The sequence below is a fragment of the Bufo bufo genome, chromosome 3 (genome assembly GCF_905171765.1).
Source record: "Bufo bufo chromosome 3, aBufBuf1.1, whole genome shotgun sequence".
Lineage (NCBI taxonomy): Eukaryota > Metazoa > Chordata > Amphibia > Anura > Bufonidae > Bufo > Bufo bufo.
The window spans coordinates 30,961,022-31,105,200 of NC_053391.1; the positions used below are offsets into that span (position 1 = coordinate 30,961,022).

A 144,179-nucleotide genomic window follows, 5' to 3' on the forward strand; every position below is an offset into this window, starting at 1 on the left:
CAATATTTATGGACCTGACTGTATCACCCTCAAGCAGTATTTTTGTGGACGCAGGTATATGGAAAACCCATATCACTATTTTGTGGAAGCTGATAGATCGCAGTCCTGAATCAGTATTTTCTGGAAGCATACAAATGCACTATATTATACTTTCTATGTAAGAAAGTACACTGCTCAAAAAAATAAAGGGAACACAAAAATAACACATCCTAGATCTGAATTAATTAAACATTCTTCTGAAATACTTTGTTCTTTACATAGTTGAATGTGCTGACAACAAAATCACACAAAAATTAAAAAATGGAAATCAAATTTTTCAACCCATGGAGGTCTGGATTTGGAGTCACACTCAAAATTAAAGTGGAAAAACACACTACAGGCTGATCCAACTTTGATGTAATGTCCTTAAAACAAGTCAAAATGAGGCTCAGTAGTGTGTGTGGCCTCCACGTGCCTGTATGACCTCCCTACAACGCCTGTGCATGCTCCTGATGAGGTGGCGGACGGTCTCCTGAGGGATCTCCTCCCAGACCTGGACTAAAGCATCTGCCAACTCCTGGACAGTCTGTGGTGCAGCGTGACGTTGGTGGATAGAGCAAGACATGATGTCCCAGATGTGCTCAATTGGATTCAGGTCTGGGGAACGGGCAGGCCAGTCCATAGCATCAATGCCTTCGTCTTGCAGGAACTGCTGACACACTCCAGCCACATGAGGTCTAGCATTGTCTTGCATTAGGAGGAACCCAGGGCCATCCGCACCAGCATATGGTCTCACAAGGGGTCTGAGGATCTCATCTCGGTACCTAATGGCAGTCAGGCTACCTCTGGCGAGCACATGGAGGGCTGTGCGGCCCTCCAAAGAAATGCCACCCCACACCATCACTGACCCAATGCCAAACCGGTCATGCTGGAGGATGTTGCAGGCAGCAGAACGTTCTCCACGGCGTCTCCAGACTCTGTCACGTCTGTCACATGTGTTCAGTGTGAACCTGCTTTCATCTGTGAAGAGCACAGGGCGCCAGTGGCGAATTTGCCAATCTTGGTGTTCTCTGGCAAATGACAAACGTCCTGCACGGTGTTGGGCTGTAAGCACAACCCCCACCTGTGGACGTCGGGCCCTCATATCACCCTCATGGAGTCTGTTTCTGACCATTTGAGCAGACACATGCACATTTGTGGCCTGCTGGAGGTCATTTTGCAGGGCTCTGGCAGTGCTCCTCCTGTTCCTCCTTGCACAAAGGCGGAGGTAGCGGTCCTGCTGCTGGGTTGTTGCCCTCCTACGGCCTCCTCCACGTCTCCTGATGTACTGGCCTGTCTCCTGGTAGCGCCTCCATGCTCTGGACACTACGCTGACAGACACAGCAAACCTTCTTGCCACAGCTCGCATTGATGTGCCATCCTGGATAAGCTGCACTACCTGAGCCACTTGTGTGGGTTGTAGACTCCGTCTCATGCTACCACTAGAGTGAAAGCACCGCCAGCATTCAAAAGTGACCAAAACATCAGCCAGGAAGCATAGCAACTGAGAAGTGGTCTGTGGTCACCACCTGCAGAACCACTCCTTTATTGGGGGTGTCTTGCTAATTGCCTATAATTTCCACCTGTTGTCTATCCCATTTGCACAACAGCATGTGAAATTGATTGTCACTCAGTGTTGCTTCCTAAGTGGACAGTTTGATTTCACAGAAGTGTGATTGACTTGGAGTTACATTGTGTTGTTTAAGTGTTCCCTTTATTTTTTTGAGCAGTGTATATTATAAGTGTATCACAGCTATCGATAGCACAACATTACCAGACTTTTGTGGCCCTATTAGCTAGCTATTGGTGTCCCTAAGTTCCTAACAGCCTGTCCCTGCTCCAAAATGCAACCTCTCCGTACACTGGCAAAACACATCATGCAAAATGGCTGCCAGATCGGGTTCTGTTAAAGGGTTAGGGGTATGTCCATGTGCTGAAACGTCTCAATTGGCTGTCCTGTCCCACCTGATGGATGTGTCATGGGTCAAAGTTCGGCGCAATGCAAAAGAATATGGCGGGCACAGACATTGCCATATGTTTGCATGTTTGGTGAAACGAGAACGAGCAAAGTTTGCAGTGAAAAGACCGCCGGGCGAACCACAAGGCCATCTCTAGTCCAGAACATGTAAAATACAGACCCAGTGGACGGCACCTCCGAAACACTCTGACACGTGTTACGCTTCAGTTTCCTCAAAAGGTAGAAAATCTTTTTGCATCTCCTCATCCCAAGACCCATAACTTTTTTATTTTTCTTTCTATGGAGTTGTGTGGGGGCCTGATTTTTGCAGGACGACTTGCAGTTTTAATTGATATCATTTTGGGGTACATTCCACTTTTTGATCACTTGTTATTAAGTTTTTTCGGGGGTGACTAAGGATAAATTAGCAATTCTGCCTTTTCTTTTTTTATGGCATTCAGGGCGATAATTTAAATGATATTTATGTAGTGTGGGTCATTATGGATGTCGTGGGGACTATAATAGGCAATATTTTGATTGCTTTTAAAATACAAAGCACCATCCCTATGGAGCAGTGGTGCCCAACCATTTTTCGTCTGAGGGCCGCACTAGACATGGTATAAATTTTGTGGGCCAGAACCAGGTAGCTTAGCCAGAAAGCAATGCAAACACTGTGAGAGGGCACGTGTGAGCATTACTACTGTGATGGGGCAAATATCTGGGCATTTTTTCTGTGAAGAGGCACATCTGGGCATTTTTACTGTAAAGGGGCACATCTGGGCATTTTTACTGAAAAGGGGGGCATCTGGGCATTTTTACCATGAAGGGGGCTTATGTGAGCATTACTACTGTGAAGGGAGCACATCTGGGCATTACCCCTGTGAAGGGGGCACATCTGGGCATTACGACTGTGAAGGGGGCACATTCTGGGCATTACCATTGTGAAGGGGGCACATCTTGGCATTACCACTGTGAAGGGGCACATCTGAGTATTACCACTGTGAAGGGGCACATCTGAGCATTACCACTGTGAAGGGGGAACATGTGAGTATTACTACCTTGAAGCGGGCACATCTGAACATTTCTACTGTAAAGGGGGCACATCTGGGCATTACTACTGTGAACAGGACACATCTGGGCATTGCACCTGTAAAGGGGGCACATCTGGGCATTACCCCTGTGAAGGGGACACATCTGGGCATTACCACTGTGAAGGGGGCACATCTGGGCATTACCATTGTGAAGGGGCACATCTGGGAATTACCACTGTGAAGGGGGCACATCTGGGTATTACCACTGTGAAGGGGCACATCTGGGCATTACCACTGTGAAGGGGGCACATGTGAGCTTTATTACTGTAAAGGGGCCACTCACTCTACTGCCAGCCACAGTGCAGACCACCGCTACCAGTGTCACAATTCAAACCAAGACCAATGAACACCTCTCATGTCCTTGCTTTCCCAAACAACAAGGAGGGGTTCCCTTCTTACCCCTCAAAGGCATGTACTGCTGGACCCCGTGCCACATGGACACCACTGGCCCTTCAGGATATAAACCAACTCTCCTCACTAAGGTACCAGCCACACTCACAGGGGGCAGCCCTCCTGAAACCACACTGCTCACACACAGACCACTGTCGCCTGTGCCCGCCATTAAGCAGTAAGGTCGTCAGCCCTTCCTTCCTCCGCACGTAGCAGCGCACACACAAACAACTAGTGGGCCACGAGAACGACGGGAACTTATTACACTTACATTCGTTCTGTGAGTTGCCTTGATGTTTAGAATGGCGATTCAGCACTGTGCCACAGCAGCCGCCCAGACGTGTGGCTTCTTCTCCTTCTTCTTCCACTGTGCGCAAACTCTGCCTCCTGTCATTGCGCGGGCCGCATGACACAGCTTCGCGGGCCGGATGTGGCCCGCAGGCCATAGGTTGGGCAACACTGCTATAGAGCATTGCATTTTAATGTCAGAGAGGCATAGCCTGCTGGAAAACACTCAAGGCTGGCTTAAGGCCTATACCAGGTCCCAGCCAGCCTTTACACACATTGTCACCCCACGATCGCATTTGCGGGGTTCCAATGGGAGACAGAGGAAGTCCACTCCCTCTGTCACCACTTAGATGCGGTAAGCACCATTGCCCGTGGCATGTAAGGGGTTAAACAGCCCGGATCGGCACTCCTGCCGGTCTGGGCTGTAAGAGAAGGAGTGAGGTTCTCACGTAAAAGCCAAACCCCACTCTCCACTGCACAGGGATCCTGTGCAGCGCTTAGACCCAGCCTAAGGCCCTTTAGTGACCGTGGTAAAAAGGGGCATTGGTAGTCACTAAGGGGTTAAGAAAATGAATTCTTCTGGCTACAGATAACAGAAGCGAGCTCCATATCTTTAGTTTGTCTCTAAAGAGCGGACCTGTTTTAACGGCCATTAGATGTGTACACTTGTGGTTCCTTTGATTTCCACGGGGTCTGTCTGGCAGTGAAAACCAAATAGGACATGACTGATAAAAGCAGCCAAGCTGGAGACAGATTCATTGCCAAGGAGAGTAAAACCAACCCTAAAATGTTCTTCAGTTATATAAAAGCTTAAACTTAAAAGTGTCGGCCCCTTACAGAGTGGTGAGGGAGGAGTTGTAGAGAGTGATGAGAAGAAAGCGAAACTATTAAATATTTTTTCTCTCCACTGTATCCACTGAGCAAAATGAATTCCCCATTAAAAATGCCCTGACTGACCCAGGAAGCAGTGCAGCGGCGTCTTAAAAAGATTAAAATAGAGCAATTACTGGGTCCAGATGGCACACACAACCGTATCCTAAGATAATTAAGTAGTGTAATAGACAGATTCTTATTTCTGATATTTAAGGACTTAATGACAAGGAACATTCCACAGGATTGACGATTAGAAAATGTGCTTCCAATATTCAAAAAGGGGTCAAAAACAGAGCCCGGAAACTATAGGCCGGTAAGTCTAACGTCTGTTGTGGGTGAACTGTTTGAAGGTTTTCTAAGAGATGCTATCTGGCAGTATCTCAATGAAAAGAACCATATAAAACACGTATCAGCATGGCTTCATGAAGGATCGGTCATGTCAAACTAATTTAATCAGTTTCTATAAGGAGGTAAGTTCTAGACTTGATAGTGGCGAATCAATGGATGTTGTATATCTGGACTTCTCCAAAGCATTTGACACTGTACCACATAAAAGGTTAGTATATAAAATGAGAATGCTCGGACTGGAAGAAAATGTCTGTATGTGGGTAAGTAACTGGCTGAGGGATAGAAAACAGAGGGTGGTTATTAACGGTACACACTCAGATTGGGTCACTGTCACTAGTGGGGTACCTCAGGGGTCAGTATTGGAGGGGTCACTGTCACTAGTGGGTTACCTCAGGGGTCAGTATTGGGCCCTATTCTCTTCAATATATTTAATAATGATCTTGTAGAAGGCTTGCACAGTAAAATATAATTTTTTGCATATGACACTAAACTGTGTAAAGTAATTAAGGCTACTTTCACACTGGCGTTTCTGGGTCCGTTTGTGAGATCCGTTTAACCACTTGCCATCTGGGCCATTTGCCCCCTTCCTGACCAGGCCTAATTTTGCAAATCTGACATATCTCACTTTATGTAGTAATAACTTTGGAACGCCTTTATTTATCCAAGTCATTCAGAGATTGTTTTCTCGTGACACATTGTACTTCATGATAGTCATAAATTTGAGTCAAAATATTTCACCTTTATTTATGAAAAAATCACAAATTTACCCAAAAATTTGAAAAATTCACAATTTTCTAAATTTCAATTTCTCTGCTTTTAAAACAGAAAGTGATACCTCATAAAATATTTATTACGTAACATTCCCTATATGTCTACTTTATGTTGGCATCATTTTGGAAATGTCATTTTATTTTTTTAGGACGTTAGAAGGCTTAGAAGTTTAGAAGCAATTCTTCAAATTTTTAAGAAAATTGCCAAAACCCACTTTTCAAGGACCAGTTCAGGTCTGAAGTCACTTTGTGGGGCCTACATAGTGGATACCCCCATAAATGACCCCATTGTAGAAACTACACCCCTCAAGGTATTCAAAACCGATTTTACAAACTTTGTTAACCCTTTATGCGATCCACAAGAATTAAAGGAAAATGGAGATCAAATTTTAAAATTTCACTTTTTTGGCAGATTTTCCATTTTAATCCAATTTTTTCTTTAACACATCGATGGTTAACAGCCAAACAAAACTCAATATTTATTACCCAGATTCTGCGGTTTACAGAAACACCCCACATGTGGGCAGGGCGCAGAAGAGAAGGAACTCCACATGGTTTTTAGATGCCATGTCCCATTTGAAGCCCCCTGATGCACCCTTACAGTAGAAACTTCCAAGAAGTGACCCCATTTTGGAAACTAGGGGATAAGGTGCCAGTTTTATTAGTACTATTTTTGGGTACATAGGATTTTTTGATCATTCATTATAACACTTTATGGGGCAAGGTTTTAGCACAGTTTCTATTTATTTATTTATTTTTACAGCGTTCATCTGAGGGGTTCAGTCAAGTGACATTTTTATAGAGCAGATTGTTACGGACGTGGCGATACCTAATATGTATACTTTTTCTCATTTATTAAAGTTTTACCCAATAATAGCATTTATGAAACAAAAACATTATGTTTTAATGTGTCCATGTTCTGAGAGCTATAGTTTTTTATTTTTTGAGAGATTTTCTTATGTAGGGGCTCATTTTTTGCGGGATGAGGTGACAGTTTTATTGGTACCATTTTGTGGGACATACGCGTTTTTGATCACTTAGTGTTTCACCTTTTGTGATGCAAGGTGACAAAAATTGCTTGTTTTGATACAGTTTTTTTTTTTTTTTTTACGGTGTTTACCCGAGGGGTTAGGTCATGTGATATTTTTATAGAGCTGGTTTTTACGGACGCGGCAATACCAAATATGTCTATTTTATTTCTTTTTTTCTATTTTTTACATTTTTTTTTTATTCCTTACTTGGGGACTTTTTTTTTTAACATGTGAAACTTTTTTTTATTTTATTTTTTCAACCCTTTATTTTTTTTTATTTTTTTTTACACTTTTCGTCCCCCATAAGGTCATACAAGACCTCTGGGGGAAATTTACTTCCCTTTTTTTTTTTTTTTTCACTGTTGATTTCTCCTGTAACTGGGGCTGACATAGTAGCCCCAGTTACAGAAGAAATGCACCCCTATAGAGGCTGTACAGCAGCAATCCAGCGCTGTACAGCCTCAGAGCAGGGCTGATCGAGGTCTCTGAGAGACCTCACACAGCCCCTGCCTCTCCGGTCCCGGCGGTCACATGACCGCCGGGCCGGAACAGGAAGCGCACAGCGCTTCCTGCTCTGCATACAAAGCGCTCGGTGACAGCGGGCAACCCGATCAGCAGCTGCACGATTAGCGTGCAGCTGCGATTTCTGAAAGGACGTTTTAAAACGTGCTTTCAGAAATAGAGGTCCACCCATAGGACGTTTATATCCTATGGGCGGACGGAAAGTGGTTAAGGGCTCTCACAAGCAGCCCCAAACGGATCAGTTCAGCCCCAATGCATTCTGAATGGATAAGGAAGGATCCGCTCATAATGCATCAGTTTGGCTGTGTTTGGTCACCGTTCCGCTTTGGATGCGGACACCAAAACGCTGCTTGCTCGCCTGATGATGCGGAGCCAAACAGATCTGTCCTGACTTACAATGTAAGTCAATGGGGACAGATCCGTTTTCACTGACACAATATGGTGCAACTGAAAACAGATCCGTCCCCTATTGACTTTCAATGTAAGTCAGGACGGACCCGTTTTTCCGTTTTGACTTAGACTTTTTTTTTTTAAGAATAATGAAACGGATCCGTTCTGAATGGATACAAGCGTTTGCATTATCGGTGCGGATCCGTCTGTGCAGATACAAGACGAATCCGTACCGAACGCAGGTGTGAAAGTAGCCTAACACAAAAGAGACCAGCATACTGTATATATATATATATATATATATATATATATATACTACAGAGGACAAAATACTGTATATGTATATATATACAGTACAGACCAAAAGTTTGGACACACCTTCTCATTCAAAGAGTTTTCTTTATTTTCATGACTATGAAGGCATCAAAACTATGAATTAACACATGTGGAATTATATACATAACAAACAAGTGTGAAACAACTGAAAATATGTCATATTCTAGGTTCTTTAAAGTAGTCACCTTTTGCTTTGATTACTGCTTTGCACACTCTTGGCATTCTCTTGATGAGTAGTCCCCTGAAATGGTCTTCCAACAGTCTTGAAGGAGTTCCCAGAGATGCTTAGCACTTGTTGGCCCTTTTGCCTTCACTCTGCAGTCCAGCTCCCCCCAAACCATCTCGATTGGGTTCAGGTCCGGTGACTGTGGAGGCCAGGTCATCTGGCGCAGCACCCCATCACTCTCCTTCATGGTCAAATAGCCCTTACTTTCAAAGTTTTCCCAATTTTTTGGCTGACTGACTGACCTTCATTTCTTAAAGTAATGATGGCCACTCGTTTTTCTTTACTTAGCTGCTTTTTTCTTGCTATAATACAAATTCTAACAGTCTATTCAGTAGGACTATCAGCTGTGTATCCACCTGACTTCTCCTCAACGCAACTGATGGTCCCAACCCCATTTATAAGGCAAGAAATCCCACTTATTAAACCTGACAGGGCCCACCTGTGAAGTGAAAACCATTTCAGGGGACTACCTCTTGAAGCTCATCAAGAGAATGCCAAGAGTGTGCAAAGCAGTAATCAAAGCAAAAGGTGGCTACTTTGAAGAACCTAGAATATGACATATTTTCAGTTCTTTCACACTTGTTTGTTATGTATATAATTCCACATGTGTTAATTCATAGTTTTGATGCCTTCAGTGTGAATCTACAATTTTCATAGTCATGAAAATAAAGAAAACTCTTTGAATGAGAAGGTGTGTCCAAACTTTTGGTCTGTACTGTATATAGAACTGAGGACATTATACTCTATATATATATATACAGTATACTGTCCTCTGTACTATATACATCCGTTCGCTCCGATATATATATACACTGAACAAAAATATAAACACAACACTTTCGGTTTTGCTCCCATTTTGCATGAGCTGAACTCAAAGATCTGAAACATTTTCTACAGACACAAAAGACCCATTACGCTCAAATATTGTTCACAAATATGTCTAAATCTGTGTTAGTGAGCACTTCTCCTTTGCCAAGATAATCCATCCCACCTCACAGGTGCGGCATATCAAGGTGCTGATTAGACAGCATTAATATTGCACAGTTTTGCCTTAGACTGCCCACAATAAAAGACCACTCTGAAATGTGCACAGTTTTGCTTTACGGAGGGATTTGGCAGAAAACCAGTTCATACATCACTACCGGTGAGTATGCTGGCCATGCAAGAACTGGGATGTTTTCAGCTTCCAGGAATTGTGTACAGATCCTTGCAATATGGGGCCGTGCATTATCATGCTGCAACATGGGGTGATGGTCGTGGATGAACGGCACAACAATGGGCCTCAGGATCTCGTCACGGTATCTCTGTGCATTCAAAATGCCATCAATAAAATGCAGCTGTGTTTGTTGTCCATAACATACGCCTGCCCATACCATAACCCCACCGCCACCATGGGCCACTCGATCCACAACGTTGACGTCAGCAAACCGCTCACCCACACGACGCCACACACGCTGTCTGCCATCTGCCCTGAACAGTGAAAACCAGGACTCATCAGTGAACAGAACGCCTCTCCAACGTGCCAGACGCCATCGAATGTGAGCGTTTGCCCACTCAAGTCGGTTACGACGACGAACTACAGTCAGGTCCAGACCCCGACGAGGACGACGAGCATGCAGATGAGCTTGCAGATGGTTTCTGACAGTTTGTGCAGACATTCATGGTTATGCAAACCGATTGTTGCTGCAGCTGTCCGGGCGGCTGGTCTCAGACGATCATGGAGGTGAACATGCTGGATGTGGAGGTCCTGGGCTGGTGTGGTTACACGTGGTCTGCGGTTGTGAGGCCGGTTGGATGTACTGCCAAATTCTCTGAAACGCCTTTGGAGACGGCTTATGGTAGATAAATGAACATTCATTGCATGGGCAACAGCTCTGGTAGACATTCTTGCAGTCAGCATGCCAATTGCACGCTCCCTCAAACATTGTGACATCTGTGGCATTGTGCTGTGTGATCAAACTGCACATTTCAGAGTGGCCTTTTATTGTGGGAAGTCTAAGGCACACCTGTGCAATATTCATGCTGTCTAATCAGCACCTTGATATGCCGCACCTGTGAGGTGGGATGGATTTTCTCGGCAAAGGAGAAGCGCTCACTAACACAGATTTAGACAGATTTGTGAACAATATTTTAGAATAATGGGTCTTTTGTGTCTGTAGAAAATGTTTCAGATCTTTGAGTTCAGCTCGTGCAAAATGGGAGCAAAACCGAAAGTGTTGCATTTATATTTTTGTTCAATGTATATATATATATATATTTATATTACTACAGAGGACAGTATACTGCTACAGATGGATCTGGATAGATTGGAGTCTTGGGCAGAGAAGTGGCAGATGAGGTTTAACACTGACAAATGTAAGGTTATGCACATGGGAAGGAATAATGCAAGTCACCCGTACATACTAAATGGTAAAACACTCGGTAACACTGACATGGAAAAGGATCTAGGAATTTTAATAAACAGCAAACTAAGCTGCAAAAACCAGTGTCAGGCAGCTGCTGCCAAGGCCAATAAGATAATGGGTTGCATCAAAAGGAGCATAGATGCCCGTGATGAGAACATATTCCTACTACTTTACAAATCACTGGTCAGACCACACATGGAGTACTGTGTACAGTTCTGGGCTCCTGTGAACAAGGCAGACATAGCAGAGCTGGAGAGGGTTCAGAGGAGGGCAACTAAAGTAATAACTGGAATGGGGCAACTACAGTACCCTGAAAGTTTATCAAAATTTGGGTTATTCACTTTAGAAAAAAGACGACTGAGGGGAGATCTAATTACTATGTATAAATATATCAGGGGTCAGTACAGAGATCTCTCCCATCATCTATTTATCCCCGGGACTGTGACTGTGACGAGGGGACATCCTCTGCGTCTGGAGGAAAGAAGGTTTGTACACAAACATAGAAGAGAATTCTTTATGGGAAGAGCAGTGAGACTCTGAGTTCAAGAGGAGCCTGGATGTATTTATGACGTTTAATAATGTTATAGTTATAGGTAGATTTCTGGTAATGTAGTTGATCCAGGGAGATGTTCTGATGTCTGATTGGAGTCTGGAAGGAATGTTTCCCCCTAAAATGACAAAATTGGCTTGTACCTCACAGTTTTTTTTTGCCTTCCTCTGGATCAACTTGCAGAATTACAGGCTTAACTGGATGGACAGATATATTTTTTCAACCTTATAAACTATGTTATTATGTTTAAACTATGTATTATCTACTGAGTGACACATCTCAAACACACCATTTTTCTACAGTACTCAAGAAAGAAAGAGAAAAAGAGACAAGAAGGTTCAGAAATTTGCATGGCTGAGCATTAGAGTCAGTAAGGTATCCTGCCATGTATGCTATTTAGACTTTACTGCAGTGAGGGGAATACTGTTCACCCTGCACACTTGGACATAACTTGGTCATTTGTATCTTAAAAAAACTGTACGCCTCAGTTAAAAATTACAGGCACGATTGCAAAATTGGCAGCCATAGATTCCACAGGAAAAGAATGGAGAAAGGAGGAAAGAGTGCAATAATTTCCATCCATACAAAACCATCCGGGGAGATTCACGCTGTATACTGCGGGACCTGTGTTTTGCTACAAATCCCATTCTGCACTTCAGTAAAGATAGACATTTAGGGCTCATGCACACAACCATAAAAAATACTGATCCCCAAAAAATACGGAAGACGTCCGTGTGCATTTCATATTTTGCGGAACTGAACAGCTGGCCCCTGATAGAACAGTCCTATCCTTGTTCGTAATGCGGACAATAATAGGACATGTTTTTTTTTTTTGCAGAACGGACATATGGAAATGGAATGCATATGGAGTAACGGACCCGTTGAAATGAATGGTTCCGCATAAGGTCTGCAAAAAATAACGGAAGGGACATGGAAAGCCTTGCACCCATACAAATACTCAACATCAGGGGAACCCCGACTACCATCAGGCCCATCTTGCCCCATGTTGTTGTCCAAACACTACCATTCAAGTCTATGGGTCCATCAAAACAACTAAGCACTATAATGGGGCCCATTTTGATATTTGATACGGGTGCCCCCTTTCTTCTATGTGCAATACCAATCGGAGACTCTGTGGAAGTATATAATGAAAACAAAAAATGCAAAATTGTGTCTACATTTCCAATTGCAATTTTATTTCTTTACTTAAGTGCCTGGCTGTAATACATTTAGAAAGAGGGAGAGTCTTTTACGAGATAAAATCTGATCAAGGCAGAGAAAGTTCTCTGATTTTTACATCTATGCAGATATAAAACATGATGATGATTGTGTCGTCCACTGGCGGTGACCGGGTTGTTCATCAGAATCCAATTACAAGAGGCATTCTAGAGGGAAAAAAAAGGAAAAAAACACATAAAATAAGGACACAAGATATCTGAGACTTTTTATAATCTCCACCCCCGACCACCTGTGTGCAGCTACTTTTGGGTACGTTGGTTCTGCCCCCTAGGAACATCCTATGAAAAATGGTACGACTCTTGTCCATCGGCTTTGTCTGGTACTGCCCCACATGCACATTGATGTGAATGGTGCTGAACTGCAGTACCAGATCCAACCAGTCGATAAGAGTGGCGCTGTTTATGTTCTAATCATATAGAACCAATTTGAAGACGTGCATCTTAGATATTTAGGGTATATGCACGTGGCAGGGTAGCTTATGTGTAGATTTTCGTACAGGTTTTGCTGAGCTTCTGCTCCAAATCTAGATGTCACGGGTTTGTCCCAGATAGGACCCTCTGCACTGTAAAGGATGAAATCTGCATCAAAATCCACACCGTAGGTGAATTTCCGCGCCCGTATATTGAGCTGGTACTGTATTGTGGATTTCACGAATGAAAATCTGCGCCTAATAAGCACCATGTGCATGTGGCCGTAAGGGGCTGCAGCTATAATTCAGGTCTCCCGACTACGCTTTGCCTGGTGACTAGAGATGAGCAAATCGATTCAAAAATTTGGAACTTCAACCCGAATTTTTCAAAAAGTTTTAATTTAACTGAACTTTTGTACCACTCAATTTGAGAGAATCAAGGCAAGAAAGAGATAGAGACTTTTCTAGGCAATTAAACTTTTTGAATAAATTCCACCTGAATCAAATTTGTCTGCCGAATCGGACCTGAAGAAATTTGCTCATTTCTACTGGTGACTTAGCCACCGTGACTAGAAAGATGATGGTCCTATCTATTCACTTCTATGGGAGAGCCAAAAACATCAAGCAAACATATTCAACTGTTTTTGGGACTCCCATAAAAGTAAACGGAGAGAGGGCCACCTCTCCTTTCACAGTGTCACCAGGGGACCCCCATTCTAGAGAAAGGTATAAGGAATATTTCAGGAGGGAATACCATACAAGCTAATTTTTATGGTCCTTTCCATTTAAAAAAAAATAGAGGTCTTTTTAAATCTTACCATCATCTGGGCGAGCGTAGAAGCACCAGATGGCATCTGGAGTTGGATCAAAGCAGCATCCCTTGTTGAAGCATTCGGCGGGTGTGATGCCGGGTTCCCCACAATTTACTCTTGCGACTGGTTGTACGTTACATTGATTATCAGCTGAAAAATGATAAAAAGGTCATGTATCCATGATGTACTGGAAGCTCAATGTCAGACTGCAGCTGTAAAGGATGCAGGCAATCTAGTTATAGTAATTGAATGAAACGAACAGTGAAATTTTGTGTTTCACTAATGGAATACCCTAAAAAAAACATTATATATACCGAATCCGGAGAGTGTGATACTGACAAACTGATCATGGCCACCCTCATGACCATGAATGAGCGCCATATTTGTGTTGGACTCCAACTTTACTAAAGTTGCACCAATACCTTCGCCCTTATGTCATTACACCCTTTATGTTAGAATCAAGAGTATCTTCCTTCTGGATATAAGTGGGTGTCAGCTTTTTTTTGAGGGGGACAGAGGGTACCAAGGACTTTGTTATAGTGAGGGGGTAGGTGGTGGGGAGATGCAAACCAGCAAACCGGGGCCAAGATGGCAGGAGTTCCTTGGGGGAAGGCTTGTATGGGGGAGTTGCAAGGGGCGAGGAGGACATAAAGGGGCAATGGCTCTGTAGGGAAGGAGAGCATAAACACACAGAAGGTAGAAGGGGCTCTTCGGGGGCACTCCATGTCATGGTGGAATCAGGATGGAAGGAGCTGTGTGGAGGGGGACAGGGGGTAGACACAAGGTAACAGGAGCTCTGTGGTGGGCTCATGGTGTCAAGTAAATTTCTGTGAATGGAGGTCAGGGGGTTGGCACAAGGGAATCTGTAGGGTGAAAGGGGGGACACTTCAACTATGTTATGGGGTCTTTTTCTTTTAGCCATTGCGTATACTAAAGTGAAAAGCTCCTCAACTGTTTCGGCGGTAATGCCCTGAGTCGTAACTCGAAACCCTTGAGCTGCATCGCAAAATCTCTGCCAAGGGTGCACCCACCATGGGCCACTTCCATTCCTGGGCTCTTCCTATGTGGCACCCCTGAGGACTCTTCCTATGCTGCACTACCCTACGAGCTGAATCCTGAAACGTCGTTTGTCAGACTCCATTCTGTTTAACCGTTTGAATATACAAAGCTTTATTTATACCGTGCTAAGGCAAACAGGCAGCGGCAAGAAGATCATTGATTAATTCTGTTTCTTCAACATTGTTTACATCTCCAATTAAACAAATTCGAGGGAACGCTCTTTACATACTCGCATGTGCGCTGACTTATCTCATACCGTCCCTGGGTTTAAATAAATAATTGTCATTTTAGCTTTAGGTCATGACTAATGGTTTCCTTTACATAAAATAACCTAAGAGGACGCTGACAACAAAAGGGGCCCCTCATCATGAGGGTATCTTATAGAAACCCTTGCAGTAAGGGGCGAAACTGTAAACTCGAAAGGGAAGATATTTGAAAAGCTCTTTGTTGCTCATAGCAACCAATCACAGAGCAGCTTCCATTTTGTATTCTGCTCTGGGAAAATGAAAGCTGCGCTGTGATTGGTCGCTATTGGAAAAAAGACAGATTTACCTTTTGACAGTTTTTATAAATCGGCCATTTAATGTCTTAAAGGGGGTGAGGTGCGATACCAAGTTTTCCTATGAGGTCCTATCATATCTGTGTATGTCCTTGCCCATAAGATTCTAACTAGTGGAGATCTAACATTTGGTTGTCCTGGAAAAGGATGCACACTGGTCCCTTCTGCTTATCCCCCACACATCAGCACTCCCAGCATCACAGTCTGGGACAATGGTACCCTATGCAAAGAATGGCTACACATGGTAAAATTTTGAAAGGAGCAAAAATGTGCCACCGCTCCTTCATCCTGAGGATAGGTGGGGGTCTCTGTATTCAGTAAGTAATGGCTTATCCTAGCAATATGCCATCCCATACAAATGTCAGAAAACACCTTTAATGGGGTTGTCCCTCCATCTACAATATCCATATGTCCTAACAGGGCAAAGCAAAAAGGGGTTGTCAAGATAAAACAGCCGCCTTAAATAGGTCATTTAGTGGCTACAGTCAGAGAATGCATCATAAGTATGTGCCAGGTGAATAGGAACCTGCGGTTCTAATCAAATATTTTTTATATTTTTTGTTTTCAGAATGAATAGTAAATGTTAAAGGACCTGGACACTCAAAAGTATTTTCATCTGGAAAGACCCCATTTAAAGGATTCTTAAAGGTGGTCTTACTACTTTCAAAAATTGGTTTGCAACTCAGTCTTGACACATAGAACTGAACTGTGCCCCTAAGACATTGTTCTTCATATTTTTTGAAAGGAACTTGAAAGTCGTCCTCATCCCTTTATCCCAACTCCTCCACTTGTCTTCCCCCTTTCTCTTTAATGTCTTTGTAAGTTAAAAATCAGTGATCAGCTATGATCTCTGTGTGTCCCTGGCAGAAACTGTTCAATTTGCCCACAGAGCCCCCACAGGGGAAAAGAAGAATTGCACTTTATCCACTGAAATCGATGGGCTGATAATGTAATACACCAATGTGACAGGTTCTTCCGGGTGAGAGATGCTCTTTGTAGCTGCTCTTAATTTTGATACCGTACATGATGACCCTTAGTGATCCCCCTTTATGAAGCCAACATTCCCGGATATGCATAATTTACTCTTTTCGACAAATCTAGAGAATCCCTTTAAAGCTGGTTGAATAAAATAAGTTACTTACTTAGTGCAGCCTGTCCATGTGCGGTGCTGAAAGACCCAACAATGAGGGCAATGGCAAATAAACAAAACACCTTGCAGTCCATGGCTGGTCTCGTCACTTGGTCTTGCCTGTGGAAGATTTGATTGAAATGTAGGATGGATGAGTCTCCGGGGGTTTACTTTATATTCCTAGTTGTTATTTGCTATCTCTTATCACATTGTGCCTATTAAGGCGAGTCCCTCTGAATACTGGGAAACACAATGGCCACCTGTAGTCGGTCTTTGCTTTGGCACTTATGGGTCTAGTGAGTCACCGATCTACATCTTATCTGGAGTCATAAGTTGCCAATTTCAATATTATATTGGGTGGGAGATTTGAAGCAGCCCAAAATGTTTTGCAAGATCTATATGACACAGACATGGAATTCTATATATCTATGTGGAGTCAATATCTAGTGACGCAGATGGAGCATGGTTTGTTCTCTTAGATGGTTCTTCTTAATATCAAATAATTGAACAAGCTATTTCCAAACCCTGTTGGGTTTTGTAGACCTACAAATACTGGTGTCTCAAAGGGTTCTCCAGTAAAATAATGTTTTATGTTGGAAATTGTTACGTAAGTCCGATTCTTAGCAACAGAAGACCATGTTAACGTGACCACCATAACTGTCCACCACACATTCCAATTATTAGCACTTGCCACAGATGCCTCCCATAATTGTCTGCTCCATAAACCTCCATAAGTTCTTGCCATAGGGGACCACCATAATTACCACCAATTCCTCCATATGTCATAGATGCCCCGCTTACTACAAATTCCCCCAAAAGCTCTTCAAGGTTGTGAACATATCTGACATCAGTTATTACCAGATCCTGACAGTATAATAAGCAAGGGATAATACAATACCCTTTGAAGGGCAACTTTATAATACTGTAGATCCAGCGACTTGCAGACCACCATGACAACTTCTCCTGATGAGAGCAGAGTTTCCTTGCCAAGACATCAGTGACGCCTGCACTTCTGCATCCAATCACCAGACCCTAAAATAAATTCAGATCCTATACCAGACTTATTTACTTACCCTCCTTAATCCCAGGCTTCTCTTTAGTTTCAATAGAAAAGAAGTTGGTCGGCACTCCTAGTCGCTGTAGGTGGTGCTCAGTAGTTAATAGTATGAGATCAAAATTGAAGTAAAACCATGGCACTCAATTGTAGCATGCCTAGTGCGCATGCGCCGGCTGGACGTGACGTCAGACGCCGTCCACCTGGCACATTCATAGGCGGATCGCTGTCCTCCCTTTCACGATCTACATGCCGTTACTATGGTAGGTAGCCACTGTCCACCAATGCTATTGTCATTCTTTTATCTACATCTGCACTTCTTATTGAAATGTCTGCAATACACTGACCCGAAGTTAGGTTGGAGTATTTCATACCTATACTGCGCTATATACTCGATCCTTGTGCCTCCATATATACATGTATATTATAAGTACTATATTACATGCTGTGGGAAACCAATATATGATGCCACGTTATGATACTAATGTGTAATACTATTGACGAATACACAATGTTAATTCTCGTTTCACAAGAGATCTGTCCTATATGATATGTATCTACTATAATTCCAGTATTTCTTGTTACCATGACTGCACTAGGCCTCAACAGAGACTCCTGGGACGATCATCTTATTATGCTGCACCATGGACTTTTTCTTTTTCTCATATTAGACATCATCCTATAATTATCTTTATGATTTATACAACCTTGTATTATGGATCTTAATTTTGGGCCATAGCTTACAATTTGTTTGCATGTACACAACAGGTCGTGAACAAGGTCTAGCATTGACCGAAACATTGGCCAATGGCTTTTTGTTAACTTTGGATGGAATAAAAGAAAATTCACTATCTCATGCTACAATTGAGTGTTGTGGTTTTACTTTAATTTTGACCTCTTTTGTTTCAGGCTCTGCTTCTCACTGGGTCCTAATACAGTCAGTATCAGAATGTTGTGGGTGCCTTTGGCTCTTAATGCTGAAATTTCACTATAGCAGCAGCAGTTTTTTCTCATTTATGAATATGTTTCCTACAGGATCTGACACAGGGAGTGGGGTACTGTTTTGGCCTTTAATTTTGGTGTGTCTTATATCTCTAAGTGCCACTCCCCACTCTGCCTATCTCCCTTGCCCTATAATAGCATTGTGCCCCTACTAGCACCAGTTAGCAAAATACCATAAAACGACATTTTGTTTTTCATCAACCCGTAAAATCGGGGATACCAAAGGAGGAAAACTCTGCAGAGGAATGAGTGGCAAGAAACCACTACCCACTGAGTGACCCGAAGGGCATATTACCAGTCTGGGGCCTGGGCTAATCGTAGGTAACATGAAAACACTTCCATTTTTTTAATTAACCCCTTAATGGCCAGGCCTGAAAAGGCCTTAATGACCAGACACTACTGTATTTTGTGATTCAGTCCACAAGGTGGTTTAAACAGTATTTAACTTTTTTACTTACTGGACCGCCAAAATCATTTTTAGGATGTTTTTTACGTGACACATTGGGCTTTTTATTAATATGATTTTAGTGATTTCATTTTTCTTTTCTTTGTTTTATTTGGAGAAAGTTTAAATAAATCATTCACACTATAGCTATATGCAAACTGATACTAAAATAAATTATTGAATTTATTGGGGTTTGGTATATAATGTGTACAGTTTACAATATTTGGTCAGTAATTAATCTGTATTTGTAAGGCAAAAACAGGAGTGGGTCCAAACACAGAGATAACATGTGATAGAAATGTTTGCATGTCTTCTGTGTTTTGGACCCACTCCTGCTTTTGGCTTCCAAATCATGATGACATTCTGATGCAAAATAGGGACCATGTGATACAGGCCTTAAGGCTGCTCTAAAGACAGGATCTGTTGAGTTTTCCATTTTTCAGTTCTTCTAACAGATCAGAAGAAGGGTAAAATAAACAGTGATGTCAACAAGGCCAAACAGGGACACTAGTGGTGAGGGTGGCAACTGCATGAGGAGTCAACACAGTGGCCCAGTTACAGTATGGGGAGGGGGGGGCCACAGCGAGAGGAGTCATCATAATTGGCCCAGTCACAGAGTGGTGCAGGTGGCAGCAGCATAAGGAGTCACCATAGTGGTCCAGTCACAGAGTAGGGAGGTGGAGTGCAATAGCATTGGCAGTAACAGCACAAGATGGTGGCAGTAGGAGAAGATGGCAGCAGAGGCAGCAGGTGTGTGGCATCAGGCAGGTGGCAGCATCAGAATAGTGGCTGAAGCACGTGGCCAGTAGTAATGAGCCATATTTGACAGAACATTACTGCCAGAATGATCTAGTCTGATGCCTCAGGCACTGGTGTGTGGAAATCCTAGCTGATCCATGCCTGATTCTTCTTTATAAAGGTTAATCTCTCAACATATTGTGTTGAAAGGTGAGTTCTCTTTGGGTTAACTATGCCCCCCATTGCAATAAACGCCCGCCCTGATGCCACACTACTGGACCGGGCAGGAAAGCTTGCCCAGTGCAATTTCGGACAGTTGTGGCCACAATTCTAGTTTGGCTTCCCAGTAGTCCAAGGGATCTTGGATCTGGGGTGACAGTGTGCAGTCCAAGTATGCCACCATCTGCTGGTTCAGGTTCTGCTCCATGTATGTGCTGCTGTTGGCTGATTTCTTCAGTTGGTGGGGGAAGAAACATGCTTATCAGAGACGAGACTCAAGTTGACAGAGCTACTGTACTGCTGCTTCTGCCCCCTTCCTCAAGCAGTCATGGCAGTGGTCCTCGAGACTGACAAATAAAGTAGCCTCCTCAAAGGGCCTGAGCAAACAACAGGTGTCACGCATGAGCTGCCACTGGCTAACGTCAAAGTTACACAGGAGAGTGCTCCTGTCCGCCTGCATCATCAAGAAATCATTCACGGCCTTCCTCTGCTCGTATAGTCGGTCGAAAAAGTGGAGGGTGGAGTTCCAACATATGGAAACATCACATATGAGGCGATGTTAGGGAACACCATTCTGCCTTTGCAGCCAAGGAGGACGTGTTTTGCATGGTAAGAGTGGCTGAAGTGCATGCAGTTTCCTGGCCATTTTCAAGAGGTCTTGCAGTTGGGTGGAAGACTTCAGGAACTGGGTTACAACCATATTAAAGACGTGAGCCATGCAGAGCACATGGGTCAGCCCTCCTTGAAGCAGCGCAGACAGAATGTTTTTCCTGTTATCGGTGACCATGGTACCAATCTTCATTTGGCAAGGAGACAGCCAGGATTCGATTTCTTGATGAAGGACGCAGAGCAGTTCTTCCCTGGTGTGACCCCATTACACAGGTTGGCCAGATGTAGAACAGTGTGACAACATCATGCTCTGCATAGGTGGTATTCTGGAGGACCACTCAGAACTATGCCTACAGTGGAGGACAAGGTGGAGGATGAGGAGGCAGAGGAGGACATTGATGCAGGAATCACAGCATGAGAGCTTGGAGGCGGCATTGCCATCACCTGGGCAAGTTGCTGGTGTGCCTGGGCAGAAACCACATTTACTCAGTGGGAATATATTGTAAAGGACATATATTGTCTCCACATGTCGGTGCTGCCATTAAAGGGGTTGTCCCATGAAAAATATTCTGCAGTTTTCAAACCAGCACCTGAATCTGAATACATTTGTAATTGCATTTAAATAAAAACTTAGCATAGCCAGTGAATTATTCCATAAAATGTATCTGTATAGCTCCACCTGCAGTTAGTTTTTTTCCTTATTTCTTTGTCCTGCTCACTGAGAAGGCTGCACATGCCCAGTTTCATCTTTCAACTTCCTCCTGAGCTGTGATAGGTAGAGCATGAACACACCTCCTGAGCTACAGCAGAATAGACACGTCCCCTTAAAGGGCTTCTGTCAGCCCACTAAACCGTTTTTTTTGTTTAATAATAATCCCTACACTGCGATCTCGGAATTTCCTCGTGCTTCGTATCAGCAAATCGATTTAAAATGAAATAGTGTAAAAAACAAAAACATTTCTAACTTACCTCCTCCATTTGCTCGTGACGGGCCGCCAGCCTCCATCTTGATTGAAGATCTCGGCCAAAATCTCATGCGTGGTGATGTCACCATGCCAGCCGGTGTGATAACGTAATTTTGCGCCGTGCGAGATTTCGCTCCAGATCTTCAAGCAAGATGGCAGCGGCTGGCCAGTCGCGAGCAAACGGAGGCAGTAAGTTTGTTAAAAAAAATATTTTATTGTTAATTTTACACTGTTGTTACACTCAGATGCCGCGATCATGTATGAACGCTGCATCTGAGGGGTACAATGACGGGGGCAGAGCTATAGCAGCTCCCTGTCATTGCACCTGCTACTTACAGTAAAATGCGCTTTGTGACGAAGTAATTTGTCACAAAGCAAATTTTTTAATAAAATTTGTCGAATCAGTCGAATCAATCTTTTCAATTATTCGCTCATCTCTACTGCATACACGTACAGTAGAAGGTGGGCCAGTCCTTGAGCCTGTTGGTGTCTGGTACAGTTAAAGGGGTTCTCCCATGACTAATGTTAAAAATGACATCATATAATACATGACAATCTCTTTCTAACAAACCTAGACCAGCCCTGTACCTCACCTGGATCCAGAGATCTCCCCATTCACTGTTCTGATAGATTTATATTAAGCTGATAGCTTAAAGGGCTTCTGTCAGCCCACTAAACCGTTTTTTTATTTTTTTTTGTTTAATAATAATCCCTACACTGCGATCTCATCATACATAAGTAAAATAATAATTTTCGTTCAGTAGAATTTGATAAAACGCAATTTTTATAATATGTAAATTACCTGGCTACCAGCAAGTAGGGCGGCTACTTGCTGGTAGCAGCCGCATCCTCCGATGGTAATGACGCCCCCTCCGCATTGTGATTGACAGGGCCAGGGAACGGAATCGTTCTCTGCTGGCCCTGCCTGTTTTCATTCAATATCTGGCGCCTGCGCCGCCGCCGTACCTATCTTCAATCTGCGCAGGCGCACTGAGAGGCGGCCACTCACTCGGCGCTCCATCCTCAATGCGCCTGCGCCGATGACGTCACATCTACACCCGGCGCAGGCGCATTGAGGAGCGAGCGGCCGAGTGAGTGGCCGCCTCTCAGTGCGCCTGCGCAGATTGAAGATAGGTACGGCTGCCGCGCAGGCGCCAGATATTGAATGAAAACAGGCAGGGCCAGAACAGAACGATTCCGTTCCCTGGCCCTGTCAATCACAATGCGGAGGGGGCGTCATTAGGATCGGAGGATGCGGCTGCTACCAGCAAGTAGCCGCCCTACTTGCTGGTAGCCAGGTAATTTACATATTATAAAAATAGGGTTTTATCAAATTCTACTGAACGAAAATTATTATTTTACTTATCTATGCAGAGATCGCAGTGTAGGGGTTATTAGTAAACAAAAAAAAATACGGTTTAGTGGGCTGACAGAAGCCCTTTAAGCTGTCAGCTTAATATAAATTTATCAGAGCAATGAATGGGGAGATCTTTGGATCCATGTGAGGTGCAGGGCTGGTTCTAGCTTTGTTAGAAAGAGATTGTCATGTATTATATGATGTCATTTTTAACATTAGTCATGGGAGAACCCCTTTAACTGTACCAGACACCAACAGGCTCAAGGACTGGCCCACCTTCTACTGTACGTGTATGCAGTAGAGATGAGCGAATAATTGAAAAGATTGATTCGACTGATTCGACAAATTTTATTAAAAAATTTGCTTTGTGACGAATTACTTCGTCACAAAGCGCATTTTACTGTAAGTAGCAGGTGCAATGACAGGGAGCTGCTATAGCTCTGCCCCCGTCGTTGTACCCCTCAGATGCAGCGTTCATACATGATCGCGGCATCTGAGTGTAACAACAGTGTAAAATTAACAATAAAATATTTTTTTTATCAAACTTACTGCCTCCGTTTGCTCGCGACTGGCCAGCCGCCGCCATCTTGCTTAAAGATCTGGAGCGAAATCTCGCACGGTGCAAGATTACGTTATCACACCGGCTGGCATGGTGACATCACCACGCATGAGATTTTGCCCGAGATCTTCAATCAAGATGGAGGCTGGCGGCCCGTCACGAGCAAATGGAGGAGGTAAGTTAGAAATGTTTTTGTTTTTTACACTATTTCATTTTAAATCGATTCGCTGATACGAAGCACGAGGAAATTCGGCTTAGAGGAGAATCGAATTTATCCTGAAATTCGGATCGAATTCCACTTCGTGGGATTCGATTCGCTCATCTGTAGTGTGCAGGGCTGGTACAGCTTTTTTAGAGAAGCAGTGACGGCTTGGGACTCTCCACCTTGGCTCGGCACAAGCCATCAGTTCTCTGAAAGGCGCAGAGTCATCCACATAGAGAGGGAGGGACTGTAGTACCAGCAAATTGTCGAGGAGCACATTCAGCTTCTGCACTGTTGGATGAGTGCACGCATACTGTTGTTTATTTGTAATTGCCTCAGTGATCGATTGCTGGAAAAACTCATGACTAGGAGGAGCAGCAGGACAAGTAAACAATGGGAAGGAAACACAGCTCTCTTCTGCTGAGGTGGGGGAGCCTTGACTGCTGGAGAAAGGGTGCAGGCCACTGGGTGATGCATTAGGTTGTACCTCTACATTAGTGCCACGGTTTTCACAGGCCACTTTACAGGCCACTGTGTTGACACAGGGCTGTGGTGCCAACATTGGCACCCTGGTCGTGCTTCACCTTCTACCCACAGATCTTACATACAGCCATGCTGACGTCCTCCAGTGACTTGATGAAAAATGTCCACTCTGCCGAGTATGGAATATTCCCCCCACCACTCTGTGCTGACTGCCTGCTGCTTTCTCTATGAAGCCGAGCACCGCTAGTTGTTTCCGGACAGGTAGGCTCCTTAGTAGTAGTCTATCCCGGGCACGTTTGGCTCCAGATCTCACACTGCTGCCCTTTGCTGCTTCACGACCATGCTTTCACCCTGCTGGCTTAGCGACACGCTGCCTCCGTCTCATGGGCAAGCTGCCACCCTCACCCCCTGATGAAGAAGCCCCCTCCTCACCCGGCTCCCACATTCAATCAGCTACATCATCATCCACTACTTGTCTACTCATCACTTATGTCACCCTCACCAGTCTCATGGCCGTGTTCCTGATCGCTCGCAACACCTGCTGCCATGTGACTGTCATCGTGGCTACTTGCACCTACCTACAGGAGAAATCAGCAGACCTCTCCTCCAAATCTGGGCTGGCCTGTAGCTGCTGAATGTCCTCAATAAGCTCGTCCTCGCTGAAAAGTGGAGCAGAGCCTGCATTAATTGCCTGGCAGAAGGAGCAGTGAAGGAAAGAGCCAGGTTCAGGACAGGTCAGGGCACAGAGGTTGTTCCTGGGCCATGCCAACTAAGCGTGGTGTAAGAGGAACCCACCCACTCCTGGCTGTGGGTGTTTGATGTCAGTTGAGATGATGTTGAAGACAAGGTCAACTTTTCCAGGACAGCAGGATTGTTGGTCAAAACATGACCGTTGGATGACACTGGCAGCTCCGGCCTGTTGCTGAGGCTGCTGCTACCACCCCCCTTCTTCTGTTGCTACTTCTGCCGGCTACAACAACATTTTTGCCACTGCCCATTCCTTAGGAAGGCCTTGGCAACTGTCTGTTGGACATACTGTACAGTAACTGTATATGTAAAATAAGTTATTCAATCTCAATGTGGACACTCCAATAACAGTAGAAAAAGACAGGTTATTCAGCCCAGTTTGAGAATCAAGGTGTAATAGAATTGCCTATCTATTAAACAAGGTGGACACTGTTCAATTAGACAGCTCTGTGCCTTACACAGGGATTGAGGCAAACCGTGCTGTCTCCTATAGATCACTTCAGATCACAGTCTGTGCACTGTTCCTGCACTCTCCCTACACTGTCCCTGCACTTTCCCTATGCTCTCCTTACACTGTCCTTGCAGTCTCCCTATTCAATATTCTACAATTAAAGGCTTTCTTGAACACTGTCCCTAGCGCATGAGCACTTGTCATGTCTCTGCCTATCCTCAGCTCACAGTGAAATGGCAGAGACCACGAGTAATGAGGATTTTAAAGGGCTGTGAGGCTGGTTCCCGGACTTCTTACTTTCACTTTGTAACATGTTACCATGAAGCGCGAGGAAATTCGGATTAGTTGCAAATAGTTTTTATTCTAAACTTCGGATCAAATTCTACTTCAGATGCTTCGCTTCGCTCAACACTGGTCATCAATATCACATTTTCGGAAATTAGACTCCCAGCACCACTGCTGATCAGCTGGTTGAAGAGAAGGCGAGCTCCATGCCAGCACAGCCTTCCCTTCATTGTGTACCTGCTTGCCATCAACATCGCAGCGGTGGACGGAACGGCTCTGTAATATACACTTGAATGGCAATGAGCCATCCCATAGAAGTGAATGGGACGGGTGAGATGTAATTACTAGAGATGAGCGAATCGAATCCCACGAATTCGCCTTGAAGCCGAATTTCATCGTGCTTCATGTCAGCAAATCGATTTAACCTGAAATAGTGTAAAAAATAAAAAAAATCATACTTACCGCCTCCATTTGCTCAGACCGGGCCTGCCAGCCTCCATCTTGATTGAAGATCTAAGCCGAAATCCCGTGCGTGGTGACGTATGACGTCACCACGCGCCACGTGAGATTTCGCTCCAGATCTTCAAGCAAGATGGTGGCTTGCCCGTCGCGAGCAAATGGAGGCGGTAAGTTTGATAAAAAAAAAAGTTATGTTAATTTCACGCTCTTTTTACACTCAGATGCAGTAATCATGTATGAACGTGGCATCTGAGGGGTACAATGATGGGGAAATCGCTATAGCAGCTCCCTGTCATTGCACCTGCTACTTACAAAAAAATGCACAAAGCAAATTATTTTATTTTTTTATTCGGCGGATTGGCCAAATCGAACTTTTCATAAATTCGCTCATCTCTAGTAATTACACCTGCTCACCACTGCGATGTCGATGATGAGCAGGTAAACAATGAAGGGAAGGTTTTTCAGTCACCAAGTCAACCAGAAGGAATCTCCTCCATCTATCAGGTCTTCATGTTAATCACAGTGAAAGAACCCTCCCTTTCCCAGAAACCTCTGAAATCACCTTGAAGTCACCTCTGGTGATTGGCTGCAGTAGTCACACGTCTGTGTCAAAACATAACTGCGGGTGGCCAGTATCTACAAACCAGCAGGGAGCGGTGGAGTGATCAAAAATGTATTGCCTATTTTATTATTTTATGCCATTCTAAATGGTTTTTCAAAAATTTTAGGTGACTAGACAACTTCTTTCTTTTTTTTCTAAAAAAAAAAAAGAAAGAAAGAAAGAAATGAGACGATCTTAAACGGTCTGGCTGCCTGTAATCAGCTCTAATCTGTGAGGAAAGACGGTAGAGCAAGTATTTGGTTTTCCTGCAGTGACACAATAGGAGAAATTAAGAATTAAGTCCTGCTAAAACCAAGGCCTCTAAACGTAACGTTCAGGTCTGTTGGGTGCTCAAGAGTGAGATGTTTCTTCTAGGCACCTGAACTCATCATCTTTCCCACATATCATTCAGATCCTCCAACAGAATTATCTACCAAAGTCAATGGCTGCATGTTCTCCTCAGTCAACCAATGCTTTGGTGTAACCTTCGATTCTGCTCTGTTCTTCAAACCGCACATCCAAGCCCTTTCCACCTCCTGCTGCCTCCAACTCAAAAATATCTCTTGCATCCACTACTTTCTTGACCAGAAGTCTGCAAAAATACTTGTACATGCCCTCATCTACTCCCGCCTAGACTACTGTAACATCCTGCTCTGTGGCTTCCCATCTAGTACTCTGGCACCCCTCAAATTCATCCTCAACTCTGACACCCGACTAATCCACCTGTCCCCCCATTGCTTTCCTGTCTCTTCTCTCTACCAATCCCTTCACTGGCTCCCCATTGCCCAGAGAATCCATTACAAAACACCAACTACGACATACAAGGCCATGCACAACCTGTCTCCTCCATACATCTGTGTCCTGATCTCCCGATACCTTCCCACACGCAATCTCCGATTCTCACAAGACCTCCTTCTCTCCTCTTCTCTTATCATCTCTTTCACAATCGCCTCCAAGATTTCTCTCGTGCATCCCCCATACTCTGGAACTCTCTACCCCAACATATCAGAATCTTACCTACCGCCGAAACCTTCAAATGTAACCTGAAAACCCACCTCTTCAGACAAGCCTACAACCAGTGACCCTGATGCTGCTATACCGCTATGACCAGCTTTACCCTTACCTAATGTATCCTTCTCCCATACCTTGTAGATTGTGTGAGACAGTAACAGATCTCACACAGGTAAGAGGCAAGGAAGGGGTGGATGGTGCGGTCCACACCCCTATTCGACCACAGGTGAGACTAACTGGAGGTACTCAGGCTGGCATAACGCACCTCCCGGGGTGTCAGTAAAGGGGGGAGTGTGTTAACCGTGAACAGAGGCCTGGTGAGGCTCTGTAAGTGTGGTTCTCAGCCGGGCTAGGCTGAGGGACCACAAGGCTGGGAGATAGCCTGGACTGACTTTGTTACAGCCTGGAAGTGAGCTGGACTACTGGCTGAGAAAGCCGCATGTGATCACAGAGTGTAAACAGTGACTTAGGTGAGTCAGGAATACTGTGTTTAGTTAGAGCCTGGACGGGCAAGTGTTTATTGTTTTGCTTTTGCTGGTGTGCCACAATAAATGCACTGTTTGGACCTTAAACCTGGTGTCCTGAAGCCATATCTATGAGGATGATCCCCTGAAAGAAAGCTACCCCTCACAGTTGTAAGTAGTGTTGAGCGAATCAAAGTGTCCCAAGAGGACCTCGATCCGAATTTCAGGAAAAATTCAATTCACCTTGAAGCCAAATTCCCTCTTGCTTCGTGGTAACAAATCAATTTTCACTGAAATGACAGTAAAAATAAAACACATTAGGCCACGGCCAACTTTATTAAAGAATAACTTAACATAATATATAATAACCATAAAACTTATTTAAACCACAGATTAGACCAGCCATAAACTCGGCCTAAATACCATATCATCTCTTCCACTCGCCACTTCTCGGCAAGTGACTTTCCCCCTCCTTCTAATAAAGTGGCCGTGACAAATTAATTACCGGGGAGGGCGGGCGGACTGCAGCTCCTCCAACTCAGCTTGGCAGACAGCCAGAATGCTGTCCGACACCGGATTAATAAACCTCTTTGGCAACACACCCCATAACCCTGTAACCAATGCCCTAACTGTTGCTGGGTCCCCTACATCTTTTAGCCCCAGCAACAATCGCACCATAGGACACTGCCCTGATCCAATCCCCTAACGCCTGCCCTAGCCCAGAAACTAAATCTACTTTTAGCCAACTTGGCCACCAATTTTGGCGGGAAATTTCCTTCCAAAACCAGCCATATTCACCGCTATAATGATTATAATCCCATGTGGATCCCTCCATATGGGATTTCGGGATCCTAACATGGGATTATAAATAATATGGGAAACCCAATAGATTAAAACAATAATAAATTAATAAAACACATGGACACAAATATAAGTGGATAAATTAGGCCAAGGTCAACTTTATTAAAGAATAACTTAACATAATATAGATTAACCATAAAACTTATTTAAACCACAGATTAGGCCAGCCATAAGATCGGCCTAAATACCATATCATCTCGTCCACTGTCCACTTCTCGGTGAGTGACTTTTCCCACCGGACCATGCCAACTAAGCAGGGCCCTACCAAAAGTTAATTCAATCATAGCCTGCAAGTCCAAATTAAAAATATCCAAACCAATCTCTGAAAGATTAAACTTATCTGCAAAATATAGGCCGGGCAAAACTCCATGTGCAGAAAAGAAAAACCCCAAACAAGCGGCATAAAACGGGCTATAATTCTATTTATGCGAATTTTGATCTTATTCAAATACTTAAAGTTCGCATAAGACAGCCACAATAAACGAGGAATCATTTAGGAGAAAATGACACGGGAGTCAGGAAACAACCGCCTAGTTCTCACCATGGTGCGTTTCATACAAAATGCTAAATCAATAGCGCCCAGCTTACCGATATCATTACCACCTGCATGAAAAATAATAACGTCAGAATCTGAATACAAGGAGCACATCTCAAGAATGACATCCATCAAACATTCCCAACGTTGTACTGTAACCCCATTCCAGAAAATCCGGACTTCATCTATGGAGAAGGAGAGGTTATCACCGTATGATCTCTTAACCACTCTTTGCTGGGCCCAGTGCACAAAGGAATGGCCGACGATCCATACGGTGAGTCCTGTGAAGGCTACCGAAAAAAAACATAACGTTAAACAACATTAAGGGATGGACGAATATAATGTTGAAAACGACTAGAAGACCACCTCCCAATCCGTTTAATCAGTGACTTACTCAAAACCGACCGAGCAGCCGTAGTTGCAGCCCCGATCCTAAAAGAGTGTGACGTAAAATTAAAACCCTCTAAACCCAGTGCCCGCAAACATTTTGACAAAACAGACTGAAATTGATATTGTGTTAACGGAGAGGAATCCACGTGGATAAAAAACAAACCACCACCAGCTGGCCTACGGTGCCAATATTGAGATAACATACTTACCGAGAAGATTTCCCCCGGCCCTGATCCTGCCCACACGGATCTAGGAACCCCTACCCGACTGATCCATTTTAGAGTTTGGAAGAAAAAACAAAACATAATTACTGTGAACATGCACATTCTCCAAAGCCAGACCTAAATCAGATCCTCTATTTCTTGGCAATAGTTCACTTATCCTAAAAGCTCCAAAAAACATGCAAGTAAATGCCGTGGAGAAAAGCAAAGCCTCAAAGTCACGAACACAAACCGAAGACATAATGCCGCACAATGAACATAACAAACTAGGGGAAATAGGGCACCTGCTATCAGGGGAACAATTGCCTTTCTTATAACCCTTTAGCATTTGCTTCTCCATAAAATGATCCTAAAGTGCAGGAGCGCCCAAGGCTTTAAGAAAAAAGGAAACACCAGCTAAAACCACAGTGGAATGAGCTAAACATCTCTTAAAAAGCGATAAACAAAAAGCTAATGCCGAAACTTTACTTCCGACAAAAGGAGACCAATCCATACCTTCCACAAAATGGCACCACCAACCCCATGAACGAACATAATCATACCAAGTTGTAGGGGCCACAGAAGACTGCAGATAGGACATACCTAGGACCAAATCAGATTCCAAAGATAAGGCGGCCACACTTCCCTTTCTAGGTCGGCCCCACTCGTCAACATGCAAAATTTCTTAAACTGAAAACGGGAAAGCGAGTCAGCAATAGAGTTATCCACACCCGGAATATGACGTTCTTTAACCCAAATATTCAATTTAAAACAAAGAAGCACTAGATGACGTAACAATTTGACAACTAACGGGCGCTTGGACCATAAACAATTAACTGCAAATAAAACTCCTTTATTATCAGTATGTAGAAAAATCCGCTTATTAGAGAAAAACCTACTCCCTAGAACTAAAGACACCACCACTGGGAACAATTCCAACAGAACAATATTCTTCGTCACCCCATTAGCCAGCCATGACGAGTGCCATCTAGATGCACACCAATGGCCCTTCCAGAACGCTCCAAACCCACAAGCGCCAGACGCATCCGTAAGCAAATCTAGATAAGGAGCCGACACAAATTCCTCCTGCCAAAAGGAATAACCATTATATTGCTGAAAAAATTCTAACCAAATGTCCAAATCCTCCTTAACCTCACATGAAAAACCGTATTATGCACCCCAGAAATTTTTGCAGCCAATTGCCGACAAAAAACACGACCCATGGGCATCTCCCTAGAAGCCAACCAACCCAACACTGACTGAATTTCTTTTACTGTCGCTTTTTTCTTACCCAACAATTCAGGTATAGCAGAGCGTATCTTATTAACCTTTAACAATGGAAGACGAAACTCCCCCTTCACTGAGTCAATTACAATGCCTAAGTATTCCAAACAATTAACCGGATGAACAGTCTTATCAGACGCCAAAGGAACACCGAACTCTGAACAAATAAGAAAAAATTAATTCAATAAATCAGAACAAACTGACGACTCACCCGGACTGATAAACAAAAAATCATCTAAATAATGCGTTACTGCTCCCCGCATGCACTGTACTGCGACAACTCACTCAAGAAAAGATGAGAAAACTTCAAAGTAGAAACAAAACAAGGAACATCCCATCGGCAAACACTTATCAAAATAAAAATAACCCTGAAAATGAAAACCAAGTGAACGAAAGGCAGAAGGATGGACAGGCAATAGGCGGAAAGCCAACTGAATTTCCGCTTTAGCCATTAAAGCCCTCCTTTTTCGAAGCTACACACTAGATACACCGCTGAATCAAACGTAGTGTACTTCACAGAACACAATGCTTTATCAATCTCATCATTTAGCGATGCCCCATAAGGAAAAGACAAATGATGAATTAAACGATACGCATTAGGCTCAGGGGAAAGGCGAAAATTACGAAAAGGAGGAAACGGGAAAGGACCAGAGATTCTATCCAAAGCCAATTCCTTCTGTAATTTTGACCGCACCCAACAAAGGAAGTTGTGTAACAGACGATAAATTATTTACCCACTCACAACCTACTCCAGAAAAATATGGCAATCTAAAACCGACTGAAAAGCCCTCAAGAAGCCGTTCCGCATTCCTGCGACTTGGATTTTGTTCTAGCCACGGACGCATGATTTCCAATTTTACTGCCGTCCAAGCTTTTTGCAACAAATTCTTTCGTAGATGGCTGAGTGGGCAAATTAGCTCTTTTAGAACAGCGCGCCATGGGGTGGCTGCCCCCACAAAATGCACTATCGTGGCGATACTTACAGGAGGCAGGCCATCGACACTGAGCCTCATTAAATGCAAAGTAAGTGCCCTTCTTTAGCCCAAAAGACTTCTGCACCAGTAGAGGGGGCTGCTGCTTATGAGCCAAAAAGGATGTACTCTGCGGCACCAATAAATTAAGCCACAAACCTACATCCTTTGCGCCCCAACGCATGGTAGGGTATACTGACAATCTCTGCCTAACACCTTCATCATATATAAACCACCCAATATCTCCATGCTGTACATCTCGGAGGAAATTTCTCTCCCATCACGCTACAAAATATACAATAAGCCTGCAACCAGTTATTAAAAGTCCGAGGGATCGGACGTCTCTGATCTTCTTCTGACTTATTCTCCTTCTTCTCTAATTTCATGACAAACTCCTTGGAAGAAGGCAACAGAGATAACATATCTACAAATTCATTTCTCCATTTCTTTTCTTTCACGGATACGGATAAATGAAAACCAATGTCACAGGGAAGCGCCTCCTTATAGAATGCCTCTGCCACCCCTCTTCTTTTAGCAAGTAATGGAATAGGTAGGGAATCTTCGCTGTCCAAACCCTGGTCCCCCACCCTGCTCGGCCGGCCGCCATGTGCTCACAACATCATCCGCCAAAGCAGCCGGTACAGCAGGAGGAGACAAAGAGGGAACCAAATCCCTCAACGAGGACGATGCCTGTGCTGCGGCAGGGCAGGGGAGGGAGAGGCGTCTCCCTTCCCTGTTCTTCTGATAGGAAGGCTCATTATCATTGCGCCGCCTGAGCCGAGTAGCACACAGCGGGAGACACAGGCCGGAAGAGGCCTGCATCGCATCACTGCTGATGGAGGTAAGTATTAGTGTTTTGTGTTTTTTATTTAGGGGGGGAGCTGGCACTATGGGGGCATGTGGCACTCTGGGGGCATTTCTTACTGGCACATTAAGGGGGGTGGGTACTATGGGGGAGAGGAGCACTATGGGGGCATCTGGGGGCTCTAAAGGGGCTTTTTTTTATTGCCACATTATGGGGGGCACTATAGGGGAGAGCGGCACTATGGGGAATCTGGTGGCACTATAGGGGCATTATTTTGGGGCACTATGGGGAAGTGGGGGCTCTAAAGGGGCCTTTTTTATTGGCACATTATGGGGGGCACTATGGCATCTTGTGGCACTAAGGGGGCATCTAGTGGCACTAAGGGGGTATTTCTTGCCCATTTAGGGGGAGAGGAGCACTATGGGGGCATTTACTGGGTCACTATATAGGGGTATTTCATACTGGCATACATTATGGGGACATTAGCTCAACTGCGGGCACTAAGCGGTAGTATTTCATGTACTGTCATATTATAGGGAGAATTATTACTACTAGGGGGTATTATGCAGAGCTCTACTACTACTGGGGGGCTATGAGGAACATGATTACTAGTATGGGCACTATTACTACTTATTACTACTAAGTGTGCTCTGGCAGAGAATTATTTCTATTGGTGGAATTTTGGGGAGCACTGTTACTTTGGGGGGCACCCTGTCACAGTATCAGCTAAGCACAATAATTTTTGGGGGACATTATCTTTATACTATTAGTGTCTGGGCGCAGTTATTTTTTAGAGCACTGTGTGCCAATAATTGTTGAAGGGGGCACTATCTGTGTGGTAGTAGTATTCCCAGGGGGACTGTTTCTGCAGTATAGTATTGGGGGCACAGCCGGCACAGTATTGGGGGAACTATCTGTGTGGTAGTAGTATTTCCAGGGGGACTGTTTCTGCAGTATAGTATTGGGGGTGGCAAGAAAGGGTGTTCAGAAGATGTGAAGATGATGGAAATGTGGGAAACTAATGTCTGTTTGTCAATCTTTGCAGAGACGGGAGATGGCTCAAAAATCATCATGGCGGTCTGGTCTGAATGGAGAAGATAAAGAAAGAGAACGTCTACAACAAAGGTGACATCACTGGATGTAAGAGGTATGGGGCGCTATGTAGGAGAGGGGATGCTCCGGCTCCTCCCCCTGCCATTTGCAGAAGGAGGATGCAAAGCTGGGTGAGGACGGCCAAGGGGGCAGCAGGCCTTGAGCGGGATCTGGGGAGCGAGATGGTCGTGGCTGGAGGCGGAACATGTGCGTGGCTGGAGGTGGAACATGGGTGGGGCCTGGAAGGGGGCCCTTGATTTATTTTGCCCGGGAGCCCTGAGGGTTTTCAGTCCTCCTCTGAGCTCGCCTCATGAGCTCTGCAACTGGATTCTCCATGGTGAGTAGGCACGGATGACACAGCAGGGCAGCGGTCTTCACAATGGGCGGCGGGCAGGAGTCTTCACATGGGCGACTGGCGGGCTGCAGCTCCTCCAACTCAGCTTGGCAGACAGTCAGAATGCTGTCCGACACTGGATTAATAAACCTCTTGGGCAACACACACCATAACCCTGTAACCTATGCCCTAACTGTTGCTGGGTCCCCTACATCTTTTATCCCCAGCAACAATCGCACTATAGGACACTGCCCTGAACCAATCCCTTAACGCCTGCCTCAGCCCATAGCCCAGCAACTAAATCTATTTTTATAAGGGGAAATAATACAATCTACACTACAACTAACCCAAACCTGAACTTCTGTGAAGAAGTTTGGGTCTGGGTACCACAGTCGGTTTTTTATCACGCGCATGCAAAACACATTGCACCCGCGCAATAAAAACTGAACATCGGAACGCAATCGCAGTCAAAACTGACTGCAATTGCGTTCCTACTCGCGCGGGTTTGCCGCAATGCACCGGGACGCATCCGGACCTAATCCGGACACGCCCGTGTGAAAGAGGCCTAAGTATTATTGTGAAATTGTGACATCACAGGACTATGTATGTAGCATGTATGTATGGACAGCAGAACCTATCAGCTACACTATATCACTATCTAACCTACACTGACTATCTCCCACTAACTATCTGTATTATATACAGTCAGGTCCATAAATATTGGGACATCGACACAATTCTAACATTTTTGGCTCTATACACCACCACAATGGATTTGAAATGAAACAAACAAGATGTGCTTTACCTGCAGACTGTCCGCTTTAATTTGAGGGTATTTACATCCAAATCAGGTGAACGGTGTAGGAATTACAACAGTTTGCATATGTGCCTCCCACTTGTTAAGGAACCAAAAGTAATGGGACAGAATAATAATCATAAATCAAACTTTCACTTTTTAATACTTGGTTGCAAATCCTTTGCGGTCAATTACAGCCTGAAGTCTGGAACGCATAGAGATCACCAGCCGCTGGGTTTCATCCCTGGTGATGCTCTGCCAGGCCTCTACTGCCACTGTCTTCAGTTCCTGCTTGTTCTTGGGGCATTTTCCCTTCAGTTTTGTCTTCAGCAAGTGAAATGCATGCTCAATCGGATTCAGGTCCGGTGATTGACTTGGCCATTGCATAACATTCCACTTCTTTCCCTTAAAAAACTCTTTGGTTGCTTTTGCAGTATGCTTTGGGTCATTGTCCATCTGCACTGTGAAGCGCCGTCCAATGAGTTCTGAAGCATTTGGCTGAATATAAGCAGATAATATTGCCCGAAACACTTCAGAATTCATCCTGCTGCTTTTGTCAGCAGTCACATCATCAATAAATACAAGAGAACCAGTTCCATTGGCAGCCATACATGCCCACGCCATGACACTACCACCACCATGCTTCACTGATGAGGTGGTATGCTTAGGATCATGAGCAGTTCCTTTCCATCTCCATACTCGTCTCTTCCCATCACTCTGGTACAAGTTGATCTTGGTCTCATCTGTCCATAGGATGTTGTTCCAGAACTGTGAAGGCTTTCTTAGATGTCGTTTGGCAAACTCTAATCTGGCCTTCCTGTTTTTGAGGCTCACCAATGGTTTACATCTTGTGGTGAACCCTCTGTATTGACTCTGGTGAAGTCTTCTCTTGATTGTTGATTTTGACACACATACACCTACCTCCTGGAGAGTGTTCTTGATCTGGCCAACTGTTGTGAAGGGTGTTTCCTTCACCAGGGAAAGAATTCTTCGGTCATCCACCACAGTTGTTTTCCGTGGTCTTCCGGGTCTTTTGGTGTTGCTGAGCTCACTGATGCGTTCCTTCTTGTTAAGAATGTTCCAAACAGTTGTTTTGGCCAGGCCTAATGTTTTTGTTATCTCTCTGATGGGTTTGTTTAGTTTCAGCCTAATGATAGCTTGCTTCACTGATAGTGACAGCTCTTTGGATCTCATATTGAGAGTTGACAGCAACAGATTCCAAATGCAAATAGCAGACTGGAAATGACCTCTGGACCTTTTATCTGCTCATTGTAATTGAGATAATGAGGGAATAACACACACCTGGCCATGGAACAGCTGAGAAGCCAATTGTCCCATTACTTTTGGTCCCTTAACAAGTGGGAGGCACATATGCAAACTGTTGTAATTCCTACACCGTTCACCTGATTTGGATGTAAATACCCTCAAACTAAAGCTGACAGTCTGCAGGTAAAGCACATCTTGTTTGTTTCATTTCAAATCCATTGTGGTGGTGTATAGAGCCAAAAATGTTAGAATTGTGTCGATGTCCCAATATTTATGGACCTGACTGTATATAAGTTAACTAACTAAGTAACTATCTAATGTAATGACACAGCATAGCACAGAGCACAGTAATTCCTATCACACTACCTATCACCCTGCACTGGAACCTATCAGCTACACTATATCAGGATATAACCTACACTGACTATCTGTATTATATATATCAGCTAACTAACTAACTAACTAACTAACTAATGTAATGACACAGCAAAGCACAGAGCACAGCAATGACACTGCTGTCTCTCTCAGAACTCCATAAAACTGCAGAAAGTGGCTGCTGGGGAGGTTCTTATATAGTAAGGGGTAGGCAACTTTCCTATTGGTTGCTAGGGATGTTGCTAAGCTCTGACAAAGACATTGCAGCCTTTTCATTGGCCCACAAGCAAGAAGGAAGGTTACTGATGAAAAAAAAGTCTTGAATATTCGCGAATACGAATATATAGCTCTATATTGTAAAATTCTCAAAGTGGCGATATTTGTGCTGAAAATTCACGAAAAGAATATTCGCACCCAACACTACTCACGGCAGGGTTCTAGTCTTGTAACTCGTCTTGTTCATGCTTACAGAAATTGTTTTCTATTATTTATTCTGACACTGTGAGGGGAATGGTCTGGGAAAACAGCTATTTTCCTCCCAGCGTGTGCTGCTGGGCTGATTTGCAGCCAGGTGGGGTCAAATACCAGACTGGATTTTAATTGCTGGTCTGGGTTTTTTGGCAGCACCTGGCTGTCCTTAAATAGGCAGCTGGGCTCAGCAGCGGGATCTCTGTGTTGGGATCTGAGGCTTGGTGCCAGGTTGGAGGGCTGAGACCCATGGGCTGAGGAAACAGGCCCCTCTAAAGCCTGCCGTGGACTGCTGGAGGCAGAACTGACATCAAGGTGACTTGTCTTATAGGAACTTTCCATTGTGTGTGAAGTAAACACCAAGACTGCAAGGTAGCGCATTTACCTCAAGTGTGAATAAACACTGAAGTTTTGCGTTAAGAACTTCTTTTGCCTCTGTGCTGCGTCCGCTTACCCTATCTACTAGAGCGAAACCCCACAGTATATATACCCCTTTATATATGTACACCGCCATGGAATGGGTGGCGCTATAATAATAAATAATAATAACGAACGAGTGTCCCCCACTATTAACCTAGAATACTACACATTTATTAAGTTTCCTCTTTGAGCTTCCAAAACACAATCATATATAATGAAAAATGAATGCGGAAACACTAATACACAAAGCAATCCTGAAGGAAACAACCTTGTAGAAATCAAGCATGGAAGAGGAGGCCATCTATATGTTGGTTTTCGCCAAGGGGTGGGGCTTTTGTAGTGGGTGGAGCTTATGTTTGCGCAAACTGTTATCTCAGACAAGGAGATAAAATAAAAACCTTAAAAGTAGATGACTTAAAGGGGTTATCCCATGAATAATGTAAACAGTGATAGACATAATCTAGGACCTCTTTCTAACCAAGAACCAGCCCTGTACCTCACATGGGTCCGGAGATCTCCATATTCATTGCTCTGCTAGATTTATTTCAAGTTGGCAGATTAGGGGGTGTGCACATTCTCAGGGTCGTGCCCCTTCTGCTGAAGCTGGTGGCAGTTGAAGGATGGAGCTGAGCATGTGCTTCCGTCTCAGTGAGCAGGACAAAGAAGAAGGGAAAAGAAGAAACAGCAGGTGGCGCTGAACAGATAGATTTCATTGAATAACTCAGTAGCCATAATACATTTTTAATTACATGGAATTACAAAAGTATTCAGATCCAGGTGCTGGTTTTAAAACTGGTGAATATTTTTTGGTGGGACAACCCCTTTAAAGGGTTTTGCAGGAGAGACTTCCATAATTGTGCCCTAAGCAACCGTACCTCCCAGTTGCTTCTCTCACCGTTACTTCGGGTGGGAGATGTGGCCTCACTGAAGTGTTCCTTTAAGGCAGGGGTGCGCAACCTTTTTTGGTCTGGGGGCCGCATTGTCACATCGCACTATTTCAAGGGGCCGCAAAAATTTTTTTTTTATCGGCGCTCGTTTGCATCAGCCTATTACACAGGCTAATGCAAAGTGACTGGGAAGGAATGATCGCTACCACAGTCATTCCTACCTCATTCAGTTCTATTAATTATCGCTAGCACATTCCTGATTACACAGGGAATTGCGCTGATGATTTGTACGTCTTTCATCCGGATAAAATACGTAGATGAGCCGGCAAACGAGACATTCCTTGTTTATCAGCTGATCAGCGGCACGATTATACCGGACAGATCTCAGGAATGAGGGTTCTCAGTAATTGTCCCGAAAATCGTGCAGGGTAATAGGAATGTAGAGATTTCCCGGTAAAAAATGATTTACAACACGTTCCCGCAGCATGGCCCTGAAACAGAAGATTCATACCCTCCTGCTCCCTGCCGTCTCCATCTTCTGGTTCCGGCACTGTTTACATCCGGCTGGCTCTGAGCATAGTCACTTGTGCCTCTCCAGCCAATGCCTGGCCTCAGTGGTGATGAGGCCGCAAGCAGCGTTTCACCGCTGAAGTCAGTCATTTTGCTGCAGAGGTGCTCCGGGAGCGGAAGATGGAGACAGCGAGAGCAGCGCGGAGCAGGAAAGTAGGAATCTTCTATTTCAGAGACCGTGCTGCAGGAACTTGTTAAAATCTTTTTTTACTGGGAGACACCTTTAAGTGGCGACGTTTCCTTTCTGCCAATGAGCCTTTCCATTACTGCAGAGGACGGCGCTCACTGGTTCTTACCGCCTCCTGCCCCCCAGTTATACTGTAGGTGCCCTGCAATAACCAGTAAGCGTTTTCCCTGATGGCTCACGCACACGGCCAATGCTTTAGTCCGCATCTGAGCCACATTTTTCCTTTGCACATTTTCCTTTTTTTTCCTTTTATTTGTATTTTATTTATTTTGTATTTTTAAAAAAAAATTATCATCAGATTATTATTTATTTTTAAAATATATTTTTGCCACAGTGAACATTTTTATTTTGCACTTTTTCCTTTATTCTATGATTATCTACTGAGGAAGGAACTTGTTTCCGAAACGCGTCTAGTGTGTATAGAGACCAAGGCTGTCGGTGCGGTTTTTTGCAAGAGGAGGACTTTGCTTCAATTTCCAGTTCCTTGAGGATTTTTAAAGTATCCGAAGACGTCCCATACCGCTTCAAAGGTTTGCATTCACTAACTACTCAAAAAGTGGACTACACCTGTGTCACTATTGCCGCAAATCAAGGTAAAACCTTGTTACATCTACTGCTGCCGGCCTGACAGGCTAAGGCAATCACCAGCTCAGCTCAGCTCAACCAGCTTCCGTTGGTCTGACGGCTTCAGACGCCTGCGTCACTAACCCAGCGATTCATTACCTGGATGGACACGTGAGACGCTGAGTGAGCTTGTCTGAAATCTTGCTCCGCAAGCTAAAAAGTAAGTGGAGCATTGCCTAACAGTTGCGGCTAAGATCTGTTACAGGTTATGTGAATGCAGTACCTCTCTTGATGAGAATACAGCAAGGACATTTTGTAATCTTTGTTTGAACTTTTGTTTCAATCACCTGGCAAATTGCCATCCATGTCCTGGACATACAAGCGGTTCATTTGAATATCTCTTGCAGCCTCACTCTAGCCATTTGGTCCTATTAGGAGTACTCCAGATATATAGGATTGTGCGTGAGCTCCGCACTTATATACCTATATTTACACATGTATGCATGTATGTATGTTGTATGATGGTATAAGTCATTTAATTTAGTGTATTAATAAAAATTTTAATGCAAAAATACTGTGAGCCAGCCTATATTTCTATTGATTTGATCTCTTTTCCTTTTTATAGTTTTCTTTTACTTGTATTTTATTTATTTATTTATTTTACTTTTATTGCAAAAATTTTATTTTTTTTTTTTTTTTTTTATATATATATATTTTTGCAGCACTGTATGTCCCCCAAGAGGTCTTTAAAACCACTGGGGGACACTGACTTGTTTTTTTGTTTTGTTTTTGCACTTTTTTTTTCCTTTTTTTTTTATTGCTTTACATTTTTTATTTTTTATTTTAATATATATATTTGCCACTTAATTTGTCCCCAGAAGGTCCATAAAAGACCTTTGCACTTCCAAAGAGCCCCAATTATAGGGAAAACCGGCCTGCTGAGGGGATTTTTGTACGGGGCAGAGCTGTGAGGCTCTGCAGTCCTCTGCCCCTGACACCCGGCGATCACGTGCACAGCGCGCCGCTCACCTGTGTGAGGAGAAGGCAGAAGCGCTGTTACACTGCTTCTGCCTTCTCCTCGGCTCCCCCGCTGTCTCTGACAGCCGGGGACTCGTCCTGCTCCCGCTACAGTGCAGGAGCTGTAACCCTGCAATTGTGCGGCGCTGCGGGCAGATGGCACGATCGGCTGGGTTTCTGCCCAGCAGGACGGGGGCCGCAAACCATGGCTCTGGGGGGCGCACGCGGCCCATAGGCAGCAGGTTGTGCACCCATGCTTCAAGGTAATGCTGTAAGTTTGTCTGGAATACATCACCAAATGACAAACACAGTTCTGGTACATCTGGAAAACTCAGCTCTACCACATTTAAAGGGAGTCTTCATTGGGACACTTTGAATCCATATGCAGATAGGCAGTTAAGTGCACTGAGGGCGGGTTTATTTTATAGAGAGTATAGGAATTGGAACATATTATCCGGCCTGTAGTACATGGAGACAGGGGTCACTCGGTCACGGGTCAGTGGTCTCAGGGCCGTAGGTTTCTTATTCTTGATTTTTCTCAAGTCCATTGATTGTAAACATAAGACAATACAGTAGGTCGGTGAATATCTTCAGTTCATTCTCCGCACTTCTATCTGTCATAAGAAAGCAAAAAGTTTAAAGAAAATTACCCCTACCTAAATTTCTGGGCCCCGATGTAAAAACTGTACCAGTGCCCGCCACCTAACACACCTCATTTATAGTATAGGTACCCTCCTATCTAGTAGAGTGGCCCTCAGTCCCCATGAGGCACCAGGACCTTAGGTCAATCGCGTCTGGCATTGTACGGCTACTTAGACGACTGAGCCTCATGCTCTCCCAGCTGCATCTTCTATCGTTGCTTTTAAAAAGTACCCGTCAGCAAGATCAACCCTATTAGGTCGGTTGATCCTTCTGTTTAAAATGATACCAGTCTTATGAAAATCGGTTGTGGCGATCCTGAGAAGAAGAAAAAAGACTTATTATTTATGTAAATAAGCGCTTTAGTGCACCAGGGGGCAGGGCGTCTCCCCTCGATGGTCTTCAAGTTTTCTAGTGCGGGCCACACCCCTCAGTGCACTAAAGCCCTCATGTGCCTAAGGCCCCTTTCACACGAGCGAGTATTCCGCGTGGATGCGATGCTGGAGGTGAACGCATTGCACCCGCACTGAATACTGACCCATTCATTTCTATGGGGCTGTGCACACGAGCGGTGATTTTCACGCATCACTTGTGCGTTGCGTGAAAATCGCAGCATGCTCCTCTTTGTGCGTTTTTCACGCAACGCAGGCCCCATAGAAGTGAATGGGGTTGCGTGAAAATCGCAAGCAAGTGCGGATGCGGTGCGATTTTCACGCATGGTTGCTAGGTGACAGTCTATAAACTGTATTATTTTCCCTTATAACATGGTTATAAGGGAAAATAATAGCATTCTGAATACAGAACGCATAGTAGGTGATCAATTGAGGGTTAAAAAAAATTAAAAAATTAACTCACCTTCTCCTCTTGTTCGCATAGCTCCCTGTCTATTCTTTACTTCTCAAAAGATGAACTATCGGCTAAAGGACCTTTGATTACGTCACTCCGGTCATCACATGGTACGTCACATGATTTTTTACCATGGTGATTCACCATGGTAAAAGATCATGTGACGTACCATGTGATGACCGGAGTGACATCATCAAAGGTCCTTTACCCAGGTCCTAAAGAAAAGAATACAGAAGCAGATGCCGGTGTTCTGCCAGATCTCTATAGCTTGCCGAAAGTCTATAGCGGAAGTGACGTTGTGCGCTGCGCACTTCCACAAATCAGCCGAAACATCGTCTTAAAGTGACAGTCACCAGTAAAATACAGCTCCATTAATCTACATTAATTTGTACCCTCGCGGGCTCGGCCTCGCTGCGCTCGGCATTTAGTAAAACTAACTCTGTGCCGCCATTGATAGTAAAGAAGCAAATGGATAGTAAAGAAAGAGACTATCCATCTCTTTCTTTACTATCCATTTCCTTCTTTACTATCAATGGCGGCACAGAATTAGTTTTACTAAATGCCGAGCGCAGCGAGGCCGAGCCCGCGAGGGTACAAATTAATGTAGATTAATGGAGCTGTATTTTAATGGAGATGACTGTCACTTTAAGAAATCTATACCCTTAAGTGTGCGCACGCGCGGTGCTGCAGGAATGCTTAGCTGAAGTACGCTTGTGCGCTTGCGCAGCGTACCACGTCACTTCCGCTATAGACTTTCGGCAAGCTATAGAGATCTGGCAGAACACCGGCTGCGCTATCAAGTGGACTAAGGTGAGTTAAACATTTTTTTATTTTTTTTTAACCCCTCCAGCGCTGTTTTACCATGCATTCTGTATTCAGAATGCTATTATTTTCCCTTATAATCATGTTATAAGGGAAAATAATACGATCTACAGAACATTGATCCCAAGCCCGAACATCTGTGAAGAAGTTCGGGTACCAAACATGCGCGATTTTTCTCACGCGCGTGCAAAACGCATTACAATGTTTTGCACACGCGCGGAAAAATCGCGGGTGTTCCCGCAACGCACCCGCACATTTTCCCGCAACGCCCGTGTGAAAGAGGCCTTAGGAATAAAAAGTATTTTTTTCTTAGGAATGGCGTAAACGATTTTCACAAGACAGGTGTCATTTTAATTGGCAGGATCAACCCTAGCAGGCAGTATACCCGGTTGAATCGGGTGGATGCTTCTGACAGGTGTTTTTTTTTAACTTTTGACCACCTCATTACTGAAGATACCCTTTGCAATGTAAAATGACCCATTCTAGTTTTTCCCAACAGCAGATATAAGGGGCACTAGGGCTTCCCCTTACACAGATTGTTACCAGGTCCTTATGTACAAAAGTAATTTGCTCATAACACCTGTCTTGGCAACTTTTATGACATACATAAGTGTCAAGATAGTGTGAATACCCCAAATATACCAGACAGTACACAGGGAACAAAAAATCTCCCTGGCATCTAAAGCTGGTCTACCCCGAAACAGCACCCAATATCTCAGCTTCTTGTACCCCATAGATGTGGATTAGTGAGGTTGTGGTTATCTGCTATGGACAAAAAACCCACAACTTTCTTTAATTTTTAAAAATAAATGTTTCACTTTGAGGGACTTTTCCTTCAGGTAGAACGTGTTCTCAGGACGGTGAGTAATCTCCTCTGAGATAAACCAGCCCCACAATCCAAACATGGACAATCTCATCCATGACCAAATCCAAGGAAGATAATCTAGGCGTACAGGCGCCCTATCTCTGTAGTATGAGCTCAGAAGGCGATAACACCTTCTATGGGCTCGGTCTCTGCAGGTAAATATTGTCTCTGGGTCCTCACGCCCTTCCTCTGCTCGCCTAGCCTGCATTATTCTGTCCTTTATTTCCGCATTGTGCAGGGCCACCGGCCGTACAGGATTTTAGCAGTGCCCTCCACTAATAGCCACAATGCACCTAGTGACTGCAGCAGTGCCCCCTACTAATAGCCACAGTGCCCCTAGTACCTGCAGAAGTGCCCTACACTAATAGCCACAGTGTGCCCCCAGTGTTTACAGCAGTGCCCCCAGAAATCCTTGGAATATACTTTTTTGCTTTAGACCGAAAGAAAACTAGATGAACTCACACCTCCTCTAAAGTAAAAGTGTCCCCATGATGTGACATGTATATTTCCATTGCTATCACTGGAAGGTTAACAGTCCATGCGGGGCCCACCCTGTACTTTTCCTGTCCCCTTATCCTATCGAACCTGAATATTGGTCACCCAATCCCCAACCATAGGGGCAAATGCACAGAGGGCAGCACTGGACCCTCCCATGATGGGAGTTATGATGATATGAGCCCACAACAGCATTTTTTGCTATGGGGCCTCTTCTCGTCTTTGTCTCTGTAGGCTCTTTCAGTGTACCTGTAGACATATAAGGGTAAGTCCTTGATTACCTCCATCTGCACGTGGATCCAGTCCAGGAAAGACGTTATTCGGGTGTACACTCCTGGCTTATACCTCAGCGCACAGCCGACACCCCAGCTAGTGGTTCCCATCAGTTTCCACAGTTTCTTATCTTCACAGGCTAAGGGACCCCCACTGTCCCCCTAGAAGAACAGAGAGATGTTACTAGAATCAGATCAGGCTACACAGACCATCCACTCTACCAGATACAGTGTTATAGCCTGGAATCAAAATCTATTTTTGCAGGGTTATACCATTTAATATACACCACCTGCCGACCACTTTCAAGATGCAAAATATTTTTAACTGTGACACGTACAATAATTAAGACAAAAAAAACTGAGAACATTAATGTGCATAAGTATTTGCAGTGATCCGCTGGTTCACTGCTAAAGTGTTAATCGCTTATCATCAGTTCAGTAAAGGAGAGACTCAATTTTACTATAATCAAGCTGGCCTGGTCATTGGTCTCAAAATCTGACCAATCCGATCTCCACTCCCTGTTCTTCTTCCTTGCACCCCGCTACACGTTTGCCAAACATCAAGGGCACCTCAACCACCACCCCTTGGCAAACCCCATAGTCCAGCGTGTGCCCAGAAAGAAAGAAAGGTTTTGTCCATCCATTCACTGCAGGTTGGAAGAGGATTAGCCACTATGAGAACTTCCACCACCCTCATTGTCACTACCACTAGTCCAATCCTTTCTACCCACACACCTCCTTATAATAGTCCTATGGAAAGATCCACTGTGGAGGATACGGCTTATAGTGTCCTATGGACAGATCCTTCCATCTCCTCTGTGGAGTGTATGGCTTATAATGGTCCTATGGACAGATCCTTCCATCTCCTCTGTGGAGTGTATGGCTTATAATGGTCCTATGGACAGATCCTTCCATCTCCTCTGTGGAGTGTATGGCTTATAATAGTCCTATGGACAGATCCTTCCATCTCCTCTGTGTAGTGTATGGCTTATAATAGTCCTATGGACAGATCCTTCCATCTCCTCTGTGCAGTGTACGACTTATAGTTGTTCTATGGACAGATCCTTCCATTTCCTCTGTGGAGTGTACAGCGTATAGTCGTCCTATGGACAGATCTTTCCATCTCATCTGTGCAGGGTACGGCTTATAGTGGTCCTATGTACAGATCCTTCTATCTCATCTGTGGAGTGTAAGGCTTATAATGGTCCTATGGACAGATCCTTCCATCTCCTCTGGGGAGTGTACGGCTTATAATGGTCCTATGGACATATCCTTCCATCCCCTCTCTGGAGTCTATGGCTTATAATGGTCCTATAGACAGATTCTTCCATCTCCTCTGTGGAACGTGCAGCTTATAGTGGTCCTATGGACAGGTCCATCCATCTCCTCTGTGGAGTGTACGGCTTATAGTGTCCTATGGACAGATCCTTCCATCTCCTCTGTGAAGTGTACAGCTTATAGTGTCCTATGGACAGATCCTTCCATCTCCTCTGTGGAGTGTACGGCTTATAGTGTCCTATGGACAGATCCTTCCATCTCCTCTGTGGAGTGTACGGCTTATCGTGTCCTATGGACAGGTCCTTCCATCTCCTCTGTGGAGTGTACGGCTTATAGTGTCCTATGGACAGATCCTTCCATCTCCTCTGTGGAGTGTATGGCTTATAGTGTCCTATGGACAGATCCTTCCATCTCCTCAGTGTAGTGAATGGCTTATAGTGTCCTATGAACAGATCCTTCCATCTCCTCTGTGGAGTGTACGGCTTATAGTGTCCTATGGACAGATCCTTCCATCTCCTCTGTGTAGTGAATGGCTTATAGTGTCCTATGAACAGATCCTTCCATCTCCTCTGTGTAGTGTACGGCTTATAGTGTCCTATGGACAGGTCCTTCCATCTCCTCTGTGGAGTGTACGGCTTATAGTGTCCTATGGACAGATCCTTCCATCTCCTCTGTGGAGTGTATGGCTTATAGTGTCCTATGGACAGATCCTTCCATCTCCTCTGTGTAGTGAATGGCTTATAGTGTCCTATGAACAGATCCTTCCATCTCCTCTGTGGAGTGTACGGCTTATAGTGTCCTATGGACAGATCCTTCCATCTCCTCTGTGGAGTGTACGGCTTATAGTGTCCTATGGACAGATCCTTTCATCTCCTCTGTAGAGTGTACGGCTTATAGTGTCCTATGGACAGATCCTTCCATCTCCTCTGTGTAGTGAATGGCTTATAGTGTCCTATGAACAGATCCTTCCATCTCCTCTGTGGAGTGTACGGCTTATAGTGTCCTATGGACAGGTCCTTCCATCTCCTCTGTGCAGTGTACGGCTTATAGTGTCCTATGGACAGGTCCTTCCATCTCCTCTGTGGAGTGTACGGCTTATAGTGTCCTATGGACAGGTCCTTCCATCTCCTCTGTGTAGTGTACGGCTTATAGTGTCCTATGGACAGATCCTTCCATCTCCTCTGTGGAGTGTACGGCTTATCGTGTCCTATGGACAGGTCCTTCCATCTCCTCTGTGGAGTGTACGGCTTATAGTGTCCTATGGACAGATCCTTCCATCTCCTCTGTGGAGTGTATGGCTTATAGTGTCCTATGGACAGATCCTTCCATCTCCTCTGTGTAGTGAATGGCTTATAGTGTCCTATGAACAGATCCTTCCATCTCCTCTGTGGAGTGTACGGCTTATAGTGTCCTATGGACAGATCCTTCCATCTCCTCTGTGTAGTGAATGGCTTATAGTGTCCTATGAACAGATCCTTCCATCTCCTCTGTGTAGTGTACGGCTTATAGTGTCCTATGGACAGGTCCTTCCATCTTATCTATGGAGTGTACGGCTTATAGTGTCCTATGGACAGATCCTTCCATCTCCTCTGTGGAGTGTATGGCTTATAGTGTCCTATGGACAGATCCTTCCATCTCCTCTGTGTAGTGAATGGCTTATAGTGTCCTAAGAACAGATCCTTCCATCTCCTCTGTGGAGTGTACGGCTTATAGTGTCCTATGGACAGATCCTTCCATCTCCTCTGTGGAGTGTACGGCTTATAGTGTCTTATGGACAGATCCTTTCATCTCCTCTGTAGAGTGTACGGCTTATAGTGTCCTATGGACAGATCCTTCCATCTCCTCTGTGTAGTGAATGGCTTATAGTGTCCTATGAACAGATCCTTCCATCTCCTCTGTGGAGTGTACGGCTTATAGTGTCCTATGGACAGGTCCTTCCATCTCCTCTGTGCAGTGTACGGCTTATAGTGTCCTATGGACAGGTCCTTCCATCTCCTCTGTGGAGTGTACGGCTTATAGTGTCCTATGGACAGATCCTTTCATCTCCTCTGTGAATATCAGTGTTATTGCTGGTAAGTAAAGTTCTCCTTGACCGGGCGGTGAGTTTTTTTTAGGTGGCCTTCTCTGGTCAGCTTTATAGTTGAGCCAAATTCTTTAATTTTGTTATAGTGGATATAAAGGTGCTCCATTGTTCAACATTTGGGATTTTTTTTTTTATAACTCAACCCTGATCTGTACTTTAGAATTTTGTCCTGTTTAGAGACTCCTTGGTCTTCACGTTACTTCATAATGTTGCAGACTCAGGGCCTTTCAGAATAGGTGTACTTATCCTGATATCATGTGACTGGTCATGTGACACTTTACACACAAAGGGTCTTCATTTAAGTAATGATGTCACTTCTGAAGTTATAAGGTTAGACCAGACCATCTTTAGTGGTTTCATAGCAAGTGGAGTACATTTAGTGTTGAGCGAATCGAACTCCACTAAGTGTAATTCGATCAGAATTGTAGGGAAAATTTGATTTGCTGCAAAGTCCAATTTCCTCGTGCTTCGTGGTGACGAATCGATTTTACCTTGAAATGATGTAAAAAAAAATTAAAAAATTAAATCACACTTACCTCATCCATTTGAGCGCAAAGAGCTGGCCGCACCAATCTTGATTTCACACAAAATCCCATGCACGGTGACATATGAAGTCACCACGCCGGCGGATGTGATGATGTCATCACGGATCGCACGAGATTTCACACAAGATCTTCAATCAAGATAGCGGCAGCCGGCTCTTTGTGATCAAATGGATGAGGGTAAGAATTTTTTTATTTTTATTATTTTACACTGGATTATTGCTATCAGATGCCGCGATCAGCTATGAACGCGGCATCTGAGGGGTACAATGACGGGGGCTGGGAGAATCGTCGCTCCCTGTCATTGCACCCGCTACTTATCGAATCGAATCAAATTTTCCAATACTTCGCTCATCTCTAAGTAAATTCATACAGTTATATTCTTGTACATAGGAGGCAGTATTATAGCAGTTATATTCTTGTAGATAGGAGCAGTATTATAGTAGTTATATTCTTGTACATAGGAAACAGTATTATAGCAGTTATATTCTTGTACATAGGAGCAGTATTATAGTAGTTATATTCTTGTACATAGGAGGCAGTATTATAGTAGTTATATTCTTGTACATAGGAGGCAGTATTATAGTAGTTATATTCTTGTACATAGGAGGCAGTATTATAGTAGTTATATTCTTGTACATAGGAGCAGTATTATAGCAGTTATATTCTTGTACATAGGAGCATTATTATAGTAGTTATATTCTTGTACATAGGAGCAGTATTAGAGTAGTTATATTCTTGTACATAGGAGGCAGTATTATAGTAGTTATATTCTTGTACATAGGAGCAGTATTATAGTAGTTATATTCTTGTACATAGGAGCAGTATTATAGCAGTTATATTCTTGTACATAGGAGCATTATTATAGTAGTTATATTCTTGTACATAGGAGCAGTATTATAGTAGTTATATTCTTGTACATAGGAGGCAGTATTATAGTAGTTATATTCTTGTACATAGGAGCAGTATTATAGTAGTTATATCCTTGTACACAGGAGGCAGTATTATAGTAGTTATATTCTTGTACATAGGAGCAGTATTATAGTAGTTATATTCTTGTACATAGGAGCAATATTATAGTAGTTATATTCTTGTACATAGGAGGCAGTATTATAGTAGTTATATTCTTGTACATAGGAGCAGTATTATAGTAGTTATATTCTTGTACATAGGAGCAGTATTATAGTAGTTATATTCTTGTACATAGAAGGCAGTATTATAGTAGTTATATTCTTGTACATAGGAGCAGTATTATAGTAGTTATATTCTTGTACATAGAAGGCAGTATTATAGTAGTTATATTCTTGTACATAGGAGGTAGTATTATAGTAGTTATATTCTTGTACATAGAAGGCAGTATTATAGCAGTTATATTCTTGTACATAGGAGCAGTATTATAGTAGTTATATTCTTGTACATAGGAGCAGTATTATAGTAGTTATATTCTTGTACATAGGAGCAGTATTATAGTAGTTATATTCTTGTACATAGAAGGCAGTATTATAGTAGTTATATTCTTGTACATAGGAGCAGTATTATAGTAGTTATATCCTTGTACATAGGAGCAGTATTATAGTGGTTATATTCTTGTACATAGGAGCAGTATTATAGTAGTTATATCCTTGTACATAGGAGCAATATTATAGTAGTTATATTCTTGTACATAGGAGCAGTATTATAGTAGTTATATTCTTGTACATAGGAGCAGTATTATAGTAGTTATATCCTTGTACATAGGAGCAGTATTATAGTAGTTATATTCTTGTACATAGGAGGCAGTATTATAGTAGTTATATTCTTGTACATAGGAGCAGTATTATAGTAGTTATATTCTTGTACATAGGAGCAGTATTATAGCAGTTATATTCTTGTACATAGGAGCATTATTATAGTAGTTATATTCTTGTACATAGGAGCAGTATTATAGTAGTTATATTCTTGTACATAGGAGGCAGTATTATAGTAGTTATATTCTTGTACATAGGAGCAGTATTATAGTAGTTATATCCTTGTACACAGGAGGCAGTATTATAGTAGTTATATTCTTGTACATAGGAGCAGTATTATAGTAGTTATATTCTTGTACATAGGAGCAGTATTATAGTAGTTATATTCTTGTACATAGGAGCAATATTATAGTAGTTATATTCTTGTACATAGGAGGCAGTATTATAGTAGTTATATTCTTGTACATAGGAGCAGTATTATAGTAGTTATATTCTTGTACATAGGAGCAGTATTATAGTAGTTATATTCTTGTACATAGAAGGCAGTATTATAGTAGTTATATTCTTGTACATAGGAGCAGTATTATAGTAGTTATATTCTTGTACATAGAAGGCAGTATTATAGTAGTTATATTCTTGTACATAGGAGGTAGTATTATAGTAGTTATATTCTTGTACATAGAAGGCAGTATTATAGCAGTTATATTCTTGTACATAGGAGCAGTATTATAGTAGTTATATTCTTGTACATAGGAGCAGTATTATAGTAGTTATATTCTTGTACATAGGAGCAGTATTATAGTAGTTATATTCTTGTACATAGAAGGCAGTATTATAGTAGTTATATTCTTGTACATAGGAGCAGTATTATAGTAGTTATATCCTTGTACATAGGAGCAGTATTATAGTGGTTATATTCTTGTACATAGGAGCAGTATTATAGTAGTTATATCCTTGTACATAGGAGCAATATTATAGTAGTTATATTCTTGTACATAGGAGCAGTATTATAGTAGTTATATTCTTGTACATAGGAGCAGTATTATAGTAGTTATATCCTTGTACATAGGAGCAGTATTATAGTAGTTATATTCTTGTACATAGGGGCTGTATTATAGTAGTTATATTGTTGTACATAGGAGCAGTATTATAGTAGTTATATTCTTGTACATAGGAGCAGTATTATAGTAGTTATATTCTTGTATATAGGAGCAGTATTAAAGTAGTTATATTCTTATACATAGGAGCAGTATTATAGTAGTTATATTCTTGTACATAGGAGCAGTATTATAGTAGTTATGTTCTTGTACGTAGGAGCAGTATTATAGTAGTTATATTCTTGTACATAGGAGGCAGTATTATAGTAGTTATATTCTTGTACATAGGAGCAGTATTATAGTAGTTATATTCTTGTACATAGGAGGTAGTATTATAGTAGTTATATTCTTGTACATAGGAGTAGTATTACAGTAGTTACATTCCTGTACATAGGAGGCAGTATTATAGTAGTTATATTCTTGTACATAGGAGCAGCATTATAGTCGTTATATTCTTGTACATAGGAGGCAGTATTATAGTAGTTATATTCTTGTACATAGAAGGCAGTATTATAGTAGTTATATTCTTGTACATAGGAGCAGTATTATAGTAGTTATATCCTTGTACATAGGAGCAGTATTATAGCAGTTATATTCTTGTACATAGGAGCAGTATTATAGTAGTTATATTCTTGTACACAGGAGCAGTATTATAGTAGTTATATTCTTGTACATAGGAGCAGTATTATAGTAGTTATATCCTTGTACATAGGAGCAGTATTATAGTAGTTATATTCTTGTACATAGGAGCAGTGTTATAGTAGTTATATTCTTGTACATAGGAGGCAGTATTATAGTAGTTATAATCTTGTACATAGGAGCAGTATTATAGTAGTTATATTCTTGTACATAGGAGGTAGTATTATAGTAATTATATTCTTGTGCTTAGGAGGCAGTATTATAGTAGTTATATTGTTGTACAAAGGAGCAGTATTATAGTAGTTATATTTTTGTAGTGTGAGATTTATGATAATCATGTTTGAGTACATATTCAACAGTGTTATAATAGTTATAGCATTACAGCAATAAAGGCTAATTAATTGAGATATCATAATTTTCAATGAGAAACAAAAGCCATATGGCTAATATCTAATAATGACCCACACCCAGTTAATGATGTAGTCATGATATGCAGGAAGGGATTGGTTATTTGCTAAGTATTTGATATCTGATTAATAACATTTTTACACTACCTGACAGGTATCCACCCCACCTTCCAGAAAGCCGGCACAGAGCATTGATGGCCTTATGACTCCACCATAGATATATTTTTTATTACAGACTCTGTTTGATATGAGTGGGACCCCAGCATAGTCCATTGTCTGAGATGTGTCCCCTGTAAAATAAACATATCAAGCATAAAATTATAACTATTCTTTATGGATATCTGACATGGGCTATCTGTGGATGAGACTGTTTTGGGGGATCTGTGGATGACACTGTTATGGGGATCCCATGATGACACACTGTTATGGGGGGATATGTGGATGACGCACTGTTATGGGGGATCTGTGGATGACTTACTGTTATGGGGGATCTGTGGATGACACACTGTTATGGGGGATCTGTGGATGACACACTGTTATGGGGGATCTGTGGATGACACTGTTATGGGGGATCTGTGGGTGACACTGTTATGGGGGATCTGTGGATGACACACTGTTATGGGGATCTATGGATGGCAAACTGTTATGGGGGATGTGTTGATGACACTGTTATGGGGTATCTGTGGATGACACACTGTTATGGGGGATCTGTGGATGACACACTGTTATGGGGGATCTGTGGATGACACACTATTATGGGGAATATATGGATGACACTGTTATGGGGGATCAATTGATGACACTGTTATGGGGGGGTCTGTGGATGATGCGCTGTTATGGGGGATCTATGGAAGACACACTGTTATGGGGGATCTGTGGATGACACACTGTTATGGGGGATCTGTGGATGACACACTGTTATGGAGGATCTGTGGATGACGCATTGTTATGGGGGATCTGTGGATGACACACTGTTATGGGGGATCTGTGGAGGACACACTGTTATGGGGGATCTGTGGATGACACACTGTTATGGGGGATCTGTGGATGACACACTGTTATGGGGGATCTGTGGATGACACTGTTATGGGGGATCTGTGGATGACGCATTGTTATGGGGGATCTGTGGATGACACACTGTTATGGGGGATCTGTGGATGACACACTGTTATGGGGGATCTGTGGATGACACACTGTTATGGGGGATCTGTGCCATGCCATCCTTTTTTAGACCTGCCATGAGCGGGAAAAATATGCAGATTGCGGTGCTAAGGACCTTTGCGCCACAATCTGTGTCAGAAATACGCCTAACATAGACGTATTTCTATATAATAAATGACCACCTAATTGTATTATTATTCGGGGGTAGGGCTAATGTCTTTATATTATATAGATTCTAGTGTATTAAACTGTGCCCTGTATTTCCCAGTAGAAAATGATCCTTGGGAAACACAGTCCTCATCCCTGACCACCAGGGCCAGGTGGCACTCTGTCAGTACATGGCGGCCTCCCCTATCCACCACGCTGCTCGGCTATGTACTGGTGCTTATTATGACACTAGGGCTGGGTTCACATCCTACAGTCAGGTCCATAAATATTGGGACATCTACACAATTCTAACATTTTTGGCTCTATACACCACCACAATGGATTTGAAATGAAACGAACAAGATGTGCTTTACCTGCAGACTGTCAGCTTTAATTTGAGGGTATTTACATCCAAATCAGGTGAACGGTGCAGGAATTACAACAGTTTGCATATGTGCCTCCCACTTGTTAAGGGACCAAAAGTAATGGGACAATTGGCTTCTTAGCTGTTCCATGGCCAGGTGTGTGTTATTCCCTCATTATCCCAACTACAATGAGCAGATACAAGGTCCAGAGTTCATTTCCAGTCTGCTATTTGCATTTGGAATCTGTTGCTGTCAACTCTCAAGATCAGATCCAAAGAGCTGTCACTATCAGTGAAGCAAGCCATCATTAGGCTAAAAAAAAAAAAAAAAAAAACCATCAGAGAGATAGCAAAAACATTAGGCGCGGCCAAAACAACTGTTTGGAACATTCTTAAAAAGAAGGAAGAGACCTGCGAGCTCAGCAACTCAAAAGACCTGGAAGACCATGGAAAACAACTGTGGTGGATGACCGAAGAATTCTTTCCCTGGTGAAGAAAACACCCTTCACAACAGTTGGCCGGATCAAAAACACTCTCCAGGAGGTAGGTGTATGTGTGTCAAAGTCAGCAATCAAGAGAAGACTTCACCAGAGTGAATGCAGAGGGTTCACCACAAGATGTAAACCATTGGTGAGCCTCAAAAACAGGAAGGGCAGATTAGAGTTTGCCAAACGACATCTAAAAAAGCCTTCACAGTTCTGGAACAACATCCTATGGACAGATGAGACCAAGATCAACTTGTACCAGAGTGATGGGAAGAGAAGAGTATGGAGAAGGAAAGGAACTGCTCATGATCCTAAGCATACCACTTTATCAGTGAAGCATGGTGGTAGTGTCATGGCGTGGGCATGTATGGCTGCCAATGGAACTGGTTCTCTTGTATTTATTGATGATGTGACTGCTGACAAAAGCAGCAGGATGAATTCTGAAGTGTTTCGGACAATATTATCTGCTCATATTCAGCCAAATGCTTCAGAACTCATTGGACGGCGCTTCACAGTGCGGATGGACAATGACCCAAAGCATACTGCAAAAGCAGCCAAAGAGTTTTTTAAGGGAAAGAAGTGTAATGTTATGCAATGGCCAAGTCAATCACTGGACCTGAATCCGATTGAGCATGCATTTCACTTGCTGAAGACAAAACTAAAGGGAAAATGCCCCAAGAACAAGCAGGAACTGAAGACAGTTGCAGTAGAGGCCTGGCAGAGCATCACCAGGGATGAAACCCAGCGTCTGGTGATGTCTATGCGTTCCAGACTTCAGGCTGTAATTGACTGCAAAGGATTTGCAACCAAGTATTAAAAAGTGAAAGTTTGATTTATGATTATTATTCTGTCCCATTCATTACTTTTGGTTCCATAACAAGTGGGAGGCACATATGCAAACTGTTGTAATTCCTGCACCGTTCACCTGATTTGGATGTAAATCCCCTCAAATTACAGCTGACAGTCTGCAGTTAAAGCACATCTTGTTTGTTTCATTTCAAATCCATTGTTGTGGTGGTGTATAGAGCCAAAAATGTTAGAATTGTGTCCATGTCCCAATATTTATGGACCTGACTGTATTTGTGCCACCCATTTAATGCATACCAAAAATGTATGCATTAACAGATGCCTCAGACTGATGCCGTACAGTGGCATCCGTTCACCATACAGTTCCATGGTAGAAAAAAAATGTACGTAAACATATGCATTTTTTTTCCTGGACTCTGCAGGATACAAAAACGTGGAGTGCCGCACATTTGTATACATCAAACCGATAGGAAATGAAAATCTTCTAGGCTCCAGCAGGGCACATTTTTGAGTTTCCCTTTAAGACGCATAAAAATGGCCTTTGATTAAAATACATATTTTTTGTGGGAACTTTTGCCAATGATCCCCCTCTGGTATGTCACTGTCCATGTTATGGGACTATTTGTGCACTTCTAGTAAGTATTTGGTGGCTGCAAATATGACCTTAAGGTTTTTTCAAGTTCACCTGCTATTAAAGTCAATGGACGCGATGCGAACGCGCGGTTCGCAAACATTTGATCGCAAGCTCGCGTTCCCGCATCGTCCCGGCCGATGTTCCTCCATCACTATTCAGTACCACCAGGTCACTGCCCCTCCTAGCGACGTCCACTGACAGGCTCCATGCACATTATCCAGACACCCAAATTGCCCCTGTGCCCTCTGCTACAGAAAACGCGGGGCACCCATAACATACTCAGTACCATGTCCAGGACCTGCAGCAACAATAAACCTGCCATTGTCACACAGCAGAACAATGCCCAGTTACCTGCAATGTGTGTAAACAGTCCAATGCACACCTGTCCACAAGACAGCGCCACCCCTGTCCACAGGCTGTGTGTGGTATTGCATTTTAGCCTCATTCACTGCAGACACAACCTGTTGGCAGGTGCTGTTTTTTAGAAGAAAGCATCCATGTTTTTAAAAACTTGTATAACCTGTTTTTTTTTTTTACTTTGAAGCCTCATAATTATCTTTTTTTTTTATATATATATATCATGAATTAAACATAAAAAATGACTGAAACTTCTCGTCTTTGTAAATTCACAATTTTCCAGCAGGGAGGGGGATGGAGCGCGCCACACACTTATACTTCACATGTTATGTTTTTTTTTTTTCAATTTTTATTTTTTTTGCTTTTTGTCTCGAATACTGAAACCTTTTCGCCCGTCTTGCTATCTTGCCACCTGCTGCGATCCCATTGCCGCTCTGAATCGGTAATAATACAGCCATTTCCATGGCAACCGTGTGTGATGCAATGAATTCAGCAGCAGGCTTTAAGGAAAAGAATAAGCTGCTTCCTAATCCCTCATTTAAATATCTTTCACAAAGGCGCTGAGCAGATCGACCATTTCCATTTTTAAAAAAAAAAAAACGAAAAAAGAAAGAAAAACAACAAAAAAAAAGGACAACATGGATTCCCAGGGCTCAGCCTTCCTTTAACACCGGCTGAAACTATTAGGTTTATGACAAAGGCTCCTAGAACATGATATATCATACAATCCGTCTAATGATACGAAAACAGATTGATCCGCTCGTATGTACGGTCACAGAATGAATTCTCAGTCGGGGGGCAACATATACCCTGTGGGTGCCTGGACAGCGATGACTTAACAGGCAGCAAGGATTATATGTAGAAATGAGCGAATTTTTCAAAAATTCAATTCGCCGGTTCATCGAATATTTTTTTAAAAATTTGTCTCGATCTGATTATATTTGCGGCAAATTACGTTAAAAAACTGCTATTTCCTGCCTTGCAGTAACACGCATGGGGAGTCTGCTGTGGTAGTGAAACAATACTGTGAGTCAGTATGACATGCAGATGACAGGCGTCGCTCTTAGAATCACTGCACACTTCACTTATTTGGGCAGTCACGGGGCCAAAACTGACCAAATAACTCAAGTTACAGGTCGATGTTAGCATCAAGAAGAAGTGCACTCCTTTTACACAGTCGTCAGCTGATTCCACATAGATGTCTACAGAACCTGTTCTATTAGACCCTTATACAAGTAGAGCCCCCCGACAGAGTGGAGAGGGTGTCAGCAGTAAGTTTGTGTTGACGTCACTGATTATTTTGCCCTTTCTCTGATCCGTCAGAACAATAACCCCCAAAAAACAGATCCTGTCTGTGGAGCATCCACCTTCACTCGTCAGCATTTGGTCAGTAATCCATCAGCATTGCTAAAGCCAAAAAAAAACAGGTCTTCTGTGTTTTGTACCCACTCCTACTTTTGGCTACCAAATCACAAGCCAATTCTGATGGGACCATACAGACCTTACAGCTGCTACACAGATAGGATCCGTTGTGCGTCTCATTTTTACTTCCTTCTGACAGATCAGAAGAAGGGTCAAATAAATGATGAAGTCAGCCAGGCCGAAAGCCAAAATAGTGGCCCAGTCATGAAGTGGGGAGGGTGGGAACAGCATGAGAAGTCCACATAGTGGACCTATGACATAGTGGTGAGGTGGAAGCATCAGGAGAAGGCCACCGAGTGACACAATGACAGAGTCTGGAGGTGGCGGCAGCATGAGGAGACCACAGAGTGGCACAATGGCTGAGTCTGGAGGTGGCAGCAGTATGAGGAGACCACCGAGTGGCACAATGACAGAGTCTGGAGGTGGCGGCAGCATGAGGAGACCACAGAGTGGCACAATGGCCGAGTCTGGAGGTGGCGACAGCAGCAGGATCAGGAGGATACCACAGAGTGACAAGGTGACATAGTGTGGAGATGGCAGCAGCAGGATAATACAGAGTGGAGAGGTGACATAGGGTGGATATGGCAACAGCAGCATCAGGATACCACAGAGTGGCAAGGTGACATATTGTGGAGACATGTGGCAAAAAAGGAAAGGCGTTCATAGGGTAGTATGATTGTAAAAGGATATTTGGCTACCAAATCATAAACCAGTTCTGATTGGACCATACAGGCCTTACAGCTGCTACACAGACAGGATCCGTTGTGCGTCTCATTTTTACTTTCTTCTGACAGATCAGAGAAAAGGTCAAATAAATGATGATGTCAGCCAGGCGGAAAGCCAAAATAGTGGACCAGTCATGAAGTGGGGAGGGTGGGAACAGCATGAGAAGTTCACAGAGTGGACCTATGACATAGTGGTGAGGTGGAAGCATCAGGAGAAGGCCACCGAGTGGCACAATGACAGAGTCTGGAGGTGGCGGCAGCATGAGGAGACCACAGAGTGGCACAATGGCCGAGTCTGTAGGTGGCGACAGCAGCAGGATCAGGAGGATACCACAGAGTGACAAGGTGACATAGTGTGGAGATGGCAGCAGCAGGATAATACAGAGTGGAGAGGTGACATAGGGTGGATATGGCAGCAGCAGCATCAGGATACCACAGAGTGGCAAGGTGACATATTGTGGAGACATGTGGCAAAAAAGGAAAGGCGTTCATAGGGTAGTATGATTGTAAAAGGATATTTAGGAACAAAACATGTCAATAGTTGTGCTCACCTTATAGTGTTGTGCATACGCAGACATAACACTCGTGGGGACAAAAGGTCTGTGCTGCGGTATCTCTCAATCCTCATAGGTGGAGTGGCTGGTTCTCCAGAGGAGTGATGCGGAATACAATAGGGAGATGTGTACTAAGATAGTGCACACAGTGTGATACCTCTTGGCGCAAATACACGACCTCCATGGATGTATATAGAAACAATTTTTTTGTAATAAGCGACAACTCGTTTCAGAGTTAGGGTCCATTCACACTCCCGTGTGTGTTTCACGTATATCCACGGATCTGCAAAACACGGACATCGGCGATGTGCGTTCCGCATTTTGCGGACCGCACATCGCCGACACTTTATAGAAAATGCCTAATCTTGTCCGCAATTGCAGACAAGAATAGGACATGTTCAATTTTTTTTCCGTCATGCGGCCCTATAGAAATGAATGGGTCCGCAATTCCGTTCTGCAAAATGCGGAACAGAATTGCGGACGTGTGAATGGACCCTAAATGTACTCCTTTAGTCTAAAAAAACACAATATTAAAAAGAAAAAATACTGTAATAATAAAAATAAAAAATTAAAACCATATAATGATAGAGGATAGATATATAAAATCATTTTTCCCCAATATCATCAAATTTTCAATATAATAAAATATGGTAAATAATAAAAAAAAAAAACTTTTTTTGAGGGATTAAAAAGTGCTGTCAATAAAATGGTATAGTCAAATATAGTTCTTAGGCAAACGTACAATGAACAGGAAGCGTGTGGGGCAATAGTCAAAATAATGGTTCATACGGCGCCCACTGTGTTCATAACGATAATATCTAATTAGAGGATAGCTAGTGCTTGATACAAATCGCATATGATGATGATGATGGGAGAAGAGGATAATTCATGTGAACGGACATACTGATGCGGATAGCACACATTTTTTGCGGACCCATTGAAATGAATGGGTCCACATCCTATCCGGAAAAAAAAAACTGAACGGACACGAAAACAAACAACGTTCGTGTGCATGTAGCCTTAAAGAATGTTTTGGTTTCTGTATATTTTCCTATGGAGGAAAGGACCAAATCTAAATATTCTATGGCTACTTTAGAGTAGTTAGCTGTAAATGTAAGGTTGAAGGTGTTATTGTTCAGATGAGAGGTGAAGTTTTCAGCATCGTCCAAGCTTCTGTTCCAAATTATTAGCAGATCGTCGATCTACCGCTTGTAGAATATCAATTTGCTGCGCCAAGGGTTCGTTATAAATAAATTGTTCTTCAAATAATCCCATATATAAATTCGTATGTCCTTTTAAAAAAAAAATATGTTCCCCATATCTCATATTCATCACCACAGACATTGGGCCAGATTTATCATTCCTCTGACGGCTCACTCCACTTTAACATATGGCTAAAGTCAGTTTTAGCCAAGTCAGATTTATGATCGGCCCTTTAAGACTGTAATAAATGTGGTTTGACGGTAGCAGTTTATCCGTCAGTAAGCAGCTTTACAAAAGTCGCACATCTTTACGAAAAAGTCGCACGTTTTTATGAAAAAGTCGCATGTTCTATTAAAAAGTCTCATAAGATAAGCATGGTCCTCACTGGAGTGAAATTGGGACTTTTTTGCGACTTTTTTGCGACTTTTTTAAATAGTCCCAATAGTAAATCTGTCTAGAGATTAATTTACATAAGAAGACACGCCCACTTTCAGAAAACTGGCGAGCATAGTGCAGAGCAGAAAAAAGTCGCAAATTTGTGCGCAGTTTTAGCGTTTGGGACTTTTTTGGGACTTTTTCACTCCATTATTCTGACCTGAGCTAATGATAAATCTGGCCCATTGTGTTTCCGATTCATTCATTTATTTGTTCACCCCCACATTGTCTCAATTACCATCTATAGTCGCGGCCAAAAGTTTTGAGAATGACACAAATATGAGTTTTCGCAAAGTTTGCTGCTAAACTGCTTTTAGATCTTTGTTTCAGTTGTTTCTGTGATGTAGTGAAATATAATTACACGCACTTCATACGTTTCAAAGGCTTTTATCGACAATTACAGGACATTTATGCAAAGAGTCAGTATTTGCAGTGTTGGCCCTTCTTTTTCCGGACCTCTGCAATTCGACTGGGCATGCTCTCAATCAACTTCTGGGCCAATTCCTGACTGATAGCAACCCATTCTTTCATAATCACTTCTTGGAGTTTGTCAGAATTAGTGGGTTTTTGTTTGTCCACCCGCCTCTTGAGGATTGACCACAAGTTCTCAATGGGATTAAGATCTGGGGAGTTTCCAGGCCATGGACCCAAAATGTCAACGTTTTGGTCCCCGAGCCACTTAGTTATCACTTTTGCCTTATGGCACGGTGCTCCATCGTGCTGGAAAATGCATTGTTCTTCACCAAACTGCTGTTGGATTGTTGGAAGAAGTTGCTGTTGGAGGGGTTTTGGTACCATTCTTTATTCATGGCTGTGTTTTTGGGCAAAACTGTGAGTGAGCCCACTCCCTTGGATGAGCAGCAACCCCACACATGAATGGTCTCAGGATGCTTTACTGTTGGCATGACACAGGACTGATGGTAGCGCTCACCTTTTCTTCTCCGGACAAGCCTTTTTCCAGATGCCCCAAACAATCGGAAAGAGGCTTCATCGGAGAATATGACTTTGCCCCAGTCCTCAGCAGTCCATTCACCATACTTTCTGTAGAATATCAATCTGTCCCTGATGTTTTATTTGGAGAGAAGTGGCTTCTTTGCTACCCTTCTTGACACCAGGACATCTTCCAAAAGTCTTCGCCTCACTGTGCGTGCAGATGCGCTCACACCTGCCTGCTGCCATTCCTGAGCAAGCTCTGCACTGGTGGCACTCCGATTCCGCAGCTGAATCCTCTTTAGGAGACGATCCTGGTGCTTGCTGGACTTTCTTGGACGCCCTGAAGCCTTCTTAACAAGAATTGAACCTCTTTCCTTGAAGTTCTTGATGATCCGATAAATTGTTGATTGAGGTGCAATCTTAGTAGCCACAATATCCTTGCCTGTGAAGCCATTTTTATGCAACGCAATGATGGCTGCACGCGTTTCTTTGCAGGTCACCATGGTTAACAATGGAAGAACAATGATTTCAAGCATCACCCTCCTTTTAACATGTCAAGTCTGCCATTTTAACCCAATCAGCCTGACATAATGATCTCCAGCCTTGTGCTCGTCAACATTCTCACCTGAGTTAACAAGACGATTACTGAAATGATCTCAGCAGGTCCTTTAATGACAGCAATGAAATGCAGTGGAAAGTGTTTTTTGGGATTAAGTTAATTTTCATGGCAAAGAAGGACTATGCAATTCATCTGATCACTCTTCATAACATTCTGGAGTATATGCAAATTGCTATTATAAAAAATTAAGCAGCAACTTTTCCAATTTCCAATATTTATGTAATTCTCAAAACTTTTGGCCACGACTGTACACCGAACAAAGATATAGAGCAACACTTTCGGTTTTGCTCCCATTTTGCATGAGCTGAACTCAAAGATCTGAAACATTTTCTACATACACAAAAGACCCATTACTTTCAAATATTGTTCACAAATCTGTCTAAATCTGTGTTAGTGAGCGCTTCTCCTTTGCCGAGATAATCCATCCCACCTCACAGGTGTGGCATATCAAGGTGCTGATTAGACAGCATTAATATTGCACAGTTGTGCCTTAGACTGCCCACATGGTCCGTCACATGATCCATCACCATGGGGATGGACCATGTGATGAGCGCAGTGACGTCACCACAGGTCCTTTTCCTCCTGGTCATCAAAGAAGAAGACAGAAGAGATGCCGGCTGCGCGAACAAGTGGATTAAGGTGAGTTAAAAAAATTTTTTAAAAATTAACCCCTCCAGCCCTATTTTAGTATGCATTCTGTATTAAGAATGCTATTATTTTCCCTTATAACCATGTTATAAGGGAAAATAATAAAGATCGGGTCCCCATCCCTATCATCTCCTAGCAACCGTGCGTGAAAATCGCACCGCATCCGCACTTGCTTGCGGATGCTTGCGATTTTCACGCAACCCCATTCACTTTTATGGGGCCTGCGTTGCGTGAAAAACGCACAATATAGAGCATGCTGCGATTTTCATGCAATGCACAAGTGATGAGTGAAAATCACCGCTCGTGTACACAGCCCCATAGAAATGAATGGGTCAGGATTCAGTGCGGGTGCAATGCGTTCACCTCACGCATCGCATCCGCGCGGAATACTCGCCCGTGTGAAAGAGGCGTAACTCTACACTGAACTATATGCGACTTACTACTGCTACTACAATAAATGACCACAAGCTGTACTATGGATAATAAAAGGATTTTATTAAAACAATTACACGCTTACAGTCTAAGGCTACTTTCACACTCGCGTTTGGTGCGGATCCGTTTGTATTATCTTTAACATAGCCAAATCGGATCGTCTTGAACACCATTGAAAGTCAATGGGGAACGATCCCTTTTTTTGATTGTGCCAGATTGTGTCAGTGAAAACTGATCTGTCCCCATTGACTTACACTGTGTGTCAGAACGGATCCGTTTGGCTCTGTTTGGCAAGCAGCGTTTTGGTGTCCGCCTCCAAAGCGGAATGGAGACGCATCGGAGGCAAACTGACGCATTCTGAGCGGATCCTTTTCCATTCCGAATGCATTAGGGCAAAACTGATCCGTTTTGGACCGCTTGTGAGAGCCCTGAACGGATCTCAGAAACGGAAAGCTAAAACGCCAGTGTGAAAGAAGACTAATTAGTGCTATAATTATATATATATTTATATTAAAGGACATAAATATATATACTTATAGTCAACACAGTATTCTATAACAATCCCACCCCACTAACTAGCTATACATTTTAATCACTTACATACACATTAATAGCAACCCACCCAGCCTGTCTATATAGTGTCCCTACGATGGGTGAAAGGGTTAACCCAGGGTTGAAAAGGGTTAACACAGAATCTGGGATATGTGGGATATAGGGACTGGGGCTACTGGGAATGCAGGGGTTACAATACAGGGTACAGGGCAATGCAGGGGTTAACGCTCTGCAGGGCAGGGATGGGGTATAAAGCAAGGCAGAAGTTAGCAGGGCAGCAGGGAAGGGGTTAATATAGATTGGTGGCAGTGGGCAGTAAGGATAATCAAGGGTTAATATAGGGGTAAATGCAGGGCACAGGGATCACAGGGCAATGCAGAGATAATAGCAGGGGTTAATAGCGTTGGTGGTGTAACGATACTTATTCCAGTCCAGGGTAATGCTCGTCTCTAGGGGATGCTCTTGTCCGGGCTGCACGGCTCAACTGCAGAGCGCAGTGCCGCCGGACTATTTAAATCCGGCGGCGCGCGCACGCTGCAGGCAGGAGCGCATCTTCTGTGACCGCGCATCTCCAGAGGTACGTGTGCATACCTCTGGAGATGCAATCAAAAGGCAGGGAATCATTATTGAGCCCCTGTCTTTTGAAGTAGCCGCACCTGGACACAATTGTCCTGCTATCTCAACGGCATTGCCCTTCTGCAGGCGCACTGGTATGCAGGGGGATTAGGCTGGGGAGGGGGCACCCGTGACTGGGGTCATGATTTGACCACATTTAGATTTATATAAGTATATAAATATGTTTACGGACAATTGGGCATATCTATATACAGTGTATATATATATACATAGCAAATTATAATAAAACCTGGGGCATATTATGTAAGTACACATATAGATGCATGTAATAACTGGGGCATACATACATCTATATATATACCCAGACATACAAATCTATCCCCACATATACACTGGGCCCATACTGGCCACACAGGGCCAACATATATATGTATATATTCAAATCTCACCCTTCCCTCTACAACCGTATATAGGGAATATGTGACTGCACTCTATACGGGGGACATGGGACTACTCGGTATATAGGGGACAAGTGACTGCACCATATATGAAGAACATACTACACTGTATATGCGGAAATGGGACTGCGCTATATATGGGGGACCTGGGAGTGCACTGTATAATGGGGACATGGGCCTGCAGCATATATGCGGGATATTGGACTGCACAGCATATGGCAGACACGCTGTATATGGAGCACACGTGACTGCACTGTATATGGGGGATATACAACTGTCCTGTATATGAGGCTGCACTATATAAGGGAGGCCTCTAGCTGCACAGTATATGTGAAATGTGACTGGACTGTTTATAGGGAGACTTGTGGCTGAACTGTATCTGGATGGCAAACACCTAGTCCTTGATTCATTACTATAACTGCTATGTAGACGCTTCTAACAGCAGGAGGCGCTATTACACACTGCACATGGCTGTTATATAGGAATCTATATTAGTGGTTGGGGTTGCCTGTCCTTGTCTCAAGGGCCCTTTGTTCTTGGATGGCACTACCTGGAATCACAAATAGATCTGCATACACTGGGTGGACGGGTGTCATTAAGAGCTTCAGAGCGGGCAGGCAATGAAACGAATACCGTTTATTATTCAGTCGCTTTACATTTTGAATAGATTTTATGGTCATCTCTTTCCTGATGCAGAAATGTTTAATACAGAAATTGTTCTGTGTTTTCACAGGTTTGTTATAAGCCATATATTTCTTCATCAAGAGGAGCAAACTGAAGGCTCAGCAACTCCCCCGGCAGAAAAGTGAGTGCAGCTCTGGAGTATAATACAGGATGTAACTCGGGATCAGTACAGGATAAGTAATGTAATGTATGTACCCAGTGACTCCCCCGGCAGAATAGTGAGTGCAGCTCTGGAGTAGAATACAGGATGTAACTCAGGATCGGTACAGGATAAGTAATGTACAGTCCTGATCAAAAGTTTAAGACCACTTGAAAAATGGCAAAAAATCATATTTAGCATGGCTGGATCTCAACAAGGTTCCAAGTACAGCTCCAACATGCAACAAGAAGAAATGGGAGTGAGACAAAACATTTTTTGAGCATTCAATTAATTGAAAATAACGATTAAACTGAAACACGCTGTTTTTCAGCTGATCCAACATTTAGGACCACATGCCTTTAAAAGGCCAAATCTGTGCAAAGATGTGGATTCATTGTCCTTCTCTGTCAGGTAGTCACACGTTGTGACGGCAAAGGCAAAAAAACTCTCCCTTTTCGAACGTGGTCGGGTTGTTGAACTGCATAAGCGGGGTCTCTCACAGCGCGCCATCGCTGCTGAGGTGGGACGCAGTAAGACAGTCATTTGGAATTTCTTAAATGATCCTGAGGGTTATGGAACAAAAAAGTCAAGTGGAAGACCCCAAAAAAATTTCACCAGCACTGAGCCGGAGGATCCAATTGGCTGTCCGTCAAGATACTGGACGATCCTCGACCCAAATTAAGGCCCTTACTGGTGCTGACTGCAGCCCCATAACCATCAGACGGCATCTGAGACTGAAGGGCTTCAAAAAACAAAAAACGTCTTCAAAGACCTCGTCTCCTTGAACGCCACAGAACTGCTCGTTTGGACTTTGCAAGAGAGCACCAAACATGGGGCATTCAAAGGTGGAAGAAAGTTTTATTCTCTGATGCGAAAAAATGTAACCTTGATGGTCCTGATGGTTTCCAATGTTACTGGCAAGACAAGCAGATCCCACCTGACATGTTTTCTACGCGCCACAGTGGAGGGGGCGCCATAATGGTCTGGGGTGCTTTTTCCTTCAGTGGAACAATGGAGCTTCAGGAAGTGCAGGGGCGTCAAATGGCCGCTGGCCATGTCCAGATGTTGCAGAGAGCATTCCTCATGACAGAGGGCCCTTGTCTGTGTGGTAACGACTGGGTTCTTCAACAGGACAACACTACAGTACACAATGCCCGCAGGACAAGGGACTTCTTCCAGGAGAATAACATCACTCTTTTGGCCCATCCTGCGTGTTCCCCTGATCTAAATCCAATTGAGAACCTTTGGGGATGGATGACAAGGGAAGTTTACAAAAATGGACAACAGTTCCAGACAGTAGATGGCCTTCGTGCGGCCGTCTTCACCACTTGGAGAAATGTTCCCACTCACCTCATGGAAACGCTTGCATCAAGCATGCCGAAACGAATTTTGGAAGTGATAAACAATAACGGCGGAGCTACTCATTACTGAGTTCATGTTTGGAAGTTGGATTTCTGTTTTGGGGGGGGTTTAGTTTTTTTTGGAGGTGTGGTCCTAAACTTTTGATCAGCTGAAAAACAGCCTGTTTCAGTTTATTCGTTGTTTTCATAAAATTGAATGCTCAAAAAATGTTTTGTCTCACTCCCATTTCTTCTTGTTGCATGTTGAAGCTCTACTTGGAACCTTGTTAAGATCCAGCCATGCTAAATAGGATTTTTTGCCATTTTTCATGTGGTCTTAAACTTTTGATCAGTGAGTGCACCAGCAGAATAGTGAGTGCAGCTCTGGAGTATAGTACAGGATGTAACTCAGGATCAGTACAGGATAAGTAATGTATGTACACATTGACTCCACCAGCAGAATAGTGAGTGCAGCTCTGGAGTATAATACAGGATGTAACTCAGGATCAGTACAGGATAAGTAATGTAATGTATGTACACATTGACTGCACCAGCAGAATAGTGAGTGCAGCTCTGGAGTATAATACAGGATGTAACTCAGGATCAGTACAGGATAAGTAATGTAATGTATGTACACATTGACTCCACCAGCAGAATAGTGAGTGCAGCTCTGGAGTATAGTACAGGATGTAACTCAGGATCAGTACAGGATAAGTAATGTAATGTATGTACACAGTGACTGCACCAGAAGAATAGTGAGTGCAGCTCTGGAGTATAATACAGGATGTAACTCAGGATCAGTACAGGATAAGCAATGTAATGTATGTACACAGTGACTGCACCAGCAGAATAGTGAGTGCAGCTCTGGAGTATGATACAGGATGTAACTCAGGATCAGTACAGGATAAGCAATGTAATGTATGTACACAGTGACTCCACCAGCAGAATAGTGAGTGCAGCTCTGCAGTATAATACAGGATGTAACTCAGGATCAGTACAGGATAAGTAATGTATGTACACAGTGACTGCACCAGCAGAATAGTGAGTGCAGCTCTGGAGTATAATACAGGGTGTAACTCAGGATCAGTGCAGGATAAGTAATGTAATGTATGTACACAGTGACTCCACCTGCAGAATAGTGAGTGCAGCTCTGGAGTATAATACAGGATGTAACTCAGGATCAGTACAGGATAAGTAATGTAATGTATGTACACAGTGACTCCACCTGCAGAATAGTGAGTGCGGCTCTGGAGTATAATACAGGATATAACTCAGGATCAGTACAGGATAAGTAATGTAATGTATGTACACAGTGACTGCACCAGCAGAATAGTGAGTGCAGCTCTGGAGTATAATACAGGATGTAACTCAGGATCAGTACAGGATAAGTAATGTAATGTATGTACACAGGGACTGCACCAGCAGAATAGTGAGTGCAGCTCTGGAGTATAATACAGGATGTAACTCAGGATCAGTACAGGATAAGTAATGTAATGTATGTACACAGTGACTGCACCAGCAGAATAGTGAGTGCAGCTCTGGAGTATAATACAGGGTGTAACTCAGGATCAGTGCAGGATAAGTAATGTAATGTATGTACACAGTGACTCCACCTGCAGAATAGTGAGTGCAGCTCTGAAGTATAATACAGGATGTAACTCAGGATCAGTACAGGATAAGTAATGTATGTACACAGTGACTGCACCAGCAGAATAGTGAGTGCAGCTCTGGAGTATAATACAGCATGTAACTCAGGATCAGTACAGGATAAGTAATGTAATGTATGTACACAGGGACTGCACCAGCAGAATAGTGAGTGCAGCTCTGGAGTATAATACAGGATGCAACTCAGGATCAGTGCAGGATAAGTAATGTAATGTATGTACACAGTGACTGCACCAGCAGAATAGTGAGTGCAGCTCCGGAGTATAATACAGGGTGTAACTCAGGATCAGTGCAGGATAAGTAATGTAATGTATGTACACAGTGACTCCACCTGCAGAATAGTGAGTGCAGCTCTGGAGTATAATACAGGATGTAACTCAGGATCAGTACAGGATAAGTAATGTATGTACACAGTGACTGCACCAGCAGAATAGTGAGTGCAGCTCCGGAGTATAATACAGGGTGTAACTCAGGATCAGTACAGGATAAGTAATGTAATGTATATACACAGTGACTCCACCTGCAGAATAGTGAGTGCAGCTCTGGAGTATAATACAGGATGTAACTCAGGATCAGTACAGGATAAGTAATGTAATGTATGTACATAGTGACTGCACCAGCAGAATAGTGAGTGCAGCTATGGAGTATAATACAGGATGTAACTCAGGATCAGTACAGGATAAGTAATGTATGTACACAGTGACGGCACCAGCAGAATAGTGAGTGCAGCTCTGCAGTATAATACAGGATGTAACTCAGGATCAGTACAGGATAAGTAATGTAATGTATGTACACAGTGACTGCACCAGCAGAATAGTGAGTGCACCTCCGGAGTATAATACAGGGTGTAACTCAGGATCAGTGCAGGATAAGTAATGTAATGTATGTACACAGTGACTCCACCTGCAGAATAGTGAGTGCAGCTCTGGAGTATAATACAGGATGTAACTCAGGATCAGTACAGGATAAGTAATGTAATGTATGTACACAGTGACTCCACCTGCAGAATAGTGAGTGCAGCTCTGGAGTATAATACAGGATGTAACTCAGGATCAGTACAGGATAAGTAATGTAATGTATGTACACAGTGACTGCACCAGCAGAATAGTGAGTGCAGCTCTGGAGTATAATACAGGATGTAACTCAGGATCAGTACAGGATAAGTATTGTAATGTATGTACACAGGGACTGCACCAGCAGAATAGTGAGTGCAGCTCTGGAGTATAATACAGGATGTAACTCAGGATCAGTACAGGATAAGTAATGTAATGTATGTACACAGTGACTGCACCAGCAGAATAGTGAGTGCAGCTCTGGAGTATAATACAGGGTGTAACTCAGGATCAGTGCAGGATAAGTAATGTAATGTATGTACACAGTGACTCCACCTGCAGAATAGTGAGTGCAGCTCTGGAGTATAATACAGGATGTAACTCAGGATCAGTACAGGATAAGTAATGTAATGTATGTACACAGTGACTGCACCAGCAGAATAGTGAGTGCAGCTCCGGAGTATAATACAGGGTGTAACTCAGGATCAGTGCAGGATAAGTAATGTAATGTATGTACACAGTGACTCCACCTGCAGAATAGTGAGTGCAGCTCTGGAGTATAATACAGGATGTAACTCAGGATCAGTACAGGATAAGTAATGTATGTACACAGTGACTGCACCAGCAGAATAGTGAGTGCAGCTCCGGAGTATAATACAGGATGTAACTCAGGATCGGTACAGGATAAGTAATGTAATGTATGTACACAGTGACTGCACCAGCAGAATAGTGAGTGCAGCTCTGGAGTATAATACAGGATGTAACTCAGGATCAGTACAGGATAAGTAATGTAATGTATGTACACAGGGACTGCACCAGCAGAATAGTGAGTGCAGCTCCGGAGTATAATACAGGATGTAACTCAGGATCAGTACAAGATAAGTAATGTAATGTATGTACACAGTGACTCCACCAGCAGAATAGTGAGTGCAGCTCTGGAGTATAATACAGGATGTAACTCAGGATCAGTACAAGTAATTAATGTCATATATTTACAAAGGGCAAACATGTTATGTAGATGGACATGTACATTTTAATTAATGAGATCCAAACTTTATTTACCCAGATCGTCTTACTAGTTGGAGTTAGGCTATTCTGCCTAAATGAACCATACATCTCTTAGGAAGACTCTCTTATAGGGATCTATGGAGGTCTGACCGCACTGATCTTGTGAATGAAGAGGCCGCAGTACTGCAGTAGCACTCAGTTCACCTCCCAGTGTACCCTGCACAGTAACACTGCCACCTACCCTCTGTGCATGGAACTGCAGCATTGTCCCGTTCAAGTGACTTGGAATCAATTTCTATGACGGGAACAACCCTTGATAGACCTTTTATGGCCTACAATCTGCAACGTAAAGTAGAACTCTCGCTACCATTTTTATAGTCATGGTCACAGGGGTCCAGGAGGCAGAGATCGAGGCTGCTATATGCAGGGTTCCTAAACTAAAGAACTGGTTTATTTGTCTGACCCTCTGCTTGAGAATATCGGTGGTTTGTGACCCCCTATCCCATCCAACATTTCCTTCCCAAATTGTAGAGAATGAAATCCGCTGAAATCCACTGTTAAACAGTCGGGAAACGGTTCCCGGCTGAGGAGTCCTTGCTCTGACTCCATATACGGCTGTGCTCATATATGGAGTCAGTCCTATGAACATGAAGGGACTATCCCCAAGCATTGTCAGTATGCTTGGGGACACCCTGTGTATTTAAGTCTTATTAAGCCTCTACTTTTGACACATTTCTGCTGGGATTTGAATTCACAACCTTCTACATTAAAGGCAAGAACCTTAAGCACTGAGCTGTAGAGTTCAATGTTATACTGTTGCAGAAAAACCTCATAGTAGTTTGTCGTGTATTATGTATTCATATACAGCAGAAGTATCATTTTATATTTTTTTACTAATTGTAAAAAAAAAAATGTATGGCACAAAATAAATATGTAATTACAAAAATATATATATATATAAAATGATAACTGATGTATATGAATGCATAATACATGGGAAACTACAACTGAGGTTTTTAGCCATAACTTATTCTTAGCGGTACTACAAGAAACTTTAGGCTAGCACATCCATATTCATAGTCACAGGTGCACATCCATCAAGCAAACATGGCTGATAAAAAAATGGCTGAACAACTTTACACATACAAACAATAGAGCTGAGAAATGGGGATCCTTCTAAATAAAAGTGGTCTTATACCTACTATATTCTCTGCAGTGTAACATTGAGCTCTATAGCTTAGTGGTTAATGTCCTTGCCATACACAGGGTGTCCCCAACAGTGAAAAGTTAGATTTTTTTGAAAAATGGAGCAAAACGTAGAATATGACCAAATAACACCTGTGTTAATCCACGCCAACCTTTCTAACTTGTGTAACTGCTATTTTTTGTTGGGGAAGGTGGCAACCCTAACAGCATCCCTGCACAGGACCTCTATAGGCCCGCTCTCCGCAGCAATTCCATATTCAGTCAGCGATATAAACGCCAGGACTCACTTTGGGAAAAAAAATTTTTTTTTTCTTTTCATCGTGATTTTCTGAACCCCATAACTTTTTTATAGTTATGTCTATGGAGATGTGTGGGGACTAATTTTTGGGCGGAACGATCTGTAATTTTTGACAATACCATTATGGGGTGTGTATGACTTGATCACTTTTTATTCAATTTTCTTCAGAGATAAAGTGATTTTAAATTTTTTTCTGTTGCGCCATTCACCATATGTGCTAACTTTTTAAAATATTTTAATAGTACGGGCATTTTTGCATGCAGCAATGCCCATAATGTTATTTTTTTTGTTTATTTTTTTCTTTTGGGGAAAGGGGGGGGGGTATTTGAATTTTAAAAAATGTTTATATTTGCAAAACCTTTAAACTTTTTTTTTTTTACTTTTTGTTAGGTTACCAAGTGGACCAGCAAAACTTGCAATAATCAGATTAAAACTTATACAGAATAAGGCCTCATGCACACGACCGTTGTTCTGGTCCCATTCACTTCAATGGGGCCGCAAAAAATGCGGACAGCGCTTTGTGTGCTGTCCGCATGCGTTGCTCCGTTCCGTGGCCCCGCAAAAAAAATATAACATGTCCTATTCTTGTCCGTTTTGCGGACAAGAATAGGCATTTCTACAATGGGCCGCCTGTTCTGTTCCGCACATTGCGGAAGGCACACGGGCGGCTTCCGTTTTTTTGCTGATCCGGAATCTGCAAACCGCAAAAAAACAGAACGGTCGTGTGCATGAGGCCTAATGGAAATTGCTCCATTATTCTGTATAGAAATTGCTCTACCCCACTATTGATTTTGCCCAGGGCCACATTTTGTCTAAAACCAACCCTGCATGCAACAGTCCATAAAACTCAGCTTCCTGGGGTCTTAGGGAGGATGAATAGGGATATCCTACGCTGACTGGGTTGTCCAAGATTAGAAAAACACCACTGCTTTCTTCCAACAATAGCGCCACTCCTGCCCATGGGTTGTGTCAGGTATTGCAACCCCACTAAAGTGAATGGGGTTAAGCTGCAATACCACATATAACCCGTGGACAGGAGTGGCGCTGTTTTTGGAACAAAGCAGACAGGTTTTTCTGATTCTTTACAGCCTCTTTCATTTCCATGTTGACCAGAGGTCTTATTGTGTTAAGTTACTAAAATGTGCAACGCCCCTTGTGAAGTACCTCCTTCCTCCGTGGCTCCCCATCCTGATATCCAGCAGATTTTACCCTCCGGGAAATCTTCTCCATAATTTGGAAGACAGATTGGTTGTATTAAACCTAATAATGAGAGAAACATAAGTAAAATTATCAAAAAAAAAAAAAAGTGTAATTTTACCTACTGACCATTAGGTGGCGACCTGAGACAGACTGATAATAAGTGCCCAGTGAAAACACATATAGATTAACCCTTTAATATCAAGCTTATTCAGGTCCAAATAACCAGACCCTATTTAGTTGTTTACTCTTAGGGGCAGTTTAAAGGGGCGATAATATATTTGGCGCAATTCATAACCCCCCCCCCCAACAATCCACACCTCTTTTTTAAGACAATTTTCCTGCTTGCTTTCTTGTAGAAACAGCAGATTAGTTCTATAGAAGAGAATGGGACTTAGCTGCAATACCAGACACAACCTGTGGACCGGTGGGGGGGGCTGTTTTAAGAAGAAAGCAGCCATGTTTTTTTTCTAATCCTAGACAAGCCCTTTAAATAATATTTTTATCTAAATTACACTAAGCTTTCTATCTCTAGGAGAGGCAGTTGTCATGGTTACCAAGGGAAGATTTATGTCTTTTATTAATAAAGAAGATTAAAATAAGGGCAATATATTAATGATATCCTACATCGTCATCAGGGTCACCCACTACACATTATAGTTATTTACAGTATTTTACTTTCTGTTGAGATGTATTTCTGGCCACAATATTTTAAAATTCTCTTTATCCAGCTTTAAAAGGGTGGTCCACTTTGGATAATCCCTTTGGAAGGGTTCCCAATCCTAAAATAGTTATGAGCTTTCCCCTACTGGTCAACTATAATCTGTGAGAAAATCTGGCAGCAAGTGTTCTGTTTTCCTACAGCTCCCCCACAGGAGAGATCAAGCATTACACAGTTCTTATTGAAATTAATAGGCTGTTTATGTAATACGTGGACACGCCAAGTCCTCCAAAATGAGAAATGTGTGCTGCGGTCCCTGTTGATCACCCATAATCAGTAGGAAAATCCACAAACAATTTCCCTACAGCTCCCCCACAGGGAAACTGAAGCATTACACAGTTCTTTTATGATGGTAGCCTGTGCCCACTGCCATTCCATTCTCTGTGGCAGGCACGAGCGCCACTCACCTGCCCTTCTGTTCCCAAGCTTCTGCACCCTAATCTCGCCCAGCTTATGGCTCACCAGACAGAGTACTTAAGGTACCCTCCCTTGTGGGATGGTGCCTGAGCAAAAAGTTTTTAGTCCACTAGTGTGCTGCAAAGGTGTGCTGTTTCTATGTTTGTCTGCCCATGTACTGACTTCTGCCTGTTCCCCGGATTTGACCCTTCGCTGCCTGACCTGACTTCTGCCTGTTCTCTGTTCTCAACCTGACCTCGGCTTCTTTCTCACTTTGCACATACTCTGCCTGCCCAGACCTCGGCCTGTCTCTGGCTACACGTTGCCTGATTCCTCAGTGCTCCTCACCAGTGTATCTTGACCCCTGTGGATCAGCAATCATTTAAAAAGAGATTCCTCCGAGAGGTAGAGGCCTGGTGGTTTTCCTGCAGCAAAGTCCAAATCCCTGTATAGGGGTTAGATAATACCCTTAGGAGTAGCCCCAAGCCAAATCTATTCAAGTGGCACAGTGGGTCCACACACCCTTCATAACAGTTCTTTTTGAAATTAATGGACTTTTTGTCTAATCCACGGACATGTTGGTTCCTCCAGAATGAGGAATTGATGCTGGGACCCCTAGTGATCAGCCACAATCTCTGAGGAAATATAGCAACAAGTGTTTAATTTTCCTACAGCTCCCCCACAGGTAAGATTAAGCATTACACAGTCCTTATTGAAATTAATAGACATGCTGAGTCCTCCAGAATAGGGAATAGGTGCTGGGGTTCCTGTTAATCATTTAGAATCTATGTGGAAATCCAGCAACAAATGTTCAATTTCCCTAGAGCTCCCCCACAGGAAAACCAAAGCATTACACATTTCTTATTAATGGCCTGTCTATGCAAAGCATGGCTTTGCCAGGTCCTCCAGAACAGCAAATAGGTGGCCTAGTTTAAGCAGGTAGATATTCATGTTTTATTCTACTGACTGGTGCAATACCAGACACAACCCAAGCCAAGAGTGGCGCTGTTTCTAGAAACCATCGGACTCATATTTTTTATAATCCCACATAACTGTCTTTTTATTATTCTAGTTGACACAGAATTCTGGTAAGAACATTGCAGCGTACCATTGAACGTAAAGGGTGTGGCCAGCTTCAGGAGGGCGATATCATTGGCCATGGAGCTTGATTTGTATTTGCTGTGGTATATGATCTTTTCAACCAGAACCGAATTAGTCGGAGGTTCCAGAGGTTGGTTCACCAGCCCGACCTGCACGCTCCATGATTCTGGAAAATACAAGCTGCAAATCACAAGGGAGAGAAGGCTCAGTCAAAGTAACATGGTTTACAATGGATTTATAAATCAGATTCCGTATCAGATGTAGCAGAGCTGAGAAGTTGCAATTAAAATGTTCCTTTTATGCTTCCCTTGAAAGTTTTGGGCCCCAATACAAAATCTGCAACAGGGCCCCCACCGGTCATGTTCCAGTTATAATACGAGTGACTTTAGGCCGAGAACAAAACGTATCGCTCTACTCCCCCATCAGTGAAAATAATATCGATGCAGCACAAAGAGATAGAAAAAGATGTGACTTTATATATAATTCTGCTATACATTTTCCAGGAAGTCAGCTACTCCCTCATTTCTCTTTGTCATAAAGCTCTGTCTGACTGTAAGGCAACTGGCTGCAGCAGGAGCCCTCCCCCACTGCTCTGCGGCCAGGAACACTGAACACATCAGCTATAAATGGAAGGTATTAGAAGGGAATTAAAGGAGTTATGTCAAGTTTGCAAGTTATCCCCTATTGTCACCACCAGACATCTGAGAAGCTCTGACAGACGTCCTTCAGAACCTCCTCCTTGAGGTTCCTTTTGTTTTGCTTTCATTTTCTCATCTCGTTAGCCTCTCTCAGCTGTCATGTAGTTGCACTGATTGCATCCCTTTAAATCCCTTCCCATACTGCATCACTTTGCGGTTTATACAACTTCCTGGAGTGTATACATGCTGGATGCTACTACTGAGTCTTCTACAGATAATTTTTGTTCATTCATTTGTATTATCATTGAATGCTGGATCCCAGGTGACCCTGACTCCCCCTGCATCGAGTGTAGGGAGCCGGTGGTCATGTCCCCTCACTATTATAGGGTGTTCAGGTGTTATACAGTCGAGGTACGAGGATATGCGATCATCTACCATTGAGATTTTTGCATAGGCTGAGCAGTTAGGGAGAGAGCCAGGTCTGTTGCAGGGCTATCCCTTTGGTTCCTTAGTTTTGGATCCAGTCAGTCGGATCTTCATTTTGTGTCTTCTAGTTTTCTGTATACCTTCCGTGACACCTATCCACAGGATAACAGGCCGATGTGACCCCCACCGATCCTGAGAACGGGGGTCCCGTTCCCCTGATCTGATGGAGCGGCAGGTCGAGCACTTCATTCATTCAATTTGGAACTGCTGGAGATAGCTAAGTACAGCAGTTCCATTGAGAATGTATGGAGCAATAGGGTGCGTGCTCAACCTGCCGCTCCAACAGATTGGGTGAATGAAAAGGGCCCCCGTTCCCAGGATCGGTGGGAGTCCCAGCAGTTAGACCACCATCAATCGGTTAGTTATCCCCTATCCTGTAGATAGATATAACTTGCAAACTTGGCACAACCGCTTTAACCCCCTGTATCCTCTGCATGACTGCGGTAGCTGGCATGCTGGCAGTTGTAGTTTTCCTACTCTTCTTCGATCACAATCTAGATCGCCTGTCCACCAGGTGAGCATAAAACACTCGGGTAGTGGGGCAGAAAACAATAGAAGTAACCTGAGTGGTGCCAACTGACAGACTTGGCCCTACTCCATCTGACAAACTCAGTTCTGCTTCATCAATACATTTGGAGATGCCCTGGTCTGCATTTCTGCTTATCAAAAATCATGGTGGCTCCAGGGATGGTCAATAAACGCCGAGCGCACTATAGCATCGGCGACATCAATATATTTCCTGCTCTTTATAGAACAAGGCGGCTGGGAGCATGAGATACCGAAGCGCGTGAGCATCCTCCGCAGTTCTCTTGGCCGTGCTAGATAAGCCTCCGATGACATTTCAATTAAAGCAGAGGATCCTATTATAGTTTTTTTCCGCCGTAATCTGTATATACGGAGCACTGAAAATAGAGAGGGGAGAGAGGGGCTGATGGGTGAACGGGGCCAGGACCTCCAAGGGTAGAAAACTAAAGAACAGGTGAAACATTTTTGTTTTAAAGCAGTTTTTAAAGATTTTTTTCCTTGGATAGTGATGTATTGGTCAGCTCAGATTCCAGACACTCCCACTGATCACTTGATTGTGGGGTCATGCTGATCGATTTGTCACAGCGCCATGCATTTGATAGTGGCCATGCCCGGTACTGCAGCTCTCAAATTGTTACGAGAAGTGTTATACTTAATCAACCCAGACAAATGCACTGACGATCAACAGTGGGTTCAACCTCTGATATTACGGCCAGTCGTATATAAATGCAAACCATTCGAGTGACGAGGCAAGATTTGGTGCATGCACTTACTCATATACACAGTGAGCGGCAGTAACTATCCACTGGGGACTGATGAGCGAGCCTCCGCACAGGTGTATGCCCTGGAACGTCAGACTGGCTTGCCAAGGCCACTGTCCCTCTGCAGATATGTTCCCTCCCACGATACGTGCGGATGAAGAATAACTGGGTCGATTTCCACAAACTGCAATTAAACCAAGGAATTAGTGTCATGGTGAAAAGGCAAAGCAGAACCTCAGTGGAACCAGGTTAGGGTTATTCACTTTAGAAAAAAGACGACTGAGGGGAGATCTAATAACTATGTATAAATATATCAGGGGTCAGTACAGAGATCTATCCCATCATCTATTTATCCCCAGGACTGTGACTGTGACGAGGGGACATCCTCTGCGTCTGGAGGAAAGAAGGTTTGTACACAAACATAGAAGAGGATTCTTTACGGTAAGAGCAGTGAGACTATGGAGCTCTGCCTGAGGAGGTGGTGATGGTGAGTACAATAAAGGAATTCAAGAGGGGCCTGGACGTATTTCTGGAGTGTAATAATATTACAGGCTATAGCTACTAGAGAGGGGTCGGTGATCCAGGGAGTTATTCTGATGCCTGATTGGAGTCGGGAAGGAATTTTTCTCCCCTTAAGTGGGGAAAATTGGCTTCTACCTCACAGTTTTGTTTTTTTTTTTGCCTTCCTCTGGATCAACTTGCAGGATGACAGGCCGAACTGGATGGACAAATGTCTTTTTTCGTCCTTATAAACAATGTTACTATGTTACTAAGGGACAGTATCAAGTTCTTCTATGAGACCTTTATTTCAGGGAAATTGCCAGAATCAAGAACACTGCTTCTAAGAAGCTTCATAAATCTAGACAGCAGAGTGATCGACAAAGTCACAGCTTTACAGAGCCTACTGCAGGTGAGGGACTATGGCTCAGACACCCATTACCTAGACCACTCCAAGGCCTGCCTAACTCCAGGCCTGTATTACACTGTGGACACCTATATCAACAAGTGCTGGTTCCTGTATCGCTGGTCCTGCTTCCTTCAAGGAGGGGAGTTCTAGTCCAGACAGAATGGATGTAGGAAGCACATGTCAGAGCTGCTGCTCCAAGGGACCGTATCTAGTTCCCCTGCGAGACCTTTACTCCAGGGAAATTGCCAGAATAAAGAACACAAATCTAGACAGCAGAGTGATCAGCAAAATCAAAGCGTTACAGACCCTGCTGCAGGTGAGGGGCTACGGCTCAGACACCTATCACCTAGACCACTCCCAGGCCAGCCTAACTCCGGGCCTCTATTACACCGTGGATACCTATATCGACAAGTGCCATTTAATTGCCACCTAACTAGCCACCATATCTCCTCATCTGTTGCCAGAAACTGCATTTTGTATGTATTGCTGCTGGATGGGCCACAAGATATATTTTGCAAGTAAAGAGAGACTATACTGTTTACTTCTGGCCTGATTCTTCAAACCACCTTTCCACTGTACTCATCCCCAGGGCACACAAAAACATAGAATAGAAAATCTTTTCAAAAAAGATTTTCCACCATTTTTTTTCCGAAAATCTGATTAATAGCACAGTAAAAGAAGAAATGTCTAATTTTATTTTGGCTTTGACTCCATTGATGAGAATTTTGACTTGGGTTGAAGGTAGGGTTGCCACCCAGCCAGTAACTCACTGGCCAAGCCGGTAATTTAGTGCCCCTGTCAATGCCGGTAATTTTTTCTACCGGCAATAATAATTGTCGGTATTTTCCTATATGGACTGTTACTAATGAGCGCTAATGGGGGCATTAGTATTACTGGGGGGCACTAATGGGGCCATTATTATTTCTTAGGGGCACTAATGGGGGCACCAATAATTCTGAGGGGCACAAATGGGGGCATTAGTATTACTGGGGGCACTAATGGGGGCACTATTAATTCTGGGGGAGCTAATGGAGGCAATATTAATTCTGGCGGGCAATAATTGGCGCATTTCTTAATTCTGGGGGGCACTAATTGGGGCATTATTAATTCTGGGGGGAGCTAATGGAGGCATTACTGGTGGGCACTAATAGGGGCATTATCAATTCTGGGGGGGCAGTAATGGAGGCATTAATACTACTGGTGGGCACTAATGGGGGCATTATTAATACTCGGAGCCACATTATGACATAGCGACTTAACACCCCATGTTAAGCAACGCCCCCCCCCCCCCCACAATTACACCCCCTATTGGGTGTGGCTTAACTTGGCCGGTATTTTTTGTTGGGAAAGGTGGCAACTAGTGTTGAGCGACTTGTGCTTTCAAGTTTGATGTACAAGGTTTGGGTTATCTAAGAATTTCGTTATGGATTCCGCTACGACAGTCCATGGTAGCGGAACCCATAATGGAATTCTTAGATAACCCGAACCTTGTACACCGAATTTGAAACCACACTAGTGGCAACCTTAGCTGAAGGCCTGAGTAATCTGAGATAGACTGGTTGCTAGGGACAAACTGCTTGACAACCTTATATAAAAGATTGTGGTGGTTGGGCAGTGACTATAGCAACCAGACTGTCAGACAGGATTGTTTAGCTTAAAGCTTTATTGACACTGAACTGACAACAGAGAACGGAAGCCTCTCAGGAGCAGTCATTATGCCACCCACCATATAATAGCATAGTCACGCTGTTCCAAAACATTTCCCATTATCTCCTGCACCCTCAGGATGATATCGAGTACTCACCCACACACTTTACTGTAGTGACATTTCCCGAGGAGCAGAATTCACTAGAAAAAGAAGAATTGGTGAACTGTGCAGTAGGGAAATGCAGAATTTATTGGCAGTCAGCCAGACCAAATACAATACAAAGGATAGGGAAAAATGTTAGCTGGGTGGGGGTGGGACCACGAGACCCCCAGCGATCTCTGTATTTTATCATATGATGAATATAACTGCACAACATTTAAAGGGGTTCTCTGATCTGGACAATCCCTACTTGTTAGGCCTCATGCACACGACCGTGCCGTTTTTTGCGGTCCGCAAACCGCGGATCCGCAAAAAACGGAAGGCGCCCCTGTTTTGCCTTCCGCAATTTGCGGAAAGGAACGGGCGCCGGCAATATAAATGCTATTCTTGTCGGCAAAGCGCGGACAAGAATAGGACATGTTATTTATTTTTTTGCGGGGCCGCGGAACGGAGCCACGGATGCGGACAGCATTGCGGCCCCATTGAAAAGAATGGGTCCGCATCCGAGCCGCCAAAACTGCGGCTCGGATGCGGACCCGAAAAACGGTCGTGTGCATGAGGCCTTAGAAGGGGTTCTGGAAAATAAGTTAATTACTGAGCGTCCCCCGGGTGGGACCAGCAGCGATCAGCTATTTCTTGGAGACCTGGCAATAAGTATTCAAATTCCCTGCAGCGCCACCACAGGTGGAGTGAAGCATTACACAGCTGTTGGCGGTCTGTGCCTGCTGGTGCCGCGCGCCCCTTCTTTTGCAGCATCTCCCTCCTTTGTTTCTGCCTTATGATATTCTACATCGTACGGCCACGTTGCCCGTACGTTGCCCCTATTGCAGCTGTGTGAACTCTGTGCTGCGGATGCGGACCCATTGACTTGAATGGGTCAACGATCCACAAAATACAGCAAAAGATAGAACATGTCCGATCTTTTGCAGATTGGAAGCCCAAGGAAACCCTCGGAAGCGCCTCCATGAGCTTTCGGGTCCATGCCTTTGCACCGCAAAAGATAGGACATGTCCTATCTTTTGGTGTATTTTAAGGATCCATTTAAGTCAATGGGTCTGCACCGCAACACGCCCACTCCCTGCCCTGCTTCACCCACTTTTTGGAAAGATGGAGCTCTAAACCGAAAAAAAAAGTTGCCTAATTTGTGCACAGTCATGGGGCGCTCCATACTGTGGCACTTTATGAAGCCAATTTTTTCTGGCTTAGGGCTCATGCACACGTACGTATTTTTCTTCCTTTTCCATTCCGTTTTTTAACAAGTCCGCATGCGGAATCATTCATTTCAATGGGGCTTAAAAAACAGAAATGACTCCGTTTCCGTTCCGTTTCTTGTCCGTTTTGCGGACAAGGACAAGCATTGTTACAAAAAAACGATGCAGCACGGACGTCACACGGACGTCAACCATTTTTTTGGGCGGCAGCCTTATAGCGGACTGAGGAACAGCCAGGGCTACTTACCTTCCCTGTAGAATCTGCTGTAGTAGTGTTTCCCGCATGTCAGGATTTGAAGATTTTGTGATGGACACAAACTCCCGTCTAAACCGTTCTTCCACCGCGGTCAGTGCCACAGAGCCGATGCTCACAAAACTGTAAGGTAAAGGTCCGGAAGATGAATGCAAAACTAATCAAAATCCGAGAAAATATCCGTTGAAAAAATAAAATAAAAAGTCATTAGCAGAATATTGGATTCTCACTCGTAACCATGGAACGAGATGGAATATTTAAAAGGAATCTCCATCTCACAAGATGTTTTTAGGTTCATTCTGTGCTGATATATAATACATAAGTCCCAAATCCCCCGAATAGACATAGATTTAAAGCATATCATTTTGCCTGCGGCCACCACTAGAGGGAGCTCACTCCTAACTGTGTTATGTATGTAACAGTATGCAGTAAACTCTCCAGCTCCCCCTTGTGGTGGCTTCTTGCAGTCAGAATGGTATGTTTTAAATCTGCAAGTAAAAATTTTCAGATTAGGCAAGTAAAGGCTCAACAGGAAGTCATCAGTGATGCAGCTGACAGCAGATTTATATCCTACATCTATTGTCACCTTTACTCAATGTATTTATCTCAATCTGCTCCAATATAAGGCATTCCTATCTTAAGGTGTTAAGCCCTGCCCCAAAAAACATCAGCAACACCCCTGTCTAATACAAATTTGCATAACCATCAGGAATATTGAAAACTATATTAAGCACCATGAGGGAGGTACAACGACTCCTTGTGCCAGTATAGTGCCTATATAGCGATCCTACACGGGATGACATAGTGTATGCCACCATATCAAAAATAAGTCATAAAGAGAATTTTAAGAAATACTGTATCCTCGCAAATTCAGGCTATCCCAATTTCAAAAAAGGGTGGGGCTTATGCAGGCTTTGCCCAAGAGTGGGTGTTCCTAATTGGTTTGGCCATTGACAGGGTGAGGCTTAAATGCCCCAAATTTAAAAACAGAGGTGCAGGAGAGTCTACAGACACCCAAGAAGTCTACAGACACCATAATACAGTAACATGTATGAGCCCTTATTCTTCTGGGCATGGACATTCTGTCATCTAACCTTCACGCAGCATATGTCATGTGACCTTCACGCAGAATATGTCATGTGACCTTCATGCAGCATATGTTCTGTTGATGCTACCATGGCAACCCCAGAGCAAGCGTAATATTTCCAGTTAGGGGATCACCAAAAGGTATAGATTGGAGTTGTCATCCAGAATGTAGTAAAGAGAGGTCATCTACCCTCTCCAGTAAACCCAATCTTTAGACAGATTCAAAAATGTCATAAAAGAGACAAGCGCATGCATAACTCGAATCCTAATTACCTTGAAAACCCTAATTGCTTACATGTCAAATTCCCATACAAGCTTTTCCATCCATCAGAGCAGACGGTTTTCCAGGAGCCGGCGGCAAACGCCTGCAGGATGCCGATCCGGCCGCTAAGCCGCACTACAACAGATTTCACAAATGCCGTTACTGTCTCATAAATGTTTAGTGTTACGCAACGCATGGAGAGAAAAAAGCAAATAAGTTGGTGTACTGGTCAATGAAAGGCCCTTTTTGTAGGCCCATGTCTTCACATAATGATGGGCCAGAAGAAGACAACCCCACTGGGAGGTGATTTTGTTGCTGATCACTTGTCACTAGGATCTAGTTCTTATGGGATGATTTACAAACAACCTATAACATCTTACTGATGATATGTTCTGAGTGTGGACCTTATATGTTCAGTATAGTTGGTGGTGGCCCTCAGAATCGTGTCCTTTGGTAGGCCCAATGAAGCTATTCCACTGACTCTCCTCTCCAATCAGCCTTGAATTGGGGTTCCTTAGGGCCACCAGATGAAACTACTCTCTGGGCCCAACCCCTATATCGTCGATAAAGTCTAATTGATTCAAAACCTAAGACATAGACCCTATTGGACAGTGATTAGCTCAAAAGGCAACTCCAAAAGGATTTTTTTTTCTTGGATCTTTGGGGCCCAATATGGCTTCATAGACTGGGCCCACCGGAGGATCCTCTGGTACTCTGGTGGGCCAGTACAACCAATAGCTTACCGTATATCTTATAACCTTTCTTGTCCCTCCACATTTCCCCCTGGTCTTGTTTGCTCAGATTCAAGATTGCTAACAACATCTGCTCATGGCTCTTCTTGGGAGGGACCTAAAACAAGTCGGTGCAGTGCAGGGATGCAGCCTATTGTATAGCCGACCACATACGGAAGTGGTGGTCACACAGGTGGTTACCAATCATGGGTAACAGGGGTTCTTTTGTAGAACATATGGAGAAGTTTATTAGAACTGGCTTATTTTTAATTCGGTAGTCTTAATAAAAAGTGCACTGGAGTAAGATGAGTCAAATTTATGAGGAAGCAAAGGCCTCAAAATTTGGTGCATCTTCTGGTAGTCCATGCTCTAGAAAATCAAATCTATGTCCTGGCATAAATTTGTGCTGTAACGTACACTAGTTTCTGGCCTAAATTATACTAAATCTGTTGGGACATTAAAGTTCTCGCCCTTCCACTAAGTCCCACCAACTTTGTAAGGGTGCCATTTTATGTAGTCACAATTTTAATTGTGCCTTGTGATTTTTGTGTTCACCAGAAATTTGCCATACAGGTTTCCCCCTCCACCCAAGTGTTTTTGGACACCCCAAATAAAGATAGGCTGTGATTACCACATCTGAGTTCATCATCTCCGTCTGGACAGTCGTAGACTCCGTCGCACCGTTTGGACTTCAGGATACATTTGGAAGAGGATTGGCAGCGGATCTTCCCAGGACATGTGTAGTGAACTAGGAAAAGAAAGTTAAAATATGTCTACCATTATATCTCAGGCTTCTGTGCTCTCCTCCTCAAGTTTTATGTTGCAGATCTTCTTGTTCTGTTTGGCTTCTTTGTATAAGCACAAGCCCTTCACAGGCTCAGAAAATCTGGAGCTCATGACCATTACGGCAAGGGCAGGATGGACTACAAGCAATATGGCATGTATACAGTCCATAGGGCAGATTGTGCAGCCCCGCCTTCAACCGGTCATACTGTATTATGATGACATCACGTATTAGTGGTAGGCAGTTTAGAGAGCACCTAAGTCATTGGCACTGATCGAGGCGTTTAAGGCTGCCACACACTGGTAGGCAAAGCTGAGCAAAATCCGTTCTGCGCTGACAACAAAAATCATTTGATTTCTTGTCATCTGAATGTCCATATTTTTGAAGATTCATTTCCTAATATATCCATATACCAACCTGATCTATGTTTCTGATACACTGCTCCAAATCTCCTGCACATTCATCTAGCCGCCACTAGAGGGAGCATAGGAGCTTACTTCATACTGTTTATACATTGAACTCAATAATAACTCAGTATATGGAACACTCCCTCTAGTGGTGACAGCCAGAATTCAATTATTTAAAGAGTTTGTGCCACAGGATAGGGGGATAGCATTCTGACCAGTTGGGGTCTGACTGTTGGGACCCCCACCAATCAGAGAACGGGATTCTTGTGTCTCTCTGTATGAATGGAGTGTGCATGCTGCCACTCCATTTGTGTCTATAGGACTGCCTGAGATTGATGACAGCTTTTCTTCAGCAGTCCCAGAGAGACACCAGTGTTCATGCTGCATTCATACTGGGAGACACAGGACCTCATTTCTCGTGATCGTGAGGGTCCCAGAGGTTGAACCCCTGTGATCAGACTTATTCCTTATCCTGTGGCACAAACTCTGTAAATGAATGAATTCTGGCTGCCTGCGGCCACCACTAGGGGGAGCTTACTGTATACTGAGTTAATATAGAGTTCAACATGCCATTTGGCACATGCCTTATTGAAGACAGCACAATTTATAAGCTTTGAACAATCTACACCGATGGAAAAAAGAAGGCAGGGATCGGTCATGGCCTCCTGTGCCCCAATAGATTTATTATAATTTATTGCCAAAAAGTGGTGTAAATTATAGGTCAATTGAGGACCTTCTAGAAGATGTACCTCTTAAAGGGGTTGTGTCACAAAACATTCTACATTTTTCAAACCAGCTTCTGGATCTGAATACTTTTTGTAATGGCCTGTAATTAAAAATTTAGTATAGCCATTGAGCTATTCAGTAAAATCTATCTGTATAGCGCCACCTGCTGTTTGTTCTTTTCCTTATTTTTTTGTCCATCTCACTGAGCTGGTCGAACATGCTCAGTTTAAATCCTAAACTGCCACCAGCCGTATGTTCTGTTAGAAGCTGAGGCAGTCACAGGGAGAGAGCAGCAGCAGAAAGGACACACCCCCTGAGCTGCAGCAGAAAGGACACGCCCCCTGAGCTGCAGCAGAAAGGACACACACCCTGAGTTGCAGCAGAAAGGACACACACCCAGAGCTGCAGCTGAAAGGACACACACCCTGAGCTGCAGCAGAAAGGACACGCCCCCTGAGCTGCAGCAGAAAGGACACACCCCCTGAGCTGACAGCTTGAAATAAATATAGCAGAGCAATGAATGTGGGAGATCTCTGGATCCATGTGAGGTACAGGGTTGGTTCTAGCTTTGTTAGAAAGGTACCTTAATGTACTATACCAGGGATGCCCAACCTGTGGCCCTCCAGCGGATGCAAAACTACAACTCCCAGCATGCCCGGACAGCCTACAGCTATCAGCCTACAGCAGGGCATGATGGGAGTTGTAGTTTTACAACAGCTGGAGGGCGGCAGGTTGCGCATCCCAGTACTATATAATGTCTGATTTTCATTTTTATATTCCATCTTTAATAAGTTTGGCGCACCGGTGTATGAAATGGGGGTTTTAATACATTTCCGCTGTATCAATGCAGGGGATTTGGAGCTCTGTATCAGCAAAGCTATATTAAGAAATTATTAGAATTTTGGAAGATTCACGTTTTTTTTTTTTGCGTCATTCGCTTCTCGTGTAAAATCCCGATCGATACGCGGCCTGCCTTTTGCCCGCTAGACGGCCCCGCCGTCGCTCTTCGAGGCGAGCAGATCCGAGAGGAGACCCGCGGAAGATTAATGCAACCTAGAAGTGCACAGGGACCAGGCATTAGACACGGTCAGACAGTGAATTCTCGCTAAGTAGAAGAGTGCATGAAACTCATCCGGCGTAATGAATGTCTACTGTCCAATTAAGCCATTAATACGCTGATAAACAAGCCATCAAGTCATCGGCCATTCATCGCGCCCTCAGACAGCCAAGGTGAGGAAGGTCAGCTCGCTTTTGCTTAATGAAAAAGAAGCCGCCAACCGTCTCCATTCTTCCTTTCAAGTGGCTTGTAAAACATTTAATCCCTGACAATTTAATGGAGACGCCGCTGAATAATGAATAGCGCTCACCAATCAGGCCGGTAGCAATCACCAGGGCGATAGCCAGGACGGCGAGGAGGAGGATGATGACATATTTCATGGGGATGACGGGATGGCACTTGGAGGATCCATCACTTTCTCTGGTCTCTGGGAGGAAAAAAAAATAATCTGAAACATAGAAACAATCCGGACATTTACGCACTATCCAAGGACGTCACCATATTGGCATTACCCCGCGGTCGTGACATTCGTTATTCTTCCAGTTGGGTTGTTTGAAGAGGCTGCGGCACTCCAGTCAGCTGACAGTTTACCAAGGACAGCGCCGTCCTTTGTATAGTGGCCGCTCTTGGTATTGCAGCTCAGGCCCATTCACTTGGCCCTGTGACCGATGAACATGATGTCCCCGGACTCGCCAGAGCACCATGGCCTCTTCAAACCTGGGAGTCGGACCACCACCGGTCTGATATTGATGACATATCGTGAGGATAGATAATCAATATTCTACAACCCCTTAAAGGGGTTGTACCACAAAAAATATTCTACAGCTTTCAAACCAGCACCTGGATCTGAACACTTTTTGTAATTGCATGTAATTAATAATTTAATATTAAGTTATTCAATAAAATGTATCTGTACAGCGCCACCTGCTGTTTGTTCATATTCTTATTTTTTTTGTCCTGCTCACTGAGAAGGACTCACATGCTCAGTTTCATCCTTCAACTGCCTCCTGAGCTGTGATAGGGCGAGAGCTGCAGCAGAAAGGACACGCCCCCTGAGCTGCAGCAGAAAGGACACGCCCCCTGAGCTGCAGCAGAAAGGACACGCCCCTTGAGCTTTCAGCTTGATATAAATCTCGCAGAGCAATGAATGGGGAGATCTCGGGATCAATGTGAGGTAAATTTCCGTGGACTGTATGATGTCTCCCTATGTACGCTCCCTATATACATGCACACTGGGTTTGGATGAGCATGCATGTGTTTTCAGTAGGGAGAGGGGAATTAGCTTCTGGAAAAAACTTCTGACAGCTTATCTCCCTGGAGAACAAAGGATCGGACATGTTAGTACACATCCGATACTGTTTGGTCTGGCTAAAATCTGTGGGTTCGGCCAACGTAAGTCTGCCAAACCTTAAAGGGGTTTTCCTGGAATTGAGGAAAGCAATATTGATTGGTGGGGGAACGACTCCGAGCATCTCAGACAATCGGTTGTTGGTGTCATTGGCCTGTCACTTGGCCTCCGGGCAGCTCAGTCCCATTCAAGTGAAGGGATTGAGCTGCAATACCAAGCATGGCCACTATACAATGCATGGCGCTGTTTAGACATGAGCTAAAAGATTCTACAGAATCATTTCGTCCAAATCAGCAGAGCTCTTAGAAACAATTTGTCCAATCAGCAGGGCTTCATCATTTGCATAAACCCTGCAGATTGGACAAAATTATTCTGTAGAATCTTTTAGCTCCTCCCTAGCGCTGTTTGCGGTGTAGTATGAGGAAACTGCATGACTGACCCAAACGCTGCCAGTTGTCGGACCGCCACCGATTGAATGACGTATCTCGAGGATGAGGTATCAGTATTTATTTTTATTTTTTTCTGGGGAAAACCGCTTTAATTGACAGGGGTGTACTTACTTATGCAAAATGTTATTTTACACCCCAGATCGAAATTATCTCATCTTAGGGCTTTGTCAATGGACAGAGGATCGATTTTTTATTTTTTATGCCCTGACACATCAAATCTTCCGCATTTGACCAGGGGCGTGTTTACTTTTGCAATGGACTGCGATCTGCTTTTTCCTTGCACGTCTCGGTATGTGGGAGCAGGTGAGGGTTAGGTGCTACCTGGGGTTGTTTAGCCGTACATTATGCGGACCTCTCCGCCTTGTCGGCGGCTGCAGGCTTTGCTAAGCTGTAACTATGTTTCCGGGCGCATTTTTCTCCAATAATTAGGAAGAATGGCTGGCAGGACAGATGGGGAGGGAGGAAGAAGTCAGCTTTTTTTTTTTTTCTCTCCCTCTGGCAAAATTACAAGTTTAAGCAAATGAACATCTGCATATTCAAACCCTGCAGATTACAGGACAATGAAACGCGGCAGCTGGAAAATTAATGGGAAGCAATTTAAAGATAGAGCTCAATTCCCCGAACCTAAATAAAAACAAAATCTGTATTTATAGCCGTCAGGTTATCTCGCAGGATGGGGGGGGGGGGGGGGGGGGGGGGGTGAGCACTTATACAACTCAGCTGTTTCTGCTGAAAGTCATAAAAAAGTTGTATGTTCCCATCGGGTGTTGAAACCAAACTCTGCGGCAGTGTACGCACAGTGCATCGACGAGCGGAGGGGGTTCCATAGCTTTAAAAAGCCCCCGCTGAGCAGTTTAGGAGAAAATACTGTGTGAAATAAAATAATATTTCTAGACTGATTTATTTTGGAGGTTAATGAGTGCTGTATAAATCTCTATGCAGTGAGCTCCCCCTAGTGGTGGCTGCTGGCAGTCAGAATTGTATCATGTAAGGAACGCAGAATATTCCGAGCACCGAACACTATAACAGACCTGGACTTATTTTGACTTAAAGAGGTTGTCCCATCTCAACATTTGGGACATAGCGTTAGGAAGTGCCATAAATATTAGACAGGTGCTGGTCTCACCTCTGGGACCTGCTCCTATCTTCAGAAAGGGGCCCCCGAAAGTGAAGGAGAGTGCACTGGGCATGCCAGGTGTGCACTCCTTTCACTGTTATGGGACTTTCAAAAATAGCCAAGCGAGTGTCCCATAGCAGTGAATGGAATTAATAATGCCCCCAGTAATAGTAATGCCCCTTTAGTGCCCCCCATTAATATGAATGCCCGAATTATTGCCCCACAGAATTAATAATGCCACTATTAGCACCCCCCAGAATTAATAGTGCCCCCATTAGAGCCCCCAGTAATATTAATGCACCCATTAGTGCCCCCAGTAATAATAATGCCCCTATTAGTGCCCTCCAGTAATAGTAATGCCCCCATTAGTGCCCCCAGAATTAATAATGCCACCACTAGCGCTGCCCAGCATTTATAATTCTACCATTAGCACCCCCAGAATTAATAATGCCCCCATTAGAGCCCCCAGTAATATTATTGCACCCATTAGTGCCCCCAGTAATAGTAATGCCCCATTAGTGTTCCCTAGTAATAGTAATGCACCCATTAGTGCCCCCAGTAATATGAATGTCCCAATTATTGCCCCCCAGAATTAATAATGCCACCATTAGAGCCCCCAGTAATATTAATGCACCCATTAGTGCCCCCAGTAATACCAATGCCCCCATTAGTGTCCCCCAGTAATAGTAATGCCCCTATTAGTGCCAGCCAGTAATAGTAATGCCCCCATTAATGCCCCATTAGTGCCCCCCAGAATTATTAATGCCCCCATTCGTGCCAGCAAGTAATGGTAATGTCCCCATTAGTGCCCCCCAGAATTACTAATATCCCTATTAGTGCCCCCAGTAATAGTAATTCCCCCATTAGTGCCCCCAGTAATAATAATGCCCCTATTAGTGCCCTCCAGTAATAGTAATGCCCCCATTAGTGCCCCCAGAATTAATAATGCCACCACTAGCGCTGCCCAGCATTTATAATTCTACCATTAGCACCCCCAGAATTAATAATGCCCCCATTAGAGCCCCCAGTAATATTATTGCACCCATTAGTGCCCCCAGTAATAGTAATGCCCCATTAGTGTTCCCTAGTAATAGTAATGCACCCATTAGTGCCCCCAGTAATATGAATGTCCCAATTATTGCCCCCCAGAATTAATAATGCCACCATTAGAGCCCCCAGTAATATTAATGCACCCATTAGTGCCCCCAGTAATACCAATGCCCCCATTAGTGTCCCCCAGTAATAGTAATGCCCCTATTAGTGCCAGCCAGTAATAGTAATGCCCCCATTAATGCCCCATTAGTGCCCCCCAGAATTATTAATGCCCCCATTCGTGCCAGCAAGTAATGGTAATGTCCCCATTAGTGCCCCCCAGAATTACTAATATCCCTATTAGTGCCCCCAGTAATAGTAATTCCCCCATTAGTGCCCCCCAGAATTAATAATGCCCCAATTAGTGTGAGCAAGTAATAGTAATGCCCCCATTAGGGCCCCCCAGAATTACTAGTGCCCCTAGTAATGATGATGGACGAACATCTGCCGGGACGGTTCGCAAACACGATCGCGCGAACGTGATCAAATGTTCGCGAACCGCAAGTTCGCGGCGGGTCCCATTCATATTAATGGCAGGCGAACCTGAAAAACCTTAAGCTCATATTTGCAGCCAAGAAATAATTACTAGAAGTGCACAAATAGTCCCACAACATGGACAGTGACATACCAGATGTATTATTCCAATTTGCGATCTCTATAAAAAAAAATTCAATGCGAAATATCGGCAATATTAGACAGTACATTTACATTGGCAGCCGGGCATTTAAAAATGGCGCCCCCTGGGACCATGGCCGCTGGGTGTCTGTTGTTTTAAAGAGCATTTGAGTCGAATGGAATTTTTCCTAAACTTCGGACTGAATTCCACTTCAGATGCTTCATTTCCACTCAACACTACTCATTATGGTATCGGAGCCTGGGTCCATTGATGGATCTTCTGGTATTGTGGTGGCCCAGCTCTACTCTTGTTTTGCATCCAAGGCTCTTGCTTCCTGCTTATATTGTCCTAGTCCTCAGCTTGTCTGATCTATGTTCTGAATTAAGTTATAGGTCTATAGGTTTAGGGGTCCCAAGGGGATACAGGGGGTGTGAATATATTTAGGAGCACCCTTTTAGGCAGGGGTGGGATTCAAATTTTTAACAACAGGTTCCCTACTCAACGGTGATCACGCAGCATCACAACACATGTTCACATATACATACACACATACACATAAATACACCATATACATGGTACACATACATAAATATACTATACATACACTGCACCCAACTAAGGAGCTAAACTATCAGTGGTGCTCAAAGCAATGGAAGCAAACATCTCCAGCTGCCCTGCCACCGCCAGAGCACCGGATCGGGACTCAGCCGGTAACTCGGTTCTCCGCTCAAGTTGTAATTTTAACAACCGTATCTGGAGAACTGTAGGGATCTGCCTGAATCACATGCCTGCTTTTAGGTAAGTCAAGTCTAAAAACAAGGCCAACACCATTTTTTTACAAGCTGGTGCTCGATGTGAGGAGCTTTTCCAAACTGACATCTCTGCACCACTGGTGGTGGGTAGTGGGGCCCCTGGCCTTAATGTCCTTCTGGCGCTCAGTGATCATGGTACCCCTGAGTCCGGGTGCTAAGTTTATTAGTTATTTTGGTTGACAACTCGCTATCTTTTGATATTTAGAGATGGATTTTGATGGTTGATCCATATTGTCTCCGTATTTTTTCCTGTTTATCTTTCTGCTTGTCGTATCCTCGTCACTTGGTGAGGTCGGGAGCCATGTCTTACCCGATCTGTTTTCTCCCGGATCCACTTTTGTTTTTGCTAGGAAAAATCTAAAGTAAGAGAAGGCGATGTCCACCACTGGCAGCTCATCTTCGGAAACAGATACGATTTCTAGACTACTGGAAGCCGGAGCCTCCTCCAGGGCCTGGAAGAAAGCAGACATCTCATGACACTTGATCAAAACGTAATAAGTTGTCGAAGAAAATAAAACAGAAACATAAAAAAGTCAGTAGCTGAGCCGAGTGGCCCCTAGTTTTGAAGTGCGTAGTATCATAATGGTGCTGCAAAGGTCTAAGGATTGGCTTAACCCATGGGTTTAAGCTCAGGGTTTATGGGGCAAACATCTTCTCTCCAGGCCAAGGTAAGCCTCCTGGTGTCTCCAGCATGTGGCCTACAGTGTCACAACCGTCCATGAGCTGTATGTTGTATTATAGCTCAGCCCCATTCCCTTCAAAGGAACTAAGCTGCAGTCACAGACCCAACCCATGGACTGTTGTGGCACTGTTGGTATAATATGTACAGGATGTAGACCCATGTTAGGTTATGGACATCCCTGGGGTCCTCACCAAGATCCAGGGCTGCCTAGATGTGGTTCCACCTCCACTAGGGTATCCTTTTGTGCACATGTCGTTTAACAGGTTAAAAAACAGTAAAGGTCATTTATGGGGTCTAGACTAGTGTTGGGCTACGCAGCCAATAAAGGTGCGTGGAGGTACTGGCACGCACTGTAATGCCGTAGCCATGTTGGCTACTGGCATTACAGTGATTGGCTGGCCGGAACACGTCATCGGGTGCTATATAGCACCCCATGACACGTGGTTCGGCTCAGTCTTAGTCAGGGAAAGCTGCAGCAGAAGGGACAGATAGTGTAGGGCCGGGAATAGTTTTTTCTTTTTTAGGCAGGGTTTACTGGTGAAAGGTGTTAGAGACCCAAAAGTCATTTTAAGGACTATTGTTTTATCTGGCTGCAATATATATTATTAGCACAACCTGCGCTAAATTGCAATTGTTTGGCCGCTGCTGACAGTGACACAACCTCTGCTACATCTGTTGTCTTACATTTGCGCTGTAAAATTTCACAGCGCAATTGTTTGGCTGCTGGTGACAGCGACATTACCAGCGCTACATCTCCAGTATAACGTTTGCGCATCCTAAATATCTGTGACATTCAGTGTAATTTATTTGCCGCTGGTGACAGCGACAATACCTGCTCTACATCTCCTGTATAACGTTTGCGCCTCCTAAATATCTGTGACATTCAGTGTAATTTATTTGCACATACACTTACAAAACCTGCGCTACTGTACGTGTGACATACTTGCAAGCATATATACCATTTAATATGCTCAAGGCGAGCAGTAAGGGACGGGGAAGTGGCCGTGCTGCTGATGTTGCACGCAGAGGCCATAGTCCTGGGCGCAGTGAAACTGTTCCTGCTGAGAGAGCACAAGAAACACACTCATCCACGATACCTAGCTTCATGTCCCAGTTTGCAGAGCGGCGCAGGACACCACTCTCGAAGTCAGACCAGTGCGACCAGGTGGTCAGTTGGATTGCAGCAGATAATGCTTCCAGTCGTTAAGCACCATCCTGTCTTCCACAAAGTCCAGTCTCAGTAGTCAAGAGTCTGGTCAACAGAATCCTCACCCTGATCCTCCTTCCTCCCACTATGGAGAGTCTTGGCAAACAAGTGATCCCACACTCGGATATTCCGAGGAGCTCTTTTCATCGCCATTCCTTGATTTGGGCCTCTCGCCAAGCCCGCTTGAAGAGGGACATGAGGAGATCTTGTGCACTGATTCCCAAACTCTTAGGCCCCTTTCACACGGGCGAGTATTCCGCGCGGATGCGATGCGTGAGTTGAACGCATTGCACCCGCACTGAATACCGACCCATTCATTTCTATGGGGCTGTTCACATGAGCGGTGATTTTCACGCATCACTTGTGCGTTGCGTGAAAATCGCAGCATGCTCTATATTCTGCATTTTTCACGCAACGCAGGCCCCATAGAAGTGAATGGGGCTGCGTGAAAATCGCAAGCATCCGCAAGCAAGTGCGGATGCGGTGCGATTTTCACGCACAGTTGCTAGGAGACGATCGGGATGGAGACCCGATCATTATTATTTTCCCTTATAACATGGTTATAAGGGAAAATAATAGCATTCTGAATACAGAATGCATAGTAAAACAGCGCTGGAGGGGTTAAAAAAAAAAAAAAAAATTTAACTCACCTTAGTCCACTTGATCGCGCAGCCGGCATCTCCTTCTGTCTCCTTTGTTGAACAGGACCTGTGGTGAGCATTAATTACAGGAACAGGACCTTTGATGACGTCACTCCGGTCATCACATGGTACGTCACATGATCTTTTACCATGGTGATGGATCATTTGATGACCGGAGTGACGTCATCAAAGGTCCTGTTCCTGTAATTAATGCTCACCACAGGTCCTGTTCAACAAAGGAGACAGAAGGAGATGCCGGCTGCGCGATCAAGTGGACTAAGGTGAGTTAAATTATTTATTTATTTTTTTAACCCCTCCAGCGCTGTTTTACTATGCATTCTGTATTCAGAATGCTATTATTTTCCCTTATAACCATGTTATAAGGGAAAATAATACAATCTACAGAACACCGATCCCAAGCCCGAACTTCTGTGAAGAAGTTCGGGTTTGGGTACCAAACATGCACGATTTTTCTCACGCGAGTGCAAAACGCATTACAATGTTTTGCACTCGCGTGGAAAAATCGCGGGTGTTCCCGCACATTTTCCCGCAACGCCCGTGTGAAAGAGGCCTTAAGCATCCACAGTCAGAAAAAGACGACGGTGGGGAACGGCAATTAGTGTTTTACGAGGTGGATGATGATGATGATGAGACACAATTGCCAATAAGTCATCGGCAATTAGTGTCTCAAGAGGTTCATGATGAGGATGAGACACAGTTGTCAATAAGTGAGGTTCTTATTAGGTCAACAAGTCAGGAGGATGACCAGAGTGAGGAAGTGGAAGAGAAGGTACTGGACGATGAAATCACTGACCCAACCTGGGAAGGTGGCAAGCCGAGCGAGGACAGCAGTACAGAGGGGGAGGGACCTGCAGCACCGTAACAGGCTGGAAGAGGCAGTGGGGTGGCAAAAGGGAGAAGGTGGGCTACACCAAACGGGCCCGAAACAGTATTTATGTCCAGATATGTGCCGCCTCACAATAGTTATGTCCAGATATGTGCCACCTCACAGTAGTTATGCCCAGATATGTGCCACCTCACAGTAGTTATGCCCAGATATGTGCCCCCCTAGACAGTAGTTATGCCCAATATGTGCCCCTTTACCGTAGCTATGCCCAGATATATGTCCCCTCACAGAAGTTATATCCAGATATGTGCCCCCTCACAGTAATTATGCCTAGATATGTGCCCCCTTCACAGTAGTTATGCCCAATATGTGCCCCCTCACAGTAGTTATATCCAGATATGTGCCCCCTCACAGTAATTATGCCTAGATATGTGCCCCCTTCACAGTAGTTATGCCCAATATGTGCCCCCTCACAGTAGTTATATCCAGATATGTGCCCCCTCACAGAAGTTATGTCCAGATATGTGCCCCCTCACAGTAGTTATGCCCAGGTATATGCCCCTTCACAGTTTTTTGCCCAGATATATGCCTCCTCACAGTAGTTATACCCAGAGAGGTGCCCCTTTACAGTAGTTATGCCCAAATATGTTCCCCTTTCACATTAGTTATGGCCAGATATGTGCCCCTCACAGTAGTTATACCCAGATATGTGCCCCCTCACAGTAGTTATGCCCAGATATGTGCCCCCTTACAGTAGTTATGTCCAGATATGTGCCCCTCACAGTAGCTATGCCCAGATATGTTCCCCCTCACAGTAGCTATGCCCAAATATATGCCCCCTCACAGTAGTTATGCCCAGATATATGCCCCCTCACAGTAGTTATGCCCAGGTATATGCCCCCTCACAGTAGTTATGCCCAGATATGTGTCCTCTCACAGTAATTATGCCCAAGTATGTGCCCCTTCACAGTATTTATGCCCAGATATATGCCCCCTCACAGTAGTTATGCCCAGAGATTTTCCCCCTTCACAGTAGTTATGCCCAGATATGTTCCCCCTCACAGTAGTTATGCCCAGATATGTTCCCCCTCACAGTAGTTATGCCCAGATATGTGCCCCCTCACAGAAGCTATGCCCAGATATGTGCCCCCTTACAGAAGCTATTCCCAGATATGTGCCCCCTGACAGTAGTTATGCCTAGATATGTGCCTCATCACAGTAGTTATGCTGGACCTCTGCTCCGGAGAGATGGTGGAGCACAGAGTCCAGCAGTCAGACTCCCATCCTGTGGATAGGGGATATGTGTAACACTTGGCATACATCCTGTAAGGGGGCAGTTACTTTTCTTATATGAAACCAGGAGGGTAAACTTTGAGCTAGAACTTACACTACTTTCTGGGGCAAGTTATAGTAAATCTGGTGGCCTGCTAAGCCCCACCCTTTTTGCCACAAAATAAAAATGGTGTGAGCCGTAATTAGCGACTTTTTTCCACAATATTATACTGGCCTAAAAGCTTTAATAAATGCCCCTCTTTGTATTTAATTTCCTCATCATTTTCTAAATCTCTGCCTGCTGTCAGTGAATGAGAACACTATTGCTTCCATTCAAAGACAGTAATCTTGTACACATACCTCCGAACTTTTGAAAATTACAGAGGGACAATATGTGCGGCCACGTCTCTAACTCTGCCCAAAACATAACTATACACACCCGATCCCATCCAGTCACACTAATGCCCCCACATAATAATTATTTCCTCTTTATGCCCCCTCACAGTAGTTATGCCCATATATGTGCCCCTCACAGTAGTTAGGCCCTGATATGTGCTTCCTTACAATAGTTATGCCCAGATATGTGCCCCCTCACAGTAGTTATGGCCTGATATGTGCCCCCTTACAGTACTTATACCCACAGATATGTGCCCCCTCACAGTAGTTATGTCCAGATATGTGCCCCCTCACAGTAGTTATGTCCAGATATGTGCCCCCTCACAGTAGTTATGTCCAGATATGTGCCCCCTTCACAGTACTTATGTCCAGATATGTGCCCCCTTCACAGTACTTATACCCAGATATGTACCCCCTTCACAGGAAGTAAAAAACAAACAGTAAATACTGACCTGGTTCCTCCGATGATCACATGCACCCGGCGCTCCCCAGCAGCAGGCAGGATACTGTTACACATCGCACTGCTGTGTAGGAGGAGCAGAGGATGATTCCCGGCCTGCACCGCTCCTCCTCCTGTGCCCCAGACTGACACATTGTAACAAACTAGCATAAAGATGTGTGCAGCCACTACTGATGGGTTTAGCTTAAAGGGGTTATCCAACCCCTGTCGCTCCTGATCCCCGCATGGCCACCGATGCTAGGGAGGCTCGATGCAGCTGTGCAGGGAGCAGATGCTACATGGCTTCTGGGGCGCGGGGTAAGTATAACCTATATGAGGAGCCCGGGCATTAGGGGGGTCATTATAGGGGTGGGATAACCCCTTTAATTTCCCTGCAGGGCCACCACAGGAGCAATGAAACAATCAATGGATTGTCTGTGTAATGCTGGTCAGGACTGGTCCTCCTGAGCAAAAGACCTTTTAACAGCAGAGAGATGCGGATCCTGAACAGAGGACAAGTTTCTGAACTTGACGACCCCTTTATAGAGGACCCGTCCCCTTTCCTGACAGGTCTGTTTCAGTAACTATTTGCATTCCCCATGTAATAACAATTCTGGAGCATCTATTCTCACTGTGCTGTTCCTCTAATATTCCTACTGCAAGTTTATAATTGAATTGTCAGCAGCCTGCAATAAAGGTCCAGCTGTGTGTTTCCAGTTGGGGGTGTGTCCCTGCACAGTCTGACACTATCCAATCAGTGCTGCCAGTTTTAGACTGTGCAGGGACACACCCCCAACTGGTAACATCCAGCTGGACCTTTATTGTAAACTGCTAGTAACACATTCACAAATTTTCAGTAGGAACAACAGAGGAACAGCACTACATAAAGTAATAAAAATAGATGCTCTAGAAGTGTTATTTAATGGGGAATGTAAGTAGTTACTAAAAACAGATATACATTAATTGCCGCCAGCCACCAAATTGTGTCTGTTCTACTTTAGTCATATCTGCTCTCGCACCATGGCCTGCAGTAATATTTTTCTGTACCTGGAGTAAATTCATGGCCCCCAATGCAAAATCTGTAACAGGGCCCCCACCTACCATGTCCCATTTAAAATCCTAGTGTCTTCTTATGTGGCAGAGAAGCCTTTGGGCCCCATCAGGCACCAGGTGCGACTGCTGTCTCTGCATTCCCTATAGCTACCTGTAATCGCTCCTCAGGGGAGGGGCTAGAGGATTGAATTAAAATTTGTTCTGAGCCTCAATGCAACATTTTGTCCAAAAGGTTAAAAAAAAAAAAAAAGGCAGAAAAATAAGAAGCAAAAAAAATAGAAAATGTTTAGTTTTCACAGCAACGAGACGGAAAACAAGAAATTCTGCTTTCAAACAATATCAGCGCTTTGATGGTGATTGACGGAAATATCACAGACGCCGCGACGAGGAGTTTATTTTGTCTCCATCTATGTTTATTCCACAGTGATGGATTTTGACGCCTCAGTAAACTTACAAGACCATTATTCAGGATGCTCTGTCTAGCTCAGAGTAAAATTTGCAGATGTAGCAGAGCTGAGTTTATTAGACAGCAGGGCTGGTCAGAGTAAGGACAGTTAGGTCAGTCAAATGAGGGACAGGGTAGATATCAGATGTAAAAGTGTTGTGCAACATAAAAACACACATATAGCAGAGCTGAGATTATCCTGTATAGCAAAGCTGAGTTTGTCAGCCGAGAAGATCAAATACAGGAGAGTTTAGGATTTCAGAATGTAGTGTTGTGCAAAAAAAGAAAATACACTGCAAACCTGAGTTTGTCAGAGGTACTAGAACTGAATTTGTAAAATGAACTAAAAGCACTCAGTTTAAAAAAATCCATAGACATAGATGAGCTGAGTTTGTCAGAGGTACTAAAACTGAGTTAGATTACTGTAACCGAGCTAAACAACATAACAAATATACAGAGAGGATTTTGTTCAGTGTAGTAGGTACAATGTACCAGAACTGAATCCAATGAAATGTACAAATATATATATATATATAGGTGGTAGGTGGGCCCGACATATTTTTGATCAATAATATGCGCTAAGAGCTTCTTCACTGCTTTGCAGTAACTATATGGCGTCATGTATTTGACCCTGTTCACACATTTACCTGTTCACTTAGTCTTAGTAGTCTCAGTAGCATATAGTGGTGGGCTGCTACTGTTTTTTGTTTGCTGTATTATTGCCGGGTAGCTTGCACCTGCGATTTGTCTCAGGAGGTGCTGTTCCGTTTTTTGGATATATATATAGTATAGAGGACTAGGCATCCTCTTTGGAACTTAGAACTCCTCGCCCATCCCCCACCCCTTGGTGTTTTTAATCAGAGAAACAATGGAGCTGGACATTCCGTGTTAGAGTAGGTCCCACCTGATAAGAAGCTACCTTGCCGTCTGGTAGGTGGGCTCAACATATTTTTGATCAATAATATGCGCTAAGAGCTTCTTCACTGCTTTGCAGTAACTATATGGCGTCATGTATTTGACCCTGTTCACACATTCAACTGTTCACTTAGTCTTAGCGCATATAGTGGTGTGCTACTGTTTTTTGTTTGCTATATATATATATATATATATATATATATATATATATACACAGTACAGACCAAAAGTTTGGACACACCTTCTCATTCAAATAGTTTTCTTTATTTTCATGACTATGAAGGCATCAAAACTATGAATTAACACATGTGGAATTATATACATAACAAACAAGTGTGAAGCAACTGAAAATATGTCATATTCTAGGTTCTTCAAAGTAGCCACCTTTTGCTTTGATTACTGCTTTGCACACTCTTGGCATTCTCTTGATGAGCTTCAAGAGGTAGTCCCCTGAAATGGTCTTCCAACAGTCTTGAAGGAGTTCCCAGAGATGCTTAGCACTTGTTGGCCCTTTTGCCTTCACTCTGCGGTCCAGCTCACCCCAAACCATCTCGATTGGGTTCAGGTCCGGTGACTGTGGAGGCCAGGTCATCTGGCGCAGCACCCCATCGCTCTCCTTCATGGTCAAATAGCCCTTACTTTCAAAGTTTTCCCAATCTTTCGGCTGACTGACTGACCTTCATTTCTTAAAGTAATGATGGCCACTCATTTTTCTTTACTTAGTTGCTTTTTTCTTGCCATAATACAAATTCTAACAGTCTATTCAGTAGGACTATCAGCTGTGTATCCACCTGACTTCTCCTCAACGCAACTGATGGTCCCAACCCCATTTATAAGGCAAGAAATCCCACTTATTAAACCTGACAGGGCACACCTGTGAAGTGAAAACCATTTCAGGGGACTACCTCTTGAATCTCATCAAGAGAATGCCAAGAGTGTGCAAAGCAGTAATCAAAGCAAAAGGTGGCTACTTTGAAGAACCTAGAATATGACATATTTTCAGTTGTTTCACACTTGTTTGTTATGTATTTAATTCCACATGTGTTAATTCATAGTTTTGATGCCTTCAGTGTGAATCTACTATTTTCATAGTCATGAAAATAAAGAAAACTCTTTGAATGAGAAGGTGTGTCCAAACTTTTGGTCTGTACTGTATATGTAGCACTGCCAAGTTTGCTAAAAATATCAGACCTACAGTGGCATGCAAAAGTTTGGGCACCCCTGGTCAAAATGACTGTTACTGTGAACAGTTGAAAATGTAAAAGATGAAAATGAATATTTTTTTGGTGCTTTAAATACAAAGGGAATGCGTTGTCCTTTACGTTATGCTTTTTGGATATCATTTCACCTTCAACTAATGTATTGTGATTCCCCATATTCCCTGCGTTGCTGGCTAAATTTAATTTTTCCATCACATTTTACACTGCTCATTTCCATGGTTACGACCACCCTACAATCCATCAGTGGTGGCCGTGCTTTTTCCTATAGTGTGCAAGCATGACCACCACTGCTGGATTGCAGGGTGGTCGTAACCATGGAAACGAGCAGTGTATGAAAAATGTGATGGAATGGAAAAATGTGATGTGATGGAAAATGAATCTAGACAGCAAAGGAGGCAATATGTACAATCCCAATACATTAGTGCCTGGTATCAACTTTCTCTACATGATAAATGCAACTTGCTGAAGTGAGACAACCCCTTTAAGCAAGTTGAAGATGAAATTATCTCCAAAAGGCATAAAGTTAAAGATGACACATTCCCTTTGTATTTTCTTTCATTTCCATCTTTTACATTTTCAAAATAGCAAAAAAGGAAACGTGCCCAAAGCAAAACTTTGGGTACCCTGCATAGTTAGTACCTAGTAGCACCCTCTATGGCAAGTATCACAGCTTGTAAACGCTTTTTGTAGGAGCCAGAAGTCTTTCAGTTCTTGTTTGAGGGATTTTCATCCATTCTTCCTTGCAGATGTCTTCCAGTTCTGTGAGATTCCTGGGCTGTTTTGCATACACTGCTCTTTTGAGATCTAGCCACAGATTTTCACTGATGTTCAGATCAGGGGACTGTGAGGACCATGGTAAAACCTTCGGCTTGCGCCTTTTGAGGTTGTCTATTGTGAATTTAGTATCATTATCCATTTTTAGAAGCCATCCTTTTAGATATTCAGCTTTTCTTTATAGTTGGTGTCATGTTTGCTTCCAGAATTTGCCGAAATTTAATTTAATCCATTCTTCCCTCTACCCATGAAATATTCCCTGTGCCATTGGCCTCAACACCCAAAGTATGTGCACAGTGTCGCCCCCCCAGGGCCGATAGTGTCCGAGGTTTATCGGAATGCCGAGAGGTGTGGTCTAGCCTCAATAGTTTTGTGCATGTGTCACGGTGCTCCTACCTGGATACCGTTGCTCCCCAGGGTTAGGCTCCGAAGCAATAAAGGGGAAGAGTAATGGTGGAGGTGGAGAAATAGTCGAGTCCAGACTTTTATAAAGGTCAACAGCTTTACTTGAATAAACTTGCATCCAGACAATATTCAGACTCTCTCTTGGTTCCAGCAGGTTTTTGCATAAACTGGCAGGCAAACTTGAGTATTCTGCTTTATCTTTCTCTCTGCTGTGCTAAATTCAGCTTTAATCTGCCAGCTGGACTTTAGGACTGTTCCGATACCTCTGGAGTGGGGTGCCTTTGGCTGTTGACCCCCTGGCAATATTCTGTCAGGTTGCTCTATGAGTTGCTTCCCTCTGGAGGGACTCCTGCTGCAGGAGGGGGGACTCTCCTCGCTGCTACATCTTCACACATCTGCATCCAACACTAGAATGACAAAGACTGACTGAAACTTCTTGCAGGCACTCCCTTGGTAGGAAACAGGGCTGGCCCACTTATGCCCAAAAGGGGGAGAATGGAATGGCAAGCTCCATTCTATCTAAATATCTCTCTGCCAGATCCACTGCCACCTGCTGGTGAACCAGGCATATAACATGTAATACAACAAATAACAGTTACATAGCAGAACAATTAATGCACAGTGTAAGAGGACCTGGAATAAATACACAGATGACATTATTGTTAGACATTAAAGACAGTAGCAGGGTGTAGAAATGGTAATACCACTCTGAGGTATTACATATGATTGATCCAACCCCATGCTTAATGGTTGGAGAGGTGTTCATTTCATGAAATTCTGTGCCCTTTTTTCTCCAAACATACCTTTTGTGGCTAAAGATTTCTATTTTAACCTCTTCTGTCCACAGGACATTATTTCCATAATGTATCAGTCTTGTTTAGATGTTCACCTGATGCAGAATTTTGTGGTGAGGACGCAGGAGAGGTGGAGGCCATATTTGTGCAGGTGTCGCTAAACAGTAGCACAACTTCAGAGTCTGCTAAATCTTCCTGAAGGTCTTTTGCAGTCAAGCGGGCATTCTGATTTGCCTTTCTAGCAATCCTACAAGCAGCTGTCTCTGAAATTTTTCTTGGTCTTCCAGACCTTCTCTTGACCTCCACTGTCCTTGTTAACTGCCATTTCTTAATTACTTTTGAAACTTAGGCATCTCACAGAACTGAAAGACTTCACAAGGAAGATGAAAATCCCTCAAACAAGAACTGAAAGACTCTTGGCTGCTACAAAAAGCTGAGATACTTGCCAAAGGGGTGCTACTAGGCACTAACCATGCAGGGTGCCGGAAAATTTGTTTCAAGCGCTTTTTCCTTTTTGTTACTTACTTTCAAAATGTAAAAGATGAAAATGGAAAAAATATTTTTTTGCTTAAAATACAAAGGAATGTGTCTTTTTAACTTTGTCTTTTGGAGATCGTTTCATCTTCAGCTTGCTTAACCGTTTACAGTCACAGTAATTTTGACCAGGGATGCCCAAACTTTTGCATGCCTCAGTAAGTTTTTCAGAGGCACTAACACTAATGCCAAATGTAACAGAGATGAGCAATGTATTAAAATGTAGAGATGTAAAAGTGTTGATTTTGTTGCATGAGGCAGAGCTGAGTTTGTCAAGCAGTTTGTTAAGCTAGAACTACCAGTTAATGCGACCGTCATGTGACCCCCGATGTCTCATTATGGAGGAAAAAGTGTTAGGGGAGGTGCGATGATCAAAAGCATTTTCATGGCTTTCCCCTGACTATTTGGACCATTGTGCAGCCAAAACGACATGTAGAGGTTTAGAAGAGCTTATTTTGCACAAATTGTTGAATTACAGAGCTGAGTTTGTCACGTGCAGCAGAATTGACTTTTCTTTAGGTGACTGTAAATTAGCATGGTCTGTGGTTTTACATGGGACTGAGATAAACTTATCATGTTAAGATATCAAAGAGTTAAAACAGAAGTAAATTATGTTCTGACAGTTAATTGTCAAATAATTCAGCTCTGCTACATCAGTAACTCTCCCAGAAGCAGACACTTACCTTCTCAGTGATCATGGTGGGTGTTTGGACTACTTTCTCCTCTCATTATAACATGTGGCTATCGTTCTACCTTCTCGGAACTGCTTCCAATTGAGGATGGTGCAAGTGATACAGTGTAACTGAGCCCTGTCACTGACATCTGATAGTCGTGTAGTCACCATGGAAACCAGGAAGCCTGAAATCACTAGTGCCATTGATCAGATGACACACGTGCATATGTACATCAGCATCGCCCCAGCAAGAGGATGATGAGAGTAGAGGCTAAAGTACAATACAGCCATTGATGTAACTACAAGACACCAAGCGAAAAACAAATACTGCAACTAATCAATACAGATATACAGTGACAATATACACACCTATAGGTTATTACCAAGCCTTACTCCTGTCTATAGTGATCTATAAACTTATACATGGGAGCAGTATTATAGTAGTTATATTCTTGTACATAGGAGGCAGTATTATAGTAGTTATATTCTTGTACATAGGAGCAGTATTATAGTAGTTATATTATTGTATATAGGAGGCAGTATTATAGTAGTTATATTCTTGTACATAGGAAGCAGTATTATAGTAGTTATATTCTTTTACATAGGAGCAGTATTATAGTAGTTATATTCTTGTACATAGGAGCAGTATTATAGTAGTTATATTCTTGTACATAGGAGCAGTATTATAGTAGTTATATTCTTGTACATAGGAGCAGTATTATAGTAGTTATATTCTTGTACATAGGAGCAGTATTATAGTGGTTATATTTTTGTACATAGGAGCAGTATTATAGTAGTCATATTCTTGTACATAGGAGCAGTATTATAGTAGTTATATTCTTGTACATAGGAGCAGTATTATAGTAGTTATATTCTTGTACATAGGAGCAGTATTATAGTAGTTATATTCTTGTACATAGGAGCAGTATTATAGTAGTTATATTCTTGTACATAGGAGCAGTATTATAGTAGTTATATTCTTGTACATAGGAGCAGTATTATATTAGTTATATTCTTGTACATAGGAACAGTATTATAGTAGTTATATTCTTGTACATAGCAGGCAGTATTATAGTAGTTATCTTCTTGTACATAGGAGCAGTATTATAGTAGTTATATTCCTGTACATAGGAGCAGTATTATAGTAGTTATCTTCTTGTACATAGGAGGCAGTATTATAGTAGTTATATTCCTGTACATAGGAGGCAGTATTATAGTAGTTATATTCTTGTACATAGGAGCAGTATTATAGTAGTTATATTCCTGTACATAGGAGCAGTATTATAGTAGTTATCTTCTTGTACATAGGAGGCAGTATTATAGTAGTTATATTCCTGTACATAGGTGCAGTATTATAGTAGTTATATTCTTGTACATAGGAGCAGTATTATAGTAGTTATATTCTTGTACATAGGAGCAGTATTATAGTAGTTATATTCTTGTACATAGGAGCAGTATTATAGTAGTTATATTCTTGTACATAGGAGGTAGTATTATAGTAGTTATCTTCTGTACATAGGAGGCAGTATTATAGTAGTTATCTTCTTGTACATAGGAGCAGTATTATAGTAGTTATATTCTTGTACATAGGAGCAGTATTATAGTAGTTATATTCTTGTACATAGGAGGCAGTATTATAGTAGTTATATTCTTGTACATAGGAGCAGTATTATAGTAGTTATCTTCTTGTACATAGGAGCAGTATTATAGTAGTTATATTCTTGTACATAGGAGGCAGTATTATAGTAGTTATATTCTTGTACATAGGAGCAGTATTATAGTAGTTATATTCTTGTATTATAGTAGTTATATTCTTGTACATAGGAGCAGTATTATAGTAGTTATATTCTTGTACATAGGAGGCAGTATTATAGTAGTTATATTCTTGTACATAGGAGCAGTATTATAGTAGTTATATTCTTGTACATAGGAGCAGTATTATAGTAGTTATATTCTTGTACATAGGAGCAGTATTATACTAGTTATATTCTTGTACATAGGAGGCAGTATTATAGTAGTTATATTATTGTACATAGGAGCAGTATTATAGTAGTTATATTCTTGTACATAGGAGCAGTATTATAGTAGTTATATTCTTGTACATAGGAGCAGTATTATAGTAGTTATATTCTTGTACATAGGAGCAGTATTATAGTAGTTATATTCTTGTACATAGGAGCAGTATTATAGTAGTTATATTCTTGTACATAGGAGCAGTATTATAGTAGTTATCTTCTTGTACATAGGAGCAGTATTATAGTAGTTATATTCTTGTACATAGGAGCAGTATTATAGTAGTTATATTCTTGTACATAGGAGGCAGTATTATAGTAGTTATATTCTTGTACATAGGAGCAGTATTATAGTAGTTATCTTCTTGTACATAGGAGCAGTATTATAGTAGTTATATTCTTGTACATAGGAGGCAGTATTATAGTAGTTATATTCTTGTACATAGGAGGCAGTATTATAGTAGTTATATTCTTGTACATAGGAGCAGTATTATAGTAGTTATATTCTTGTACATAGGAGCAGTATTATAGTAGTTATATTCTTGTACATAGGAGCAGTATTATAGTAGTTATATTCTTGTACATAGGAGGCAGTATTATAGTAGTTATATTCTTGTACATAGGAGGCAGTATTATAGTAGTTATATTCTTGTACATAGGAGCAGTATTATAGTAGTGATATTCTTGTACATAGGAGCAGTATTATAGTAGTTATATTCTTGTAGATAGGAGCAGTATTATAGTAGTTATATTCTTGTACATAGGAGCAGTATTATAGTAGTTATATACTTTTACATAGGAGCAGTATTATAGTAGTTATATTCTTGTACATAGGAGGCAGTATTATAGTAGATATATTCTTGTACATAGGAGCAGTATTATAGTAGTTATATTCTTGTACATAGGAGGCAGTATTATAGTAGTTATATTCTTGTACATAGGAGCAGTATTATAGTAGTTATATTCTTGTACATAGGAGGCAGTATTATAGTAGTTATATTCTTGTACATAGGAGGCAGTATTATAGTAGTTATATTCTTGTACATAGGAGGCAGTATTATAGTAGTTATATCCTTGTACATAGGAGGCAGTATTATGGTAGTTATATTCTTGTACATAGGAGAAGTATTATAGTAGTTATATTCTTGTACATAGGAGAAGTATTATAGTAGTTATATTCTTGTACATAGGAGGCAGTATTATAGTAGTTATATTCTTGTACATAGGAGGCAGTATTATAGTAGTTATATCCTTGTACATAGGAGCAGTATTATAGTAGTTATATTCTTGTACATAGGAGCAGTATTATAGTAGTTATATTCTTGTACATAGGAGCAGTATTATAGTAGTTATATTCTTGTACATAGGAGCAGTATTATAGTAGTTATATTCTTGTACATAGGAGAAGTATTATAGTAGTTATATTCTTGTACATAGGAGGCAGTATTATAGTAGTTATATTCTTGTACATAGGAGCAGTATTATAGTAGTTATATTCTTGTACATAGGAGCAGTATTATAGTAGTTATATTCTTGTACATAGGAGGCAGTATTATAGTAGTTATATTCTTGTACATAGGAGCAGTATTATAGTAGTTATATTCTTGTATTATAGTAGTTATATTCTTGTACATAGGAGCAGTATTATAGTAGTTATATTCTTGTACATAGGAGGCAGTATTATAGTAGTTATATTCTTGTACATAGGAGCAGTATTATAGTAGTTATATTCTTGTACATAGGAGCAGTATTATAGTAGTTATATTCTTGTACATAGGAGCAGTATTATACTAGTTATATTCTTGTACATAGGAGGCAGTATTATAGTAGTTATATTATTGTACATAGGAGCAGTATTATAGTAGTTATATTCTTGTACATAGGAGCAGTATTATAGTAGTTATATTCTTGTACATAGGAGCAGTATTATAGTAGTTATATTCTTGTACATAGGAGCAGTATTATAGTAGTTATATTCTTGTACATAGGAGCAGTATTATAGTAGTTATATTCTTGTACATAAAAGGTAGTGGTTTTTGGAACCCTTTTGCGGCGCTGGAAACAGGAGGCGGATTTCCATAAAATACTTTTTGGGGAATAAAATAGCTTGTTTATTTTTTGTGTGTCAACGCATTTCAAGGGCGTCCAGCCCTCTTCGTCAGGACAATAAAAGTATCTGTCATACATGTTAAAACATCGTCTTTTAAAAGGGGGGTATTTTGGCGCGCAGGCCAGTGGTTGGACGGGGAGCAGATGTGTATGACGTCATTTGTGGCGTCACTTGGAGGAACGCCCCTCGTTTTCTGGCTGATAGTAAAGATACTGTGAGCGCTAATTTGGATAGCAGCTGATTGCTAGATTGTATGGTATACATGTCTTTTTTATTTATTCGTATTAGTAGGTGCTGCCGATTTTTCTCAGTACACAGGTGTATGGCGTATTCCGGTAACATGATCCGGTATTTCGTGCATATTGAGAGCTGCTGCCGGCACTGTAAAGTATGGGGGATTGGTGGCTCGGCAAGAATCCAGATGCCTGTAGTTGTAAGGATTCGGTGGAGCTGTGGGTTACTGGAATGGTCGTGGGGTGAGTGGGGGAAGAGGGAGAGGTGGAGAGGGGGTCCGTCCCGCCTGACAGCTCAGTGTGCTGTGAGGAGATGCCGGACTATGTTGGCGCTATGATTTTTGGGTTTTGTAGGGGGCGGACTGTGGTCTGCTGTTTGTTTGAATGCTCCTTCTGTGAGGAGATGTTGGACTATGTTGGCGCTATTGGTATTTTGTGTATGAAAAACATGCTAGCCCCCAGCAAACCAAGACAACATGAAAAAACTACAGAAAGAGACAAGCCAGACCAGAAAGGAAGTTTCAAATGCGGAACAAAAACCTGCCTATGCTGTAAGGTCATCACACACAACCGTACACAATTCTCCTCAAACAAAAATGGATCCACATTCATGATCAAACACCATATGACCTGTCAATCCTGCTACGTGATATACCTAATTGAGTGTAAATGTGGGCTGCAGTACGTAGGACGCACAACCCAGGCCCTACATAACCGTCTAAACCAACACAGATACAATATACGCAGACAATACCTTAAACACAGCCTATCCAGACACTGTGCATCCACAATTGATAAAGACAAACACCCCCTAACCATCACCCCAATTGATTTTATACCTGAAAATCCCTTCAACAGATTTAATGCTCTACAAAAGAGAGAAGTATACTGGATATACCAGCTGGACACCCTTGCACCATACGGACTCAACGCAATCTCGGAAACTATACTATAAACGCACATTCTCAAATTCATCCCCCAAAAAATATCCTCGAACTCACAGAAAGTCCTGCTTTCCTCCCTCTTCCACTACCTCCCCTATCCGATAACCAAAACACATCCAATAAGACATCCAACCCCTGTCTCAAGCGATGACTATAGCAACACCTTTTCCAAAAAATGTTGCCACATGGGAAAAATGTTGCCATATGAAAAGATACCAACAAAGACACAATACTCTGCCTTTTTTGTCACAGCATCCTATGTTACAAAACAAATGAAAAATAAAGTGACATTACCTACGGATGATGAGACCGTCTCCAGCCTGGAACCACAATAAATAAGGCAATCTAAAAATGAAACAAACAAATATTAATCCCAACATACACAAACCTAATAATCTAACCGGCAGTACCTATACTAGACACAATACAATAAGACATAACCTTTTCGGCCCATATACACATATAGATATACATTCACACCGAATACAACCAAAAACACAAACACAATCCCGAACTAAGAAGAACCACTGCCCCCCCTTGCCTCTTTACCTGGCCAAAATGCCAGAAAACAACCCCAAAGGACACACCTTGCACCAAAGGAGATTAAATACAGGGTCCCCGCCGCATCCAGATACGCAAAAATATGGCTATCTACAATGTGCTCCTTGGGGCCACCTCTTAACAGCAACATAAAATATCTCCCTACCTGTAAGAACACCGAAATCCAGCAGTAGATCACTGTCCGCTCCTCACACACCAACAGACGAAAAAACCATAGCGCCAACACAGTCCGGCACCTCCAGACAGAACAAACATATAATCCCAGCAACAAGACCTCAGTCCGTCTCCTACACACAAAAAATACCAATAGCGCCAACATAGTCCAACATCTCCTCACAGAAGGAGCATTCAAACAAACAGCAGACCACAGTCCGCCCCCTACAAAACCCAAAAATCATAGCGCCAACATAGTCCGGCATCTCCTCACAGCACACTGAGCTGTCAGGCGGGACGGACCCCCTCTCCACCTCTCCCTCTTCCCCCACTCACCCCACGACCATTCCAGTAACCCACAGCTCCACCGAATCCTTACAACTACAGGCATCTGGATTCTTGCCGAGCCACCAATCCCCCATACTTTACAGTGCCGGCAGCAGCTCTCAATATGCACGAAATACCGGATCATGTTACCGGAATACGCCATACACCTGTGTACTGAGAAAAATCGGCAGCACCTACTAATACGAATAAATAAAAAAGACATGTATACCATACAATCTAGCAATCAGCTGCTATCCAAATTAGCGCTCACAGTATCTTTACTATCAGCCAGAAAACGAGGGGCGTTCCTCCAAGTGACGCCACAAATGACGTCATACACATCTGCTCCCCGTCCAACCACTGGCCTGCGCGCCAAAATACCCCCCTTTTAAAAGACGATGTTTTAACATGTATGACAGATACTTTTATTGTCCTGACGAAGAGGGCTGGACGCCCTTGAAATGCGTTGACACACAAAAAATAAACAAGCTATTTTATTCCCCAAAAAGTATTTTATGGAAATCCGCCTCCTGTTTCCAGCGCCGCAAAAAGGGTTCCAAAAACCACTACCTTTTATCTTCTCACTTTTTTCTTCTGTCACCTCTGGTGCAGAGAAAAAGGAACTTTTGGCAGCAGTACAGGACCCCGCATGCTGGACGGGAGAATACCAGCACAAGCCTTCTACAGTTGTTGTGACTATACACAACAAAACACGGTAAGCGCTTCTTGTATACAGTGAATTTAGACCGTAAATACAGCCACACACACGAGGCGCGGCCTCCTGTCTCTTTTTCTCTTTTTTCCTTTATATTCTTGTACATAGGAGCAGTATTATAGTAGTTATATTCTTGTACATAGGAGCAGTATTATAGTAGTTATATTCTTGTACATAGGAGCAGTATTATAGTAGTTATATTCTTGTACATAGGAGCAGTATTATAGTAGTTATATTCTTGTACATAGGAGCAGTATTATAGTAGTTATATTCTTGTACATAGGAGCAGTATTATAGTAGTTATAGTCTTTTACATAGGAGCAGTATTATAGTAGTTATATTCTTGTACATAGGAGCAGTATTATAGTAGTTATATTCTTGTACATAGGAGCGGTATTATAGTAGTTATATTCTTGTACATAGGAGCAGTATTATAGTAATTATATTCTTGTACATAGGAGCAGTATTATAGTAGTTATATTCTTGTACATAGGAGCAGTATTATAGTAGTTATATTCTTGTACATAGGAGGCAGTATTACAGTAGTTATATTCTTGTACATAGGAGCAGTATTATAGTAGTTATATACTTGTACATAGGAGCAGTATTATAGTAGTTATATTCTTTTACATAGGAGCAGTATTATAGTGGTTATATTTTTGTACATAGGAGCAGTATTATAGTAGTCATATTCTTGTACATAGGAGCAGTATTATAGTAGTTATATTCTTGTACATAGGAGCAGTATTATAGTAGTTATATTCTTGTACATAGGAGCAGTATTATAGTAGTTATATTCTTGTACATAGGAGCAGTATTATAGTAGTTATATTCTTGTACATAGGAGCAGTATTATAGTAGTTATATTCTTGTACATAGGAGCAGTATTATATTAGTTATATTCTTGTACATAGGAACAGTATTATAGTAGTTATATTCTTGTACATAGCAGGCAGTATTATAGTAGTTATCTTCTTGTACATAGGAGCAGTATTATAGTAGTTATATTCCTGTACATAGGAGCAGTATTATAGTAGTTATCTTCTTGTACATAGGAGGCAGTATTATAGTAGTTATATTCCTGTACATAGGAGGCAGTATTATAGTAGTTATATTCTTGTACATAGGAGCAGTATTATAGTAGTTATATTCCTGTACATAGGAGCAGTATTATAGTAGTTATCTTCTTGTACATAGGAGGCAGTATTATAGTAGTTATATTCCTGTACATAGGTGCAGTATTATAGTAGTTATATTCTTGTACATAGGAGCAGTATTATAGTAGTTATATTCTTGTACATAGGAGCAGTATTATAGTAGTTATATTCTTGTACATAGGAGCAGTATTATAGTAGTTATATTCTTGTACATAGGAGGTAGTATTATAGTAGTTATCTTCTGTACATAGGAGGCAGTATTATAGTAGTTATCTTCTTGTACATAGGAGCAGTATTATAGTAGTTATATTCTTGTACATAGGAGCAGTATTATAGTAGTTATATTCTTGTACATAGGAGGCAGTATTATAGTAGTTATATTCTTGTACATAGGAGCAGTATTATAGTAGTTATCTTCTTGTACATAGGAGCAGTATTATAGTAGTTATATTCTTGTACATAGGAGGCAGTATTATAGTAGTTATATTCTTGTACATAGGAGCAGTATTATAGTAGTTATATTCTTGTATTATAGTAGTTATATTCTTGTACATAGGAGCAGTATTATAGTAGTTATATTCTTGTACATAGGAGGCAGTATTATAGTAGTTATATTCTTGTACATAGGAGCAGTATTATAGTAGTTATATTCTTGTACATAGGAGCAGTATTATAGTAGTTATATTCTTGTACATAGGAGCAGTATTATACTAGTTATATTCTTGTACATAGGAGGCAGTATTATAGTAGTTATATTATTGTACATAGGAGCAGTATTATAGTAGTTATATTCTTGTACATAGGAGCAGTATTATAGTAGTTATATTCTTGTACATAGGAGCAGTATTATAGTAGTTATATTCTTGTACATAGGAGCAGTATTATAGTAGTTATATTCTTGTACATAGGAGCAGTATTATAGTAGTTATATTCTTGTACATAGGAGCAGTATTATAGTAGTTATCTTCTTGTACATAGGAGCAGTATTATAGTAGTTATATTCTTGTACATAGGAGCAGTATTATAGTAGTTATATTCTTGTACATAGGAGGCAGTATTATAGTAGTTATATTCTTGTACATAGGAGCAGTATTATAGTAGTTATCTTCTTGTACATAGGAGCAGTATTATAGTAGTTATATTCTTGTACATAGGAGGCAGTATTATAGTAGTTATATTCTTGTACATAGGAGGCAGTATTATAGTAGTTATATTCTTGTACATAGGAGCAGTATTATAGTAGTTATATTCTTGTACATAGGAGCAGTATTATAGTAGTTATATTCTTGTACATAGGAGCAGTATTATAGTAGTTATATTCTTGTACATAGGAGGCAGTATTATAGTAGTTATATTCTTGTACATAGGAGGCAGTATTATAGTAGTTATATTCTTGTACATAGGAGCAGTATTATAGTAGTGATATTCTTGTACATAGGAGCAGTATTATAGTAGTTATATTCTTGTAGATAGGAGCAGTATTATAGTAGTTATATTCTTGTACATAGGAGCAGTATTATAGTAGTTATATACTTTTACATAGGAGCAGTATTATAGTAGTTATATTCTTGTACATAGGAGGCAGTATTATAGTAGATATATTCTTGTACATAGGAGCAGTATTATAGTAGTTATATTCTTGTACATAGGAGGCAGTATTATAGTAGTTATATTCTTGTACATAGGAGCAGTATTATAGTAGTTATATTCTTGTACATAGGAGGCAGTATTATAGTAGTTATATTCTTGTACATAGGAGGCAGTATTATAGTAGTTATATTCTTGTACATAGGAGGCAGTATTATAGTAGTTATATCCTTGTACATAGGAGGCAGTATTATGGTAGTTATATTCTTGTACATAGGAGAAGTATTATAGTAGTTATATTCTTGTACATAGGAGAAGTATTATAGTAGTTATATTCTTGTACATAGGAGGCAGTATTATAGTAGTTATATTCTTGTACATAGGAGGCAGTATTATAGTAGTTATATCCTTGTACATAGGAGCAGTATTATAGTAGTTATATTCTTGTACATAGGAGCAGTATTATAGTAGTTATATTCTTGTACATAGGAGCAGTATTATAGTAGTTATATTCTTGTACATAGGAGCAGTATTATAGTAGTTATATTCTTGTACATAGGAGAAGTATTATAGTAGTTATATTCTTGTACATAGGAGGCAGTATTATAGTAGTTATATTCTTGTACATAGGAGCAGTATTATAGTAGTTATATTCTTGTACATAGGAGCAGTATTATAGTAGTTATATTCTTGTACATAGGAGGCAGTATTATAGTAGTTATATTCTTGTACATAGGAGCAGTATTATAGTAGTTATATTCTTGTATTATAGTAGTTATATTCTTGTACATAGGAGCAGTATTATAGTAGTTATATTCTTGTACATAGGAGGCAGTATTATAGTAGTTATATTCTTGTACATAGGAGCAGTATTATAGTAGTTATATTCTTGTACATAGGAGCAGTATTATAGTAGTTATATTCTTGTACATAGGAGCAGTATTATACTAGTTATATTCTTGTACATAGGAGGCAGTATTATAGTAGTTATATTATTGTACATAGGAGCAGTATTATAGTAGTTATATTCTTGTACATAGGAGCAGTATTATAGTAGTTATATTCTTGTACATAGGAGCAGTATTATAGTAGTTATATTCTTGTACATAGGAGCAGTATTATAGTAGTTATATTCTTGTACATAGGAGCAGTATTATAGTAGTTATATTCTTGTACATAAAAGGTAGTGGTTTTTGGAACCCTTTTGCGGCGCTGGAAACAGGAGGCGGATTTCCATAAAATACTTTTTGGGGAATAAAATAGCTTGTTTATTTTTTGTGTGTCAACGCATTTCAAGGGCGTCCAGCCCTCTTCGTCAGGACAATAAAAGTATCTGTCATACATGTTAAAACATCGTCTTTTAAAAGGGGGGTATTTTGGCGCGCAGGCCAGTGGTTGGACGGGGAGCAGATGTGTATGACGTCATTTGTGGCGTCACTTGGAGGAACGCCCCTCGTTTTCTGGCTGATAGTAAAGATACTGTGAGCGCTAATTTGGATAGCAGCTGATTGCTAGATTGTATGGTATACATGTCTTTTTTATTTATTCGTATTAGTAGGTGCTGCCGATTTTTCTCAGTACACAGGTGTATGGCGTATTCCGGTAACATGATCCGGTATTTCGTGCATATTGAGAGCTGCTGCCGGCACTGTAAAGTATGGGGGATTGGTGGCTCGGCAAGAATCCAGATGCCTGTAGTTGTAAGGATTCGGTGGAGCTGTGGGTTACTGGAATGGTCGTGGGGTGAGTGGGGGAAGAGGGAGAGGTGGAGAGGGGGTCCGTCCCGCCTGACAGCTCAGTGTGCTGTGAGGAGATGCCGGACTATGTTGGCGCTATGATTTTTGGGTTTTGTAGGGGGCGGACTGTGGTCTGCTGTTTGTTTGAATGCTCCTTCTGTGAGGAGATGTTGGACTATGTTGGCGCTATTGGTATTTTGTGTATGAAAAACATGCTAGCCCCCAGCAAACCAAGACAACATGAAAAAACTACAGAAAGAGACAAGCCAGACCAGAAAGGAAGTTTCAAATGCGGAACAAAAACCTGCCTATGCTGTAAGGTCATCACACACAACCGTACACAATTCTCCTCAAACAAAAATGGATCCACATTCATGATCAAACACCATATGACCTGTCAATCCTGCTACGTGATATACCTAATTGAGTGTAAATGTGGGCTGCAGTACGTAGGACGCACAACCCAGGCCCTACATAACCGTCTAAACCAACACAGATACAATATACGCAGACAATACCTTAAACACAGCCTATCCAGACACTGTGCATCCACAATTGATAAAGACAAACACCCCCTAACCATCACCCCAATTGATTTTATACCTGAAAATCCCTTCAACAGATTTAATGCTCTACAAAAGAGAGAAGTATACTGGATATACCAGCTGGACACCCTTGCACCATACGGACTCAACGCAATCTCGGAAACTATACTATAAACGCACATTCTCAAATTCATCCCCCAAAAAATATCCTCGAACTCACAGAAAGTCCTGCTTTCCTCCCTCTTCCACTACCTCCCCTATCCGATAACCAAAACACATCCAATAAGACATCCAACCCCTGTCTCAAGCGATGACTATAGCAACACCTTTTCCAAAAAATGTTGCCACATGGGAAAAATGTTGCCATATGAAAAGATACCAACAAAGACACAATACTCTGCCTTTTTTGTCACAGCATCCTATGTTACAAAACAAATGAAAAATAAAGTGACATTACCTACGGATGATGAGACCGTCTCCAGCCTGGAACCACAATAAATAAGGCAATCTAAAAATGAAACAAACAAATATTAATCCCAACATACACAAACCTAATAATCTAACCGGCAGTACCTATACTAGACACAATACAATAAGACATAACCTTTTCGGCCCATATACACATATAGATATACATTCACACCGAATACAACCAAAAACACAAACACAATCCCGAACTAAGAAGAACCACTGCCCCCCCTTGCCTCTTTACCTGGCCAAAATGCCAGAAAACAACCCCAAAGGACACACCTTGCACCAAAGGAGATTAAATACAGGGTCCCCGCCGCATCCAGATACGCAAAAATATGGCTATCTACAATGTGCTCCTTGGGGCCACCTCTTAACAGCAACATAAAATATCTCCCTACCTGTAAGAACACCGAAATCCAGCAGTAGATCACTGTCCGCTCCTCACACACCAACAGACGAAAAAACCATAGCGCCAACACAGTCCGGCACCTCCAGACAGAACAAACATATAATCCCAGCAACAAGACCTCAGTCCGTCTCCTACACACAAAAAATACCAATAGCGCCAACATAGTCCAACATCTCCTCACAGAAGGAGCATTCAAACAAACAGCAGACCACAGTCCGCCCCCTACAAAACCCAAAAATCATAGCGCCAACATAGTCCGGCATCTCCTCACAGCACACTGAGCTGTCAGGCGGGACGGACCCCCTCTCCACCTCTCCCTCTTCCCCCACTCACCCCACGACCATTCCAGTAACCCACAGCTCCACCGAATCCTTACAACTACAGGCATCTGGATTCTTGCCGAGCCACCAATCCCCCATACTTTACAGTGCCGGCAGCAGCTCTCAATATGCACGAAATACCGGATCATGTTACCGGAATACGCCATACACCTGTGTACTGAGAAAAATCGGCAGCACCTACTAATACGAATAAATAAAAAAGACATGTATACCATACAATCTAGCAATCAGCTGCTATCCAAATTAGCGCTCACAGTATCTTTACTATCAGCCAGAAAACGAGGGGCGTTCCTCCAAGTGACGCCACAAATGACGTCATACACATCTGCTCCCCGTCCAACCACTGGCCTGCGCGCCAAAATACCCCCCTTTTAAAAGACGATGTTTTAACATGTATGACAGATACTTTTATTGTCCTGACGAAGAGGGCTGGACGCCCTTGAAATGCGTTGACACACAAAAAATAAACAAGCTATTTTATTCCCCAAAAAGTATTTTATGGAAATCCGCCTCCTGTTTCCAGCGCCGCAAAAAGGGTTCCAAAAACCACTACCTTTTATCTTCTCACTTTTTTCTTCTGTCACCTCTGGTGCAGAGAAAAAGGAACTTTTGGCAGCAGTACAGGACCCCGCATGCTGGACGGGAGAATACCAGCACAAGCCTTCTACAGTTGTTGTGACTATACACAACAAAACACGGTAAGCGCTTCTTGTATACAGTGAATTTAGACCGTAAATACAGCCACACACACGAGGCGCGGCCTCCTGTCTCTTTTTCTCTTTTTTCCTTTATATTCTTGTACATAGGAGCAGTATTATAGTAGTTATATTCTTGTACATAGGAGCAGTATTATAGTAGTTATATTCTTGTACATAGGAGCAGTATTATAGTAGTTATATTCTTGTACATAGGAGCAGTATTATAGTAGTTATATTCTTGTACATAGGAGCAGTATTATAGTAGTTATATTCTTGTACATAGGAGCAGTATTATAGTAGTTATAGTCTTTTACATAGGAGCAGTATTATAGTAGTTATATTCTTGTACATAGGAGCAGTATTATAGTAGTTATATTCTTGTACATAGGAGCGGTATTATAGTAGTTATATTCTTGTACATAGGAGCAGTATTATAGTAATTATATTCTTGTACATAGGAGCAGTATTATAGTAGTTATATTCTTGTACATAGGAGCAGTATTATAGTAGTTATATTCTTGTACATAGGAGGCAGTATTACAGTAGTTATATTCTTGTACATAGGAGCAGTATTATAGTAGTTATATACTTGTACATAGGAGCAGTATTATAGTAGTTATATTCTTTTACATAGGAGCAGTATTATAGTGGTTATATTTTTGTACATAGGAGCAGTATTATAGTAGTTATATTCTTGTACATAGGGGCAGTATTATAGTAGTTATATTCTTGTACATAGGGGCAGTATTATAGCAGTTATATTCTTGTTCATAGGAGCAGTATTATAGTAGTAATATTCTTGTACATAGGAGCAGTATTAACCTGCTCAGGACCGCTGAACGCAGGATTGCGTCCTGGCGGCGGCAGGGTTATTCCTCCTGGACGCGCCGACGCCGACTACTTCTCAAGCTTTGGGGCCCCTAAAATGCCAGGGCAGTATAAATACCCCACAAGTGACCCCATTTTGGAAAGAAGACACCCCAAGGTATTCCATGAGGGGTATGGTGAGTTCATGTAAAATTTTATTTTTTGACACAAGTTAGTGGAATATGAGACTTTGTAAGAAAAAAAAAAACATTTTCCGCTAACTTGTGCCAAAAAAAATTAATTTTAGGAACTCGCCATGCACCAACGGAATACCTTGGGGTGTCTTCTTTCAAAATGGGGTCACATGTGGGGTATTTATACTGCCCTGGCATTCTAGGGGCCCTAAAGCGTGAGAAGAAGTCTGGGATCCAAATGTCAAAAAATGCCCTCCTAAAAGGAATGTGGGCCCCTTTGCGCATCTAGGCTGCAAAAAAGTGTCACACATCTGGTATCGCCGTACTCAGGAGAAGTTGGGCAATGTGTTTTGGGGTGTCTTTTTACATATACCCATGCTGGGTGACATAAATATCTCTCTAAAATGACAACTTTGTATAAAAAAATGGGAAAAGTTGACTTTTACAGAGATATTTCTCTCTCCCAGCATGGGTATATGTAAAAAGACACCCCAAAACACATTGCTCTACTTCTCCTGAGTACGGCGATACCACATGTGTGACACTTTTTTGCAGCCTAGGTGCGCAAAGGGGCCCAAATTCCAAAGAGTATCTTTCCGTTTTCACAGGGCATTTTTTACGCATTTGGATTCCAAACTACTTCTCACACTTTAGGGCCCCTAAAATGCAAGGGCAGTATAAATACCCCACAAGTGACCCCATTTTGGAAAGAAGACACCCCAAGGTATTTTGTGATGGGCATAGTGAGTTCATGGAAGTTTTTTTTTTTGTCACAAGTTAGTGGAATATGAGACTTTGTAAGAAAAAAAATATATATCATTTTCCGCTGACTTGTGACAAAAAATAAAAACTTCCATGAACTCACTATGCCCATCAGCGAATACCTTAGGGTGTCTACTCTCCGAAATGGGGTCATTTGTGGGGTGTTTCTACTGTCTGGGCATTGTAGAACCTCAGGAAACATGACAGGTGCTCAGAAAGTCAGAGCTGCTTCAAAATGCGGAAATTCACATTTTTGTACCATAGTTTGTAAACGTTATAACTTTTGCGCAAACCAATAAATATACACTTATTGCATTTTTTTTATCAAAGACATGTAGAACAATAAATTTAGAGAAAAATGTATATAGAAATGTAGTTTTGTTTGAAAAATTTTGCAACAGAAAGTGAAAAATGTCATTTTTTTGCAAAAATTTCGGTCAATTTCGATTAATAACAAAAAAAGTAAAAATGGCAGTAGCAATGAAATACCACCAAATGAAAGCTCTATTAGTGAGAAGAAAAGAAGGTCAAATTCATTTGGGTGGTAAGTTGTATGACCGAGCAATAAACCGTGAAAGTAGGGTAGGTCAGAAGTGTAAAAAGTGGCCTGGTCATTAAGGGGGTTTAAAGCGCTTCTGTCACCCCACTAAACACATTTTTTTTTTTTGTGTACTTATAATCCCTATCCTGCGATATATCTATTTATTGTGTTTTTATTCATTTTCGTTCAGTAGATATGTCAAAAAACGTACTTTTATAATATGCTAATTACCTGTCTACCAGCAAGTAGGGCGTCTACTTGCTGGTAGCAGCCGTAAAAAACCGCCCCCTCCTCCTGTTGATTGACAGGGCCAGCCGCGATCTCCTCCTCCGACTGGCCCTGTCAGCATTTCAAAAATCGCGCTCCTGTGTTGATTCGGCGCAGGCGCTCTGAGAGAAGGAGGCTCGCCTCCTCAGCACTCCCTCAGTGCGCCTGCGCCGATGACGTCTTCTCTTTCGGTGACATCATCGGCGCAGGCGCACTGAGGGAGTGCTGAGGAGGCGAGCCTCCTTATCTCAGAGTGCCTGCGCCGAATGAAGACACGTAAGGCGCAGACGCGGGATTTGAAATGCTGACAGGGCCAGCCGGAGGAGGAGAGCGCTCGCTGGCCCTGTCAATCAACAGGAGGAGGGGGCGTTTTTTTGAAAGGAGGATGCGGCGGCTACCAGCAAGTAACCGCCCTATTTGCTGGTAGCGAGTTAATTAACATATTATAAAAGTGCGGTTTTTAAAGAAACTAAGCCACAGAAAAAGGTAAGAGCACTATATATTGAATAATCGCACTATAAGGATTTTAATTAGCCCAAAAATGAAAAATGACTTTTGGGGGGGGGTGACAGAAGCCCTTTAAAGTAGTTATATTTTTGTATATATGGGCAGTACAAACACAAAGTAAAAGTGGGAAACACAGTGGATGAGAAATGGTCCCGTTGTTGGTGATTGTGGCTGTTGTATCAGCAATTAGATCCTTATTCTGCACCATGCCCTGTATCATTAATCCATCGGATGAAGATAATGCTCCTCACCAGAGAGGAAATGTCATTTAAAAGAAATTGCAGTATCACAGATGATGATCCTGTTAAAATATTAATAGAGTTTGTATGAGAGAGACGATTCCAACATGGTGCACAAGGTGAATCGTGGGTAATTTGATCTGATATCAGTCACAGTGAACTCTGCAGGACTGGGAAGTGAACTTCATTAAATGTTTTATCATTAATGTGACTCAGGAGTGTAAAGTCCTTACTTGCAAAGCATAAATCCTTTTCTACACAGGTAGACAGTAACAAAACAAAAATTTAGTAAAAAAAGTTACAAAAAACATATAGGGCATCCTTCTAGATGGAACTCAAAGTGGACCTCAGTAGATTTTTTGTATGCAGCTCCCTTGCAGATATATGTGCACTCGGTTGCTGACCCTGCAGTCAGGTATCACTCTCTATGTATTACTTTACCTGACATTAATGGCGAGCGATGGAGGCCACACAAAGTGCCCAGAACACCACAGTCGCCTGACCAAGCCCAGTAGAGATGGTTCTGGAGGAGCTGAGCTACAGAGTGAAGAGCTGAACACCACTGCAGTCCATCCCACGATCTTTACCCACATTTCCACCTTCTGGTTCAAGCTACAGTCCAACAAAAAAAGGACTGTTGTCAAGTACGTATGGATGTCGGCCAAATAAATTTTTTAGATTGGAGATATGGGTGAATTTTTCAAAAGCATGCACTAAATGTATAACTGACAGGCTTACATGGCAATTTGTAGCCCCTTAAAGGGGTTTTCCCATCACAGACAATGGGGGCATATCGCTAGAATATGCCCCCATTGTCTAATAGGTGCAGGTCCCATTTCTGGGACCCATACAAACACAGAAAACTGCGCGGGGAACGGTAGTAAAGGGCACACTGCGCATGTGCAGCCGCCCTCCATTAATTTCTATGGGGCTGCCAGAAAAACTGAGTGCAGGCACGGCTATTTTTGTCGGCCCCAGAGAAGTGAATCGAATCGGTGGCTGCACAAGCGCCGTGTGCTCCCATTCACTTGTATGGGGAGAGAGTTTGGCGGTGGCTGGACCCCGGGAAACCCAGGGTCCTCCACCGATCGCTCTCCCCGCTCCGTTCTCGGCATAGGTGCGGGTCCCAGAGGTGGGACTCGCACCTATCAAAAAATGGGGGCATATCCTAGCGATATGCCCCCATTGTCTGTGATGGGAATACCCCATTTAAAGAGGTTTACCTCACAAAGAATATTCTACATCATGGACGTCAAATTTGTGGCCCATCAGCTGTTGCAAATCTACAACTCCCAGCATGTTCTGTAGGCTGTCTATGTATATGCATAATGGAAGAGCTGCAGCAGAAAGGATATGTCCACTGAGCTGTGATAGGGAGAGAACTGCAGCAGAAAGATCATGCCCCTGAACTGTGATAGGGAGAAGAAGACCATGTTGAAAGGTGTGTCCCCTTCCCAGAACCATGATAAGGAGAGAGCTGCAACAGAAAGGATATGCCCCCTGAGCTGTGATAAGGAGGGAGAAGCAGCAGAAGGGACAAACCCACTGAGCTGTGATAGGGTGAGAGCTGCAGCAGAGAGAACACAGCCCCTGAGCTGTGATAGGGTGAGAGAATAATAGAATAGGAAGTAGCTATCAGGACAGGAAGTAGCTCAACAGACTCTGTTAACAGTGCAGTAGTCCAGATGTTAGTGAAGTACCCTGGAGCCAGGACATTTGTCCGTTTCCTCTATGCAAAGTCATCATCTCCTTACTGTATTTCACTTTAATGGGTTAACTTGCACTGACTCATGTTGTTCAATACTGTGTAACTGCATTCAATTTTTTTTATACAGTATATATCTTGTTCACTTGAAATGTATTTTCAAAGCACTGTGGAAAGGGTTAAAGAAGAGCATGCTTTGGAGGGAAAAAGCCAGACTTGTTTACCCCCAAAACCAGACATATTGACCTTCTGAATGTCTGGTTTAGCTCTGTTAATGTATCTGAAGACTTGTCTTTTTCTGGAAAAACTGCAGTGTCATTCCGATTAAGTATTATTGAAGTTCTAAGACAAGGCTATGACAGACAAAAATTGTAACATTGTATACGTTTGTGCTGAGTTTCTCCACTCCACCCCTCCCACCAGAAGGTTCCAATCTAGCTACAAATGTTATATCAGGAGAGCAGTCAGAGCCCCTAGTGTTCTGCAGTTAGGGATCAGTGCTTAGAATAAAAGACTCTGCCAGACAACTGAGTGACCAGAAGAAGACAGTGAGACGGGATACACAGGCTGTGGGCCACAGGTCTTTTGCCAGGATACCACCATTCTGAGAGAGAGAGGGACAGCTAGCTCAGGCCTTTCCTTAGCATCAAACCCTTCTTCTGCCAGGGAGGAGACTGGAGAAGCCAGTCCTATGCCTCGCCTGTATTGTTTTGCACCTGAGCTCCTCCAGTAAAGATTTGGGGTGGCCTCAATGCTATGCTGGGTCCCCCGGACACGATCGAGGTGTCACCACGCGTTGCTGCTCTCCAGAAGGGATGGTAAGGCGTGGTGCACCCCAATGGGAAATAAGTATAGAGAGTCAGGGTCTTCAGTAAACCAGGGTGCTTCTTTACTGGAGGAATTCAGGTGCAAAACAATATAGGCGAGGCATAGGGCTGGCTTCTCCAGTCTCCTCCCTGGCAGAAGAAGGGTTGATGCTGAGGAAAGGCCTGAGCTAGCTGTCCCCCTCTCTCTTCAGAAGGCTCGGAGCCTGGTCCAAGGCTGGTGATCCAGGGTCTGTGCAGCGTATCCCCATCTCAGCGTCTTCTTCTGGTCACTCAGTAGTCTGGCAGAGTCTCCTCTTCCAAGCACTGATCCCTAACTGCAGCACACAAGGGGCTCTGACTTCTCTCCTTATATGCAGTTTTGCTACACTAGAACCTTCTAGTGGGAGGGGTGGAGTGGAGAAGCTCAGCACAAACAGATACATTTTTTTTAGCTCCTGTCTGGTATAGACTTACATTAGAGCTTCAGTGATAGTCAATGGTAATGACCCAGCAGGTTTTCCAGACAAAAACGAGTTTCCAGACATAACTACAAAGCTAAAGCCAGACATTTAAAAGGTCAGGCTGTCTGCTTTTTGGTGGTAAACAATGTCTGGGATTTTCCCTCCAAAACATGGTCTTCTTTAAACCCTATGGCAGCTATGAAAAATTGCCAGATTATCAATCAAAGCCCTAACAGTCTCTCAGTATTCATTAACCCTTTCCACAGAGCCATGTACAGTCGTGGCCAAAAGTTTTGAGAATTACATAAATATTGGAAATTGGAAAAGTTGCTGCTTAAGTTTTTATAATAGCAATTTGCATATACTCCAGAATGTTATGAAGAGTAATCAGATGAATTGCATAGTCCTTCTTTGCCATGAAAATTAACTTAATCCCAAAAAAACCTTTCCACTGCATTTCATTGCTGTCATTAAAGGACCTGCTGAGATCATTTCAGTAATCGTCTTGTTAACTCAGGTAAGAATGTTGACGAGCACAAGGCTGGAGATCATTATGTCAGGCTGATTGGGTTAAAATGGCAGACTTGACATGTTAAAAGGAGGGTGATGCTTGAAATCATTGTTCTTCCATTGTTAACCATGGTGACCTGCAAAGAAACGCGTGCAGCCATTATTGTGGTGCATAAAAATGGCTTCACAAGCAAGGATATTGTGGCTACTAAGATTGCACCTCAATCAACAATTTATAGGATCATCAAGAACTTCAGGAAAGAGGTTCAATTCTTGTTAAGAAGGCTTCAGGGCGTCCAAGAAAGTCCAGCAAGAGCCAGGATCGTCTCCTAAAGAGGATTCAGCTGCGGAATCGGAGTGCCACCAGTGCAGAGCTTGCTCAGGAATGGCAGCAGGCAGGTGTGAGCGCATCTGCACACACAGTGAGGGCAAGACTTTTGGAAGATGGCCTGGTGTCAAGAAGGGCAGCAAAGAAGCCACTTCTCTCCAAAAAAAACATCAGGGACAGATTGATCTTCTGCAGAAAGTTTGGTGAATGGACTGCTGAGGACTGGGGCAAAGTCATATTCTCCGATGAAGCCTCTTTCCGATTGTTTGGGGCATCTGGAAAAAGGCTTGTCCAGAGAAGAAAAGGTGAGCGCTACCATCAGTCCTGTGTCATGCCAACAGTAAAGCATCCTGAGACCATTCATGTGTGGGGTTGCTTCTCATCCAAGGGAGTGGGCTCACTCACAATTTTGCCCAAAAACACAGCCATGAATAAAGAATAGTACCAAAACACCCTCCAACAGCAACTTCTTCCAACAATCCAACAACAGTTTGGTGAAGAACAATGCATTTTCCAGCACGATGGAGCACCGTGCCATAAGGCAAAAGTGATAACTAAGTGGCTCGGGGACCAAAACGTTGACATTTTGGGTCCATGGCCTGGAAACTCCCCAGATCTTAACCCCATTGAGAACTTGTGGTCAATCCTCAAGAGGCGGGTGGACAAACAAAAACCCACTAATTCTGACAAACTCCAAGAAGTGATTATGAAAGAATGGGTTGCTATCAGTCAGGAATTGGCCCAGAAGTTGATTGAGAGCATGCCCAGTCGAATTGCAGAGGTCCTGAAAAAGAAGGGCCAACACTGCAAATACTGACTCTGCATAAATGTCATGTAATTGTCGACAAAAGCCTTTGAAACGTATGAAGTGCGTGTAATTATATTTCACTACATCACAGAAACAACTGAAACAAAGATCTAAAAGCAGTTTAGCAGCAAACTTTGTGAAAACTAATATTTGTTTCATTTTCAAAACTTTTGGCCACGACTGTAAATACAGTGATAATGAACAGGATATATATCATATAACATATATATTAAATGCAGTAACACAGTAATAACCAGTATAAGTTAACCCTTTCAAGAGAAATAAAGAAAGAAGTTTTAACTTTGCATAGGGGAAATAGGCAAATGTCCACAAATGTCCAAATGTCAAAGTACTCCCTGCTCCAGGGCACTACACATATTCCTGATGTAAATTATAAAGGCGTAGTGAAGCAATAAACAATCTTAGCACTGTATTTTTTTTTAAAACTTTTCCCACATTAGATATAATTTACATTTTTATATTTACTCTTCAAGGGGTTGTCTCCTTATGGACAATGGGGACATATCGTTAGGATATGCCCCTGTTGTCTTATAAATCGAGAACGGAGCCCCGTAAGTGAAGGAGGGTGCACTGCGCATGCGCAGCCGCCCTCCATTCATTTAATATGGGGCCAGCGAAAATAGCAGAGAGCTAGCTTGGCTATTTCCGTCAGCCCCATAGAATTGAATGGGAGCGGGGGCCGCGCATGCACGGTATGCTCCCATTCACTTCTATGGGGGGGCGGCTTGGTGCTGGCTGGACCAGAGTCCTCCAGCCACCACCTTGCGGGGCTCCATTCTCGATATAGGTGCGGGTCCCAGCGGTGGGACCCGCACCTATAAGATAATGGGGGCATATCCTAGCGATATGCCCTCATTGTCTATGATGAGACAACCCCTTTAAGTCGGTTGGTATTTAGAAGGTTAACACTCTGATCTGTCCATTAGAAAGTGATTAAATCTATAATGGCAGCCTTGCAATGTAACATGAAGAACAAAGCTTCACAGCAGCAGGAGAGAACAATTAAGATGAAGGATCATTTGATCATTTACACAGCTTTGCTGCCACCTAGTGGTGAGAGGTTTAAAGCCTGAAGAAGGTACTGCACATGGATGTAAAGCCTAGTACAGCAGATACAGCCAAACGGGAAAATAATCTAAACTGGGGAAACCTGCTGGTTTTATTACAGATTAATTGAAATAAAGACACAATCTCATAGTCTCCCTGATACTCCACTGGTCATTGTTTTACTAGAGGATATTATTATAGTAGTTACAGTATATTTATGTACATAGGATGCAGTATTATATAAGTTATATTCCAGTACATAGGGGCAGTATTATAGTAGTTATATTCTTGTACATAGTAGCAGTATTATAGTAGTTATATTCTTGTACATAGGAGGCAGTATTATAGTAGTTATATTCTTGTACATAGGAGCAGTATTATAGTAGTTATATTCTTGTACATAGGAGCAGTATTATATTAGTTATATTCTTGTATATAGGAGCAGTATTATAGTAGTTATATTCTTGTACATAGTAGCAGTATTATAGTAGTTATATTCTTGTACATAGGAGCAGTATTATAGTAGTTATATTCTTGTACATAGAAGACAGTATTATATTAGTTATATTCCTGTACATAGGAGTAGTATTATAGTAGTTATATTCTTGTACATAGGAGCAGTATTATAGTAGTTATATTCTTGTACATAGGAGCAGTGTTATAGTAGTAATATTCTTGTACATAGGAGCAGTATTATAGTAGTTATATTCTTGTACATAGGAGCAGTATTATAGTAGTTATATTCTTGTACATAGGAGCAGTATTATAGTAGTTATATTATTGTACATAGGAGGCTGTATTATAGTAGTTATATTCTTGTACATAGGAGCAATATTATAGTAGTTATATTCTTGTACATAGGAGCAGTATTATAGTAGTTATATTCTTGTACATAGGAGCAGTATTACAGTAGTTATATTCTTGTACATAGGAGCAGTATTATAGTAGTTATCTTCTTGTACATAGGAGCAGTGTTATAGTAGTTATATTCATGTACATAGGAGGCAATTTTTATTAGTATAAACAAGCAAAAATACAATAGTACATTTCAAAATAAGAATGAACAAACAATTATTAAACTGAAATCATACATATCATCAAAATAATAAATTTATAATAATAACTTTAACTTAAGAGTCCATTGCAAATAAATGGGAGAAAAGATGAATAAATAACATAATTTCAGGATACATGAACCAAAATTTACTCCAAATATACATTCCTCCATAATTTTTCATTCTCGCCCTTTCTCCTAACTTCTATAGATCTGATCCACCTTAGCTCCGACAGGATGAGGTTTACGGCTTTCTCATGATTGAAGGGCTCACTGTGGATGGACACTCTTGTTCTTGTATGCCAGTGATAGTATTTAACGATGGTAATAATCAGATGCATGGTCCCCCGGTCAATGTCAGCTACCTGTGATGTCACACCATATACAATGTCTGGGTAGGTCAGAGACTGCAGTCTTGGGATTTTTAGCTTGCTGGTTATCTCCTGCCATATCTGTCGCCCTCCCCAGCACTCGGTTATAAAATGTTCCATAGTCTCCTCCTGCTGACAGCCCAAGGGACACATGCGATCTAGAACACTCAGGAACTTTAAATTGCCTCTGACAAAAAGCTTCCCATGGAATGACAGCCAGGCAATGTCAAACAACTTTGCAGGAAGCCTTGGTCCGTTGAGGAACCTAAGACTTTTCTGCAAGGTGGCTGTTGTGCAGTCTCTCAGTGCTGGCTGCAAGTTATAGAAGGTCCTACAGATCCTTATATAGAGATCCTTCCTGGTCTTAGTCTCCAGATACACCTTGTCTATTCCCCATTTCTTCACACACTTTAGACCATATTCCAGGTACTGGGGGAGGAAGCCACGAGTAAACCGACCCCTCTTGAGACTGCCGCCTCGCACCCAAGACTCTGCAAAAGGCAATATCCAGTCCCTGACACTGTTCACCCACAGGGAGCTGCTGTTTGAGTCCAGGCGACCAAAATTAACTTTCAGAAACATGGAGTCAAAGAACACCCTTGGATTTAACATATCCAGCCCACCCTCTCTCCTCTGTAGGTAGGTGATCCCTCTTTTTATTGGGTTCAACCTGTTCCCCCACAAAAGTTGGAAGAACAGGCTAAAGAGCCTAGCCGAGAAAGGTTCTGGCAAAGGAAAGACAACAGAGACGTACAAGAAGACGGGGACCAGGTAAGTCTTCAACATAGTAACCCTTTCTCTATAGGTCAGCCTCCAGTTCTTCCATCGCTGAACCTTTGCATTTCCGGAATCCAACTTTTCTTCCCAATTTAGTTTGGCATTATCTTCCCTCCCAAATTTGACCCCAAGGATTTTAATATAGGTGGAGGCCTTTGCAAATTGTGGCAGATCAAAGTCTGGATCAGTACTTAAAGTCCAGAGAGCTTGACTCTTCTCAAGGTTGACTAGAGACCCTGAGGCCTCCGAGTAGCTTCTGATGGCTGCAGACAACATCTCCACCTCTCGAGGCTCAGATATCACCACAGTCACATCATCCGCATAGGCAACTACTTTCAAAGGCAAGCAGTGGGGGACCAGCACCCCCTGAAAATCACACTCCTGCAGTGACCTCAGGAACGGGTCCAAGGCAAACACATACAGCAGTGGACTCAAAGGGCAACCCTGTCTCACCCCTGCCTCTACTTCAAAAGTGTCCCCTTGCCAACCATTGATTAGAGGAAAGCTCTTCGCCTCACAATATAAAGTTTTCAGCCAATCTACAAATTGTCCTGGAATACCGTACTTTGACAAAGTGGCCCATAGATACTCGTGATCCACTCTGTCAAAGGCTTTAGCCTGGTCCAGACCAACAACATATCTCCCACACCTCAGAGCTTTACATCTCTCAAACATCTCCCTTATCGAGATGACTGCTCCAGAGATGTTCCGCCCTTTTACTGTGCCAAACTGACAGCCTGCCAACAGTGCCCGGGACAAACAGACTAACCTAGAGAACAGGATTTTTGCCAGAATCTTCCTGTCGACATTCAAGAGGGCAATCGGCCTCCAGTTCTTGATGTCACTAGGCTCCTTACCTTTAGACAGCAGAATTAGCGAGGACACCCTCATGGACGGAGGCATCAGGTGATTTTCTAGACAATTTTTGTACACGTCCACGAGGATTGGGGCCAAGTGGTCTCTGAACTTCTTATAGAATTCTGCTGTTATACCATCTGGACCTGGTGCCTTCTTCAGATGTAACTGATCAATGGCCACTTTAACTTCCTCCACCGTTAATTCTGCTGTCAAAGGAGAAAAGTCCACATCATTAGTATCAGGGCCTGGAGTTGCCTCCAAGAATTGAGTCATCTTCTCTTTATCCAAAACCTTCTTCTGAAATAAGTCAGCATAGTAAGATCTCACCACCCCCAGGATACCCTCCCGAGATTCCTGCAAAACACCCTGGGAGTCAGTGAGACCTGCCACCGATTTATTAGCCACACGTTCCCTGCAATTCTCAAAGGGATCAGGAGCCCCTAAGGTCCCATAATCCCGTTCCAGAACCAGGGAGGTGTACCTGCTGTACTGATACTGCCTTATCTCAGATTTCAGTCGGTCGATCTTTTGTTTTTCATCCCCACCCGCCGAATACAGTGACTCCAATTCTTTCCGCAGCCTGAGATACTGGCTATACTTACTCTTCCCTCTTTTAACTGACAGTCTCTGTAAGAGGGATCTGATCTCCACCTTGACATCCTCCCACCAGTCGGCCACGTTGTTATAAAAGTCCACTCTCTGTAGCTGAACCTGGAAAAGAGAGTGGACACAATCCTGGACATAGACATCATCCAGGAGGCTGGAATTAAGCCTCCATAGCCCTCTACCAATATCAGAGCGTCTAGTGGCTCCCAAGCAAAAAAACAAAGCCAGGTGGTCAGAGTAGGGGACGACCTTCTCACTTATCCCGCTAACAGTCTCTGTGGGGTTCACAAACGCCATGTCGATTCTACTGCTTCTGTCAGCACAAGAATATGTGAAGTTTGGCTTTCTGCCACCCCATGTGAAGACATCACTTAGGCCAGCCTGCGATATTATGTTACTTAAGACTCTGGAGTCTCTGACCACCGCTCTGCCCGAGGACCGGTCACCTGATGACAAAGTGACATTAAAGTCCCCCGCCATTACCACAGGTATAGAGGTAAAAAGATACTGCTTCACATCATTAAACAGCTGGATTCTCTCAGCCACTGTCTGTGGGCCATAGATGTTAATAAAGCGGAGCCGTCTACCATGGATGGTCACTTCCAGCACCAGGCACCTTCCCATAGCTACCTCCGTTAACCTGTGCACAGTCACGTCATTGGTGTTAAACAATATGGCCACCCCGGCATAAGGCTCCACAGCCAGCGACCAGTAAGAAGGACCGGACCGCCATTCACTCTCAGCCTCACGTAGATGCCCCAAGGTGTTCAAACGTGTCTCCTGCAGAAAGATGACATCTGCATCCAGGTATCTGAGGTGATCGTATACCGCGTGTCTGGTCCTTCTTACTTTGATGCTGTTCACATTGCTCGAAGCAACTTTTAGAAAAAACCCAGCCATCACAAGACAACAGAGAAAGAGCAGATAAGTGACTCCCATCATCATAGGTCAGGATCAGAGGCTTCCTGCCTACCACCGGTCTCCATATCTGACTCTACAGGGGCTTCTACAGGAGGGGGCTTCTTCTTTGTTGGGGGGTCCCCTGTGTCTGCCTCACACTCATTATCTATTCTCTGTTGCTCTTCCTCATAATCCCCATCAGACTCTGATAACGCCTCATATCTGTTTGATAGGACCATGACGCCTGCACCGGTACTGACTTTTTTCCTGGTGTTTTGGCCCAGGTTATGTTCCTCCTCAGACTTACGGGAAGACTTATCTTTTTTCCTCCTTTTGTTCCTCTTGGCCTCTTCATATACAGAAGGTGATACAGAGGCGGCTGCCTGAGACTGGTCCTGAGTGACCACCTCCATGGTGCCCTGTGTGTTCTCTGAAGGCTGAGGTTCGGGTGTTGTCTCACCTGACCCCTGTTGTACCTCGTGCCTCGTCAGTATGGTCCCTGACATCAAAGCCTCCTCCTCTATAGCGTCTGCGGCCTCCACTAACTCCTCATCTGGAAGCTCCCTGCATACGTTATGCCAGGCATCTGGGCAATCCTTATGTGAGTGGCCTATCTGTCCGCAGAGATTGCATCTAACGTTCTTACACGTGGCACTCAGATGGCCGAGCTCACCGCACAGGTTGCACTTGACCACTGTGCACACATTTGCCACATGACCGACCTTGCCACACTTGAAGCACTTTCTAGGTTGCCCAGGATAGAAACAGACGCCCTTCTCTCTACCGATAAAGAAGGAGTTAGGGAGATGTAAGGAGATGTTATTGTGCTGGCGCAGCTTCACCAGCACCTTCCACCCTCCAGTCCAGACACCATCATCGTCCCTGTTCTTAGTGAGGTCGGACACGAGGTCACAGTGCCTCCGGAGCCACACCACAATGTCCTGGGGAGGAACAGATTCATTCCAGAAAATAACATTCACAATAACAGTGTCTGGCTTGGAAATGGGAATGAAAATGAACTTATTCCAGCCCTCGGTGTCTCTAACCCTGGCAAAGTTTGCCCAGAACCTATCCAGACTAGACATAAGCTTAAAGCTGACATCATAGCCCTGCCTGTCTGGTAGATTTATCACCGCCAGGATGTCCTCTGGAGCAAACCCCATCTGGTGACACAGGAGTTCCCTCACCACAAACCTCCTATCGGGGAGGTCTTCTTTGGTGCCTCGGTGTTTAAACCTCACCACGTTCCTCCTCTTAAACGCCTGGCCTGTATAGCCTGCACTGGAGGTGAAGGATGGAGCGCCGCGGCTCCAGGCATTTCTGGGAGGATCCTGACGGGCCTCATTACCCTGAGTATTGGGGCGAGTGTCTCCACTAGAGGGGCCTGACGGGGGGGCACTACCCTGAGTATTGGGGTGCGCGTCTGCACTAGAGGGGACAGTCTCATCCGATGTGGGTTGTGTTAAGGGGGGGAAATTACAGACATCATTCTGTACACCTTCCTGACCACCATCCACCTCTATATCCCACACAGACTGTACAGTATCCCCAGCCCCCAACCCCTCAGGTACAATATCAATGTCCCCGGTGTGTGCCCCAGTAACAGAGCTCTCCTGCGTCTCCGCATCACCCTGACCCATGGATACATGTCCACTGTCCTGCCGTTGGGCTGGCTCTGCTGGGACTTGTGGTGCCACATATCCAGGATGTTGCTCAGGGACAGCTGAAGGTTCTTGCGGCTGCACTTGCCCACCTCCCTTCTGGAAAGAGAAACTTGCAGGCTTCAGTATTAGTTGTGTCACTCGCCGGGGCTCATCTGGGGACACGGACCCTGATTGTGCTCTAGAGGAGCGGGATCCAGAGTCACTGTTCTGTCTCTGCTGTGAGAAGCGTTCCTGGTTCCCGTAGGACTCGGCCAGGGGCCCCATCCTCTCCAGGACACAGTCCATCTCCTTCACCACCTGTGCCAGCTCTATGCTCAGTGAGTGCAGCTTGGTATCGTACAATGTGTTACTATCGGGGTGCGCAGTTTTCAGGTTATATACACAGTCTATCTGCATCTGCAGCAGTTGTTTGTGGTGCTTTAACTCCCCCATTCTCCTTACCAGAGCCGGGATCTCCTCCGCCATCTGCAGCTCAGGTGCTCGCGTGGTCTCCTTCACCTGCTGTCCTGGTCGGGGCAGGGGTCCAGGCTGTTTGGATTCACCGGTCTCCTGCAGCTTTGCCTTTCCAGCTTTACTGCTAGTACTTGCAGTTGCATCTGCTGAGGCCTGTTCACACTTTGCAGTGTTTGTAGACATGGCATTCCTGGTTACCTGTAGAGGCATTGCTGCAGATCTGGTGCGGCCTTGGCAGGCCATGCTGGAAGCCACAACTTGCTGTTTCAGGTTTTCTTGCAATGTTTGTTTCTCCAGTGATGTCCGTCTCTGTCTGTGTGCAGGAGAGGGGAGCTGCTCACCTGCTGCACGGCCTGTGCTTATCACCTCTGCACCTTGCTGGCTGGACTTGGGATCCGCTTGCATCTTCACTGCACTCACTTTCTTCTCTTCTTCTTTCTTCAGAACAACAATATTTCCTTCATTCTGCTGCTGACTGGAAACTTTGGGATTAGTATCCACTTTAGGAATGGTTTGGGAGTTTTCTCCCAGTGTAGGCCTGGAAGCCTGGGCCTTGCTGAGGGAAGTTCCCCGCCCGGGCTGGCCACACCCTGGGCTCTGGACAGACATCCACAGGCTCAGGAGAGCTACTCACACACGTCCTCACAGCTAGGAGGCAGTATTATAGTAGTTATATTCTTGTACATAGGAGGCAGTATTATAGTAGTTATATTCTTGTACATAGCAGTATTATAGTAGTTATATTATTGTACATAGGAGGCAGTATTATAGTAGTTATATTCTTGTACATCGGAGCAGTATTATAGTAGTTATATTCTTGTACATAGGAGCAGTATTATAGTAGTTATATTCTTGTACATAGGAGCAGTATTATAGTAGTTATATTCTTGTACATAGGAGCAGTATTATAGTAGTTATATTCTTGTACATAGGAGGCAGTATTATAGTAGTTATATTCTTGTATATAGGAGCAGTATTATAGTAGTTATATTCTTGTACATAGCAGTATTATAGTAGTTATATTATTGTACATAGGAGCAGTATTATAGTAGTTATATTCCTGTACATGGGAGCAGTATTATAGTAGTTATATTCTTGTACATAGGAGCAGTATTATAGTAGTTATATTCTTGTATATAGGAGCAGTATTATAGTAGTTATATTCTTGTACATAGTAGCAGTATTATAGTAGTTATATTCTTGTACATAGGAGCAGTATTATAGTAGTTATATTCTTGTACATAGAAGACAGTATTATATTAGTTATATTCCTGTACATAGGAGGTAGTATTATAGTAGTTATATTCTTGTACATAGGAGGCAGTATTATAGTAGTTATATTCTTGTACATAGGAGTAGTATTATAGTAGTTATATTCTTGTACATAGGAGCAGTATTATAGTAGTTATATTCTTGTACATAGGAGCAGTGTTATAGTAGTAATATTCTTGTACATAGGAGCAGTATTATAGTAGTTATATTCTTGTACATAGGAGCAGTATTATAGTAGTTATATTCTTGTACATAGGAGCAGTATTATAGTAGTTATATTATTGTACATAGGAGGCTGTATTATAGTAGTTATATTCTTGTACATAGGAGCAATATTATAGTAGTTATATTCTTGTACATAGGAGCAGTATTATAGTAGTTATATTCTTGTACATAGGAGCAGTATTACAGTAGTTATATTCTTGTACATAGGAGCAGTATTATAGTAGTTATCTTCTTGTACATAGAAGACAGTATTATAGTAGTTATATTCTTGTACATAGGAGGCAGTATTATAGTAGTTATATTCATGTACATAGGAGGCAGTATTATAGTAGTTATATTCTTGTACATCGGAGCAGTATTATAGTAGTTATATTCTTGTACATAGGAGCAGTATTATAGTAGTTATATTCTTGTACATAGGAGCAGTATTATAGTAGTTATATTCTTGTACATAGGAGGCAGTATTATAGTAGTTATATTCCTGTACATGGGAGCAGTATTATAGTAGTTATATTCTTATACATAGGAGCAGTATTATAGTAGTTATATTCTTGTACATAGGAGCAGTATTATAGTAGTTATATTCTTGTACATAGGAGCAGTATTATAGTAGTTATATTCTTGTACATAGGAGCAGTATTATAGTAGTTATATTCTTGTACATAGGAGCAGTATTATAGTAGTTATATTCTTGTACATAGGAGCAGTATTATAGTAGTTATATTCTTGTACATAGGAGAAGTATTACAGTAGTTATATTCTTGTACATAGGAGAAGTATTATAGTAGTTATATTCTGTACATAGGAGCAGTATTATAGTAGTTATATTCTGTACATAGGAGGCAGTATTACAGTAGTTATATTCTTGTACATAGGAGCAGTATTATAGTAGTTATATTCTTGTACATAGGAGCAGTATTATAGTAGTTATATTCTTGTATATAGGAGCAGTATTATAGTAGTTATATTCTTGTACATAGGAGCAGTATTGTAGTAGTTATATTCTTGTACATAGGAGCAGTATTATAGTAGTTATATTCTTGTACATAGGAGCAGTATTATAGTAGTTATATTCTTGTACATAGGAGGCAGTATTATAGCAGTTATATTCTTGTACATAGGAGAAGTATTATAGTAGTTATATTCTGTACATAGGAGGCAGTATTACAGTAGTTATATTCTTGTACATAGGAGCAGTATTATAGTAGTTATATTCTTGTACATAGGAGCAGTATTATAGTAGTTATATTCTTGTACATAGGAGGCAGTATTATAGTAGTTATATTCTTGTACATAGGAGCAGTATTATAGTAGTTATATTCTTGTACATAGGAGCAGTATTATAGTAGTTATATTCTTGTACATAGGAGCAGTATTATAGTAGTTATACTCTTGTACATATGAGCAGTATTATAGTAGATATATTCTTGTATATAGGAGCAGTATTGTAGTAGTTATATTCTTGTACATAGGAGCAATATTATAGTAGTTATATTCTTGTACATAGGAGCAGTATTATAGTAGTTATATTATAGTACATAGGAGCAGTATTATAGTAGTTATATTCTTGTACATAGAAGCAGTATTATAGTAGTTATATTCTTGTATATAGGAGGCAGTATTATAGTAGTTATATTCTTGTACATAGGAGCAGTATTATAGTAGTTATATTCTTGTACATAGGAGCAGTATTATAGTAGTTATATTCTTTTACATGGGAGGCAGTATTATAGTAGTTATATTCTTGTACATAGGAGGCAGTATTATAGTAGTTATATTCTTGTACATAGGAGGCAGTATTATAGTAGTTATATTCTTGTACATAGGAGCAGTATTAGAGTAGTTATATTCTTGTACATAGGAGCAGTATTATAGTAGTTATATTCTTGTACATAGGAGCAGTATTATAGTAGTTATATTCTTGTATATAGAAGCATTATTATAGCAGTTATATTTTTCCATACAGGCCTCATTTTAGTAATAATATTTTAAATTATATTTTTTATTGAATTGTCATTTGCAGAGAGGAGTATACTTTTTGCCCTTTTAACTTTTTGCTAATTTGTTAGCCATCTAGATCCATTGGGGAATCACGTTGTTAAACTTGATATTTGATGTTAAAGAGAATAATAGGTGACTTGAATCGATGGACTGATTAATCTTCCAGCCATAAGACCATTCTTGCCGCTGCAACTACACTAGTATAGGGTCAGGATGGTGAAACCCCTTCAATGTGGTTTGGGCACCAGAGTTGAGTGCAGTGATGCACCATCCCTGCACTGTTCACAGGAGTGTGGTGGTTTCAGGAGATTACAGGAATCTGGGAAGTTTTACCTTTTTCTGGGATCCTTTCAGGACATTCTGGAATAATTGGCAGCAGGGCCGGCCTTAGGTGTTCAGGCGCCCTGTGCGAGCTAACCTTGTGGCGCCCCCCCCCCCCCCAAAAAAACAAAAAAAAACAAACACTGCTTGTTGCTGGCATCATGGCATAGGCTGGCTGACTATCCAACCAAGTAGTTACCAGCCCGCACACCCCAAAGGCCCGTGTAATGTTATACTTCCCTACTTCGTGAGATTTCCCTACCCTCGTCACTTCCGGTCGCACCGGACATGACGTGAGGAGGTGTGCAGCGCCGCGCAGGCGCACAACGACAGGTTAGGGAAATTTCACAGCAGAGTGCGCATGCGCCAGGAGCCTCGCCGGCGGTTAGGGTAGGGAAAAACTATGGGCCAGTGCGCAGGCGCAGTGATCGGATGGATGTTCTCAGCTGAACACCGGCCGACACTGCGCATGCACCGGGAGCCTCACCAGCGGTTAGGGAAGGGAAAAATTACGTACGGGCCAGTGCTTTTTCCCTACCCTAACCGCTGGTGAGGCTCCCAGCGCATGCACAGTGTCGGCCGGTGTCCAGCTGAGAACATCCATCCGATCACCGCACCTGTGCACTGGCCCATAATTCCCCCCAGTATAATAAACATTGGTGGGGCAGTGCGCCCCCCCAATATAATAAACATTGGCACAGTGCGCCCCCCCCCCAGTATAATAAACATTGGTGGTGCAGTGCGCCCCCCCAACACCCCAGTATAATAAACATTGGTGGCGCAATATAATAAACATTGGTGGTGCAGTGCGCCCCCACTCAATATAATAAACATTGGTGGTGCAGTGCGCCCCCCCTCAATATAATAAACATTGGTGGTGCAGTGCGCCCCCCCTCAATATAATAAACATTGGTGGCGCAGTGGGCAGTGCCAATGAGGGTTAAAAAATAAAAAAATAATTAACTCACCTCCTCCAAATGATCGTCTCCTGTTCTTTCTTCAGGACCTGTGGTGACATCACTGTGCTCATCACATGATACATCACATGATCCATCACCATGGTAATGGACCATGTGATGAGCTCAGTGACGTCACCACAGGTCCTGAAGAAAGAACAGGAGACTGGCAGCAGCTACGCGATCAACTGGAGGAGGTGAGTTAATTTTTTTTATTTTTTTTTTAACCCTCATTGGCACTTCCCACTGAGCCACCAATGTTTCTTATACTGGGGTGTTGGGGGGGGGGGGGGGGCGCACTGTGCCACCAACGTTTCTTATACAAATACAGGAGGCGGGTGCTGGAATCAAATAGCTGGCACCCGACCTTTGTGACAGGTACAGCACCTGAAGGGTTAACTCAACTGCAGCTGATCGCAGCTCCCTGTCACAAAGGTCGGGTGCCGGCTATTTGATTCCGGCACCCGCCTCCTGTATTTGTATTACAGGTCAGTTTTCTTCATTGGTGGCGCAGTGGCCACAGCCCCTCCCCTCCTCCTCCCCCCGTCTCTTCTTATTGGCAGCGGCGGGGGCAGCAGCAGCACAGGGGGGGGAGGGAGAGACTCCTTCTCCACTGTGCTGCTGAATAGAACATCGGCGGCGGCGGGGCAGAGAACTATCATCTCCAGCCCTGGCTCATCTCAGTGCCTGCCCCGCCCCGAGGGAGAACACAAGTGCCGCCTCGCCTGCCGCATATTACATTGCGAGCTGTCGGCTGCCCGGCGCCCCTGTTGCTATGGCGCCCTGTGCGGCCGCACAGCCAGCACACCCCAAAGGCCGGCCCTGATTGGCAGTATGTTTCTAGTCCTCTTCACCAAACAGAAGAACTCTGCATAAGAATTCACATAGACTAAGGGTGTAGATTCACAACACCGCAGCTTCTTTGTATTTCCATTTATTCTTCAGTTTCATCTTTGAGAAAAAAATATATTTAAAGAAATGTTAATTGAGACCAATAAGCAGAAATGCACAGAACATCGTCCTGATTAACGACGTAATTCATTACAATTCATTACTGACGAAGGGATGGCAGCAAGACGCACAATGTCTCTTCACGGCCTCTTGCAGTGGCCCATCCATAACTTTCAGCCACTTTGCTGGATCTCATCAATGCAGCACTAGCATCCACTGACATTGCTCCGCAGCACGAGCCCCAAGACATATGTTTTACCTGCCCCCCACCCCCAAAAATATATACAGCAGAGACAGCATATCTGTAAGGTGCAGATGCTGTATACACAAGCCGTTTTCTTGGGAAGTCTGTCCTGGGGATGCAGATTACTTGTGTTCTTCAGCAGTGCTGAGGTTCCTTTAAGCCACCTGCACCTGCTCCAGTATCCAGATGGTGCACTATGCTGCTGATATTCTGCTCTGGGACCATGTGTCACGGCTGAGGATGGGGAAAATCCTCAGCCGTGCGATGCCAGAAGATGTTAGGCGGCTCGGCCAGGAGGACAGGATTAGGGAGCAGGTCACCTCCTAACACATCCCTAACCTGACCCTAACTCCTAGCTGCATGGGCCGACCTTGAAGGTAGGAGGGCCCATGCTCAGGGACCGGTCGGAGGGTGAGTTAGGGATCCGAGGTTCCTGAGCATGGGCCCTCCTACCTTAAAGGTCGGCCCATGCAGCTAGGAGTTAGGGTCAGGTTAGGGATGTGTTAGGAGGTGACCTGCTCCCTAATCCTGTCCTCCTGGCCGAGCCGCCTAACATCTTCTGGCATTGCACGGCTGAGGATTTTCCCCATCCTCAGCCGTGACACCATGAGGAGATAACATCTCCTCTCATGGCTCTGGTACTCAGGCTCTGGCTTTGACTGAGCAAAACATCCGGTTTCTGCACCCAAGTTCACACACTGGAGCAGTATTCAATGTCCACTTCCTGGCCTATCCGGTTCTAGACAGAAAAAAATTGATTAAAGTGCAGTTACATCCAGTGACTCACTGGTAATAGCTTCGCAGATTGAAGTCTTTCAACTTCAATTTCATTCTACATCCAGGCCCAGACCACCATGACAACTTCTTCCAGCCCTAACCCACCTATGTAAACAAACTCCTCCCCCACAAGGTGGTAATGCTTTGTTTGTTCCTCACAGTAATACAGTCCCACCTCATAGTAATAATGTCTTATTTTTGGCCCCCCACAGTAATAACCACACTCTGTACCCCAAAGTAATAAACCTCCTTTGTCAACAGGGTAACAGAGCCCCTTTCTACTCCCAAAGTAATAATTTCCCACCAAATGGTGGTTCATCTGTGTCCCCCAAAGTATAAATACCCCCTACAGTGTGTTGCATGCCATTTTTTCCTGACTATACTGTTATTTCTTTAATGCCATCCTTCCAGACACTGAGCAGCATTAGGAATCCAGGCCCAGAGCGCCATGACAACTTCTTCCAGCCACAACCCATCTCTGTAAACACACTCCTTGCAGCATTCGGCAGCATGTATCTTGAATCCTCTTCCTCACTCTATTACTTCAAGGCACCACAGGAACTAGAGAGCCGGAGACAGGACAGGTACACACATCATGTACGCCATGCTGTAAGCGAGAATCTCATTAAAGAAATAATGATACAGTCTGCCCTAGCTCTTCCTTTGACTGGGTACTTTGACAGCAGATGATTGTATGGCGGTACAGTCAATAATGACACCAGCTTAACAACTGTCATGGTCCCTCCCATGACAGAGGTGAGAAGATCGGATAGACTTGCTGCACGTGAGGCTATCCAACAGGTCTCTCTGTTTTCCTCTTTGTATGTTGTTGTTTGGCAGGATCTCACCTCTCCTCAGGTTGTGCTTGTTATCAGTGATGAGGCTCTATTTAGGTCCGCCTCACACTGCTGACCATGCGGTTGATATTTCCTCTTGGAGTTGCTAGAGCTTGTTGGTCTTGGATCTCCTGCTTCTCCATACATCTAAAAGCTAAGTACAGGTTGCCTTTTCTGTTTGTTGTTCTCTGGTGTGTTTCGGTTCTAGGCCTCAGGGAAACGCGGGTTTATTCATCTGGAAAAGAACCAGCTGTCTCAACTCCTGCTACCTATCCTAGGGCTCGTCAGTTATAGCAGGGCAAAGGATCTGATCATACTGGCAGGGGTTAAGGGAAAGGCCTAGGGATTACTAGGAGGTCACCATCCCTCTTCCTTAGCTTTTGAGGCCTAGACTGTTATCTATTTTCTTTTGTGTGTATCTGGTGTTTTTTCCTTTCCCATTACCCATGACAAGTCAACAACAGACCAGTTTTTTACTGAAGAATCAAGTTCAAGTGCATTAGTGACAGTTCTCGGCATGTATGGACTGGCCGTTCTTGCATAATGTGCAGTTTCCACACTTCTTACAGGCTACACAGCTGCAAAGGTAGTTAATAGACCAAGATGTTTCTTTAAATCAATTTTCCACATTGGACTTTTGCAAGTTTCCACAACAGGAAGTAATATGGTGGGTATATCTGGATACTGCCTATGTACCAGAAGACTTAATTTCCCTGAAGTTTGCTGCAGAGCCTATAAGCTTCTCTTTGGGCACAGTTTATCTTCACAGAGCTGCTACACGCACCTCCTCTCAACGCTGGAATATTTTTCAATGGTTTGTATGTCTCTCTCTCCCCTTTTGCTGGTTTTAAGCTTTCTCTCTGGCTGTCTCACTAAACAGGGCTGTGTTTCCCTCCTTTTATTTCATTGTCTCTACATTGAATGCTCTGGTTTTAATCTAAACTCCTCCCTATGGGTAAATTAACACAGCTCCACATATTGAATATTGCTACAGCCCATTAACTCCTTTCATGTCACAAATAGAGTAAATGCATATATCACATAAATGCACATTTAACCCTTTTGCAGCGGAGCCCTTCCTTGTAGTGGACACTGAACATTCTGCATTTTTTAGGGGTTGTCCCTAATGGACAATCATTTCTCTCCTAGCAATCAGTTGACATGGCTCCAATGATATTAACTATGAAAGATTCTTGCAGCAAAAGTTTGCCTACAGAAATGGATGGACGATCATATAACACAATATATTTACACTCTTACGCTCAGAGATGGGTCCAGGGAATCCGGTCAGTAATTCCCCCCCCCCCCCCCCCCCCCCCTCCCCTCTATGATATTGATATCCTGATAGGGCATATGAAAAGCAGCTATCCCAATGGAACTATAAGAACATTGCATAAGAAATCATGTAGATTTAGAATGAAAAGCATGCAAGA

At 42.9% G+C, this 144,179-nt stretch overlaps 2 protein-coding genes across 2 annotated transcripts; both read right to left on the reverse strand.

Annotated features, from left to right (window-relative positions):
• Positions 1 to 12,555: 12,555 nt before the first annotated feature.
• On the reverse strand, positions 12,556 to 16,500 carry LOC120994450 (putative gastrointestinal growth factor xP1). Its single transcript, XM_040423014.1, has 3 exons — positions 16,416 to 16,500; positions 13,662 to 13,805; positions 12,556 to 12,580 (listed from the first exon to the last, which is right to left on the reverse strand). The coding sequence occupies exons 1-3, from the start codon at positions 16,495 to 16,497 to the stop codon at positions 12,567 to 12,569; spliced, it is 240 nt and encodes a 79-aa protein (XP_040278948.1). The 5' UTR covers positions 16,498 to 16,500; the 3' UTR covers positions 12,556 to 12,566.
• A 10,273-nt stretch (positions 16,501 to 26,773) lies between these two features.
• Positions 26,774 to 105,503, reverse strand: TMPRSS3 (transmembrane serine protease 3). Its single transcript, XM_040422075.1, has 17 exons — positions 105,489 to 105,503; positions 93,492 to 93,633; positions 88,058 to 88,174; positions 85,405 to 85,521; positions 84,054 to 84,177; positions 82,689 to 82,817; positions 81,228 to 81,271; positions 78,529 to 78,700; positions 76,114 to 76,286; positions 73,856 to 73,951; positions 52,935 to 53,077; positions 45,024 to 45,176; positions 35,604 to 35,612; positions 32,635 to 32,689; positions 31,331 to 31,480; positions 29,503 to 29,739; positions 26,774 to 26,844 (listed from the first exon to the last, which is right to left on the reverse strand). The coding sequence occupies exons 1-17, from the start codon at positions 105,501 to 105,503 to the stop codon at positions 26,774 to 26,776; spliced, it is 1,947 nt and encodes a 648-aa protein (XP_040278009.1).
• Positions 105,504 to 144,179: the final 38,676 nt, after the last annotated feature.

Bases quoted from the DNA above. Each gene is read 5' to 3' on its own strand.
- LOC120994450 (XM_040423014.1), bottom strand. From the start codon at position 16,497: ATGGACTGCAAGGTGTTTTGTTTATTTGCCATTGCCCTCATTGTTGGG. The intron at 13,806-16,415 runs GTAAGTAACTTA...ATCATTTTTCAG, and splicing joins ACATGGACAGGCTGCACTAA to CTGATAATCAATGTAACGTA.
- TMPRSS3 (XM_040422075.1), bottom strand. The intron at 88,175-93,491 runs GTAAGACATGGC...TTTTCCTCCCAG, and splicing joins TCCGGGAGAAAACAGATCGG to AGACCAGAGAAAGTGATGGA. The intron at 45,177-52,934 runs GTAGTGTAAAAA...CTGTTCTTCTAG, and splicing joins GTGGGGTGGATACCTGTCAG to GGGGACAGTGGGGGTCCCTT.